Below are 120,627 nucleotides of genomic sequence, written 5' to 3' on the forward strand. Positions count from 1 at the left end.
CCTGTGACTCCTTACTACAGGCCCTCATCTCTCCCTGTTACAGCAGCTACTGCATGTCTGTCATCTCTGGGCAGGTCCCAATCTGCAGCATTTGGCTACAGTTACCCCCAAAATGCAGGTCACAGGGAAACCCTGTTCCTGCCTTCGTGACCCACTGCTGCACAGGGGCGCCCCTCAGCCGAGGGTGTTGTCACGGCTGCAGTTGGCTGCCAAGCTGCCCCAAGAGTTGACTAGCCAGCACAGTGTGTCCTTGGCTGGGCTTGGGGCTTGATCAGCAGATGGGACAGACACTGGGTGCCTATAGGTTCAGGGCAGGGCTAGAGAGGACTAGGCCCCTCTACAGAATGTACACTGAACTCTTCCTCTCTGATTGGGTCATCTGGAGCCAGGCCATCCTGGAGCCCTCCAGGAAATGTAGTTCCAGCTGCCCCTGCATCCTGCTTGAATAGGGAGGTATTGTGTAGTTGCTTGCTTAGGACAGTTGGCCTGAAGCAAAAATGGTCTCCTGGAGGTTCATTCGTTAAAACTTGTTCACCCTTGTGAAAAGTATTTATTGAATGCCTACTTATATGTCAGGCACCTTTAGGTGCTGGGAGGGGGGCTGCTATGGTGAATCCAGATGATGACTGTGCTGTCTTAGCCCAGTCTACAGGGAGAAACAGATATGAATAAAGCAGTTAAACAAATGTAAAACTGCAACAGTAACTACTAAAAAGAAACTAAAACACAGGAATTATGTGACGGACAGTGACTGGGGAAGACTATACTTGAGATATGAAGGTCAAGGCCCTCCAGCGTTCTGCAAGGACAGTCACTTGATGGCAGCAATGATTCCTCAGAGATATACCTCACAGCCTCTCCTTTGACATTTAGATGCTTGGAGATAGACTTCATGCGTAGTCTCTTGGCCTTTTAGGAGACTGAGACTCAGTCATTTTCTGCATGTTTGCACAGAACATTAGAAGGTGGGTAGTTTTACACCACAGCTGCAACAATGTACCTTAGATTTCCATCCTGTCTCCTACTTCCTGACATATCCTACAATCCAGCTCTATTTTCTCCATGTTTAAGATGTGAATGATAATGGTGAAATAATCCAGAAAAAGTGCTTAGCCCAGGAGGGTCAGGCGCAAAACAAACACTTCATTAGTACTAGCCATTTTCATAATTATTCTAATTACCTATCTAATTCTCTACACTGACTTATCTGTTACTTTTGACCCCAATACCTCTCCTCTCTTCTTCTTCTTATAGTTTCGTAAGTATCGCTTAGAGTCACTTCTTCCTTCATACTTGACCCATGTGATTTTGGTGGGGCTTGACTCCAACCATGGCTCCAGGAGAGTGGGTGAAAACCAGACCCGGACAGTCTATTCCATCCTCCTAGCCACAGTGGTTGGTTCAGGGATGGGCTCATGAGCCAAATAAGTTAAATGTACTTCTAAAAGGCACATGGACCTACTGGCCAAGTCCCTTTATTTCCATGATATTCAAGGTGCCAGCAGTTCCCCCCCTTGGAATTTCCTGGACAGCCTAGCCTTCAAGTATAGCACCATTCTGCCAACCATGGATGTTGCTCCTCCTACACTTTTTACAAGCAATGATGTTATTGGGCCAGGCCTCTCTGGTTCAGTGATGAAAGCTGTTTTGAACATTAAGACTTTATTCCTAGGAGGTTCAAGGTAGTAAGATGTAGACTCATCTTGTTCAAGTCTCATTCTCTGTGGTATTGGTTCAACACAATCCTATTTGATATAAACATCACATTGATCTCACTACCTTCAAACATGGTTTGTAGCAATTGTGCATCTTTGCTAAATTACTCCTTTCAAGCCAATAGATCATAACATTTTTATTCTGAGAAACATTTTAGTCAAGTTTTTTGCTAAATTCCATACTGGAATTGGGCTACTATTATACCTCCTGCCTATCTGTGACAGTACCAGTGCCTATTCCTTGTCCTTCAGTCAGTCTTGTGGCTGTATCCAGCAGAGCCAACAGAGACAGGGCTCCGAGAAGCATGAATTATATCAAGTTCAGGTCCAAGTGCACAATAAAGTAACAATTGAAACTATACCTCCTTCACAGTCTAATAGTTAAAGCTTTTAAAAGATTATATTTATTTTTAGAGAGGGGAAGGGAGGGAGAAAGCGGGAGGAGAAACATTGATGTGAGAAACATTGAACAGTTGCCTTTCGCACATGCCCCAACCTGGGACTGAACCCACAACTCAGGCATGTGTCCTGATTGGGAATTGAACTGGTGACCTTTTGCTTTGTGGGACAATGCCCAACCAACTGAGCCACACTGGTCAGGGCACATTGTAGGGCTTTAAAAAAATATTTCTTCTGCATTTCAGTCATTAACAATATTACACCAAAGATGCACTTTAATTACATTCATGTCTATATTAATGTTTTTGTAAAAGTGCTATTCTTCTAACCTCTTATGGAGATTTGACATATCTTCCAAAATCTGGGAAGTAAATAAAAATGTAAAACCTGAAGTTAATTGTGAAGAAGCTTCATCTGAAAAGGTGACTGTTCATATTTAGGTATAGAACAGCATTTTTGGCATAAATCCTCACGTTCCCATATACCTTCTTAGCAAAGGAAGGAATGACAGCTCCCATCTTTTACATCAGCCCATTTCTGTCTGAGTGCCTCCTAAAAATAATTTTTCCTATTTCTTTCTGCACCAACTCTGCTTGTAGGGGCCTCTTTACCAATCAGATTTCCCTCCTACCTCTGCAATTCTTCATTCAGTCAATTCAACTATAAGAGTCCCCAGTGTGTGCTGGCAAGGCACTGACTGTGCCAGCTGCTCCCACTGAAGGCAGAAACAGGAGAAAAGGGAGATAGTGCTTTTTGATATTTAGCAAAGATCATTATATCCCAGAGCTGGCTGAAAAATCTAACTGGAGACTATCTTTCTACACAACTTTAGGGACCTTAGAGAGGCTTGCTGAAGAAAAAAACTGTAGAAACTCTCACTTTTACATTTAAGACCCTGAAGGCCCAGCAGACTGGTGTCCTGTATCCTAAGAGTGATGATATCATAAGCAAAGAACCAAGTGTGACTTTGGCCTGCAGAGTATATAGTCTCAACTGTGGATATACAAACTGGAAACCAAATAAGAATGAGAGAAGGGGGAAAAGGAGTTGGGAACTGGGTTAGGACCATTGATTTCCCTTTTCTTTATTCACCAACGTTATCTTCCTGACACAAACCAGTATTAAGAGCTTATAGCAGTAGCCAGCATCCTTTTGAACATTCAGCTCTCAATCTATTGTTCTGTAGAAAAACCACCTATTCCAGGTACTACTTTCCATCTACTTAGTCCTAAAGGGGACTATTATTGCTCCTAAGGTTTACCAGTAATAATCCCATTTTATTAAGTGCTGCACACCTATACTTTTAAATTTTAAACACCATTCTCTCATCCCAATCAAAAGCCAACTTAAATGCTGTTTTACTGATAGGTACACAATTTTGCTTTAAAGAGAAACTCTGAATTTATATTTACAAGATTCCCCGTTTCTTAAACAATAACCATTCCATTTAATAATATTATGCTCCAACATTTACATATAACAGCAGTATCTAAACACCTATATATTGTCAAGTATTTTTGGTTAAACTCTGTATGTATTTTTCTTTGGAGAGGAAATTTCTTTTAAACCCTAACCCAACTAAAACTATTAGGGCTGTACTCTACAAGTTGCAATCTCTGATCTGATCATAGGGATGAGAGTTTGAAGTTATAGTGGTTTTTTTTTTTTATCCTCCCTCACCTGAGGACATTTTTCATTGCTTTTTTAGTGGGGAGGGGAGGGGAGAGAGAAACATCAATGTGAGAGAGAAGCATCAAATGGTTGCCTCCCATATACATCCAAACCAGAGATCAAACCTGTAAGCTATGTATGTGCCCTGACAGAGAACTGAACCTGCAACCTTTAGATCATGGAATGATACTCCAACAGAGCCATACCAGCCAGGGCTAGGAAGTTTTTCTGTTGCTTAATAAGCATACATGTAAGTCAAGCATGGGATAAAGCACAAAAGGAATGTGAAGGGGCTCCAGACTATGTATGTACAGCATAGTCTCCATGATTACATCTTTATCTGTCTACCTCAGCCTCCTCAGATGTTTGCAGTGCTAACATGATACAAATGCCAACACATAATGCAGTGTGGCAGAATGTACAGCCTTTGGCATCAGAGACCTAAGGCTACATGTTCAGCTTTGTGCTGTTTTTGTGTCTTGGTCAAGGTACTGACTAGACTTTCAGGCTTGTTTCCTAGTTATGAAATGAGGGTAGTCCTTTCTTTGTCACAGATTTATTCTGAAGATTAAATTACCTAACATACCTAATGTATCTGGCATGCTCACTAAACAACAGATACTATTTTTCATAGCAAAGTGGTAATAATGTGCCTCAGTAGAGACAAGAGGTAAATCTTCTTAGAGAGGAGCAAGTATCTTTCCCTTGATTAAGTCCAGGTACCAAACCGGGTTATGGTCATACTGCTAAAATTTCTTGACAACACTTAATCACAAAGGCCAACAGCATCAGATCTGAGAATGGAAACTCTATAGATATTGATACCCATTAAGACACTAACTAGTCCCCACGTATCTGGGAACTTTTCATATAAGGGGGGGGAAAAGCTTCTAAACCTTTCCACAAATTAATGTGTAAAACAGCAATAATCTCAAACAAATATTACATTCAGATAGTTATAGCAAAAAGCCCAACAGGTATAAAAGTACTTTCCTAAATGCTGTATCTACAGGACTGGAAAAAAAATAAATTCTCCTCCTTCTAATTTCCTTAGAAACAATGTAAACAAAATTCAAAGAGCTCTAGAAGTAACTTTTAATGAAAACTGAATTTAAAAAAATGTTCTCAACTTGTACAAATGGAATTTAAACAGTAATTGAGTTACTGAGTTAGGATCCTGGCATCATTCTCTAGCTATGGCATTGTTTATGCTTCCTTTATTATGAAATAGAAATCATAGTACCCAAATCAAGGTTGTGGTGAAAATTAAATAATATATTACATGGAATATGTAAAGTGCTTACTTAGCAAATAGGGTAATTGTTCCCCATATTTAGCATAGCTCCTGAAATGCATAAGCATTAATGAAAATTTGTTGTATTTACATAACATTTTTCATATGGGTTCATTGATGAATAACGAGATACACATTCAACTGGAAACTCCCCACACACAGTAAATTTAAAAGATTTCTCTCCTGTCTGGCTTTTGTGGTAGCATGCAAGCTCTGAGTCCAAAATAAAACTTTTTGCATATGTTTTGCATTTATGGGACTCTTCTTCTTTATGAAAGCTCTAAGGAGAAATAAATTCAGAACCCTGACTGGTGTGGCTCAGTTGGTTGGATATCAGACTATAGGGCAAAATGTCGCTGGTTGGATTCCAGATCGGGGCACATGCCTGGGTTGTAGGCAGTCCCTAGATGGGGGCATGCGAGAGGCAACTGGTCAATGTTTATTGATGTTTCTCTTCCTCGCTTTCTCCCTCCCTTCCCTTCTCTCTATAAATAAAATCTTTTAAAAACATATTTAAAAATAATAAACTCAGAGATACATAGAAAGCTCATCACACATTTGGGACATTAAAGTTTGATTTTTGAGAACAAAAACAAATTTTCCCCATAATCTCTGCAGCATTCAGAGTCATCCTTGTGGCCCTTCTCAGGAAGGGCAAGATGTGAGGTCTTCCTGAAGCATTTCATGCACTGAATGTACTGACACTGAGTGGCTGGTGTGTGCATATTCTCATGCAAAGCAAGATTTTTTGACCAAAATATTTAACAGCGTTTGTACATTCAAAGGCTTTTTTGTGTGTGTAAGCATGGTTTTTTTGATGCTGTCTTAATGCTAGGAGCCACAGAAAACCTCTTCCACATATGCCACATGTGTAGAGTTTCTCTTTTATATGGACATTCATGCGCTGAATCAGATGTGAGCGCTGGCAGAAGCTGCTCACTTATAGAGCTTCTTGCCAATATGGATTCTCCTGCGCATCCTCAGGTTTGCTCTATGACTGAAAATCTTCCCACAGATATCACATTTATACTTTTTCTCTCCTGTGTGAGTTTTCTGATGCAAAACAAGGTATGAATTATCACAGAAGGCTTTGGTCACATTCAGGACACCTGTACAAATTTCTGGCTTCCTCCCAGGGAAATTCAAGAATTTCAGAAAGTGCTCTGGTTTCTAATATTGAGATAGTTCTATTAATGGGTATAGTTTTCAATGGTAACTAAAAGGCTTATGAAACTTTTCTTGCAAGCAGAAGTTCCATCTGATATTTTCTTTCACGGGGCCCATCAGTGGAGTATTTTTCTAGCTCTTCAAGTCCTATAGATTTAAGACTTAGCTGCTGATTATTCTCAATTTTGCCTTCCCCTCCTGTTGATAAAAACAAAACAAAGCATAAACAACATCCTGAAATAGTACTGGGAAAAGAACAAGCTAAGGTAGTTACACAGAGCACCAGGGTAACTGCAGGTGCTTTATTCTATAACTCAGACACTGATGACATACACAATCAGGAGTCAGAAGTCTCTACTGGCTTCCCAAAGGATCCAGTTTTAGGCAAGCCTGTAGGAGAAAAGGAGAAAATAGCTATAACTAAGTCAGGGTCCAATGGGATAGGGGCTAAGGGCAATCTTGGTAGATACTGTCTACAGGTGAGGTTTTCCAGTTAGTCTATTTAAGCCTCAAGAGCTTTTCATCATTTAAGCAATCTTAAGTGATACCTGAGCAACCACAATTGGAATAGAGAATGGGATTCCTAATTATCAAGAAAGAACGAGAACAAATGAGTATTTTTCTACCTACCAGAGAAACACTCTGATTATTAGAAACAGTTTTATTGTTACAAGGAGAGTTCTCCAATTTTTTTTTTCTTTTTACCTCTCACTAAGGAAAGATCAAGGTAGAGTTGCTATGCAAACCACAGGGTAATAATAACCAGTCTCACTGCTATGATGGCTGGCAAAACTCAAACCTGCTAAAAAGCATTTCTTTTTAATATTTTACTAACATCCTTAATTTATAAAGCCAATATATGAATACAAAAGGGGTCTTTCTTTCCAAAGAAACAGCCCTATGATTGACCCAGCTCGCTACCTGGAAAGCAATACTGGGCTCAGTGTGTTGTACAGGAATCCAAACAGTACTCAGTGGTTTTGCTGTTTTGAGGAGACCAAGTTCAGGGGTGCTAACATGGTTAGAATTTGACAGCAAAATATCAGAGAAGAGGCAGGTGCCCAGGCAGAAAGCTCTGGGAATCTAGATGGGATCCCCTTAAGACTCTGGCTGAGTACTAATCTATAAGTGCATGTGAGAAAACCAGAGAAAGAACCACCAAAAAGGAACAGAGAACAATCTCCAGAGTTCACATACCACTTCAGTAGTTCATGTTCCCACAGCCAATAGGAAGACTCCCTAACAGGCATAGGCAGTATCCTCAGAAAGACATTGCCTTAGCAGCAGGCCAATCAGCCCTAAACTAAAGATTACTCTGAACACACCCTAACAAAGTAAAAAGCTAGCTTTGAAAGGAGTGTATTGATTTCAAGTAACTGAAATGCACCCCACTACAAAGTTCGAAAATATCTTTAAAAATACAATAAAAGGCCAGCATCCAACAACATAAAACTCACAATGTCCAGCATCCAACCAAAAATTACCAGACATGTAAAGCAGAAAAATATGATCCATAACTAGGAGCAAAATCAATCAACAAACCCAGAAATAATGCAGAGGATAAAACTAGTAGAAAGAATATAGGAATATCTATTTAAATATACTTCATATGTATGAGAAGATAGAGGAAAACATGAACATGAAGAAAAAAATGGAAAATATAAAATACGAGTCATAGGATAGTTCAAAAAGTCAACCCTCATCAGGGATAAAATCTATTCAGGTACAGAGTTCCCCTTAGGTAAGAGAGACATAGCATTCTCCTAACAGTCATCAATTTCTAGACTTTAACAATGATAGTAATCTATACTAATGGAGTTTCATAAGTAAAATTGTGAATTGACTGTAACAAATATTTAAGAAGATAACCAGGTACTACCATGTCTCATAACAAACCATAGTCACTGTACTAGAAAGAATTTTTGCATTTTAAAAATCATTTCATCCTTTGAAAACTGCACCCTCATACAAGTTCATATCATATCTACATAAATTATCCAGGGATAGGTCCTAATCCCCCATACCAACATGTGGATTAGACATGAAATCCTAATCACAGAACTGACCAAAGTTCCAAAATCCAGAAAAACAACTGCCTTACCCATGAAGGCCATATCCTCAAAACACTCCTGGGTGGTGTCTCTGCTGAGGGACCTCTGGGCAGGTTGCAGACTCACACTTTCCTCTTGAGATAAATACACAGCCAGATGCTCAAACAGCATTTATCCCTTTAACAACATGAGTGGCCCACACGACAAGAGTTGGGAACACCATCCCCTCACTCAGTCTAGGAAAACTAAGAAGAGCTAGAAACATTAGACACAAGGAGAATATCGCTTGGTGTAAAAGGTTCCTGAGTGCTGAGGATGGAACATATATGGGTTCTAAGGGCTCCAGGTGGGGATTGGGAAGGAGGGAGTAAAAATGTACATAATTTTTTAAAATCCTCACTTGAGGATATGTTTTTATTGATTTTAGAGAGAGAGGAAGGGAGAGAGAAAGAGAGAAACATCAATGTGAAAGAGAAATATCAATTGGTTGCCTCCTATAGGCACCTCGACCCAGGATCAAACCCACAGCCTAGGTATGTGTCCTGACCAGGGATTGAACCCGCAACATCTGGATGTACAGGAGGATGTTCCAACCAACTGAGCTACCAGCTAGGGCTAAAAATGGACATAATTACTGAGTTAGTGCTATAAGGACCAAGACAGTAAACTGTTAAGTTCTACAAGAGATTATTAGAAGAGAAAAGGTTAGGGAACAACTCTCGGGGAATATTAAGTAAGGATGCACTAGCAGGGGTGTCTACCCTTTTGGCATCTCTGGGCCACACTGGAAGAAGAAGAGTTGTCTTGGGCCACATATTAAATACACAAACACTAACAAAAACTGATGAATGCAAAAAAAAAAAAAAAAAAGGTTTAAAGTAAATTTTCGATTTTGTGTTTGGCCACATTCATAGCCATCCCTGGCCCCATGTGGCCCACAGGCTGGACACCCCTGCCTAAGGTAAAGGAGAGGACTAAGCAGCCCAGGAAGAATCATGAAAGTGATAGGGATTCAGGGCTCGCCCTACACCCTTCCCTCTGCTAGTCCCTCTAGTTCTTCCATATGACACTCACTGCTAAGCTCACTGTTGCATCACATCTAGGCCTATTCCTTATCAGTCCTATATAAATCAACAGAACTTCAGTGTGATTAAGAATCACCTGGAGGTTCTGTTTGTGTTTATTCAACAAGATGGAATAAGAAACAGGTATAGAAGCCTAGAAATCTGTGATTTGAGCAGCATTTCAGAAAGACACTTTGAGGTCCTGTTCCAGGTAGTGATTTTGAAAGTAAGAATTTGGTAAGCCATTTCTCCCATGTGCCTGGGAGAGAAAACAACTTGTTGAAAGGGATATTTGGAGACCAGGGGCCCTCCCGTTAAGCAGTTCCTGCCTTATTTTAAAAGAGGGCAGGCAGAGCACAGAAAGCAGCTACAGGAAATTGGACTGGGAGGTAAGGAACTGGTCTCCCCTGGGCCCTGGTTATCCGAAGCGTAGACTTCATCTCCGGGGCGGGCGTGCATTCTTCCAGACGCCACAGGGACTTCGGGCCAGAACTAGGAGGGACGAGGAATGTCCTTAGAGGTCCAATTTCTCTGCACATCTCCTTCGCGCACTGCCAGTCTCCCTCGCTTCCCTTGAAAGACCTGAGCCGATGGCTCTTCTCCTGGTCCCAGTCTCGTAAGGGCTTACTCCCCTGCCGGCCAGGCACCACTTACCGCTCCAGGACTAATGATATTGGAAAACCTCTCGCTACCCAGGCAGAAGTAGCAGAAAGCGATCCCCAAAAGAAAACCGAGACCGCAAATACAGGCCACAGTGACTATCCCTCGCTCTCATTCTCCCCAACAGTGGAGGTGCGAATCCAATGCAGTTAAGCAACTCTGTCCCGCGATTGGCCAGCGTGACCATGGAAGAGCCGGTTCTCTTTTGTTCGCTTCTACGCCAGACCGATGGGTCACCAGGCATTCTGGGATATGTAGTCTCTTTCCGGTTTTTCCCAGGGAGCATTTCCGGTTCCGCTGCCTGGGTCTCCTCGGTGAGCTCCGTGCGGGCTGACCGGAGAAAGTGGAGCGTTAGAATGACTCCAGAGGGACGTAAATGTCTCAAGAAAGGACGAAAGCAAAAAGACAGGGAGACTCTGGAACCCAAAAGATTATAGTACCAAAAGTTGGGTCCAGCTGGCAGTGTCCTGTGGGCCCAAAACTTGGGTTCCGCTGGGATGAGGTGAATAAGTGGCCAGAAATGGGGGTCCTAGTCTTGGCCTGAGCAGTCCACTGTGTCTTGAACTAACTGTGGGTACGTAGAATGTAATGGGGTGTCTTCAGCACAGGCTAAGTTCTGCTTGGCTTAGGCTAGTTTGCTAGTCTCCAACCCAATGTAGTTTAGGGCAGCGATTTTCAACCTTTTTCATCTTACGGCACACGTAAACTAGTAAAATTCTGCAGCACACCAAAAAAAATTTTTTTTGCCGACCTAACAAAAAGTAGGTATAATTTTGATCCATTCACTGCTATTGTTATGTTGGCTGCCGTCGTTTATTAATTTGACAGTCTAAGGGAAAAGAGGTTAGTGTTCCTGATTAGTCAGGTTTTGCGTGTTTTAAAAACTTGCAGCAAACCTGTTAAAAACGCTGGTCTTGGAGGAAATGGGGGGCATCTGTAATAGTATTAACAATAAATGAAAGAAAGAAAGAAAATCACTGGTTTAGGTTCATTGTGCCTTAGGGATGTAGCCCAACTGAGATCAAGCTCAGAGCCTGAGGTGGGGAACAACTGTTGATTTGCTTCTCCAAACGTTGTATGTCTAATGATACCTCACGTTGAACCTGCCCCACTGCCACATATATTCCACTCTGATGACACTGGGTGCTGTGGTGTAGGGATTTGGAATTTAAAAATTGAGCTCCTACCCTGGCCAGGTAGTTCAGTTGGTTAGAGTGTCATCTCCATATGTCAAGGTTGTGGCTTTGATCCCCAATTATGGCACATACAAGAATCAACCAATGAATTCATCAATATATTGAACAAAAAAATCAATATCTCACCCCTCCTCCCATATTTCTCTCACTCTCTTTCAAAATCAATAAATTTAAAAAATTTAAAAATAAAAAGAATTGTTTGGGTTCTCTTGGCCAACATACAACTTTGCTTCCCCCAGGTGCAAAGAGCTCAGAATGCCTCTCCTCAGATTGTATTTTCAAAGTTGTCAGTTTACAAATGTGCTTGTATGAAAAACCAAGGATGATGAGTACCCTAATAGAAAATTATTAGTGAGTCTCAATATATTTTCTTATTCTAGTGCCAGGCATGTACTTATACTTAAAAGGATACTCAAGGAATGGTTGCATGGTTATTGAAATAATATTGTCAAAATTCACAAAATAAGTATTGGGATTTGGCAGACAGAATATCAGGATAGTTTCAGCTGCAAGTAACAGAAAACCCAACAAAACCATGTTCAAGTATAGGGCACTTACAGGTTGGGTAATTAAGTGGTTCAGTGACACCATCAAGGTCCCATTGCTTCCATATTTCTCCTCTGCCATCCTTAGCACATTGGTGAAGGTGACAGTACATTCTGTCATGTACTTCTCTATCCTAATCCAGTCATTATTCAGAATAAAAAGACTACCTGGCACTGTTGGAAGGACCCAGCCTCCCCTGACCATCTATTTGCACACAATCAGGGCTCTGTTGGAAAAGAAAAAGAAGAAAGTAGAGTAGATAAGTAACTAACAGTATTCCACAAATGACATCTGTTGACAGGTAGCTAAGAGCTAAGTTTTGTGGGACTAGGTCTCAAAAGATGTATCTGGTTGTTCCAGGAGGAAAAAGGTATTGAAAGGACAGGTATAAGAATGATAAGGGTAAACTTCCCAATGGGCTCAACCAATCCAAAACATAAATGGTCAAGAAGAGCTAACAGTCTGGTATGTATTAGTCTAAACCAAAAGCATGTTCATCGTAGAGTCATGGTACCGCTCAAGTAGTCCACTTTACCCACTTCATTTGTGCTTATATTTAATGGTATTCTTATTTCAGGCATGTCTCATTTTGGGCTCAGATTCTCCTGATTTTGACTTTTGGCCCTTTCATCAAGAATGAGAGGTTCTCGTGGCTCTTTGCTTTGAACTGTGTTCTCATTATTACAAACAGATAAACACAGTTTCCAATGGCTAGAAATGAAGCTTGTGTCATTAACTCAATGGATAACCCATGTCTCTGAAGTGGGAAAGGAAATAGGATCTTTCCTAGACCTTCTAACTACCAAAACTAAGCAAGCAGAGCAAGAAAGCAGCTGGGAAGCTTGATCTTGCTAAAAATAAAGAGACGAGTCTAAGATAGACCAAGACTGAAAGAATAAGACAGTTACATGCCTAACTTGATTTTTAAAAAATCAGAGATGCGTGAGTATATGCCCATCATATGTTCAAGTGAAACATTTTAATCATCAAAATTTCAAAAATCCTTCTGCCACAATCTTCTGACAAGTTTCTTTACATCAGTCTTTAAAATTATAATAATGATAATAATAATCTATCTGTATTGTTTCTTCCTATAGCCAAACATGTTTTCTCTCCGAAGATCACATCATTAAAAAAAAAATTAAAAATAACTTTATTATCTAAAAAGTAGTAGCTCTGGCTGGTGTGGCTCAGTGTATTGCACACTGGCCTGCAAACCAAAGGGTCACGGGTTCAGTTCCCAGTGCAGGGCGCATGCCTGGGTTGCAGGCCTGGTCCCTGATAGGGGGAGCACAAGATGCAACCACATAATGATGTTTCTCTCCCTCTCTTTCTTCCTTCCTTCCCCTCTCTAAAGATAAATAAAATCTCTCTAAAAAATAAAAAGCAGCATATGTACATTTTAGAAAGTTAGAAAATGCAGCTAAATAAAAATCAGAAAATAAAAGCCTCACATTCTTATCACCCAGATATTATCATTGTTTACTCCTCTGTGTATATATTTTCCGTGGTAATTTTAAACATGATTTCCAGAATTAATTACTAGGTTTAGTGTTTTCAACACTCCCAGATGGCACCGTTTTTTAGGGTACATTACTTAAAAATAAGTAAGTCGCTGGCTTTTTATAGCCTTTTGAGTATGTTATCAATGGGGAATTGGCAGGACTTCACAATGAATCAAAGGAATTTAAATAAGAAAGACTTATCTTTTTTTCCCAATTTCAACAAGAGGATTTTCTCATAGGTATCCAAAATGCCTAACTGAGCAGTTAAACTAGGTTCGTTAGTATCCAGTCTGTCACTGAGGAAAGGATGGCTGCAGCTCATGCCTGAAGGAATTACTTTCACCAAAAACAAGATGCTCTTATGATTTTGAAACTAGTATCACCTCTAGCTGGGTAGGAGTTCATTCATCAGAAACAGGATCAGGGCTCGAAAATGTACCCCCCAATATGTTAATCCCATTACCAGAAAATGGATTTGCTCCATGTCAACTCTAACAGAATGCTTTAGTCACTGAGGCCAGAAATGCTTCCAAAGTAAGATTCTGGACCAACTGTTATTGATTATAGAATAAAACAGAGGCTGCAACCAGAAAGTCCTGGAGAGCAATGAAATCTACAGAGAATGCAGGTTAGACAGTGAGGGTGGATAAGAAACAATGAGTTGCATAGTATGTTAGTAGACTGCATGCTTAGATAATTAATTTCTCCCCAAAGGGCTCATCAGATTGAGAGAGTTGAGATCAGGAGTTTAATTTTCTGAGACAGCTGGCCTAGGAGTAAAGGAAACAGCATGGCCAGGAGCAAAGGGATGGCTTTGCCTCTTACCCCTGCAGCATACAGAAGGGTAGCACCTGAAGGAAAGAGGCACTGAGCCAACCAGAGTGGGGAGATTTCCGGGGGGTGAGTCTAAGCCTGCTATGTCCTGCTGTGTATGATGTTCTTACAGTTAGAGGAAGCCTGCTGAAATGAAGTCCACTTTATTGGTCATTTTTTAAAAAATTATTAATACTGAGTGACAGAGGTTTAGTGAAACAACTGCTTTTACTTCACTGGTGAGTGGGTGAGTATATTCTTTTGTAAAGTAATTTGTCCCCAGTGTATCCATTGGGAGGTTTAAACTATTCATATCATTTGTCCCTGTAAATCTAATTTGTAAAACCTCTCTGTATTGATTGGGCATCTGATTTAATTAACTATACAGGGAGGCCCAAGATAACATTGGCTTAAACAAATAGCAACATTTTTCTTTCACATATACTGCAAGCTAGTATGACAGCTATGCTCTTGAAAGTTGTTAGGGATCCAGGCTCCTTCTGCTTTATGTTCCACTGCCATAAGGGTGTTTTATTTCATGATTCTAGTCCAGTATGGCTTACCACCACATCTGCATTGCAGCCAGCAGCAACAGGAAAGGGAAGGCATGTGCCTTCCTTTTCAGGGTAAAACTTGGAGGTTGCATCTGTCACTTCAGTTCACATCCCATCAACTACAACTTAATCATGAGGTCATATAACAACACCTAGCTCAAGGCAGGCTTGGAAGCATGGTATGTATTTATTCTGGGTAGCCCATGCCCAGGTAAAAAGCAAAAGTTATATTATAGTGAGAACGAAGGAGAAATTAGACATCAAGGGCAACTGGCAATAAGTACCATGTTATCCTAAGAAAATATGTTGAAAATGGAATAAGATGAACAGAAATGTATGGAAAAACATGGAGATGGTCATTGCAGAATTATTTACAGTAGAGAAAAATTGGAAATGACCTAAAGTCTAAGTTGGAGGAAAGATTATGACCAATGAAGATGATATTTGTAAGGAGTTTTTAATAACATGAGGAAGTGCTGCTTTAAGTTTAAAAATGAGATACAAAATTGTACACAAAAGGCTGTAATTATTAAAAATGTACTGAAAAGAGCAGTAAAGAGACAAGCTAATGTTGAGTGACCATCTTTGGATAATGAGGAAAGGGTAAGTTTTTTCTTTATACTTTTCTATATTTTCTTACATGTTACAGTGGGTATATATTTCTTCTATAATTACTAGGCTAATTATGTTGTGGCTCTGGATTTAGATTTCCTGGGTTAAAATTCCTCCTAACAGCTCTAACATTTTGGGTTATTTATTTAACCTCTATAAACCTCACTTTCCATATCCGCAGAATAGGAATAATGATTGTAACTACCTCATGTGATTGTTGGGATGATTAAATGAGATAGTACGTTAAACAACACTTAGCATAAAAGAAGTGTTCAAAAAAGTATGAGCTTTATGATACATTAGTGTAGTCCACATATATCTTCCAGTAATGAGGTGTTCCCAGAGAACAGAGAAGAATAAGGCTGAATTTTGAGAGTTAAACTGGGATAATGGAAATAAAATCGCATTTCTGTAAAAATAAGTAATCTTAATTGAAGGCTAGAAAGTTAACCAAGGCATGACTTACAATCTAAAATAGAACGTGTTTACAGAGCGGCCTGGCTCGGGTGGAGCCAAGAGAAAGAAGAGTCATCAAGAGTCTGGCAACCCTCCCAGCACTGCTCAGACACAAGGAACACTGGACTTGTGGGGCAAGCATTCCTGACACTAGGGAATGGACTGTTGTATTATACGCTGCCTGGGTAAAAGACTCTCTGTTTTTCTTCCTCTTATACCCTGCTTACCAAGAACTTTCTGGTTGGTAATCTAGCTTCCCAGGAATACTATAAAGGAGAATCTGGAGCAGGGATATAAGTATTTGAATGACTCTTAACTACAAAACAACCAGCATTTGGCATCATTTCGTTTAAGTCTCAGTCTTGTGAGTATGACTGGTAAGCCCAGTATCAGGGTACACTGACAATATAAGTAGAGAGCCAGACCATCCCAATATAGTAGCTTGACCCTCTGAGTCCAAGCTAAGTGACCACATGGTCTGCAAAATACGAATAATGATTGTAACTATCTGTCACCTCTGTCTCGGTTCACATTGCAGCAAGCAGTATCATCCTTCATGGTCTCTTATACACTTGTATCATTTTACACTAGAAGGGGATTTCTTTGAAAGCAAAATATTTGATTTCTGGTTCTACTGGCTTTGATCCATGTAAATCTTAATAAAAGCTTCAGAATCACAAGTCAGAATAATCTACTCCAGCTCAAGCCAGTCTCAAGGAGCCTTTCTCCTCTCCTAGGAGTGCTGTCAGGTGGTCCAGAGTCCTCTCGAGCAGAGCAGATGCTGGTCAACAAGCTGACTGTCTCCAGAGCTTGCCAGTGAATGGCTTGCTCATAATCTGTTTCTGAGACCCTGAAAAAAAAATGTTTTTAGGGTCTTCCTGGAAACCCTGCATTTGTAAACCTAGCTGTCTTCCTGGGTGAGTCAGGAAAGCTATGATCCAAGAGAAGGCGTTGTGGTTTTAAGTGGTGAACGGTTCATTTGTTCCTTGGCTTTCATCCTTCATGGGGTTGCTGGGGAAAGAAGCTTCATTCTGCATGCTGTAAAGACCTGGTTGGGGTGGATTTCTTTCATCATTTATAAAATGGGACACCAATACCTACCTTTCAGGGCCATTGGGAAAGTTAATGAGTACATTCAGGAAGCACTGTAATACAATGAGTGGCATGTAGCAGACACTCAGCAAATATGCATCCACTCATATTCCATTGTCCTGTGTAAGTACCTCTGTTGAAATCCTTATCAAACCATCCTGTAATCATGTACCTTCTCAAAGGCAAAGAGTGTGTCTCAGTTACCAACTGTAACCACAGCTCCTAGCATAGTGCTCAGCTCTCTGTAAAAGAGGGAAGAAAGAAAAGAATCTGATATCCAAGCCTGACCCTCATCTCACTCACACTCACTTTTTATTTAGGAAAATGTCATAATGCTTGTCTGTGTAAATAAGATCTCTGAGAGGATAACAGACACTGGTAGCAGTGGTTACCTGGAGAACTCTGTATCAAAGGGAGGGAAACTTACTTTTCCATACATCCTTTTGTCCTGCTTTTAAAAATTTTACCCTGGCTGGTATGGTTCAGTGGATTGAATGCTGGCCTGCAAACAGAAGGGTCCCTGGTTCGATTCCTGGTCAGAGGACATGCCTGGGTTGCAGGTGGGGTCCCCAGTTGGGGGTGTGTGAGAGGCAACTAAATGATGTTTCTCACCCTCTCTTTCTCACTCCCTTCACCTCTTTCTATAAATAAATAAAATCTTTAAAAATTTACTATGCACATTCATACTTCTGAAAAATACTTACATCAGGAAATTCCCCCAAATTAAATCAAAATCAAAATATGTTGGACACATCTGTAAAAATCCTATAAGGAAGAAATATAAGTGATTAATAAAAATAGGAAAACGATCAAACTTACTAAGAAATATACATTAAGATAGTGTGATCTTCACCTAGATTACAGAGGTAAAGAATGTTAATACTCCATATTGTTAAGGATGTGTGAAATAGGAGCCTTCTCACTAAAAAAATTTTAACCAACATTCTAAGAATTTTCCTTAAGGAAGTAATTGAATCGTGCAAATTTCTGTGCAAGGTTGTTAGTTGCAATGCCATTTACAACCCAAACGTGTGGGTATGTGGTGGGGGAACCCGATCATCAGCCCCTGCTATCTCTCTCCCCAACCCCAGTCCATCTGATGGAGCAGTGAGTAGGGCCCTAGGCCGCGCAATCACCCAAGTTGGTGTAAGAGACCAGTATGGACCAGATGAGAGCCTGGAAACTAAAGGGGAGAGGTGAAATTGAAATGCCATAATCTATGGAGAGATCTTGGCCTTGGATATTCATGGGATTGCAGAGAAAGTTAATTCTTATTTGGTACAGTATATATTAATTCTATAATTAGCAGAGTAACTTAGCTAGGGCTGTGGAAGGACAGAGCCTGCTCATGTAGATGGTAGCTTATTGCACTGCGTGGCCCAGAGGAAACTGGGTATCTTCCTATCTCTGAAGTGAGGGAAGGGTTCTGCAGCTGACGAGGCAGAAATTGAGGGTTTTCTTCAAGTGCTCCATAAAGAACTGTCTCTACTTTGCAGCTTAGAATGTGGCTAGACTACAGGGGTAGAGACTGCTGGCTTTGCCCACTTGTAGTGCCTCTAGGTATATCTCTGCTTGACCCATGGCCAGAGGGTAAGAAGAGCCATGAGTAAGTAGGCAAGAAAAAAATAATAATAATAAACCTGAAGAGACCTTGCAGTGAGAGGGAGAGGGAGGAGCAGGCAAAACTCTCAGAAACAAAATGGAGGAGACAGACAACAGTGATGCCTTCAATACAAGGACTGGAAATTTGATTGTAGCAAAACTTTCTGGAACTGAACAGAATGTTTGTTGTTTTTATTTAATCCAGTAGGTAAATTGAAGAAAAGGATGCTCATCATAAAGTCAGTGGTCTCTTAGATCAAATGGAATATCTCAAAACACACTAAAAAAGAAAAAGAAAAAACCAGGAAGGCAAAAACGGGGGTGGGGGGAACCAATCAGTACTGAGCTCAGTGCTGATTAGACGTTTCCTGAGCCAATCCCTGTCACCAAGAGGTGCCCTTCCCACTTGCTGGGTTATCTGAGCTAATCACGAAGCCAAGGGGGAATAGCTGACCTTAATTGGTTAGCGCCGATTTTAAGACCATTTTGAGGGTGTGGTCAATACCACTCACATAGTGGAGAAGGTAGAGTGGTTTTTTTAGAACATCTTGATTATCCATACAGTAACATATAAGTACCTAACTGAAACAATTGTCCTGAGGATAACTGCAATCCTGTGTAAGATGCTTAAAGCAATGTGTGGCCCTTAGTAAACCCTGGGAAAAGAGCTATTATTGTTATTTTCTCATTTGTGTTTAAAAAGTGTTTTTGACGTTTGAATGGATATGTATGCCCTTCTCAGTTTTGACAGTACATCTTAAACTCATTTTAAGCTCACCTATATATTGAATCTTAAACAATAGAATGTTCCTCTGTCATCAGCTAGGGAGTGCTTCTTAAACTTTAATATGCATATCAATCACTTAGGAAACCTGTTAAGTGTGGAATCTTAGTTAAATGCAAATTATAGTTCAGTCAATCTGGGTGAAGCTTGAGGTTCTGCATTTTTAACAAGCTCCCAGGTGGGTGCCAGTGCTGCTGGACCACAGACCACAGACCACATTTTGAGTAACAAGGACTTACATAGGGTTTTGCCTCTATTGTATGATTTAAGGGGCTTACCACTGCATCCATGGGGAAAAGGGAGAGGACAAGGAAAGCAAGAAATTTCCTTTTTTAAACCCTATATTTTTATTTAAAATTTTTAAATGGGATTACTTGAAAGAATAATGCAGTAAACACCTATGTACTCTTCACCTAGCTTCACCAATTGTTAACATTTAAGCAATTTTCTTTTGAGGACATGACACAGAATATATCTACATCACTTTCACCTTTGTCGAATGGTAAAAACTTTGACACATAGCCTCAACTTTGCCTCAAGGGAGGCCAAGAAATGTAAACCTAGTAACTGCAGCCAAGATATGGAGGTGTAGGTAGATATGCTTTGCCTCTTCATACAACCAAAAGGAGGACAACAAATTTAAAAACAAAACACAATCAAAACTGCCAAAAAAAAAAAAAAAATGGAACCGTATGGAAGCCCAACAACCCAAGTGTTAAAGAAGAAACATTCATCCAGACTGGTAGGAGAGAGGACGCATGGCAAGATGGCAGCTGGAGGATGGGGCGGTCCCATATCTGCATGTGGATAAACCAGGAGAAACAGCTGGGGAGCAATACAGACTGTGCAACCCAGGGTTCCAGTCAGGGAAAAAGAAAGCCTCAAAACCTGGGGCTGTAATAACCTGTGTGAGTTGCAGTGGTGGGACAAACTCCCAGCCTCACAGGAGTGTTTGTTGGAAAGACCCACAGGGTCCTAGAAAATACACAAACCCACCCACCCGTAAATCAGCACTATCGGGGCCCAACTTGCTTGTGGGTAGCAGAGGAAATGACTGAAAGCCAGCCAGTAGCTGAGCAAAAGGCATTGTTTTCTCTCTGACCCCCTCCCCAACATACAGTGCCAGAATACAACCATGTGAGTTGCCCCACCCTGGTGAATACCTAAGGCCCCGCCCCTTACAACATAATAGAGGAGTGCTAAAACAAAGAAATACAGCCCAATGAAAGAACAGATCAAAGCTCCAGAAAAAATACAACTAAGCAATGAAGAGATAGCCAACCCATCAGATGCACAGTTCAAAACACTGGTAATCAGATGCTCACAGAAATGGTTGAGTAGGGTCACAAAATAAAGGAAAAAAGTGAAGGCTATGTAAAGTGAAATAAAATTTACAGGGAACGAACAGTAAAGGGAAGGAAACTGGGACTCAAATCAACGATTTAGAGCAGAAGGAAGAAAAAACCTTCAACCAGAACAGAATGAATAAATAAGAATTTAAAAAAGTGAGGAGAGGCTTAGGAATCGCTGGGACAACTTTAAACATTCCAACATCTGAATCATGATGGTGTCAGAAGAAGAGGAAGAGCAAAAAATTGAAAACTTCTTTAAAAAAATAATGAAGGAGAAATTCCCCAATCTGGCGAATAGACTTCCAGGAAGTCCAGGAAGCTCAGAGAGTCCCAAAGTAGTTGGGCCCAAGGAAGCACACACTGAGACACGTCATAATTACATTACCCAAGATCAAAGATAAGGAGAGAATCTTAAAAGCAGCAAGAGAAAAGGAGACAGTTACCAACAAAGGAGTTCCCATAAGACTCTTAGCTGATTTCTCAAAAGAAACCTTACAGGTGAGAAGGGGGCTGGCAAGAAGTACTCAAAGTCATGAAAGGCAAGGACCTACATCCAAGATTACTCCATCCAGCACAGCTCTCATTTAGAATGGAAGGGCAGATAAAGTGCTTCCCAGATAAGGTCAAGTTAAAGGAGTTCTTCATCACCAAGCCCATATTGTATGAAATGTTAAAGGGGCTTATCTAAGAAAAAGAAGATCAAAACTATGAACAGTAAAATGACAACAAACTCACAACTATCAACAACTGAACCTAAAAGAAAAACAAACTAAGCAAACAACTAGAACAGGAACAGAATCACAGAAACGGGAGATCACATGGAGGGTTATCAGCGGGAAGGGGGAGGAGGGAGAATGAGGGAAAAGGTATAGGGAATAAAAAGCATAAATGGTAGGTACAAAATAGGGGGAGGTTAAGAATAGTACAGAAAACGGAGAAGCCAAAGAACTTATATGTACAACCTACGGACATGAACTAAGGGGTGGGGGGAATGCTGGTGGGAGTGTTGATGGGAGAGACCCGGTTCTTCTTATTACTGGACAATGGACCCATGGCGGGGGTGCTCAGATGCTATTACCAAAACATCCCCCATTCCCCAGGGTCCCTCGGTTATAGGTCCTTTGCCCGCCGTCCTTGGAATTATGGCTCTCAATGGCAGAGTTTGGTGAAAAAGGAATTATTTATTCAAAAGTTATACAGGTTTGATTAATGGCTAAATTTCACCCTTAAATCACAAAATCCCTTCAAAACACCCACCACTTAAGACACCCACCAACTCACAGAGTCCTGCCTTCCCCCCGTTGCCCAGTTAGGCCAGTCAGGGGTACCGTCCTTCAGAAGAAAAAGAACAGAAGTCTGGGGCTCGGCTAGGGAGGCCTCTCATGGTTCTCAGCACCATCTGCTGTGTCCCCACGATCTCCAGTTCTTAATCCAAAACCATGTGGCACTTTCTCATGGCCCACTAGCAAGAGTCCTTCCCCGCTTTTCTTCCTGCGTGGCCTTCTCATTGTTCCGCAAAGTCTGTGTCCCTCTGTATCTCCCGCAGGTCCTATCTCTCCTCTCTGTTACATTCTGTACTAAGTCTTTCAAACCTTGTTGGTTAGCCCTGTTGAGATGCAAAATAACCATCTTTGCATATGAGGTCTGAAGCTGTCCTGTTATTGACATGCAAAATGACTCTCAATGGCACTGCTGCACTTCAGGTGGGATGCTGGCCAGTTACTGATACACAAAATAACTCTCAATGGCCTTGCTCCAGGTCTTCCATCCTGCAGGGCAGTCCATCTTGGGGCGGGGAGAATATCTTATATTTTTTTTGGACACTCCAATTTCTGGACCCAGTTACAGATACCCTTTGGGGGACCATGGCTGTGCCCTGTTACATTCTTGCTGACACATGTAAAGAATTACGTATCAGCAAATTGTCCTTCAGACAAAAACGGAAGTCCAGAGCTCAGCTAGGCAGGCCTCTTGAGGTTCCCAGCACCATCAGCTGTGTCGCCACGATTTCCAGTTCTTAAGCCAAACCCACATGGCACCTTCTCATGGCCCACTAGCAAGAGCCTTTTCCCTCCTTTCCTTCCTGCATGGTCTTCACATTGTTCCCCCATGGAATGGAGCGAACCATCTCTGAGCTCTCAGGCATGCGGGCTGTAAGGAGGAGAAGGGGCAGGGAGCTGCCAGCATGGCTGCTACATCTTGCTTTCCTGCTTCCCCATACTGTGTGGTCAAAAGCCTCTAGCATAACTGCCGCGCCTGGGTCCCAACCCTGGCAGGAATCCTCCCCCACAACCCTATCTCCCACTCCTTCAGCAAGTTCTGCAACAGGTGGGGGGAGCTGCTTGCCCAGTTACCGCCTGGGTTAAACTTATGCAAACTTTCCAGGTTAGCCTTGTTTATATGCAAAATAACCATTTTTGCATGTGAGGAATTAAGTTATCCTCCTGTTATTGACAGGCAAAGTGACTCTCAATGGCCCTGCTCCACATCTCCCACCTCCCACGGCAGCCCACCTGGGGGAGTGAGAATATCGTATATTTTTCTTGGACACCCCTATTTCTGGACCCCTTTACAAATTCCCTTTGAGGGAGCCTAGCTGCACCGTTATAAGAGGCAGGGTGCAGGGTGGAGGGAAATAAAGGGGAGGGAAAAAATGGGATATCTGTAATAGCATAATCAATAAAATATACTAAAAAAGTTTTTAAAAAGAATATAAACCTAGCTTGACAGATATTTACCTGCTATAGAGGATAAGGGTTTATTACTACAAGAAGATATAATACAGTAATTATTTTTTGGGAGGGGCAGGGAGATGAGGAAAGAGGAGAGAGGGAGGAGGGATGGGACAATGGACGCTAGTGGACAATTAGCCTCTTCTGACACACTAACTCTCTTCAAAGTGGATTCTGGAAAGATTGGATCTAAATTTGCAGCCCATCTCTAGAAAGTATACAGGGCTTCAAAGTCTGCATTTTACATACTCTCCTCACTCTTAAGGGTCCTACTGTCCTTTATCTTGCTGTATTGTGTGGACCTAATTACTCTTAATTTTTTGCAACAAGTTTATTAATAAATAATTTAATGACACATTATAATTATGGAGAGTGCTCCAAGTGTTCTGAATGGGCCTAAACATGGTATACCATGGCGTTTTTGCTTACAGTAGTATGTTTGTAGTATTTAAACCTGTAACTCTACAGTTGTAAATAGTATTAGTTTTGTGTCCAAGTGATTTTTTTTAGCCTTTTACAAAAGATAGGAACTTACAGAAACAGCTACAAAAAAGGAAATATAAATATAGGTTACTTTACATAAATCAGGATTCCACCAGCTACTACACATATGTATACAATAGTAGATGATCTATTCCTTGTTGTTTTCTATTGCCTCGTTATACTATTCTTGATCACTTTACACCAGTTACCTTTAAAACTTTTAATCTTTTTAGGTACCATTTCCTTGTCAAAATGTTAAAAGAATGCGGTTTTAATATTTTTAACATACTTATTTAGACTTTTAATCTGTGATAACATTTATTCTCTTGAATATGAATTAAATCCTCGAAGGATTGATCATTGTAGCCCTTGGCTGTGAGCAGGCCCTTTTTATTCCATTCTTTGGCTATGTGGACCATTGAGTTATTGGGAGGCAAAGAATATATTCCTACTTTAAAGTTAACATCAGATTTTGCTCAACACGATACCCTGGATCTTGTGATATGGACCCTCCTGCAATTTGAGGGCAACTGACCTCTGCCCATTTACACAGTAACAGCCTAAACTGCCTTTCTGCGGAGACGGACCTCTGGCCGTTGGCCTGAGTCCGGCGCTAGGAAGGGTGGTGCCGCCCGCCAGCCGGGTGAGTCATTCAATCACGATTCCCTGGTTCAACAGTATGCACAGGCTGTGGTGGACAAGCACAGGCCCAAACAAGGGAAAAGTGAGCCGAGAACTGGAGGGCTGTGAGCAATCTCTCAGTCTGCGCTTACGGCACTCAAACTCCGACCCGCCTCTCCTGAGCGCCCCCGACGGCTCTCAAAGCCTCACCCCTCCCTGCAGACCATCCCCAACGAGCGTCCCAGCTTCGCTGCAGCCGGGCTAAGGAAAGGCCTGCCCGCTCCTAAGATGGCGGCGTCGACCTCGGGGAGGTGGTGACCTACGTGAGCCCCAGTGACCAATGGGCTGTCGACCGAGCGCAAGGGGCGGAAGTGCCGAGGACAGCCGCCTCTGTAGCGGCTGCGGCCCCTGCTGATTACATAACTCGTTACCGGCGTCTTTCGGCCTCACTTCCGGTTACCTGCGACCCCAGGATGCGTTGAGCCCTACGGCGCCGTGCGGTGCCGCTGGCTCGCGACTGAGGTAAGATCCCCGGGCTTGTGGTGGAGGCGCGGGCCCGGCTCTAGGTGGGTGATCGTGAATAGGGAGGAGGAGCAGGTCGGGTTGGGGCGGGCGTTGGCGCAGGGGACCCCGGTAGGGTGCGGGACAACAGGGCCGGTGGAAGGAGGCCGGTGGCGGCTCACACAACTCGGTGCCCAGATCTCGCCGCGGGGTTTCGAGGCCACCACGGACCGCGAGCGCGGTAAGGGTGAGGAGGGGCAGCGCCCCAAACCCCAGGGGTCCCCAGGGGCGCGGTTCCCAGCGTTAGAGGGGAACCGGCCTTTCGCCTAGGGCGCCTCGGTGCCGGGCCCCAGGACGCGTGTTGGGGGTATCTGGAACCAGAGTGCAGCCTGCCCCTTGTTACCCCTGGGTCTCACTCAAGATGAAGTGCCTGACCTTTTCACAGTTGAACGACTTGCCGCCGCCTCTGTTGACTTTGGTACCTGTTGCACAGTTTGTAGTTGTTTTGCCGGCTTGTTTGCTCTTCTGTGAACTCCTGAAAGCCTGGGGCTCTGTCTTGGTCGTTTCCGCGTCTTCATCAGCTGTACCTTTTCGTAGTAAGACAAATCAATTCCTTATTTTTCTGCTAGTTCACATGCACACCCTACTCTGACCTCTTTCGCCGAATTGGGCACTTCCTAAGAAGCAGAGGGTATCTACAGCTTCTGTGGTTCGTCCCACTGGGAAAATGTTGAGGGACGCTGTGGGCCTTCTCTGGGTCACTAGCAGCAGATGTCTGTGTCACCCAGCGGGTGACAGAGCCCAGGATCTGAGATGAGGGAAGGAGTTACTCTACAGTAAACGTGGACATTGGCTGCTTCGTCGATCTGTTTTCATTCTGCCAAGTTCTTGAGCCATATGATTTTGTTACTCATTTGTCCTGAAAGAAAGGATAACAGCCCCATACAGTAGTTCTTGTAGTACCTGGAGTGGTGGTTTATCGTAGTGTCAGAACTGGAGAGAACATTGCTGCTTGTAGATATTTTACCAGAGAACTAAAGACAGAAAACCCTTAGTTAATGCTTAAGTGACTGAAAATGGGACAGTTGCTCCAGGTCATCTACAGAAATATTGAAATCCTTCTAGTGCTTTGTGAAATAGAGATAAGTGATAGAGGTTTTATGGCCAATAGTACCAGGGAAGAAGGGGAGTCTTGAGCATCATTGCATTGAAAGGAACTGAAAACAAAAACAAGTTCATTCATTCACCTTCATTCTCTCTCTCCCCCCCTCTTCCTCCCCCTTCCTCTAACACCCCCCCCCCCCAATTACCTGAGTCATTTTAAGCTCAATTAGAGAAGATGAGATTAAAGACTAGAAGAAACTCAAGGGTGGCTGAAATATATATGTGTGTGTGTGTGTGTTTTGCCTTGTATAACTAGCACTTTTTTGCCCAAAATTTTTAGGGAAAAATAAGAATGCGCATTATACATGGGTACTACTAATTCCTTACCTATATAAATGTTTTTAATTTTTTCATTTATGCTTATGTGTTAAGAGTGTAACTCTAGAAAGCAATAACGATAATATGTATGCAAAATAATACCCTGGAATACAATAATCGGTTTTGTTTTTAAATATAACTAAATAGATCATTAAATTAAAAAATTGAAACAAAACATTTTTTTCCTGAAAGTTTGGGCCAAAAACATGGATGTGCATTTTGGACAGGAGCATATTGTACACAGCAAAATACAGTAAGTCTCAGTCATCTTTCCAAATGGACAGATCAGTCATGACAGTGCACACCGGTCTTCATCTCCCCTATTCTAGAATTTTGTACTCATCAGAATAATGTGCAAATTGGCCCTTTGAGAATGCAGTGTTCATGAACCCTTCTCCATTGGGCCGTGGTTTGCTAGAGTTCCTACTCACTGGGCTTGCAGACATGCTGGTTTTCTATGAAAAGTTAAAACTTAAAAGAAACAAAACCAGGGCATGGAGTGGTATTAACAGGCCAGAATAAAAAATATAGACTTTTTAAAAGGTCTGTGTGTTTCCTATCTTTGGCCTCTCCCAGTTGTAACTTGCAGTGATTTTGTCACTGTTTATTTTAACCATACCTATTCCAGATTTGGGATATGACTTGTTGAAGTTGCTAAGTAACAGCATACTCTGCCCTCAATGGAAGGAAATTCCTGGATGGTAGGAGATTGGAGAGATTAAAGATACACCTGAACTGAGAAGGGTGCCGCTGTCTGGGTGCTCTGCCCTGCATCCAAGCCTCAGTGTACCTGTTAGCAACAAAGCAGCATTTTGATGTCTCAAAGCCTGAGATGTGTTTAGACCACGTGGACGTGACATTCTCTTATTGCAAGAGCCACAGGCAGCACAATGTAGAGGACTCTTTAGAGCTCTAGGTTCGGAGCAGTGCATGTCTTCAGCCTGCTGAAGTAGCCCAAAGGTCTCACTTTGTTAGTGACAGCTCTTCTACCTGAATAGAAAGCTGACTGCTTAGAGGCAGTGTCTTCCCTTAAATTGTGGCTCCTGTGTCTCTACATCTTATCTCCATTTACTCCTTTCAACATCTCTTTCTGGAAAGAATCCACAAAACCCTCATGGTTTTTCCATTTCAGTTCTTGTTTGTAGAAAACAAGCTTGATGTATAGACTATGCATTGAAGCTGGTCCTGCCTGCTTGTGTCCATGTGCAGTGCTTTCAAGTAAAATGCTGACCTGCAAAATGATGCAGGAATTCCTGGGTCTTTTTCTGGCTAAGTTCAAGTGCTGAATTTGCTTTAGCAAATATTTGTAAGTACCCATGATAACTCCGGGATCAAGCTTCCTTCCCTATATATCATTCCTTTTAGTATGACCTCTGATAGGAATGGGTTGGCAGGCCAGCTCAGAGTTACTGGAGACCTGGTATCTAACATTGCTCATTGAAGAGACCTATGTGTTTGAAAATCCAGTGTGTATATAGTAGGGTTCATATTCTATTCTGAACCTTGAGGCGTTTGTTCAGTGCTTGTGAGGTCATAGGAAGGGGATCTAAACAGGGAGCCAGGGCTTTCTACAGGAAGTGGTTTGGGGTTCATTTCAGCAATTGAACTAGTGCTTGATGAGTAACCCGGCTGTGGAGGCTGGCGGGTACATGGCAGTCACCCCAAGGTGGCCACAGCTCTATGCTGAGATGGTCAGGTGGATAGGGATTAACAGCAAGTGAGAGTCAGTCTCTAGTCCCTGGTTAGCCTCTGAGGCTCTCCATCTCTTCATGTGAAACCTGCTTCCTGTTTAGGGCCCACATGGAAGGGAGGAGCCAAACACTGAATAATGATGGCAAGAACCATCTATGAGTGTGAAAACTTTTAAGTTTTTAAATGTGTCTTCAAATTATAAGCAGTCTTAGTGCCAACTTTTAAATCCCATACTCATGGAATGGCTTGGCATTTTTTGTATTGATGCCAGAAAGCAACATTACAAACACAGTTTCACAGATGTAAAGAAGGAAAGAGGAGGTTGTAGAAAGAGACCCAGATCGTTCTTAATCGAATATTTGAGAAAGACTTCCACAAGAAGAGCAAAGAAAAGTATTTTGTCATTTTTAACAGACCATATTAAGAAAAGAAATTTCTTTCCGTTCTCTTGTTGGATAGTTATTTTTTTAAATCAAATTTTGTGGGGGTGGGGGGAATTCCCCTGTTAAGCTGCATTACTGAAATAGTGTCTATTTGGGCAGCAAAGTATTGATATTTGGGCCCATCTTGAAAACAGAAGAAAGCAATTTCAGTTTACAAAATAGGCTGTGGGTTGTTGTCCCTTAGGTACTAAAGAGAATTCTTATCTGAAATGTGTTAATGCAACAATATTTCCAGCATTTCAGTAGTTCATGGGAGTAATGCTGGATACCTTTTTCAAATTTGTTTCTTTTTAGAAGATGGCTCCTTCTGACTCCAGTTATAAACTATTCAGAAGGTCTCCCTGATTAGATATTTGCTGCTCTTTATACTTTCAGAGTACCAGTACTTTCCTTTTACCCTGGCCTTCCATTTTTAACCTTTCATTGAAATATACATAGAGAAAAGTATACTGCTTGATGAATGGTCATGGCATGAACCACCTGTACACCCCAAAAGACTACATTAGGCCCCATGCCAGACAAGCCCTCTTTATTTAAAGTATTGATTTTCTTGTAGAAAACACCAGGAACCATTAACAGTAATTCTCTAGGAAATGGGTTAAGTAGGGGATTCTTAGTTTTTCCTTTATATTGCATGTGGATTCCTTTTTTTAAAAAAAAAAACTTCCAAAAATTTTATTTTAGAGAGAGAAGGGAGGGAGAAAGAGGGAGAGAAACATTGATACTGGAAAGAAACATCAATTGGTTGCCTTTTGCAGGCCCTCAACCCAATGGGGGACCAGGCCTGCAACCCAGGCATGTGTCTGCCTGGGGAATTGAACTGGCGGCCTTGCGGTTTGCAGGCTGGCACTCAATCCACTGAGCCATGTAGCCAGGGCACATGTGAATTCCTATTCTATGAACATATGTTCATAGTAAAACAAAAAGGTTTTTTAAAAAGGAAAAAAAAAAGATTTTCTTTATTTTTAGAGAGGAAGGGAGGGAGAAAGAGGTAGAGAAATATCGATGTGTGGTTGCGTCTCACGTGCCCCCTGCTGGGGACCTGCCCTGCAGCCCAGGCATGTGCCCAACACTGGGAATCAAACCAGGGACCCTTTGGTTTGCAAGCCAGCGCTCAATCCACTGAGCCACGCCAGCTAGGGCAAAACGAAAAGGTTTAAAAGAGCATTCCCTTCCTTCAAAAAGGGGTTAGGGGAAAGTTGTGTTTAAGCCCCTTTTTTTTTTTTTTTTTTTTTTTTTTTTTTAGTTATTTTCCTACATATTTTTAAAAATTGGATTTCTTTGATTTTTTAAAAATTATTTTGTTGATTATACTATTATAGATGTCCCAATTTTCCCTTTTTGTCCCCTTCCACCCAGTACCTCCCACTACCTAAGACAATCCCCACATGTTTGTTCATGCGCACGGGTCCTCTGCATAAGTTCTTTGGCTTCTCCATTTCCTATACTATTCTTAACCTCCCCCTGTCTATTTTGTACCTACTATTTATGCTGCTTATTCCCTGTACCTTTTCCCCCATTCTCCCTCTCCCATCTCCATTTCTGAGATTCTGTTCCTTTTCTAGCTGTTGGCTTAGTTTGTTTTTCTTTTAGGTTCAGTTGTTGATAGTTGTGAGTTTGTTGTCATTTTACTGTTCATAGTTTCTGATCTTCATCTTTTTCTTAGATAAGCCCCTTTAACATTTCATATAATAAGGGCTTGGTGATGATGAACTCCTTTAACTTGACCTTATCTGGGAAGCAGTTTTTCTGCCCTTCCATTCTAAATGGTAGTTTTGCGGGGTAGAGTAATCTTGGATGTAGGTCCTTGCCTTTCATGACTTTGAGTACTTCTTGCCAGCCCCCTTCTTGCCTGTAAGGTTTTTTTGAGAAATCAGCTGATAGTCTTATGGGAACTCCTTTGTTGGTAACTGTCTCCTTTTCTCTTGCCGCTTTTAAGATTCTCTCCTAATCTTTGATCTTAGGTAATGTAATTATGATGTGCCTTGGTGTGTGCTTCCTTGGGTCCAACTTCTTTGGGACTCTCTGAGCTTCCTGGACCTCCTGGAAGTTTATTTCCTTTGCCAGATTGGGGAAGTTCTCCTTCATTATTTTTTCAAAGTTTTCAATTTTTTGCTCTTCCTCTTCTCCTGCCGGCACCCCTATGATTCGCATGGTGGAACGTTTAAAGTTGTCTCAGAGGTTCCTAAGCCTCTCCTCACTTTTTTTAATTTGTATTTCTTCTTTCTGCTCCAAATCGTTGATTCAAGTCCCACTTTCCTTCCCTTCACTTTTGGTTCCCTGTAAACTTTTCTCTATTTCACTTTGCATAGCCTTTACTTTTTCTTCCATTTTGTGATCATACTCAACCATTTCTGTGAGCATCCTGATTACCAGTGTTTGAACTGTGCATCTCATAGGTTGGCTCTCTCTTCATTACTTAGTTCTGTTTTTGGAGTTTTGATCTGTTCTTTCATTTCGGCCATATTTCTTTGTCTCAGCGCACCTGTTATGTTGTAAGGGGCAGAGCCTTAGATATTCGCCATGGCGGGGCAACCCAGGTGGCTTTGTTGTGATGCTGTATGTGGGGGAGGGGGTCTGAGAGGGAACAATGCTGCTTGCTTGGTTCTCACTGGCTTTCAGTCACTCCCCCCCCCCCCACTACCCACAAGCAAATTGGGCCCTTCTAGTGCTGATTCCCAGGTGGGTGGGTTTGTATACGTCCTAGGACCCTGTGGTTCCTCCAACGAACTCACCTGTGAGGCTGGGCTTTTGTCCCACCCCTGCAACCCTTACAGGTTATTACAGCCAGAGGCTTTGAGGCTTTCCTCTCCTGCACTGGAGCCATGGATTGTGCAGTCTGTCTTGCTCCCCAGCTGTGTTCCTCACAGTTTATCCTCACACAAATGTGGGAATTACCCGGACCACCAGCCGCTGCCTCTCCCACCTGGTCCTCCAGCCACCGCCTTGACGCATGTCCTTTCTGCCCCTCCTACCAGTCTGGATCAGTATTTCTTCTTTAGCTCCTTAGTTGTTAGACTTCCATACAGTTCAATTTTCTGGCAATCTGGTTATTTTTTTGTTTTTAAATTTCTTGTCCTTTTGGTTGTGCACAGAGGCAAAGTGTATCTACCTACACCTCCATCTTGACCAAAAGCCAAAATTGGATTTTTTTGTGAAAAATTGCTTTTTTTCCCCATGGTCTTACTTTCAGTCTTTTCAGAGGTTTGTTTATCTATTTATTTTTAAGGAGAGAAACTTGGATGTGCAAGAGATATACCAGTCGGTTGCCTGTCATGTACCCCCAGCCATGAACCTGACCTGCAACCCAGACATGTACCCTGACTGGGAATTGAAATAGCGACCTCTTGGTTTGCAGGCCAGTGCTCAATCCACTGAGCCACACCAGCCAGGGCTAAAATTGCTTTTTAATGATGACACAGGAACCCTTTAAAATATTTTCACAAATCTGTTCAGCATCTTTATCCACAACCACCCCCTCTTTGCTTCATTACAACTTTGAATTTGTTTGCTTCTGGCATCAGTGCACAAGATGCCCTATTATTCCAATAGTATGGCGTTTAAAAGTTGGCACTAAGAGAGTCTATTTTGGGGCAAAATGGGTAATTATTTTACTTACAGTTTGAAAAGACACTATAAATTTCAGTTATTAATTAAAAGCCCATGAGATTATTTTAATGTAAAAGTGTGCTCAGAATTTTACATACCGCGTGAAAAGGATTTTTTTTTTCTGATAATAAAAACCCAAGCTCATTGTTTAAAAAAAAAAAAAAAAGTCTCAAACAGTGTTAGGTTTGCTTGTAGCTATTAAGGTTCTCTGTGGAAGAACCAATCTGCTTTTGGTTTTGAGCCCCAGGCAGCGTCCAGTCTTGAGTATTTTACTACCCTTTGATTCTCACCTGGCAAAAATACAGTCATAACAGGTGGTTTTGTTGTTATTGTTTGATTTCTTTTAACACCAAACTGGTTAGCTCATTCCATCTAAACTGGGAATTATATTCTGGGTATGCTCTGTCAGATGGTCTTCTACCAAGATCCCAGCTTAAAAAGCCACTAGGAAAAGGTACTTCTTGACCAGACCATCCTTGTGGCTCATCCAGCCCATAATCCACTTGTCTCTTCCTTTAAACTCGCTGCATCTTTCCATGTAACCGTGAGAGCTGGCAGCACAGGCTCATCTATGCCCTCATTTTCTATTCCAGGAAGATGACTATTCTGGGCTTTCAGGCACCAGGATCATAAGGTCTCTCTGTTTCATGGTCTTGGCTTCATGTCTCTGCCCTCCAGTTCAGACCCTCCTGGGTTCTGTTCTTATCTCTGTTCTTCCTCTTTCTCCTAGTCTCTTCTCTCTGAAGCTGGGCAATCCTTCTCCAGTTCTGACACTAACCTAATGGGGCCACAAAAAGCAAACAGTCCTAGGTGGCATACCACATGCTATCCTCCTTCCTGTAGAAACTCATTAGCTGCTCTGGTATAGGTTCTTAGAATAATGAGAGGATTCTCTCAGATTGCCATCACCAAGGTTAGCTGAAATAAATGCCTTCCGAAGGAGTGTTGGGGTTTGTAAGTGGTACATATGCACAGTGGTGGCATGAGAACTTGCCCTTCTCATCAGGTCATTTTACTGTGGACATGAAGTGAAAAAGCAAAATAGTAAAATAAAATTTCAAACAAAATAAGATCTCATCTTGAACACAATGGAAAGCTAAAGAGCACATCTTCGAAATACATGATGCCCTGGACTACATGGAGGCCTCTATCATGTTGAAATGATGCTCAGGTCTGGCGTCTCCCCTTCCTGGGAAGGCGAAGAGGCCCAGCTGTGGGTAGAGGCCCAGCTGTGGGTGGAGCCACATCTGTGGGAGAGTTGGATGGAAATCTCCATCCAGCTAAGTGAAATTGAAGGCTTCCTTTCAAGTTGACATTTTGAGTGAAAAGGTATCATCAGTAAGCATAAAATGTTGCCAGTGTCATTTGTAGAGACAGAAAGTGGAATGGTTGCTGGAGGCTGCAGGAGGAGAAGGGAGTTAGTGTTTAATAGGGACAGAGTTTCTATTTGGAAGATAAACAGTTTCTGGAGATGATGGTCATTGGCAACCATCATTGATGGTGGTTGCACAACAGTGTGAATGTATTTAATGCCCCTGACCTGTACACTTAAAAATGATTAAAATGATAAAATTTATGTATATTTTACCATACTTTTTTTTTAAAAAAAAAAATTGCAACATTTAGACGTTTTTCATTTTCTTAGTAGGACCCCTTGGATCTTAGGTGCAGTTTGGGGAAGATGCAAGGGCATTAATCCCCTGCCTTTTTCCCTGTGGCTCAGGGAGGAGAGCATCCTCTCCACACAGTTGTGTTAACCCCTCTCTGCGCAGCCCAGTTGACAGCACTTTTCATGTTCACCAATGTGCTGTTTTGCCATGGCATTCCTTGAGCAAAAGAGGTGGTTTCTGTGAGTATTTTGATATGGTGTAGGAAAGGACAAACCTCGGTCCCCTATATACCAGCTTGCCCCATATAATCCAAGATTTCTGACTATGCTTATTGCTGTAGTCACAGTACCTAGAGCAGGGCTTGGATTTTTAATTCAATTTTGGTAAATAAAAAACTAAATGGGCCCTGGCCGGTGTGGCTCAGTGGATTGATTGCTGCCCTGCAAACCAAAAGGTTCAGTTCCCAGTCAGGGCACATGCCTGGGTTGTGGGCCAGGTCCCCAGTTAAGGGGTGTGCGAGAAGCAACTGATTGTTGTGTCCCTCACACACTGATGTTTCTCTCCCTTTCTCCCTCCCTCCCCTCTCTCTAAAAAATAAATAAAATCTTTAGGAAAAAAGAAAACTGAACGGATTGTCAGTATGAAATTTAGGGGATGATAGAATCTTCGGCCCAAAGGAAAGAATGGTCTGGACGTGGGACCACACTGGAATCACCTGTTGTCATTTTATTTTAAAGTTTAGGTATAGTTAACACACTGCCAAGTGATCAGATTTTAAGTGAGCAGATCCATGTTTGACCACCGAAACAGACAGAGAACATCGACATTACTCCGGAAGGTTGCCTTATGGCCCATCCCAGTTGCCACCCTCTTAACCACTTTCAGATTCCTGTTGCCTTTGGTTCCCTTAGCCAGTTTCAGAATTTCATGCAAATGGAATACTGCAGTACGATCAATTTATGCTTGAAGAGATGTGTCTTTTTTTTTAAAATACAGTTTTTGATTTATGTATATATTTTTTAAGATTTTATTTATTCTTAGAAAAATTGGAACAGAGGGAGAAGAACATCGGATGTGTGAAAGAATCATTGATTGGTTGCCTCTCACATGCCCCCAGCCAGGGACCTGGCCTGAAACCCAGGCGTGTGTCCTGACTGGGAATCAAACTGGTGACCTTTCAGTTTTCAGGACACCGAGCCATACTAGTCAGGGCGAGATGTTTCTAAAATTGTACGTCATGAATATACAGGCTCCCCTTGGAGAATGATGGTGTCGGTTTTAAGAAGGAGGCTTTTGGTACTAGAGTGCTGGGTGTTTGTTTCGTGACAACCTGTAAATTAATCCCATTCCTTCTACACTGAAGTTTCGGAAGCAGCCCAGGCTTCCCTGGAAACAGCTTACCACCCCCGCTGGCAGCTGCTCCTTTGAACAGACCAGCCATGAAAAGTGTTCACTGTTTCCCTCATTCTCTCCTTTTATCCCTTAACCCATTTTACCGATGAGCAAGGCAGTGTCCTGTGCCCATCATGGATTTATTTTTCGTTTTCTCCTCCCTTTATCCTAATGCAAGAGCTTGTAGTTTATTGTTGTATTTTCCAATTTAATAAACGTGTCATCTGCAGAATTTTGTGTTCCTGAAGGCCTGGTGGTCTTTAATCCTTGTGCCATGGAAAAGTGCTCATCTTTCTTTGTGTTTAACTTGAGAAGAAGCCTGGAGTGCTGGGGAAGGACCAGGGTAATGCTTTGTCGTAGGGTGAAGGGAGTCGGGGAATCGAGAAGGGGGTGAGCAGAGGTGTGAGCTGTAGAGTCAGAGGAGGCAATTCCCAAGGGAGGGCTACTGGATTTCAGAGAGAGGAAGCTGTTGGTTTGTCAACCCTGGTGTGATGGAGCAGAAGATGTGGGGCGGGATGAAGCAAGAGGGTGGCAGCAAATGTGGTATTCTACATGGTTATGTTGAAGGGAAAGAAAGTGGCAGGAGGCTTGTCCAAAAGAGGGTACACAGGTATCTACAGCCCATTGGAGGGGAGTTTGTGCAAAGGAGAATGTTGAAAATGTTGAGGAATAGGGTGCTTGAGCCAGGGGAGAGAAGAGACATGGAGCTGGGCAAGGGATTGGGGTGGTCTTTTGGAGATAGCCATCTTATTCTTCTTCCCAGAGATGGATAAGAAAGCTGAAGCATGGAGCAGGACAGAGATGTCTTAGTGGACAGCAGAGCTAGGATTTGACCCCAGGACATGGTGACATCAGCATCCAGAGCCTAAGTAGAGGTTGGCCTAGTCTTTGCAGGAAGGGAAGGTTCTGGGGGTGATGGAGGGTGCAGTGTGGTCCTGGCTGGCCTGAATACTCTTTAAGTCTGCTGAAGTCAAGGGTAGAGACCAGAGCACTTTTTTAAAAAATTTTTATTGACTGATTTTAAAGAGAGAGAGGGTAGTGAGAAACATTGATGTGCTGTTCACCTATTTATGCATTCATTGGTTGATTCTTCTATGTGCCCTGACCAGGAATTGAACCCACAACCTTGGTGTATTGGGATGATGCTCTAACCAACTGAGCTACCCAGCCAGGGCCAGGGCCATTAAGAGGAAAGAGTGGTTTTTGGTTTTTTGTTTCAATTAAAAAAATTTTTTTTATACTTACCCAAGGACTTTTTTCTTTCATTGCTTTTAGAGAGAGAGGAAGGGACAGAGAGAGAAACATTGATGTGAAACAGAAGCATCAATCAGTTGTGTCCCATAAGTGCCCAGACTGGGAATCATACACATCCAGACCCTGGGGTCACACACACCCATGCCCAGACTGGGGATTGGAACCTACAGCCTATGTGCCCTGACCAGAAATTGAACCTGCAACGTCCTGGTTATAGGACAATGCTCCAACCACGTCACACCAGCCAGGTGCAAAAGGGTGGTTTTTAAAAAGTTAAATGTGGCTTGTCAGGGACCCGGAAGTGTTGTCTTTGAGCACAGGAGACACCGGGTGAACCTGGGGCATCAGGACACAGTCTACAAAGGAAAAGGCTTTGCAGTAAAGAGGGTTGTTCCTGGCTTTATTACTTGGGGTGGAATAGAAGGATGAGTGGGTATTATGACAATACCAGAAACACCTCCAGAATCTGGGACAATTCCATTTCAAGCCCCCCAGATTTTGAATCCCCAGGACATGGCAGGGAGATGGAAAATGCTCCTGAGGACATTAGGGACTTCTAGGCAGCCAGTCCTCTACTCTTCATCTGTCTCTCTGGTTGAGCACACAGAGGTACTCAGGAAGTATTGTTGGGGAGGGAATGTCCAGATACCCAGATATCACCTCCTTAGAGCCACCACTGAGTCCTCAGCAAAGCGACCTTGGGTGCAAAGACCAGAAAGGTCATTTCAGTACAGAAGAAAGACAAGGCTTGCAGATAGCCTCAGGAAGATGAGGTTTGGGGGAGGAGAAAAGATGGTGAGCCAGCAGGCCCTTCATTTGGGTCTTGGAGAATACAGTTTCTGTCTCTCCTTGAATTACTTCACTCATCCGCCTTCTAAAGGCCAGGAACATGATGCAGACCCAGGAATCCCTGGGAAGAATTTTCACTACAAGCCTGACCTTTGCGGCTTCATGCTTTCATTTAAAACTTCAGTGGCCCTGGCCAGGTCCCTCAGTTGGTTAGAGTGTCATCCCGATACACCAAGGTTGTATGTTGGATCCCAGGTCAGGGCACGTACAAGAATCAACCAATGAATGCAAAAATAAATGAAACAGCACATTGTTGTTTCTCTCCCCACCCCCCAAAATCAATACATAAAATTTTTTAAAAACTCAAGTGAACTTTGAGTTCTTCTGTACAGTATGTCCCTACTGTTGTAATATAGACATGTCAGTGTCTTTGGCGGGAAATGTATACCAAGAGATGTCCTATGCATCTGCGGCTTCGGTGCCCATCCCATCAGCGCCCCAGGGCTTAGGATGGAACAGAGGGCCTAACACCGGGCCTCTGCTCAGGTTTTGCCCACTGTCACCTGTTCTCTATCAAGTCTTAGAATTTTTGTCCCTTGAGCTCTAACAGTAACCCATAGCAATAAGAGATTAATACTTGATGGAAGGTTCTGGATAGACAAGTGGGGTCCCCACAGGTGCCGTATGTGGGTTCCCTGACTTTTTCTTCAGCAGTAAACCAGCCACTTGCCACACCAGCATCCCACCTGCATTGCCACCATCTCTAAACTCGCCCTCTCTGTGACTCTGTTTCTTTCACTGGCACAGGGGTGCCAGATTCTCCTCCCCTGCCTTTCTGTCAGCTGGGCGGGGACAGATTAGGCACTGTAATATCCTGCTTTCTCCCTGAGTTAAATATGATGTTTCTGTTTTTAAATCAAGGCATTTGAAAAACTGGCCTTTGCAAACATGGAAGTACTTTTAATAGGGATGTGAGAATCCACAAATAACTATGTCTTGGAGCTCATTGTTTTTGTTGAAAATTGAACAGGGAACAAACCTGCCCTTTTTGGTCAAGAGCCTTGTCCCAAGAGTACTAGGAGAAAAACGTATAAATCCCAAGGCAAAAGAAGTGCTTATTTATTAAGGGTCCTTCCCTTTGTAATCAGATCTCAAAATAGAGTAGTTTTTTAATCTTTTAACATCAACTTTATTGAGGTTTATATACATACAAGAAAATGTACTCAATGAGTTTTAACATGTGTGCATATATGTTTGTGTGTATAACCACCACCATCAAGATATAGAACAGTTCCATCCCCTCAGGAAGTGCCCCACCCCCAGCCTCTGCAGCCAGTCCTCTGCTTCCAGCAACCATAGAGGTCAGGGCCTTTCATCTTAGCACTTACTGACTGAGCAGCAGCTCTAGCTCCTCAGGTGCCCCAGGTCTGTCTGGCCATCCAGACCCTGGCTTTGCCTTCTGGTTTTGCCAGTTGCCTGCACTCATCTTGCCAGCTCTGGTGGAGTGACTGGCGAGAGCAAGCTGACAGCAGCCTGTCCTGCAGCTCCTTTTTGTAGAATGAGCTCAGAGAAAATTTACTCTTGGTTAAGAAAACTGGAGGGTTGCAGCTGATGAGACATCCGGAGCTCTGCCAAGGGTGATGAAGGTGAACACCCCCGTTTCTTGGGGTAGCTTGAGCCTGTCAAGACCCAGGTGAACCGCTGGAGCTGGTTTTCTAGGGAAGAGGACAAAATGGAATTTCCTAGCATACATCATGTATTGGGGCTGAAAGTTGATTTGAGATTTATCCAGTGATTTGCGGTTTTGATTTTCTCTGGTCAGGGGGAATCTAGAGTGATCTTTCCTTTCTCCAAATCATTTAAGCAGATGCCCTATGAAAACTTGTGGAAAACACACATATGCTTAGTTGAGACTTGATCATTTCTTTGGTCATTTATTACATATTCCAAGCCAATGACGGTTTTTTTTCCCTTCAAGTATGAAATACTAAAGTTGGCCCAAAGCTGGAGGAAGCTACCAGGTTGGCCGTGGTGGGCTGGCAGTGCTGCCTCATCTCTGTGAGTCTGTGCCTCCTCAATCTTCAGCCTCGTTGTCCCCAGAGCATCCCCAACCTCGCCCTCACAGGGGAACCCCAATGGTGGGCACATGGAAGGCGGGCCATGGGCCAGCCCCATTAAAGGAGCCCCACCACAGGGCAGTGGCACGAGTCCCTGCAGTTTGACTTGCAGGCTGGAAAGCTTGTGATTTTTTTCTGGAATTTACTATGACTTGCTTCAAAAAGAATCTTTTTTATCTATTTGCTCACAAGAGCATCATTCACTCTCAAGATTAGGGCAGTTTTTTGTTTGTTTTTTAACAGCTTTTTTTTGAGGACATAATCCACATGTCATACAGTTCGCCTGTTCCAAGTGTACCATACAGTATTTTTAGTGTATTCACAGAGCTGTGCACCCATCACCACATTTTATTTCAGAACACTTTCACCACTCCGAGAGAAACTCCACACCCTTAGCCATCGCCCTCCAAGCCACCCAACTGTAGGCAACCACTGATCTACTATCTGCCCCTATGGACTTGACTATTCTGGACATTTCATGTAAGTGGAATCATAAGATATGTAGCCCTTCTCACTCAACATTATGCTTTTAGTGTTCATCTACTTTGTAGTAGGTATCAATGCTAAATATCCACTGTACAGATAAACCACATTTTATGAGTCCAGTCATCCATTGACAGACATTTGGGTTGCTTCCACTTAAAGGCTGTTTTTTGGTGAGCCCAGAGTGGACTTCCACTCATACTTCCTTGCTCAATTAAGAGCAGGGGTTGTATTATCACTAGGGTGTTGAGCAGAATTTTTATAGATCATCCTGTTTGGCCACTTGGATTAGGGAGGTGGTTAGGTAATTGGGCGTGTCTGCCTGGATTTTCCCTAGAGCTGGTTACCACAGAGAGAAGACCCTTGTTTGAGGAGACTTCTCTGGAAAGACTGCATTGATGGACAGGCCTTGCCTTGGCCTGGGATGATGTAGGATTGTTGACTTTGTTCCAAAGGCTCAAAATTTTGACAGGGATTTTCTGCCTTTCCTAGTTTCTTGGCCCTGAGGGAAGAGGAAGGGTATTTGTTGCCCTAAAGTAGTCCTGTGGTTGATACCTAGCAACTTGGGACAAGCACTACTCCTAAAACAATGCCCTGTGTCCTTGGACTGCACAGCAAGTATCTACACTGTCACTCTTTAAAACCTTAATGGAGTTTGAGGGTTGGTAAACATGGGTCCAAGCAATATTCTCTGCCCCCATAACACTGAACTGGGTGCCTGACTCATCTGGGATCCAGAGTGCTCAGCAATTAGCTAACCATGATTTGCTGAGAACTCACTGTTCCCAGGGACATGTGCAAAGGGTGCAATGCTGCTTCCCAAAGCTCTCGATGAAGACACCAAAGGCATTGAAATCTGCCCCCTGGAAAACCAGCTGTCCAAATCTGAAGCACAGCCTAGGTGGAGAAGCTTGGTTGGTCAGTGGTTAGTTTTTAGTTAAGAACATATTTAAACATTCACTTGGCGTACATACCCATCATCCAATTCAACAGTTATAAATATTTTGCCACTTTTGCTCTGAATTAAACTCTAGACATCATTTTGTCATTTCACCCCTACATATCCAGGGTGCGTCTTGCGTCTCTTAAAGAATATGGGCATCTTCTACATAACCATAATGCTATTCTCATATCTAACAAGATTAACAACACCTTCAGTTTTTAGAAGGGAGTGTGTGTGTGTGTGTGTAATCTTTTTCTTTTGCGGGGAAGGGAGGGTCACCTGTGTGGTGCGGGTTGTGTAGAAAACTCCAGGGAAGCGGTTTCCAGCTGGGGAATGTGATGTGCTGGTATCCATCCTGCTTTTGGCAGGTGGACCTCTTGAACCCATAGAGTCGTGTTCCATGGAGCAAAACAGCCCTTTACCCAGGATGACTGGGGAGTCACCACCTAGCCAGTGATTGCTAGGATATATTTTGGACAGGGTTGACTCCTAAAAACTCAGGGCTTGCCAATTTTGGTTGACCAGTCCATTTCCTGGGAGGTAGCTAGCCACTTAGGCCACGTGAGTTCCCTGCAGTCACACTCACCAGGACATAGTCCTGGGGGCCATCGGGGACGGGCGGCTGGAGCAGTGGCCATGGAAGGGGGTGCTCATCATCGGAACGGCCCTGCTGCGTAGGCCAGATAGTCAAGCTATTTACAGGACATCAGCCCAGACAGTGTCTTGATTTCTGAATGCACATCCTAGTGGAAAGAAAACAGCCAACATGGAAAGCTCAGATCTGCCAAGTCTGGGATTATTTTCTTTTTGGTTGGTGTTTTGGTTTTGTTTTGTGTTTGGAACTGAGAACTCAAAAGAGCCTAGCCATCGTGGCCTGCCCTTTCTTGTCAGGCCTCTCATGTTAACATCTGTGATAACCCTGTCCCTTGTTTTGTCATTCCTGCCCAGAGAGACTTGTCTGCGTCAGCTCAGTTCTCAAGGTTCCATAAAGATGGTGCATCCAGAAATCAGCTTTGTCCCCTGCTAAGTGACCAGTCTTCTCTAGCAATGCACCTGCTGGGAACACTTCTCCTTCCTAAGATGTGGGTGGTACCTTAGCTTCTTCCCGACCTAACACCTGTTGGGATTCACGAGGCCTCAGTCAGGAACACTCCCGTTTCTTGTCCTGAAGCGCTTCCGTTCCATAGCCCTCAGAGCCGTCCTCATGCAGGCCAGATACGGGCACCCAGGGCTGCCAGCGGGGTCACAGGAGGGGCCCCTCCACCTTGCAGACATCACACGGGCCGTGTTCAGGTGTGGCCTAAAAACAGAGAGGAGAAGAAAGCAGGTCCCTTCTCATTTCAACTCTTTTTTTTTTTTACATTTTATTTTTTATTTTTTCCATCACTATTTATCTCCCCTAATCCTCTTCCACCTCCACCTCCCCCCCGCACTACACGCCCCCCTCCCCATCACTACCCTGTTGTCCCTATCCAGGAGTTCTTTCTCTGTTTTTCTTTTTTGCTTGATCCCTCAACCCCTCCAACCCCCTCATTTCAACTCTTGAGTCATGCTGTGCAGAGGGCCATGTCAGGGTGGTGCAGTCCCTACCCCTTGCAGTCCAGTGTATTCTAGAAAGAAGAATCCTAAGGTGGCCTCAGAGCCATGGAGTTTCTGCAGTACCTCTGGCTCCTCCTTCCTCTCTACCCACCCCATATATCTGCTTTGAAGTCACCAAGGTTACAGTGATGTTTCCAGCCCTGCAGATGTGCCCTCTAGAGCCCCCACCCCAGGTGTTCCCCCACAGGCTGGCTGGTACCAGAAAGGAGAAGAGGGTACAGCAGCGAACCTGTCATTGCCCAGACTGAGGGGTTCCTGTTCTTGGCCTGTCTGTCCAGCAGCACCTGGTCCTTGGGGTCTGCCAGCCCATGGCCCGCCCTCAAAGGAGCCATCCTTGCTGTTCACACTAAGCTGAGGTTTGTCCAGGGCTTGGAGGCTAAGCAGCTGCCCCGATGGCAGGTAGCAGGTAAGGACACAGCCTTCCTGGGGACCCTCACAGGAATGCCTGAAGTTTTGTGAGGACCAGGTTACAAGCGGCGGTCAAGGGAGCAGGTGACCTTGAAGAATTGCCAAGATTTCTCCAACCTTTGAGCAACAACTGTGGTGCCCACGCACAGAACTGTGGTTTCTAGAGTAAGTTTAGGCAAGGGACTTGATAGAGTCCCTTTCAAGGCCTCCCTAACCCTAACATTTATTATTTAAAATTTCAAATACATAGTAGAAAAATTGAATGTATAAACAATAAGTTTCTCTTATGTCTTACCTGCCACCAAAGTTAATAACATTTTGTCATATTTGCTTCCTAAGTAGCTGAGGTTTTTTTTTTTCCTGGAACTATTTAAAGGTAGTTTTAGACCTCATGATGCTTTACTCCAAAATGTTTCACCATACATCTCCTAAGACTTTCTACATAACCACTTACACCCTTTCACATCTAAGACAGTTAATAACAATTTCATCTGCTATCTAGCTCATAATTAAATTATCACAAAATGTTGTTTTGACATTTATTTTTTCCAGTAGGGGTTTTACCCATTACATTTGGTTGTAAGCCACCTTTTCTCTTTTAGTCTGCTTTTGTTTTTTTAATGACGTTGACTTTTTTGAAGAAACTAGGCTAGTCATCTTGTAGAATATCACCCTTCTCTGTCAGAAGTCATGGTGCTGTTGAATTTATTGCCTGTGTACCAGGTGTTATCTGTAGTTGTGAAGTTAAATCTGTAGGCACAGTTGTCTTCACGCCCAGCATTTTAGGCAGGAACCTGAGGACTTTGTGGACTTCACACACATGGCACTGGTCAGAGAAGCTGGGCTCCCATCACTGGGGAAATTGTGACAGCAGAATCTCAGGTCGAAAGGCTGTTCCTTTGTGATTGATAAGTCCTGTGGGTGCCTTCATGCCTCACACCTGCACCCCAGCACCCTCCACTGGGTGGTTGGTTAAAAGCCTTTGATGAATCTTGTTTGTCTCAGTTATTTTCATCAGCAGCTCCAAAGTTACGACATCTCAGTTCTGTCATTATTCTTCCTAAAAGGATGTGGTAAATGCATGATCCTTTGCCTTTTATTACCAGCTTTCAAAAGACTCCTTTGTTCCCTTTGTCAGAGTCCGATACTTGGCCCCAGGCTTCTTGCCTCCTTGCAGTACCTTAACTGGACCCATCAGCAACCTGGACTGAATGTAGTTTCCTGATTTAAAACAGTCGTCAGCAACTCCTGACCCCTGATTTGAACATCTGGTGTCTTGCAAAATCTCTGTCTCTCTCTCTTTTTTTTCTCATGAGTCATTATCTGCTAGATAAGGGAGGAAAAATGGCCCACCCCGCAAGCACCACTTCTAGAAATCCAGCGGGTCATCGGCCCCTGCCCAGGCTGCTCTTAAGGGGTTGGTGGCCGCTGGCCCAAGTCGGGAGCGGTTGGGCTGATGGGCCATACTCTTTGTGCAGTGGAGAAATGGTGGTACGAGGGAGACAGGAGACCAGCCAGGGAGGGGTGGTGCTTAGAGGGCAGCTCAGAGGGGCAGAAAGGAGAAAAACTGACCAAAGGCAGGCTGCTCTCTGGGGCTTAGGAGCATCTTGCATGAGCAGCAAGGGGACCCTAGGTATACATCCTGCCAGCCCTTCCCAAGCCTCAGTTTCCTTGTCTGCAGTGTGGGGGTGGCTGTGACACCCGATGCAGGGGATTACTGTGAGGGACAGTAATTGCTCCATGCAATTACTGAGGGAACTGCCATCCATGGGGGATGGCATTAGTCTTCCCATCCTTCCTGCCTCACAGGTTAGGAGGAGGAAGAGGAAGTGAAAATGCCATGACGGGGTCAATGGGCTAGTTAGGGGGTTTGGGGGACCTCCTGACGCCGCCTCCCTCCCTGCAGGTGTGAATGACAGAGGTGGTGCCATCCAGCGCCCTCAGCGAGGTCAGCCTGCGCCTCCTCTGCCACGATGACATAGACACCGTGAAGCATCTTTGTGGCGACTGGTTCCCCATAGAGTAAGTTGAATGGTCCCCTCTGTCCCCAGCTGCAGGTTGGAGGGGTAGGGGGAGCAGATGGATATAATAACCATAGATTCACTGACGCTGGCGGGCTTGTGCAAAGGTGAGGGTGGCCTGGATGTGCCATGGTGGCTCAGCCACGTTGCCTGTGAAAGGACCCCAGCCCTGCTCCCCGATGGCCATCAGCCCTTTTCCACCTCACTATATTCCTTATGTGAAGAGTTCCCCAAAAGGGCTTTGCCGAGAAGCTATAATTACAAAGATGTTTGATGCAGTGCTATTTATAAATCAGAAAATTGAGAAATAACTTAAGTATCTTAACAGTTAGGAATTGGTGACATACATTAGGATATGTGCATGCAAAAATGCAATATTACTCAGCCAGGAAAAAAATGTGTTATTGAGATATATTTGACAAGGAGAATTTTTTTACATGATAGTAAATGAAAAAAGCAGACTAGAAAATAGTGTATACCACAATTCCACTTTTATTTGAAAATATGGACAAGATAAAAGTCAATGAAGATATATATATCATCTAGCAAAGTGTTTTTTGTATTTCGGGATGGGTAGATTATTTGCTTGTCTGTATTTCCTACATTTTTCTGATATATCCACGTAGAGCTTTTGTTGTGAGAAAAATAAATGCAAACTTTTAAAAATTAAAAATAAACAAGATGCTGCTACACATCATATTTCTATGAATCTTAACCTCAGATATCACCCACTGTGACCTTGAGAAGAGCTTGGGCAGTACTCCGGCCCCATAGATCCTTCTGGTGGCTGCTCAGTGGCCTCTGCAGAGCAGACCCGAGCAGAGCACCCCTCTACTCTATCTGATACCCTCTTTCAGTTCTTGGTCTCAGGAAAGGCATCTGGGCTAACTTGTTGTGTCCCAAGTTAAGAAACAAACCCATATACCCATAAAGCCCCTAGTGCCCTCTCCCCCTCACCTGGCCTCCGTATCTGGGGCTGAGTCATCTGCCTTTCATCACTGTGTCATAGGCTTTGCATGAAATGCTCTCTTCCCTGCACGCCTTGGGCTCTACAAAAAGTCTTGAGTGCAATGTCATGAAAGGTTTCCCCCTCTTCTTACTTTTACATTTTATAAAATCATTTTCCCATCAGACATTCCCCATCCTGTCTGGACAGATAGTTGCTTTAAGATGATTCACTGGAAATGATACACTTTGGTGGAAACTGAGTGGCAGGCTCCTTATCAGCCCTGGAGCAGTGGACAGAGTAGCCTCGAGTCCCCTGTGGGTCTGCCCTGTGAAGCACAGTGTTAATTGGACTTGGCCTTTGGCAGTTTCACCAGAGTTTGTTCTCCTCAGGTACCCAGACTCATGGTATCGTGACATCACCTCCAACAAGAAGTTCTTTTCCCTTGCTGCAACCTATAGGGGCACCATTGTAGGAATGATAGTAGCTGAAATAAAAAGTAGGACCAAGATTCACAAGGAGGTAAGTATGTGCAGTGATGACAGGGCTGCCAGGGCCTTGGGACAGAATCATGCTGCCTGCTCTGTGGCCCCTTCTCTTAGGAGCCCAGACCCACACCTAGCTGGTTTCTTTCCTGTATGTGTGATGCAGTCATATGTGCGTTAAGTAACAAGTCCTAACCACAGGCATCTTACTAAGGACTATCATTTTGAAGTTAGGAGGGGCATAAATGGTCCACTGAGAATCTGCAGCGTTGTAAGGGACTGTGATTTGTATTGATGGCAGCGTTAAAGAAACTGCTAATACTACTGTGGTGTGTTGAAGGAAGTGCTAAGTTTCAGTTAGAGGTTAGTGAAAATAAAGATAGAATTTTTTTTTAATTCAACATCATAGACCCCTCCAAGATCTATCTAAGAGCCCCGGACAGTCTGTGGACCCCAGGTTAGCAAGTCCTGCTCTAAATGTAAAATGTGAGGTCATGGTCACAAACACATTGTTCCATGTGGTTGACTTGGGTTAAGATTCTGCCTAATGATTTTGGTTATCTTAACAACTGAGTAGCATTTACCACATGGGTATTTACTCCAAAGAGCAGGAAAAAGTCCACCAACTGGCTACTGCTTCTTTTTGTTTGGCTTGAGGCTATTTCTTTAAAAATGCAAGAAGGCTCTCTCTCCCCTTTAAAGACCAGACCCACACAAGTTTACCCTAATTTGCCTGTAATTAGATTTTGGCAAAGGTGGTTTCTTTTGAATAAATTTTCTTCCATTTTTTAGTGCTAAAATATAGCACTCTGGCACTTTCCTAGGCCCCGCTGAGAAGCTGGATAAATTGCATACTGGGGAGAGAGAGCAGGGCCTGTTAGACATCAGCTGGAGAATGAAGTGCCTGCCTTACCTCCCTGTCCCTTTCATGGATTTCAAGTAACCAGAACAATAAGGATACTCCCTGCCCTGAGACTGAGTTTGCTTGTGTGTAGCTTAACTGTGGTGTGGAATGCTGGAGCCAGGGCCAGGAGAATGGGGAGTAGGGACAGGGACAGGCCAGTGCACTCCCAGCACATAGGAGCTACTCACTTAAACAGAGAGGCCAAGTCACCAAGCGTCCTTTCCATGGGGGAGAATCCACTGAGCCTTCTTTTTTTTTTCTTTCTTTTTCTTTTTTTTTTTTTACAAGGTAGAAGAACATCAGAACCTCATGATGGTCAAATTCACAACTCTCTCAGTCCAGAATTCTATCTCTGGAACCAAGAGACACACATGGGGTAGCTGATGTGGCATGTCGCTCTGCCTGGTGTGGATAGCAGAGGGGCCACCCAGACTCCCCACTCTCTTTACTCTAAGATCACCTGGAGACAGTGCACGATCCTTTAATTAAACTTTTCTTTAAAAAAAAAAATAGTTTATTTTTTATTGTATTTTTTCCATTACCATTTACCCCCTTACTAATTAAGCTTTTCAAACTTTGTGTTTGTCTGGCTGTTCGGTCTCTCGGTGTATCAGCTGATGCACGTGAGCACCATTTTGTGCCCACACAGCATAGTCATTTCCTTTGTGCTGTCATAGCTTCACTTGTCTAGCATCGGTGTCCTTCCTTGTATGGTCTACCACCTCTTCCAAAGAGAAACAACTTTTCACAAGTGTTCTTATTTTAGCAGTTTTTAGCAGAAAGGCCCACACCCTCTGGTTTTTCCATGGGGTAGGGGTGACTCTCCAGAACAGGGGTGATCCTCTGTTCTGTCCCTTCCTGCCCCAGTGTCCCCCCAGGTGTTGTCGATGGGAGAGGAAGCACATGGGATGTGTTCTACAGTGGGACCGGGTAGTTCAACTGACTTTATGTGAACTTGACTTTATTTCTGGCTTTTTCTTTAGGATGGAGATATACTAGCCTCCAACTTCTCTGTTGACACACAAGTTGCATACATTCTAAGTTTGGGAGTAGTGAAGGAATTCCGAAAGCACGGCATAGGTAAGGGGCGGCCAAGCTCATGATTTTTGGCACATACACCCCACCCATCCACGTGTAGTCACTTCCCAAATCCTGATGATTCTTGCTCTGCAGTATCTCTCCATCTCTTTCTCTACCTCTCCTCCATCTTGCATCAGACCTTCCTCTCCTCTCAACAGGTCTCCTTTGGCCCTGCCCCCCAAATTGACATTCATTTCAGCCCATGACCTGTCCGCACATTACCAGGTCTTTCTGCTATGGCCTCATTTCCAAGTCTGATGAGATCAGATTACAAACAACTCCCAAAGGTCCTCATTACAGAATGGGCACCTCTTAACTATACCTGCTGCCTTACACACAGCTGTGTCTGGTCATTGGGCATTTTTCATTAAGTGTAGAGAAAACATAATTGAAGAAACAGTCCTAGCTTCCATGTAGCAGTTGCCTATCACATCTGGGGTGCTATACCATCCATGTTATCTCCAAATTCCCCACACAGCCAGCAAGCAGCAAGAGTCTTCATTATAACCCAGGCCTGCCCATTCCATATTTTCCTGGCCTTAGGTTTATACTTTTTGTTGTCTGAAAGGTTAGTGAGCCTCCACAATGGGTCCAACTCTTGGGACAGAACTACGCAGCCTGGATCCATGGTCCTGGACACTCTGGTCTGCAGCTAACAGTCTCTGTCTGGCTATGGGATTTTAGGGACTTGGACAGTGGCTGGTTATGGGAAGTCGGTCTTTGATACAATGGCAGAGAGACCTGTAGGTGACTTCCTTGTCTGCCTCATGCTTCCTCCTCACCTCTCTGCCATGCCTGACTGTTGCCCCTTTGCCTGTAGGTTCTCTTTTACTTGAGAGTTTAAAGGATCACATATCCACCACCGCCCAGGACCACTGCAAAGCCATCTACCTGCACGTCCTCACCACCAACAACACAGCAATAAACTTCTACGAAAACAGAGACTTTAAGCAGCACCACTATCTCCCCTATTACTACTCCATCCGTGGGGTCCTCAAAGATGGCTTCACCTATGTCCTCTACATCAATGGCGGCCACCCACCCTGGACCATCCTATATCCTTTTCTTCTTGGGGGTGAGGGACTGTGGCTTCTTGGTAGGGCCTGTGCACCAGCTGGAGCTGTAGTCACTTTCAGATGACACTCACAAGGCGAAGCTCATAGGATGCATTTTTCCCCAGTGAGATGGTATGGTGGTAGATCTGGTTTGCCTATATTTGGAAATGATGGTTGCAGATGTTGGAAAGCAGATGTGCTTTGGCACTCAGTGTTCCTGGACTTCAGCTCAGCATGAAGGGTGGATTTTTAACTCCTGGTCCAAGATCCGTCCATTTGTCCATTCATTCATCTAATAAGTATTGGTTGAGAGCCCCCTGTTGCTGATATGCAGGGGCTACGACAGTGAGCAAAATAGACAAAAGCCCCTGCCTTCGTGGGGCCTGTGTGCTGGCGGGGGAGAATGAGTTTGAAAGAATTATTTGCTGTTTTGAGCACTTTGGTGTGGGCTATGGGGTACATGATGACCCAGAGGTGTGTCCCTTCCCTGCTCCCTCCTCTTTAACTCTCTCTGGCCATTGACAGACTTCTTAATAGTCATAGGATGTGCCTAGAAACTACTTTGTTTGCATGTGTATGTAATTAAATAAATGAGTCTGGGATTTATCTATTTCATAGGGAAATAAACAGGAAAGAGAAAGGTAGTACAAGAACCCACAGGCCTCCACGCTCATGTGAAGATGGGTCTCTGTGCTAAGGGTTTAGCACTGTTGTCCTCCCTGTGTCACAGGGACATGGTCCTGCCCCTCTGAGGATTATGGGTAGGGTGAGGACCAGGAACATTTGCTCTTCTATACCCTTCCCCACAGCATCCAGTCACTATCCTTCAGCCTTAGTCTGGGTATCCATATGCCTGAGGCCTTGCCTGGAAGGTTCCCTTACCCATGTGCTGCTCTTTATTATTTTGCATGGTGGGTGGAGGCGCTTCCATCTAAGGAGGTTTTCTGGCACTCTGCAGCAGCAGAGCAGACTCTTGGCCTCCCTTGAGAATGGCATGCTGTCTGCACACAGTCCTGGAGGTTGCTTTTCGGGCCCCTGCAAACATTGCCACTCTAGGCGGGTGTGGGCAGGAGAGGCGAGTGGGAGTCTTCCTTAACAGAGCCCCACGGACTACATCCAGCACCTGGGCTCTGCTCTAGCAAACCTGAGCCCCTGCTCCATCCCACACAGGATTTACCGCCAGGCCCACAGCCTGCTCTGCAGCTTCCTGCCATGGTCGAGCATTTCCACCAAGGGCGGCATTGAGTACAGCCGGACCATGTGATGCCAGCCGGGCAGCCTCCAGCAGATCCCACCCCTCGGCGCCCTGCAGAGCCCACCTTCCTGGCCATCTGACCTCGGCTGTACTCTGTAGAGGAGCTGGCCCGTTGCCTGCCCCAGCTGCAGGCCCGGTGCTACATGGGCTCAGGAGCAGAGTGTCGTGGGGCGGGCGTGCCCGGTCTCCAACAGGTATGCCAGAATAGGTGGTGGGGAAAGGGGAGCAGAACTGAGTGGGATGGTGATCCTGAGAAATGGAGGGCCTGCCGCTTTCAACAATAAAAACAGAAGGCTCTGGATGGGCACTTGCTGTGCCAAGGGCTAAGGAAGTCCCTGACCAACGCTTAGAAATTTGAAGGAGGAAAGCAGAGAGTCCTTGAGCCCTTGGCCACAACTTTATTTTTTCACTTCCTGAATAACTTTTAAAAAAAAATGCATTCACATGGTTCAAAAATGGAAAGGTACCAAAAGATCAAGCCCTGTGTCCCCAACCGTCCATAGCCACCCATTACCCTGTCAAGGCTGTCTGGAGCTGCTGTGTCTCGGGCATGCTTCCATAGATCCTGCTTAGATGTCAGCTTTAACCCCAGCGACATCATCAGCTTACAGTGAAGCTCCCTGAGGTGGACACCTTGTAGATGAGAACTCTGCTCAGACATGGCCACTTCTGAATACTGTGAGTGCTACAGAGAGTCCAGCTCTCTCAGACCTCAGAGAACATAGGAGCTGGACAGGATCATTGAGCCTCCTTGTGCATGGACACGTCCTAGAGCAGATTGGTGATTCCATGTGTGCTCCAAGGCCATCTGGGCTGGCACGCACAATGCCTTAATTTGTACTGGGGCTGAGGAGCCCAGGGGTCACTGGAAGGTACGCTGCGGGGTGCACCCAAGGCCATCTGTGGGTTCCTAGGCCAGACATAGGGTGGGACATAGCATTTCTGTGGAGGGATTCATTCCTGCTCCCCTCTTCTCTTTACTGCAGGCTCTCCCAGCCATTCTTCCTGCTCTGGAAACCTCTGCCCATGCCCTGGTTTGGCTCCCGTGTGAGTGCACCAGCCTGACAGGCCAGCCATAGTGTTCACTGTGGTCAGTTTCTTCTGCTGCCTTGGAAGTAAAGGGGCAAGAGGGGGCTTCCTTCTCTGCGCCTCTTCACCGGACTCTTCCCCTGTACTGCCCATTTCTTCCAACTCCTTCCTCCAAAGCCAGAATGAACTTCTGGGAGGGAGGAACCCAAGTGTTATAGATAGACTTGACCCTAAAGACACAGGAGCCTCAGAACAATGAAGGGGTGAAATAAAGGGAATGCCAGACCCTTGTCCAGAACCAGCCTGCAATAGCCTGGGGGCAGGGAGCAGCCCCTACCTCCCCAGCGCTGGCAAGTGGTAGGCAGAGCGAGGGAGGCTTTTCGCCCAAGCACAGAGCTCTGAGGCTTAGTTCCCTGGCATGGTGGTCAGATAATGGGACGGTTTCCCATTCCTGTGCTGCCAATCCTGCTGTCCCAGAGTGAGGAATTACCCATTGCATGCTGGATGTGCCATTCAGATGAACTGCTACAGGGAACCAGGCTGAGGACAGGTGCTGGTGAGTGCCCCGTGGGTCCTCCCCTCCATCTCTTTAGTCCCATGAGATTTGGTTCCAAGGCCTACCCAGATGCAGACAAGAAGCTGAGTGTGGTGCTGGTCAAGTAAGACCTGTCCTTTGGGTCTGGGGGCAGCCACGTGCCTTGTGGTCCCCCAGCATCTGGGGGCAGAGACAGGAGAGGCTGTGTCAGTGCCGGGAAGCATCTGTGTGGACATCACTTGCTACTGGTGTTCCCCTCCACTCCATCCCCCAAAGCTACTTGCTCCCTGCCCTGCCCTCAAGAGTAAAGGGGGTTGGCGGAGTCATGCCCAGCATTGCGGCAGTATCATGGAGCCATCGCCACACTGCACCAGCCTGAGTGGGAGGAGAAGGAATAACCAAGCAAGGGGGCCTTGGACTGGCGTCCACCCTTCCTTTGGAATTCCCAGCCCAGGGGCTTTTCTGGCTTTGTGGTGGAGAGAAGGGGGTTTCTCGAGATGAAGGGGAGCCTGGGCAGGAAAATCATCCCTCCTTCCTTGGCCACTTCACACTCTTGCTGACTGGTCCTTACTCTGCCCTGACGTTAGCTTCGATCTGAGGCTCAGCTCAGTGCCCTCTAATCTGAATCAACGGTTATCATGTGGTTTTTTATTTCTGCCCTTTGGGGAAAGGGAAGAGTCTTCCAGAAGGTTCTGCCTTGGACATTCATAATTGAGCCAAGGCTTTGCCCTGCCCCTTTCTCCTCGCCCCTAATCACGGCAATCTCCAGCCCAGTGTTGAGCAGATTGTAGTGTTTTGTCTCATTACAAATAAATAAATAGATTTTAATTGGTCACATCATGTTTTGCACTTTGGGCCATTCCTGTGGGGATTTGCTCCCTTGCTGGAGCAGTAGCTTTGAGCGGCCCAGGAACTGCTTGTCACTATCAAGTCCTGAGGATGGCTTCTAGCTAAAAAGTGTTTTGTGTAATTATCCTGCCAAATAACGCAGTCCTGAGGAAGAGGTTCTAGAGCTGAAAAGCACAAGTGGGTTCTTTTCTAAACTCAAAAGGTCCTCAGCAGCTGTCCCCATTTGTTCGGGAGTCTTCTTGACCAGCTCTAGGCCTTGAGCTGGGGCCTGTTCCTCTTGGGGGTGCTATCCGGGCTTGGAGAAGGCTCTCAGTGACTCATTGTCGTGGTCAGGAAGGGATTCTGGGCCAGCGCACCTTCCCACAGGAGCCTGGGGGGCCCCTGGGCCAGGGTAACCCATCATGGGGGCCGGGCCCTGGGCCTGGGCCAAGCCTGGGACCACATGCTTCCACCAGCCTCCCGTTAAAGCTTCTGGCCACCCTGAGGGCAAGGGGTTGTGCTTCTCAACCCAATAGACAAATGGGGAAAACTGGTGTATGGGCCAGAAGTTACCCAGGAGCCACACACTCTTGAACGGCCCCTCCAAAGCCCATGTGTGTACCTCTCCCTGAAGGCAGAGCATCACCCAGATAGCCCTCTCCAGAACAGGGCCTGAGGCACCTGCAGAGCTGGGTACGGGGGAGCCCATGGAGTTTGGGAGTTGGAGGTGTTGAATGGAGTAAGGTCAGTGAGCCGGCCTGGACTCTGTAGCAGTGTCCTGGGGCTGTCAGTTACGCCCTTGCTTATTGAGGCAGATACATCAGTCTGCTTTCACCTTGTTAATGGGTCAGCTTCAGGGTTAAGGGGTGACTCCTTGGGGCTCTTGCTCAGGCGTATGAACAAGTATCAACCTGTGGGGGTGGGTAGAGGAGAGGGTTCTGGTGAACTTTGCCCAGAAGGCATCTCCGCCCTCCCAGCCCATCAGCCTTTAGGGACAGGCTCTCAAGGGCTGAGGCTGACTCCTGGTGGCCCAGTTCCAAACCTACTGGCCATTCAGGGAATGGGGTGAGAGCAGCCCAGGTTGATCAGTGTGCCTTTCCACAAATGTCGGCTTGTTGGAGGCTTTGGGTGCTCCTTTACATCAGCTCCCTGTCCCCAGCATGCCATGGCCATGGCTTTTCTGCTTCTTGGCCTTTTTGGGGTGCTTTTCAAGAAGCTTTGGGAAGTTTAGGGAAGAACCATTTAGGGGCCAGCTCAGCCAGTTTTCTTTGGAGCTGACATGTTGCTGTGGCAAATGTCCTTGGGGAAAGACCCAAGCTATGGCTCATTTGCCCTCCATGCTTCAGGGAGGGCAGCGCAGCGGGCTGAAGGATGCACTCCCCAGGTGGCCTGGAGCTCAGCAGTGACCTCCCCTAGGGTGGGTTGGTTTCCCCCATGTGTGGGCTCCTTATGTGGACACCTACTGTGCGTGCACACACACACGAAACTACCAGCCTCCTTTATGCCAGAAGTGATGCCATGTCACTTTTACTACATTCTATTGGTAAAGCAAGACACAAAGCCAGTCCCAGGTCAAGGGTGGGGGATTCTACATAGGGCCAGGCTACCATGATGTGGCCCAACAGAGGTCACCATAGCCTGGGCATCCTGAGATCCAAACCCCAGGGCAGTCTGTGCTCTTCTCTGAGTCTTAGTTCATCAAAAAGTGGGCGGGGGTGGAGGGTGTAACTTGCCAAGGACTGAGTATTCGGGCTTCTGGCATGCTCTCACCTCTGCCTGGTACCTGCCTGGTACCCGGTGCAGCTCCCTAATGTCTCTGTCTTGAGCAGTGGTCCCTCAGGTCCCCCAACCTCAGCCTTCTGGGGGAGTGAGTGTTGTGGTGGGAGAAGACAGCTGCCCTTTCTTACACCTCATGAGGCTCACCCTGTGGACCAGCTGGGTGGCTGCATCCCTCATACACCAGCCCCAGTCACAGCTGGAATATTCAAACACCTGCTTTCTTGTGGCTGCTCTCTAGCTCCTGCAGCCTGACTCCCACTGACAAGGGCCACACCCATACTAATAACAAACTGAAAACAGCTCAGGGACCAGTCTCCAGAATCTGCTGTCCCTGGGACCTATGAAATGTCCAAGGTAGAACCAGAGTAGAGGAGTAGGGAAGGGGCCTAAGGTATTATTTCCCTGAGTCTAGAAGGAACCCAGCTGACCTGGTGTCCGGAGTGTCATAGACACTAACACGTGGATCTGGCCAGAGACCCCATAAGGGGCAGCTCAGCTGTAACCCAGCCCAGGTTGCCAGGACTGGAAGTCAGCCAGACAGTGAGGGACACTGAAGCCACCCTCCATGATCTCATCCTGTCCCTGCTGGGCTGTCCCAGTGACATAGTCCAGGACACTACTGAGACACTTGGTTGCCACAATTGGGTGAAGGGAGCTAGATGAATATAGTGGGTAGATGCTGCGGATGCTGCTAAACATCCTACAACACACATGACAGCCCCCACCACAAGGAATGATCTCGTCTCAAATATCAAAAGGACCAAGGGCACAGAAACTTGCTCTTAGAAACACAGAGGCAAAGGGTCTGTTTCTCCAACTGAACTGACCTAATGACAGACTGAGGGACAGAGATGCATGCAGGCTTTGGCTTTTATTGAGATTAGACCAGCGGGCTCCCCTGCCTCTTGGGAGCACCACACTCTGCTCAGCCTGGCCTCCCGGTACGAGTGGTTGACGAGTTGGAGCAGGCTCCAAGGACATGCCCAGGCTTCTATTTTTCTGTCCCTCATTCAGGACTTATCCCTCCCTCCCCTTGAGTTTTCCTGAGGCTGGCCCAGGCTCTAGTGCTGGGCAGCTACAGGTCTCTCAGTCTGAAGGGGCTGCTGGTGGGGCTGAGCCCTCCCTCTTTGGACCTGCCTCTACCACCTCCTGCGTCATTTTTCCCCTCCGGCGCTGAGCTATGAGAACCAGCCCTGGCCCTGGGATCCCTGTAGCCTCTGCAGAGGCCCAGAGCGGGTTCTCTTGCACAATGGACAGTTGGGCTCCTCTGAGGCCTCCCAGGACCTTTTGGGCCTGAACGCCAAGCCTTCAGAGGTACCAGGCTGAGAGAGAGCACCCTGGGCTAGATCTGTGCTGGAAGTGGAAGCTGAGGAAAAAGAGGAGAGAGGAGTCAATTAGAGGGACCCAGGGGAGGCTGCCAGCCTATTTTATCCTATGATGCCCATCCCAAACCCAGTGTCCTTCAAAATAGGAGTGGAGAGAGTCTCTTTAAAGATAATCCATGTGGGAGGGAGGAAGAAGAGGGAAATATGGTTCCAGTTGGAAGAACCCTCATCTAACCTAAACCCTTCATTTTTCAAGTGGGGAAACTGAAGCCCACCCAAGAATGAGGGAGCTCATCAACTGTAGAGATGGGACAGAAACCCAGAAGGCTTGGGAGTTGAGAAGGGCCCATCTAGGTCCATCTTGAGTCTCCAACCCAATCCTCTGTGTTTTACCCTCCTGCTTCACTTGGACAGGTGCTCACCTGTATTTCCCAGGCTGTCCCTGGACAGTTGAGCTTCCAGAAGGGCTGAGTGGTGGCTGTCATCTGGGTTCAGAGTCCCCTGTGGCAGGTCCGGAGGCCAGGCCACACCCTCAGGCCACAGGAGGCAGCCCTCTGCCATGAGCCGTCCCAGCCAGTGACTCTCACACTGGCCAGCAGGCTGCACATGACTTGGCAGGTAGAGCGGCAGGCCCCTGAGGTGGCGTAGCCGGAAGTTCTTGGGCTTGCTTCCCTGGGCACTGGGGCACTGCTGCTGCTGGGCCCCCAGGCCTCCCTCATAGATGTTGGATGGTGTGTCAGGGTGACTGGGGAGTCCTTGGGCCCAGCTCACTGCATCTATGGAAGGGAAAGCAGGAGGGCGGTGATCAGTGGGCCACAGCAGCCATGAGGGGAAAACAGCCCCATGTTCATGTGATGGTCTCCACATTGGCCAGCTGACACTCAGCTTACTTGCCTGTCAATTGGGCTAAAATGTCCTGCCTCTGGCCTCCTCTGACCCAACATATTAGTCCTCTTTCCTCCCCAGCTAACAGGGAGGCCTGAGAAGCCTTAGCCTCGGCACCAAATTCTCTTTCAGGATTTCAAGCCCTTTCTGCCCCTGTGCACCCCCTACCCTGGGAAGAGCATTGTGGTGCCAGCAGAGAAATTCTGCAGTGGGTGCAGAATCTTGCAGTCCAGCTCACATGTCCTGGACCAGTGACCATTTCTTTCTCCCAAGCATGTATGCCTGTGAAGCCACTCTGGTGTCTTTGGGCTCAGATAAAGGCAAGAGGACATTTCTCTTCCTGCCACTTCTCCCCACAGTCCCGCACCTTCTCTTATGCGCAGCTCAGAGAACGCACAGACCAAGGCTTCCATTGAGAGCCAGTGTGGTGGGGGAGGAGTGAGTGGCCCAGCCCTCCGTGCAGCAGGGCTTTGCTCTCCCCTGCCTAGGGAGTGGGTCTGCAGGTTTCCCTTGGCAACCAGCTATGTGATGTCACAGGGAAGACTTCCAGCCTTCCTAGACCCCCTGAGTTTGGGGGAGGATGATGCCCAGGGCAGGGACAGGGTGGAAGGAGGGCAAGGGAAGGGGGCAGTATTCTAAGGGTGGTCCCTGGTCCCTCTGGCTCATGACAGGCCGCACAATACAGACTCAGCTCTTGCAGGCTGTCACTGTTTCCTCATATGGGTGGGAAATGAGGTTTAGGGGTACTGAGTCTGAAACCTGGGTTAGTGCTTTGAGAATACTGATAAGGTGGTCCTGGGTGACTGGGTAAGTCACAACCCTTTTTTTTTTTTTTTTTTTTTTTAAGAGGGGAAGGGAGGGGGAAAGGGAGAGAAAGGTCGATGTGCAAGAGAAGCACTGATTGGCTGCCTCCTGTACACACCCTGACCAGGGACCAAACCCACAAACACAGGCACATGTCCTGACCAGGAATTGAACCATGCTTTTTGTTTTGCGGGACGACACACAACCAACTGGGCAACGCTGGTTAGGGCAAGACACAACTTTTTTCATTGTTCATTTTCCTGTAAGTAAATGATGGGGGATTGTGTGGCTCATACCAAGTGTGAAGAAAGATATTATGAAGGAACTGGAGCTCTCATATACTGCTGGTGGGAATGTTAAATGGCTCCACTACATTGGGAAACAACTTCTTAAAAAGTTAGACTTTCAAATAAAAGGCATCTAAAGTGAAAAAGAAGTAAAACTTCCATTATTTGTAGATGATATAACTATACATAGAGAACCCTAAAGCGTCCATGAAAACAATATCCTGGCCAGATAACTCAAGTTGGTTAGAGCATCGTCCCAACATGCCCAGGTTGCAAGTTCAATCCCTGGTCATGGCACATACATCAATGAATGAATGCATATGTAAGTAGAATAACAAATTGGTTTCTTTCTCTCTGTTTCTCTGTCTCCCTCTCTCCCCGCTTCCCCTTTTTCTCTAAAATGAATTTACAAAGGTATTAGAACTGATAAATTCATTCAATCAAGTAGCAGTATACAAAAACAATATTCAGACATCAGTTACATTTTTGCCCTGGCAGGGTGGCGCAGTTGATTGGAGCGTCATCCTGTGCACCAAAAGGGTTGCAAGTTTGTTTCCCAGTCAGCCCACATACCTGGGTTGCAGATTAGATCCCTGGTCAGGGTGCATACAGGAGGCAATCTATCAATGTTTCTCACATCCGTGTGTCCCTCATGTCTCTCCCCCTCCCCCACTTTCCCCTCTCTCTAAAATCAATAAAAACATATCCTCAGGTGAGGATTTAAATAAAAAGAAATCAGTTGCATTTTTACATACCAATAATGAACTGTCAGAGAAATTAGGGAAACGATACCATTTACAATTGCATCAAAAAAATATAAAATATGTAGGAATAAATTGAACCAAGGAGGTAAAAGAGCTGTACTCAGAAAATAAGACTTTGAAGAAAGAAACTTAAGAAGATAAAAATAAATGGAAGCATATACCATACTCATGAGTAGAAAGAATTTAACATAGTTAAAATGTCCATACTACCCAAATCAATCTAAAGTTTCAATGCAATCCCTATCAAAATACCAATGGCATTTTTTTCACAGAACTAGACAAATAACCCTAAAATTTATATGGAACCATAAAAGACCTGGAATAACCTAAGCAATCTTAAGAAGAACAAAGTTGGATAGTGATCTCTCTCTCTCTGGACCACACCAGTACCCTTCCCTCTTCTCCCCGACCTCGGCACGTTACCTTTCCCTTTCTCCTAAGTTCCAAGGGCCCTTCTTTTGACCCTGTAACTTGTTTCCTGAGCCCACATAGCCCAGCTGTACTTTTTCTACCCCTGTGACTTTCTAAGTAAATTTGCTTATAAAAAGAATAGCAGATGAAGGTATTGTGCTACCTGTGATATCAAGTTTACTACAAAGTCTATAGTAATCAAAACAACATGGTACTGGCATAAAAACAGATATAGACCAATGGAACAGGATAGAAAGCCCAGAAGTAAACCCACGCCTATATAGTCAATTAATCTATGATAAAGGAGGCAAGAATATACAATGTAGTAAAGACTATCTTCAATAAATGGTATTAAGAAAACTGGACAGATACATGCAAAAAAATAAAACTAGACCACTTTCTGACACAACATAAGAATAAACTCAGTGGATTAAAGGCTTAAGTGTAAGACTTGGGAACCATAAAACTAGAAGAAAACAGTTAACTCTGTGACATTGCTCTCAGCAGTGTGTGTGTGTGTGTGTGTGTGTGTGTGTGTGTATTTTTTTGGATTGTCTCCTTGGGCAAGGGAAACAAAAAAATATGAGAGTCTACCTCAAACTAAAAATTTTACAAAGCAAAGGAAACCATCAACAAAAATACAACCTATGAATGGGAGAAGATATTCACTATTGATATATTGATAAGGGGTTAATATCCAAAATATATAAGGAACTCTTACAATTTAGCACCAAAAAGACAATCAATCTGATTTAAAAGTGGTCAGAGGACCTGAATAGACATTTTTCCAAAAGGGACATACTGATGGTCAGTAGGCATAAGAAGAGATATTCAGCATCACTAATCACAAGGGAAATGCAAATTAAAACTAAAAGGGAATTATCACCTCACAACTGTCAAAATGGCTATTATCAATAAATCAACAAGTGTTGGTGAAGATGTGGACAAAAGGGAACCTTTGTGCATTGTTGGTGGCATTACAAATTGGTACAGCCACTATGGAAACAGTATGAGGTCCTCAAGAAATTAAAAATAGAACTACCATATGACCCAGCTATTCCACTTCTGGATATCTATCCAAAGACATCCAAAACACTAATTTGAGAAGATACATATGTACATCCCTGTGTTCATTGCAGCATTATTTACAATAGCCAAGATATGAAAGCAACCCAAGTGGTACATATATAATGGAGTATTATGTGGCCATAAAAAAGAATGCAATCTGCCCTGGCTGGTGTGGCTCAGTGGATTGAGTGCAGTCCTCTGAATCAAAAGGTCGCTGGTTCAAGTCCCAGTCAGGGCACATGCCTGGGTTGTGAGCCAGGGCCCCAGTTGGGGGCATGTGAAGGGCAACCAATAGATGTATCTTTCACATATTGCTGTTTCTTTCCCTCTCTTTCTCCCTTCCCCTCTCTCTAAAAGTAAATAAGTACAATCTTTTTTAAAAAATGCAATCTTCTGCAATAATATGGGCAAACCTAGAGGGTATTAGGCCAAGTGAAATAAGTCAGACAAAGAAAGACAAATACCATATAATTTCACTTATATATGGAATCTAAAACACAAAATAATGAACAAAACAGAAACTCAGAGAGAGAACAAACATAGTTACCAGATGGGGAGCTGGGAGACTTGGTAAAAAAGGTGAAGGGCTACCCAGGCCAGGTGGCTTAGTTGATTGGAGTATCATCCCATGCACCAAAAGGTCATGTGTTTGATTCCCAATCAGGGCCCATATCTGGGTTATGGATTTGATCCCCGGTCAGGGCATATGCAGAGGCAGCTGATTGATGTTCTCTCACATCAGTGTTTCTCCCTTCTCCAAAATCAATAAAAGCATCCTTGGGTAAAGAGCTTAAGTACAAATTAGCAGTTACCAAATAGTGATGGGGGCCCTAGCCAGGTAGTTCAATTGATTAGAGTGTCATCCCAATATGACAAAGTTGCAGGTTCAATCCCTGGTCAGATTGAATCAACATACAAGAAGCCAATAAATGCATAAATAAATGGAACAACAGATCATTGTTTCTTCCTTCTCTCTCCCCGTTCCTCTATCTAAAATAATAAAAATTTAAAAAAAAATAATGAAGCCCTGGCTGATGTGACTCTGGATTGAGTGCTGGCCTGGGAACAGAAAGGTCGCTGGTTTGATTCCCAGTCAGGGCACATGCCTGGGTTGTGAGCCAGGCCCCCAGTTGGGGGCATGCAAGAGGCAACCAGTCCATATTTCTCTCGCAAATCGTCTTTCTCTCCTTCTCTCCCTCATTTACCTTCTCTTCCTCTCTCTAAAAATAAATAAAATTTTTTAAAAAATCATGAGGGTGAAATGTACAGCATATAGAGTATAAGTCAGTAATATCTATGTATGGCATCAAGTGGATACTAAACTTATTGGGGGTATTACTTAAAAGGTATATAAATGTCTAATCACTATTCTGTACACCTGAAACATACAGTAAAGTTTTTTAAAGTTGTTTTCAATTCTATTTACAGATGACAGTCTTACACAAAAAATTAGTTCATGCTCAACATTGAGCTGATAAAACTATTAGAGCTAATAAAGCTCAGCAAAGTTGTTGGATATAAGCACAATGTAAAAATTAGTTGTATTTCTAAACACTGGCAAAGAATAAAAGGAATAAAATGGGAATAAATGTCACTGAGGAGTTTAAAGGCAACACTGAAAACTATGAAACAGGTGCTTAAAAAATAAGACAAATAAATGGAATAATATTCCTGTTCATGGACTGAAGACTCAATATTGTTAAGGCAGCAGTATTCCCTAAAGTGATTTACAGATTCTTTGAAAATCCTCGTGGCCTTTTATGCAGAAACTGGAAAGCTGATCCTAAAATTCACATGGAATTACATAGAAGCCCAAATAACCAAAAACAATTTTTAAAAAGAAAAATTTAAATTTAACACAAAATTTAACCAAAACAGTGTAGAACTGACATAAGGACAGATGTCTCAACCAATTGAATAGAATAGAGAGATCAGAAATAAACCCCTATCTATGGTCAGTTGGTTTTCAACAACAGTGTCAAGACTATTCAATGGGGGAAAGAATTTCTTCAACAAATGGTGCTGGGGCAACTGGATAGCCACATGCAAGAGAATGAAGGTTGGCCCCTACCTCACACCATATACAAAAATTGACCCAAAATGCATCAAAAGACATAAATGTAAGAGCTAAAACTATAAAACTCTTAGAAGTAAACATAAGAGTAAATCTTTATGATTTTGGATTTGGAAATGAATTATTAGTATAACAAAATAACAAGTAACAAAAAAGATAAATTGGACTCCATCAAAACTTCTAACTTTTCTGCTGCAAAAGGCAGTATCAAGAAGTAAAAGCCTACAGAATGTGATATTTGCAAATCATGTATCTGATAAGAATGTAGTATTCAGAACATATAAAGACTTACAACTCAACAACAAAAAGATAACCCAATTTAAAAATGGCAAAGTAGAATAGGCATTTCTCCATAGATACACAAGACTGTCAACAAACACAAGAGAAGATGCTCAACATCATTAGTCATTAGGGAAATGCAAATTTAAACCATATGTGATACTACTTCACACCCATAAGGATGCATATAACAATTTTTTTTTTTTAAAAAACACAAATTGACACATCAATGAGGATGTGGAGAAACTGGAACCTTCCTATGCTACGGGTGGGAATGTAAAATGGTAGAACCAATAACGTATGTAAATTCAAGTTGGTACATATCCTGTTGAGCTCTTGGCACTGTCAGGCTTTTTGTTGTTTCAACCATCCTAATAACTGCATAGTGATGTGTCACTGTGGTTTAATATGCATTTTCCTAATGACTAATAACCATGAGCATCTTTTTCTTATTATTTGCCATATATCTTCTTTTTTAAAGTATCTGTTTAAAATTTTGGTCCACTTTCTAATTGGATTTAGTGTTGAGAGTTTGTTATGTATTCTGGATGTGTCTTTTCATTGGCTGTGTTTTGTGAATATTTTCTTTTAGACTGCGGATTATCCTTTTTCTTAAAAACGTCTCGAAGGGAAGTTTTAATTTTTTATTAAGTCCAATTTAAAAAACATTTTTAAGGATTATACTTCTGGTGTATCTAAGAAATCTTGCTTAACCATGTCATAAAACTTTTCCCATTTTCTTCTAGAAAAGATAGTTTCAAGTGTTTTGTTTTGTTTTTTAACTTAAGGCCTTAATAGGGACCTTGATATAAACAGCAGTTTCCCGTGATGTGACAATTTTAGATTTTATATTTAGGTTGTGTGACGGTTCATTTATTTGGATTCCCAATTGTTTAAAATCATTTATTGAAAGACTATTCTTTATCCACTGAAGCGTTTTGTCATCTTTGTTACACTGACCATATATATGTGGATATATTTGAGGATTCTCCTTAGGGTCCGTGCATTTGTTTCTGTTACTTCGCCAACATCAATAAAGATGCGGAGAAAATCCCAGGGGTTGGCAGTCCCTCCTCTTCGCCCGCCCTTCCGAGCTCAGCCCACTTCATCTCCCAGGTCGTCTTTGTCACCTGTCCTACACTGTAGCAGCCCTGGGGAAGGCTTCCAGGTGAGCCCCCAGGTGATGTGGCCGAACTTCGTGTTCCATCCTCACCCTGGAGGCTTCCCCGTACTCAACCAAGCGCACAACCCCCCACTCTCCAAAAGAGGACACGGTTACCAGGACAACCGCCGGCGCGCCGGGATCCGGGACGACTTCCGGCTTGTCGTGACGAACGAGCCGCCTGCGCGTACTTGGGTCCAGGCCTGACACCCTCTCGCGGTTGGGCGATTAGCTCTGGCCTTCTACAGGAAGTTCGGAGTACTGCCCCTTAGCGCTGCGGTGTTTTCTCTGGGGTTCCTGACGCCGGCGCAGCCAGCAGTTTATACGTGGCAGGGAGAAAGCTGCTGGGCAAAGGAGACTCAGCTTCTTGACACTATCGTACATTCTTTCCAGAGGAGTAGAGAGGAGGAAATGGGAAGCAATATGTAGAGAACCTAGCACAGTGTCAGGCACATAGTAGGTGCTTAGAACGTGTCAGTCAGTGTCTGCAAAGTGTTGATAGGGGCTCGAACACCCTGCGGCTCGGAGCTCCCCGTCGGGAGGTACGTCCCGCACCTCCCTCCTCGATTCCGAGGCATCCCAACGCCTGCCACCGCTTCTCTGGCGCACGTTTACGTAATCTGGCTGCTTCGCCTCTTGTCCTGTTTGACTCTTGCTGCGCGCCGTCGAGAACTCCGTGCGTTGCCATAGAGACACGAGAGCGCTGAGTGGGAAGCCGTGGATAACCGCGGAGGCTCCGTGCTTCTCCGTGCCAGAATCATGTCTTTCCGCGACCTTCGCAGTAAGGAAACCCTGCCCCTTGTGACCTGTGGGCCCCCCAAGAGACTCGGGGCTCGCGTGCTCCGGGTCTTCTTGTCTGAGCTGCTTCGAACCCCTCCTGGGCCTCTGCACCTCCGGGGCGCCCCTAGTTCTCTGTTGCCCTCCCTCTCCAGGTTCAGCGCCACAGTCCGGGTTTATATTTTCCATTGGCTGTGGCTTGTGCAGTAGAGGAATCGAGGATCGATAAAGTTTCAATTTTATCTCATTTTAATTGACTTGTATGGCTACTTGAGCTCTTCACTACCGAATTAGAAAAACGCAGAGACTTTTTGGATTGGGTTAAGTTAGAGCTCAGAGAAACGAACAAAACCGAGGAGAGGACTGCTGAATAATAATTGCGTCTTAACTCTTTTTAAGTTTTTACGACCTGCTAGGTAGTAACTGTTTTGTGTATGTATCATTTTATTTACTCCTTTGAATAACTACGTTTCTATATTTAGAGGCGAGGAAACGGGCACAGGGAGGTCAAGTTACTCAGTCGAGGGACACAAGTGCTAAGAGCTGGCTCTGGAGTTTGAACTCAGTTGTCCAACTTCCAAAGGCTTCATCCTTTCTAAAAGGGCGATGAGAAGGGAGACCAGATGGCTTTGCTAGAAGGTTGGAGAAGTGGAAGAATGGAGAAAAGAGAATTAGTTATTACTGCTTTCACACCAGACATTTTACATTCACTGTCATACTTTAGTCAGTAAGTGGTATAATTCCTGGATGAAATATTTGAGGCACAGATACGTAAAGTAGTTTGTTTTAGGTCACACAACCAGAACTGGGTGGAACCCAGGATCAAGAAGTACTACTGTGTAAATCAAAATCTCTTGCCTTTTTATACAATGTCATTTTCTGAATCAGAAGCAGTTCAGCTAACTGGCTCCACCTGCCTAGATGTAGCAGGTGATTACCAATTTGGTGTGATAGGAGGGGACTCTGTAGGGCCAGTTGTCTAACTGAATTGCTGGTCCGTGAAATTATACCATTAAAGATTACTTCTTTCAGTTATGAATTGCTTTTTTTTCTACAATGTAAATATACAGGAAGACACATCACATTTTGTTACTACTCGTACTAGCACCATAGCGTGAATTATACCCTCCAGGATTTAAAGATTCTTGGTGACTTGTATATTGTAGAGAGAAGTTTCTCTTCCCTCCCAGTTTAGAGCAAGCACTCTGCTAGGGGACATTGGCTGGAGTTGTATTGGGAAGAGTGTTCAAGAAGGGGATTTCTGAATATTTTGACATGAAGTGAATGCTGTACAATTGTGCAGTTTATGTTAAGAATCTTACTCAGGTTGTCTCCATTTTGACAATATTACTGCAAAATGAACAGAACTTAACTACTGCTTAGTATTTAGGCAGTGCCTGCCTGGATGTTGCTTTATTTCCATCACTCTATTCAGATTTCCCAAAAAACAATGACAGAGGCGCTCAGTGCCATTGCTCTTTCCTCTGCTCATGCCTTCCCTATTGTCCGGTAAAATCGAACCTAATCCCTGATGGGTAGTTTCTTTGTGAATGTTGTTGAGACATTTTGAACATCTACCTTCAAGAAGAGTGAGGACAGACATTAAATAGCCATGAGCACACTGAATATATATCTTGGAACATTGTGGTAACTTAAAACATGTTTGTTGTGTTCATTTCCAAGTCCTGCTTAAAGCTTAGTGACAGCCCTCACCTGTATGGCTCGGTTGGATGTAGTCCTGCAAAGTCAAAGTTCACCCATTTGATTCCCAGTCAGGACACATGCCTAGATTGCGGGTTCAGTCCCCGGTTGGGGCACGTCCAAAAGGCAACTAATTGATGATTCTCACATCACTGTTTCTCTGCCTCTCTTTCTCCCTCATTTCCGTTCTCTCTAAAAATAAATAAAATCTTTTTAAAAAGGCTGAATGACAGCAACCTCTCATGTCAATACGTGTTAGTATTACTGTTATTACTGTTTCTTAATCTTTTGTAATAAATCTTAGTGCTCTATAGTTCAGTCAGTCTCTTTAAGGTTTCTCTAGATACAGTGCAACTAACCTTTAAAATTTATTAAGGTCCTATGTGCTCACTAAAAGGAAAAAAAAGACATCACAAATAACTCAGAAATATGAACTTTACCCTAACGCCATCCAGATAAACCCCAAATAAATTTACCCCCCAAATAAACAGTTAACTTTTAAAAATATTTTTATTTATGACATTTTATAAGGCAAGGTATTTCTCATTTTGAGTGGTAAGAATATGTCCAAAGGAGAAATTGCCCTGGCTGGGTGGCTAAGTTAGTTGGAGCATTATCTCGTATACCAAAAGGTTGCGGGTTCAGTCCTTGGTAAGGGCACGTACATAGATTGCAGGTTCAATTCCTGGTTGGGGTGCCTATGGGAGGCAATAGATGGATGTTTCTCTGTCCCCAAAAGATCAATAAATATACCTTAAAAAATAGAAATGAAATTCACAGCCAATCCCTAAACCCCATTTAATGCACAGCTTCCACTTCTCCCAGAGAACTTAAATAATTTATGTTTCTCAGGAAGCAGATTATTTTATCTACTTTTTTCTTTCCCTCTTAGAGAGTTGATAAATAGTCCGTAAAACTGTCAGTAGATTGGAAATAAGAAGGGAAGGCAAAGAAAGTAAGTTAAGTAGTTGCTGTTTGACAATGAATTGACTGAATTGTATTTTACCTTCAATAGATTTTACAGAGATGATGAGAGCCTTGGGATACCCTCGACATATTTCTATGGAAAATTTCCGCACACCAAATTTTGGACTTGTATCTGAAGTTCTTCTCTGGCTTGTGAAAAGGTTAGAATTGCACTTTATTGAAGTCTATGAATGAAGACTTGGTATTCATTATTAGCCATCTAGAAACAGGATACTGTTGTAAAGCTAACGGAAGAGTTCAATAATATTTGAGTTTGACAGACTTAGTTTTAACCTGTTAAAAATCAGTTGAGATTTAAAGAATGCTGTTGGAGAAGGAATGTACCAGGCAGTGTGGTAAAAGGAGACTGTTTCTCAGTAGGAAGCAGTCACTGGGGTCCAAGTTCCTCTCCACCCTCTGACCTTCATCAGAGAGTGACAGACCCCTCCTACACATTCTAATGAGTATACTGGATTAGAAATACTTTCAATTTCATTTTATGTGTAAACTCTACTATCTAACATTTGGGGTTGGCAAACTCTTTGTGAAGAACCTTAAGTGTTGCAGGCTACATAAGATCTCTGTCACATATTCTGCCTTGTGTTTTGTTTTCTATAATCCTTTAAAAATGTAAAAACCCTTCTTAGCTCGCAAGCTGTCCACAGAGGCCAAGGCCTGCAGTCAGCTGAGTCCTGGTCGGTCATCAGTAACATGAAGAAAGTAACTTTAATTACTCTGCTGCTTCTGTGAGCTAACTTGTTAACGCTGGGTCAAGAGCTATCAGCCAAAGTATTCATTTTTATTATTTTAATTAAACTTTGAGGTCTGAGAGAGATTTAATTTTGTAAGCTGAGCTCCAAATTTGATTTTTGAAATCAGTTAAACCTATTCTTTGGGTGAGTATTAGATATTTGGTATTTTGTATTGCTTTTGAAGTCTTTCCTAGCCTTACTGACTTATCAGGGTACTTAGAGAGCTTCCTGTTACAGATCCTCTGACTTCTCAGTTACCTACTTTTTCTTTCATGGACTTTATACTTAACTGTGTCTTCTCTCTCTCTCTCTCTCTCTCTCAGGTACGAGCCTCAGACTGACATCCCTTCTGAGATTGAGACGGAACAAGACCGAGTTTTCTTCATTAAGGCAGTTGCCCAGTTCATGGTTAGTTCATAGTTATTTGGTGGGATTGTAAAATTAAACACATTAGAAAGAGATGAGTCCTAGTTAGGGCTTCTTTCAAGTTTCTAAACCCATTCCATTACCAGGTTTGTGTAGAGCCATTTTGCCAGAAGAGTTTTTGTTTTTAATTCATTATTTGTTAAGATTTTTATTTCTTTTTGAATAAGTAATATATTTCAAGGTTTAGAAATTTCTTTTAGATCATGAAATGATAATAGAGTAAAATTACTCCTTATCCTGTCTGCTTGTCAGCCCAGTTGCATTGCCGGTAAGCACTGTTATTCTTTTTTAAGATTTTATTTATTTATTTTTAGAGAGAGGGGAAGGGAGGGGAAAAGAGAGGGAGAGAAACAGCAATGTGTGGTTGCCTCTTGAGTGCCCCCTCCTGGGGACCTGGCCCACAACCCAGGCATGTGCCCTGACTGGGAATCAAACCGTCTTTGGTTCCCAGGCCAGCACTTAAACCACTGAGCCGCACCAGCCATGGCAGTAATCACTATTAATATTGTCCAGAGTTTATGCATATGTAAATATATAGAATATATTTTTGTACATATATTCTTTTCCTTCTTTTTACAAAACTGGTAGCATTCTGTTTAGAATCTTGCTTTCTTCACTTGATGGTACATTTTGGAGGACTTCCCAAATACATATAAAACTTCCTCATTCTCTTTTTAAAACATTTAAAAAAAATTTTTTTCATCCTCACTCAATATATTTATTGATTTTTAGAGCAAGAGGAAGGAAGGAAGAAAGGGAAAGAGAAACATCGATTGGTTGCCTCCCTTGCCCCAACCAGGGGTTGAGCCAACAGCCTAGGTATGTGCCCTGACCCGGGATCAAACCCACAACCTTTTGGTGTATGGGGACAATGCTCTAAACAACTGAGCCACCCAGCCAGGGCTTATTCTCACTTAACACTTGAGTAGTGTTGCTTGCCTAGGTAAACCACAATTTATGTAATTTACATAGATAAACATTTACGTGTTTGTAACCTTTGCTCTTTGAAGCAATGCTGTAACAAATAACCTATATGTATCTCATTTCATTTGTGAATATATCCATCTCTAGGATAAATTCTCAGGATTGGAATTGCTAGGCCAAAAGATACGTGCATTTGTAATTTTGTTGTCATTTACACAAAAATTGCTCTCCACCAAGATTGTATTACTTTACACACTCTCCTGCAATGTTGAGTCACTGGAAAGCTTGACTCTTAATACAATCAGGCTATATCCCAACTGTTGGTAGGGACATTTTCAAATTACCTACATGAGATTTTGTTTAGATTTTTACATGGAAAGGGTCTTAAACTGTTTTTTTCCCCCTTCTGTCTGAAAATAGGCCACCAAGGCACATATAAAACTCAATACTAAGAAGCTATATCAAGCAGATGGCTATGCAGTGAAAGAACTATTGAAGATCACCTCTGTCCTTTATAACGCTATGAAGACCAAAGGGATGGAGGGCTCTAAAATAGCAGAGGACGACATTAGCAAATTCAAGTTTGATCTTGGCTCCAAGGTGAGAACAGTGAAAGGCTTGTAGTGAGGGAGGAATGTGTTATTTCTCACTCTGAAATGGAACATGTCATGTACTCAGAACTACTTTCCTTCTTGACTGAGGGCAGTTTTTCAGTTTTGTACTCATCAGCATTTGGATAAAAACAGAAGTCGCAATAAATTAATTCAGCTATTTACTGAAAACCTGCTACTAGCAAGGTAGGCGAAGCTAGAGCTAGTGGAAACAGAATCCTAGAAGACTAAGGAAATAGGAGGAAAGTTGTCAGCTGCGAATGAATATTGAGAGTTGATGTTGATGGTTTGATAATAAAAGAGACAGTGGGAATTAGTTGTTTAGGAGAGAGGGAGTGTGAGCATAGGGGAATGTTTGGGCTCTTTGAAAATAGAGCATATTCAAGGAAGAAGGGATAACATGTAAATCCTAAGAAAAGCGTGTGCACAGGGCTGGGTGCTAAATCATCATCTTCATAGCAATGGCTGCCACCCTTCTGGGGGCCGGCGTATGTTGCATGCTAACTCATTTGAGCCTCACAGCAGCCCTGTGAAGTGCAGTCCAAAGGCAGAGAACGAGGAGACAGAAGGGTTAGACAGAGGACAATCAGGTCGCTGCACTAGGAAATGTGTCCCTCAGATTGGGCCTCTTTTAGTCACCCTGTCAATGTCAGGGTCTCCTGTTGTGACTTTGTACGAATCAGAGGCGTGTCAACTTTCATGCCCCCTCCACCCCTGATTGAAGATTGCATTTGAATTGACATTTGAGTTTTTAGAGAGACTCTAAGTTACTCTCATTTGTATTTAGATCAGTGTTTCCCAAACTGGGATCTGGGGGCTTTCTTCCACAGGATGTAAGTATATGAGTATGTCTTGTGGAAAATGTGTCCAATATCATGTATCCTGACTGGAGGTAGGGATTGTTATTAACAAACTGGTTGTTTCTGAATGCCTGTGAAAAACCTATCACGGATCCTGTTTTTGATATTTTTCCTTCCAGATTGCCGATTTGAAGGCAGCAAGGCAGCTTGCTTCTGAAATCACCTCCAAAGGAGCGTCTCTGTATGACTTGCTGGGCAAGGAAGTAGAGTTGAGGGTAAGCAGTGCTCGGATAACTTAATTCCTTTGTCGGATAAGCAGATGTTTAAGGTTTTTTCCCCCCTGTTTTTCTGATTTTATTAAACTATACCTGATTAAATGAGATAATGTATGAGAAAATTACATATATAGTGTTAGCTGCTATTCCTGCTTCTCGTGAGTACTGGTCTGTTTTTAATGCCTTTGACTTCGAGTTCAAGAATGGCAAATATGTTGCTGAAGTTTTTCTTCTGTGTCCATGGCAGAATTTATTGAGCATGATGCTTTTCCCTGGTGAAATCAGCCTCAGCATTCTTCTCAACAAAATCCTCTTCTGAGCCATGGTTCCCAAATCTTGCTGAACAATGCAGTTACCTGGGGATATTTATTTTTATTTACTTATTTTTAATGATTTTATTTATTTTCTTCTTAAAGAGAGGGGAAGGGAAGGAATAAGAGAGGGAGAGAAACATCAATGCGAAAGACAAACAAGTTACCTCTTGTACACCTCTTACCAGGGACAAAATCCACAACCCAGGTATTTGTCCAGACCAGGAACTGAACTGGCTACTTTTCACTTTGTAGAACAATACCCTACCAAGTGAGCCATACTTACCAGGGCTTATTTTTATTTTTTATTTATTTCTTTTCCACTGGTCAGAGAGAGAGAGAGAGAAGAAACATCAGTTGTTTGCCTCCCGTATGCACCCAAACCAAGAATCAAACCCACAACCTTTTGATGTGCAGGATGATGCTCCAGCCAACTGAGCTACCCGGCCAGGGCCTCCTGGGGATTTTTAAAAACTATTGATGTGGGGTTTTATTTTGATGTCATTGCTAGGAAATGTGACTTGGGCATTGTGGATTTTAAAAGTTTTCTTTGTGATTCTAAGGCATTGCAAAGTTTGGGAACCAGTAATCTAGGCAGTCACTACCAACCAGTGGAAGTTAATGTTAACAGTTTAAATTTATTTGCAGCCCTATTCTAGCTGATGTCATTCAAGGAGTATGTTCCATCCATTATGTTTAAGGAACTGTTCAAGAGTGTGGTTCTAGAGGATTCCCATAGAGCTTTTAAATCACCTGATGTTCAGGTTGTCCCCAAAACCAGTGTATCAGAATGTCTGGGGATGAGAGCCAGGCATCCTGTGTTTTTTAATTTTTGTAATTTTTTTTTGATGAATGTTTTATTGTTTATGCTCTTACAGTTGCCCCAATTCTTCCCCCTTCCCTCCTCTCCACTCAGTCCGCTCCCACTTCTGTAGTCAGTCCCCACACCGTAGTCCATGTCCATGGGTCCTTCATATTTGTTCTTTGACTACTCCCTTCGCCTTCTTTCAATCAGTCCCTTCTTCCCGCCTCCCCTCCTACCGCTGTCATTCTGTGCCTCTGATTCTGTTTTGCTCATTAGTTTATTTTTGTTCATTAGATTCCTCTTATAAGTGAGATCATATGATATTTATCTTTCACCAGCTGGCTTATTTCACTTAGAATAATAGTCTCCAGTTCCATCCATCCATGGTAGGAATTCCTTTCTTTTTTTCTGCTGTATAGTATTCCATTGTGTAAATGTACCATGGTTTTTTAAATCTGCTCATCTACTGATGGGCACTTAGGCTGTTTCCAAATCTTGGCTATTGTAAATAGCACTGTGAACATAGGGGTACATAAGTTCTTTTAAATTGGTGTTTCGGGATTCTTGGGGTATATCCCCAGCAGTGGAATTGCTGGGTCAAAAGTCAGTTCCATTTTTAATTTTTTGAGGAACTTCTATACTGTTTTCCCCAGTGGCTGCACCAGCCTGGAATCCCACTGTGCTCTAGGGTTGTCTTCTCTCCACATCCTTGCCAGCACTTGTTTGTTGATTAATCAGTGATAGCCATTCTGACAGGTGTGAGGTTATATCTCATCGTGGTTTTAATTTGCATCTCTCTGATGGCTAGTGATGTTGAGCATATTTAATATGTCTGTGGACAATCTGTATGTCCTCCTTAGAGAAGTGTCTATTTAGGTCCTTTGCTCATTTTATAATTGGATTGTTTGTCTCCCTGGTGTTGAGTTGTTTGAGTTCTTTACATATTTCGGAGATTAAACCCTTGTCCAATGTATCATTGGCAAATATGTTCTCCCAGACTGTTGGTTCCCTTTTCATTTTGATTATGGTTTCTTTAGCCATGTGGGAGCTTTTTAATTTGATGTAGTCCCAATTTGTTTATTTTTTCCTTTATTTCCCTTGCCCTAGGAGGTATATTGGCAAAATATTGCTATGTGAGATATCTGAAATTTTACAACCTGTGTTTTCCCCTAGGATTTCTATGGTATCACAACTTATATTTAAGCCTTTTATCCTTTTTGAATTTATTCTGGTATATGGCCTCAGTCGATGGTCTAATTTCATTTTTTTTGCATGTACCAGTCCAGTTCTCCCTACACCATTTATTGAAGAGACTATTTTTATTCCATTGTATGCTCATACCCTCTTTGTCAAATATTAATTGACCATAGAGACCTGGGTTTATTTCTGGGCTCTCTGTTCTGTTCCATTGATCTATGTGTCTGTTCTTACGCTGGTAATAGACTGTTTTGATTATAGTGACCTTGTAGTATAGTTTGATATCAGGTATTGTGATCCCTCCAACCTTGTTCTCAAGATTGCTGAGGCTATTTGGTTCCATATAAATTTTTGGAATATTGGTTCTAGATCTGTGAAATATGCCATTGGTATTTTAAACAATCTATAGATTGCTTTGGGTATTATGGACATTTTAATGCTTTTAATTTTTCTACTCTATGAACACAGTGTATGCTTCCATGTATTTGTATCTTCTTCAGTTTCTCTTTTCAGTGTCCTATAGTTTTCCGAGCACAAGTCTTTTACCTCTTTGGTTAGATTTATTTTTAGGGTTTTTTTGTTGTGTTTTTTTTGTAGCTGTAATAAATGGGAATTTTTCCCTTTGTTTTTCTTTCTGATAGTTCATTGTTGGTGTACAAAAATGCCATTGATTTCTGAATGCTGACTTTGTATCCCACTACTTTTTCACTTATGTCAAATAGTTTTTTTGGTGGAACTTGTAGGATTTTCTGTGTACACTATCACATCCTCTGTGAATAATGACAGTTTTACTTCCTCCTTTCCAATTTGGATGCCTTTTATTTCTCCTCCTTGTCTGAGCACTGTGGCCAGAACTTTTGGGACTATGTTGAATAAGAGTGGTGGAGGCGGGCACCCTTGTCTTGTTCCTGATCTTAAGATAAACACTTTTAGTTTTTGCCCATTGAGTACAATGTTGGCAGCAGGTTTTTTCATAAATGGCCTTTATTATGTTGAAGTATGTTCCCTCTATTCCCACTTTGCTGAGTGTTTTTATCATAAAGGGGCATCTAGCTTTTAAATATAGGATTCCATTGTGTATCAGAGTTTGGGACTCACCGATTTAAGAAGAAATGGAATATTACATACTTTGCACCTGTAAGGATTTATGGCACTTGAAACATACATACTCTTATCTAGTTTTAAAATTAAATACATTTCACTCATTCCACTCCCATCAAGTGTATCAGCTGTGACCACTCTTTCACTTTCCTGTGTTCTGGCCTTGCATCTACTGTATAAGGGCATTTTTTCCTCGTTTCATTTCTGCCCTAGGAGAAGACTGGAGGTGGTAGAATTGGATGCCAGGTCACCATCCCTGCTCTTGATGCAATGGTTGCCCCCTGCTCAAGTACAGTTGGCAGAACAGAACTGCCTCTAATGTCTAATGGCTAATTTATTTTATTTTATTTTTAATTAGTTTTTAAAATTCTCACAAAAGAACATGCTTTTTGATTTTAGAGTGAAGGGAATGGAAGGAGAGAAACATGAATGTGAGAGAGAAACACCGATTGGCCACTTCTTGCGTGTTCTCTGACCAGGACCAAACCCGCAACCTAGGCATGTGCCCTGACCAAGAATCTAACCTGCAACCCTTTGGTCCATGGGATGACATTCCAACCATCTGAGCCACATCACTCAGGGCTGTAAGAGCTAATTTAGATAACTCATGAGGTAACTTCAGGCTTCCCATGTTTTCTGTTTATACTGCAGTAGCGCACATGTCTATACATGTTCCTAAAGGACCTAGAGATAAGAGCTGGTCACTTGCTATTTGTCAGCAGAGCAGTGGCTTCCCTATGAAACTTCATCAAGGTTCCACTGGGGACCCGTTTAGCACCACCCTGAAATGAATTGATGAAAAAATCAGTGACTGAACTATTGCTGTGGGAGCCATGAGACCCTTATCAAATTCTGTGTACAGTCATGATCTGAGAAAGATCTCCTAGCCAGTTTTGTTTTTTATACACTTAACCAACATTCACTGAGGATCAAACACCAACCACAGGCAAGGCACTGAACCTTGAATAAGTCTTAATCCCTTTCCTCAATAGTTTTCTACCAGTGGGGAGGTAATGTGCACTATGCAGTAATGGAAGCACAAGACACATTTTGGTAAAGTGATTTAGGAATCTCATAACTGCATCCACATTAAACTACCATGTCTCAGAAGTTCCCAGTACTGATACAACAAGCACACATGCCTCCCTTGATCGGTCTATGATTGATGCTGGGGCAGAGCCAGGTCCATTCTTCTCATTGGTTGAACTTGCCAATGATAGACAATTTAGAGTAACTTAATCATAAAAAGATTGTAGAGGCTGGCAGGGGATTCAGACAGCAAGCTGAGCTGCACTTGGTTTAGGAGTCACCTGAACAAAATGCAAGTAAAGAAGAAAATTGAGGAGAAAAATTGAGAGATGGTGCTATGGGGACCAGGGGCCTCTAGCTGAAAAGCAGCCCTTGAACACTGGAGAGAGTCCTGGTTGGCAGCAGAATTATAGAATACATTTGGAGAAGGTGATGGGGGAAGTATTTTTGCATCAGAGATCCTTTCTTTTTAAGTTTCAAATCATTAATTTTTCAGTTACAGTTGACATACATTTTTATACTTTCAGGTATACACCACACTTACTAGACATTACGTAACTTATTAAGAGATCATCCCAATACATCTCACACCCATCTGACACCATACATAGTTATTAGAATATTATTGACTATATTCCTTCTGCTGTACTTTACATCCCCATGGCAACTTGGTAACAACAAATTTGTACCTCTTAATCCCTTCACCTTTTTCATCCCTCCCTCAAACCCCATCCCATCTGGCAACCATCGAAATGTTCCCTCTGTAGGAGCCTGTTTTTGTTCTGCTTGTTCGTTTACTTTGTTTTTTACATTCAGTTGTTAAAAGGTATGTATTTCTTGCCAGCTTCATATTTTTTATCTTTTTTTTTTTCCTCCTTAAAGAAGACCCTTTGACATTCGATATAATACTGGTTTGGTGGTGATGAACTGCTTTAGCTTTTTCTTGTCTGGAAGTCCTTTATCTATCCTTTGATTCTAAATGACATCTTTGCTGGGTAGAGTGATCTTGGTTATAGGCTCTAGCTTTTCATTACTTTGACTATTTCTTGCCAATCCCTTCTGGCCTGAAAGTTTCTGTTAAGAAATCAGCTGACATTCTTATGGAGCTCCCCTGTAAGTAACTAACTTTTTTTTTTCCTGGCTACTTTTAAGATTCTCTCTTAGTTTTTAACTTTGGCATTTTAATTATGATGTGTCTTGGTGTGGACCTCTTGGGGTTCAACTTGTTTGGGAATCTGAGCTTCATGGACTTGTGTGTCTTACTACCATCATCAGGTTAGGGTATTTTTCTGTCATTAGTTTTTGGAATAGGTTTTCAATTTCTTGATATCTCTCTTCCCCTTCTGGTACCCCTATGAGGCAAATATTGGTATGCTTGAAGTTGTCCGAGAGGCTTCTTACACTAATCTAATGTTTTTGGATTATTTTTTCTTTTTGGGTGGATTTTTTTGTTTGTTTGTTTATTTTTTGCTTTCTTATATTCCAAATTGCTGATTTGATTCTTGGCTTCATCTCCTCTATCGTTGATTCCCTATAAAGTATTCTTCATTTCAGTTAACGTATCCTTCATTTCTGACTTGTCCTTTTTTTAATGCTGTGGAAGTTCTCACTAAGGTCATTGAACATCTTTATAACCAGTGTTTTGAACTCTGCATCTGATATATTGTTTCCATTTAGTTTAGTCCTTTTTCTGGAGTTTTGTTCTGTTCTTTCATTTGAGACATGTTTCTTTGTCCTCTCATTTTGGCAGCCTCTCTGTGTTTATTTCTGTGTATTAGAGCTGCTACATCTCCTGCTCTTGGTAGAGTGGCCTAATGTAGTAGGTGTTCTGTAGGGTCCAGTGACACAGCCTCCCCTATCACCCTTGCTGGGCACTCAAGATGCAACCCCAACGTGGGCTGTGTACACCCTCCTCTAGTAGTTGAGCCTTGATAATATTTGAGACGTCAGTGGGAGGGGTTTACCCCCAGGCCAGTCAGCTGCAAGGCTGCAACCACCAACCACTGAACTCCAGCCACTGTAGAGTATCAGCTCTGCAGGGGCCCACCCAACAAAGCAAGATTTACTTTGGTGGGGCTCTGGTGCCTGCTGAGTCTGCCCCTTGAGTGTGTCCCTCGTGGAGGTGGTTGGGTAGTAGTGCTTTGACATGATCTGAAGCTGTCCACTGGTTTTGCTGCCTCTGGTGCTTCCTGGGAGGTGCAAGCTAAGGTCCCCTGCTGCCTTTGCTTTGCCTGAGTCCACCTGGCATGAGCTACAAAGTGATTTGCAGATGGCTGCTGATTGTGCTGGGTTTAAAGGTGCCCAGGTGAGGCCAAGCTGTAAACCAAGACCAGTTGCTGCTAGTTTTGTGCCCAGGGCCACATAGCGAGAGGTGTGGGGCACGCTGAGGCCAGATGCTGCTTGTTTGAGAGGTCTTTGGAAAATCTGAAGCATCATCCAAGATAGGCCTTTCATATGGAAAAGCCACTGAAAACAGCTTGGGTGGGCTTAAAACAAGTGAGGCAGGGCCTCAGGGAATCAATAGGTGGGGCAAACAGTAATAGCCAGCTTGATATGTCTCAAATGTGTTGTCTCCCTGCTGGCTGGGGCGGGAGGGGTGGGGGGGGGCGGGGGGGTGCTCATCAAAGGAACAGTGGTATCTGCTCTCACTTCTGTATGGAAAAAAATGTATACCCTAGCTCTCACCCCAGTGCCAGGCAATTCAGTTCTTCCCCATATGTCCCCGGTGCCTTTCAAGCTGCTGCCCCAAGCACTGGAGATTAGAGGGAGTGAGTAAGTGTGTGTGCAGGCCCTTTAAGAACACCTGGGACTTTGTCTTAGCTTCAATCTCTGCTGGTTTTTAGGGCTAGAAGTTAATGGGGACATTTCTTCCTGGCACTGGAACCCTGGGATGGCGGGGGGCGGGGGGCGGTGTGCAGATGGGACACCTCACTCCTCAGGGGGGACCCCTGCAGCCAAGGTATCCCTCCCTATTTTTATCTGCCACATGTGGGTGGGGGACCAGTTTTTCTGTCTGTCCCTCCTGCCAGTCTCATGTGGCTTCTTCTTTAATTCCCTAGTTGTAAGACTTCTATTCAGCTAGATTTCAGGCAGTTCTGAATGATGTTTGTTCTGTTGTTTAGGTGTAATTTCTATGTGCTTGTGGGAAGAGGTGAATACCAGGTTTACCTATGCCTCCATCTTGCCTAGAAGTGAGATCTATGTTTTAATGAAACTTTTAGGAACCAGTCCATAAGCCATATCTAGGTCTGGAAATTGGTTTTGAGAATTCCTCTTTGAAAATATACTGTATATTTTCATTGCTTTTTGCTTTCTTTGCTTCCCATAGGAACTGAGAACAGAAGCAATTGCCAGACCTCTGGAGATAAACGAGACTGAAAAAGTGATGAGAATTGCAATAAAAGATATTTTGGTAAGATTATTTTACCTTTTTTTTTAAAGGTTTTATTTACTTATTTTTAGAGAGAAGGGAAGGAAGGGAGAGAAACATGGATGTCAGAGAGAAACATCAGTCGGTTGCCTCTTGCGTGCACTCTGACCGGAGACCAAACCCGTGACCCAGGCACGGGCCCTGACCAGGAATCAAACCCAGTGACCTCTGGTTTTGCAGGATGATGCCCAACCTACTGAGCCACACTGGTCAGGGCTGATTACTTTGCTTTTATTTAATTTTTTTGTGCCTGGGCCCCAAACATACTGATTTCTTGCCTCCATAAGACAGAACAAGGTAGGCCTACTAACAAAGAAGGGAAATGAAAAATTTATAGAACTTTCTAGAATACTTAGGTCACTTACTGTTATTTTTCCCCTTGTTATAAATATGAATGACTTCTAAAGTTATTAAAAATTTGTTAATTTTTAAAATAGATTTGAGAGAGAGGAAGAGAGAGAGAGACATCAATTTGTTGTTCCACTTATTTATGTATTCATCGGTCGATTCTTGTATGTGCCCTGACTTGTGATCGAACTGCAATCTTGGTGTATTTGGATAACACTTCAACCAGCTGAGTAACCCAGCCAGGCAAAAATTTGTCAATTTTAATATTTCAATAATTCTATTAAATTTTATGGACTCTTCACACTTTATTTAACCAATTCCTCATTGCTGGGCATTTAAGTGATATTTAGGTTTTCTTAATTCTAACAGCACTATAATAAATAGAATGATCACCATCCTTTACTACTCAGCCACTGATCAATTGTTATTTGCTCATCCATGTGGAAGACAGATAGTGAGGGGCACTCTAGAGTCAGAATGTTTGGGTTTCAATCCCACCATGTGATTTTAGTCATGTTATTTAACCTCTCTGTGCCTCACTTTCCTCATCTGTAAAATGGGGAGGAAGGGAGTGCCTGTCACACAGGGTCTCTTTGAGCATTCGTTATGACCATGTGTGTCATACATAGTCTCTGCCACATAGTAGGTGTTCATGCATTAGGATTCATTTTATTCAGTAGACACAGGCAGGGGAGCTTATGTAAATTAGGAATAGGCATAAAACAATTTGCTGAGAGTTGTATGAAGTTCTAAGATTGATAGATTTTTATAAGACCCTGTTATAAAATAGTGATACTCCATGAGAGACCCAGCATGGGGAACCAGAGCCTCAGCAGGGTAAGGAGTCCAGGGCAACCAAGGTGGGAGATTGATTATGTGTAGGTAGATTGATTCAAATAAGTAAATACAGTTGTGAGTACACAAAACAGTTTGTTCTCGTATTGTTATATATTATTTTATTGTTTCCATATAAATAACTATAAACCTACTTTTCCCCTACCCTATATATTAAAGATAACAGAGGCCAAGTTTCTTACTGTTGGAGAAGGCCATTACAAATATGAAAAGGGAGGAAATTAGAATGGACCATGAAATTGGAGATCTTGGTTAATTGCATGGTTTTCAATATATAGAGATAAATATAGAAATACATCTTGATATACATGTTCAGTATTTATATACACACATATGTGCATGCATACCCACATACACATTCATACATTTCTTAGCTCTGGGCACACCTAGTGCCCAAATCTTCTAAATGCCATTCTCCACTAAAAGGAACTAGGGCTCTTGGGGAGAGAAGGCTTATTCCAAAGCTGGAAGAAGAAGGTGCAAGATCTTGTTTGTGCCAGAAAGCAAAAAGTACTCCAAAAATAAGAGGGATCTTTCAAAAGGACACAGAAGCCAGCTTGAGTGGGCTTCCCCTGGCCAAAGCAGGGTCAGTTTAGCACCAAAATAAATAAATAATATTAATGGATTATAGTCTATTGAAGGAAATGGGAGATCATGAGTTCTCACTGATATAAAAAAAATAGGTGAATATATTGGCAGCTGTTTTTTCACATAGTTTCAAAGTAGCTCTCCACAAAATACAAATAATTACAAAGGGGAAAAAAGTAACTTCATATGAGAAGCCTAACAAGACACCCCTTTAAATCAAGTAATCAAAGTGCACATCACCAGTTATGGAGCAGGTCAAAATTATGTACACATTATGTAATGTAGTTGTACCTGTGCTAGCTGGAGATTCATAATTTGAAGCTAATCAGACAAAGGCAAATTGGGGACATCCTATAAATAACCTGGCCTATATTCTTCAACAGTAAAAGGGTCACAGAAGTCCAGGTAAGGCTCAGAAGCCATTCCAGACTGAAGGAGGCTAAGGAGACATAACAACTGAATACGAAGGGTGACAACCATCTGATGTTAAGGTCTTCATGGGGACAAATGGGGAAACTTGCATGGGTGTGTGGATCAGATGGCAGTAGTGCATCAGTGTTTGTTTTCTGTTCTGATCATTGTATTGTGGTCATGTAAGAGGAAGTTCTTATTCATAAAAAATACACACTACAGTATCTAAAGGTGATGGGGCGTCAGATCAGCAACTCACTCACTTAGGTCAAGAAAAAATGTTTTGTATTCAGTATTAAATTCCAGCTGTTTGTAAGTTTATAATTGTTTCTGAATTTTAAAAATATTAACATGACAATCTTGTGCTTGACATTGTTCAGGCCGAATCAACATGGCATGACTGTACCTTTAGCAATAAGTATGTATCAAAAATAGAACAGATGAGGCCACAGTTCATTACTTGGTGAACATCTCTTAAGATATTATTTCAAAAGACAAAAAAACAAAAATAAACAAATTGGACTACATCAAACTAAGAAGCTTTTGCACCACAAAGGAAACCATCAACAAAACAGTAAGGCAACCTACTGAATGGGAGAAGTTATTTGCAAATGATATGTCCAATATATAAAGAACTCATAAAGCGCAACATCAAAAAAACAAATGATCCAATTTAAAAATGGGCAGAGGGTCTGGATAGACATTTCTCCAAAGAGGACCTACAGATGGCCTGAACAGACACATGAAAAGATGCTCAACATCACTAATCCTAAGGGAAATGTAAATCAAAACCACAGTGAGGTATCACCTCACACCTGTCAGAGTGGCTATTATCAGTAAGTCAACAAACAACAAGTGATGACAAGGAAATGGAGAAAAGGGAGTGCTACCACAATGTTGGTGAGATTGTAAATTGGTACAGCCATTATGGAGGTTCCCTCAAAAAATTAAAAATCAACTACCATATGACACAGCAATTCCACTTCTGAGTATTTATCTGAAGAAATTGAAAACAGTAATTCAAAAAGATATAGCACCCCATGTAAATTGCAGAATTATTTATAATAGCGAAGATATGGAAGCAATCCAGGTGTTTTTCAAGAGACAAATAGATTTAAAAGACGTGATACACACACAATGGAATATGACTCAGCCATAAAAAGAATGAATCATGCCATTTCTTATGTGGATTGACCTAAAGGGTATTATGCTGAGTGAAAAAAGTCAGACTAAGAAAGACAAATACCATATAATTTCACTTACATGTGGAACCTAAAAAACAAACAAAACAAAACAAAACAAACTCATAGGTACAGGGAACAAACTGGTGGTTGCCAGATGAGAGAGGGACTTGGGGACTGGGCAAAGAAGGTAAAAGGGATTAAGAGTAGACATCCCAACTTCTGGCCAAGATGGAGGTATAGGTATACACACTTTGTTTCCTCACACAACCAAAAGGACAACACATTTAAAAACAAAAAACAACTAGAACTGCCAGAAAATCAAACTGTATGCAAGTCCAACAAACAAGGAGTTAGAGAAGAAACATTCATCCAGATTGGTAGGAGGGGTGGAGATGGGCAGCTGGGGTGGAAAGGATGCACAGCATGACAGCAGAGCAGACAAGGTGTGGCTGGTGAATGGGTGGTCCCACATTCATGTGCGGATAAGCTGGGAGGAACAACTGGGGAGTGAGACAGGCCGCGCAACCCAAGGTTTGAGTGAGGAAATAAAGCCTCAAAATCCCTGGCTATAAAAACCTATGGGGATTGTGGCATCAGGAGAAACTCCCATCCTCAAAGGAGACTTCATTGGAGAGACCCACAGGGTCCTGGAATGTACACAAATCCACCCACCCAGGAATCAGCACCAAAAGGACCCAATTTGCCTGTGGGTCTTGGGAAGTGACTGAAATCTGGTGGAGAGCCAAGCAAGTGGAATTGTTCCCTCTCTGACCTCTCCCCCACATAGTGCCACAATGCAGCCAAGTGGGTTGCTCCACCCTGGCAAATACTTAAAGCTCTGTCCCTTACAACATAACAGCTGTGTCCAGGGAAATAAATATGGCCCAAATGAAAGAACAGATCAAAACTCCAAAAATAGAACTAAGCGACGAGGAGATAGCCAACCTATCAGATGCACTGGTAATTAGGATGCTCGCAGAAATTACTGAGTACAGATGCAAAATAGAGGAAGAAGTAAAGGTTATGCAATATGAAATAAAAATATACAGGGAACCAACAGTAAAGGGAAGGAAACCAGGACTCAAATCAATGATTTGGGCAAAAAGGAAGAAATAAACATTCACCCAGACCAGAATGGAGAAACAAGAATTCAAAAAAGTGAGGAGAGGCTTAGGAACTTCTAGGACAACTTTAAACGTTCCAACATGTGAATCATAGGGGTGCCAGAAAGAGAAGAGGAAGAGCAAGAAATTGAAAACTTGTTTGAAAAAACAATGAAGGAAAACGTCCCCAATCTGGCAAAGGAACTAGACTTCCAGGAGATCCAGGAAGCTCAGAGAGTCCCAAAGAAATTGGACCCAAGGATAAGCACACCAAGACACATCATTATTAAATTACCCAGGATTAAAGAGAAGGAGAGAATCTTAAAAGCAGCAAGAGAAAAGGAGGCAGTTACCTACAAAGGACTGCCCATAAGACTATCAGCTGATTTCAAAAAAGAAACCTTACAGGCAGGAAAGGGCTGGAAAGAAGTATTCAAAGTCTCGAAAGGCAAGGACCTACATCCAAGAATATTCTATCCAGCAAAGCTATCACTTAGAATGGGAGGACAGGTAAAGTGTTTCCCAGATAAGGTCAAGTTCATCATCACTAAGCCCTTATTATATGAAATGTTAAAGAGATTTATCTAAGAGAAAGAAGATCTGAACAAACTCATGGCTATCAACAACTGAACCGAAAAAAACAAAAACTAAGCAAACAACTAGAACAGGAACAGAATCACAGAAATGGAGATTCATTGGAGGACTCTCAGTGGGGAGAGGTAGAGGAGAGGATGGGGGAAAAGGTACAAGGAATAAGAAGCATAAATAGTAGGTACAAAATAAGGGGAGGTTAAGAACAGTACAGGAAATGGAGAAGCCAAAGAACATATATGTTCAACCTATGGACATGAACTAAGAGGGAAAGGGAAATGCTAGTGGGAGGGCAGGTGCAGGGCGGAGGGGGATAAAGGGGAGAAGAAAATGGGACAACTGTAATAACATAATCAATAAAACATACTTTAAAAGAATTACAAATTGCCAGTTAAAAAAAATAGTCATGGGGATGTAAAGTACAGCATCGAGAACATAGTCAATAATATTGGAATTGCTGTGAATGGTGCCAGGTGGGTACTAGGCTTACTGTGGTGAACATTTCGTAAGGTATGTGAATGTCTAATCACTGTTTCGTACACCTGAAACTAATACAATATGTCAACTATAATTGAAAAATTAAAAGCATGTGTTTTAGAAAGATACTTTTTCATTGTTAGAAAATATCCATACTGGATAATTCTCAAAACAAAATCATAACAACAACATGGATGTTTAAAGGGGGTTATTTATTTCAGAGAGATCACATTGATCTTATTTAAGGAACATACCTTTAAAAAATCATTTTTATTTTGAGGTCAGGTTAATTCAGTCGGTTTTAATCTGACTTTGATACAGAGAAATAGTTGCCATCAACTTGACTTGTTTGTTCAGAAAGTAGACCCACCTTGTCTTACTATGAAAGTGAACTCACATCTCTGCTGATTTTTTTAATAATTTTTAATTTTTCAAGTACAGTTGACATACAATATTATATTAGTTTCAGGTGTGCAACCCAGTGATTAGACATCTGTGTAACTTACGAAGTGATCACCTAGATAAAACTAGTGACCATCTGACACCATAATATATTTACAATATATTTCACTATATTCCCTAAGCTGTACTTGACATCCCCAGGACTATGAGTATTCTGTAACTATCAGTTTGTACTTCTTAATCCCTCACGCATCCCTCCAACCCACTTCTCATCTGGTGGCCATCAAAATGTTCTCTGCATCTATGAGTCTCTGTTCTGCTTATTCATTTTGTTTTTTTAGATTTCACCTATAAGTGAAGTCATATGGCATTTGTCTTTTTGTCTGACTTATTTCAATCAGCACAGTACCCTGTAGATCCATTTAAGTTGTTGCAGATGTCAAGATTTCATTCTTTCCATAGCTGAGTTACATTCCATTGTACATGTGTACCATTTCTTTATTTATTTATTCATCTGTTGATGGACATTTAGGTTGCTTCCATATCTTGGCTGCTGTAAATAGTGCTGCAACAAACATATGGATGTATATGTCTTTTTGATTTAGTGTTTTGGGTTTCTTTGTATAAATACCCAGAAGTGGAATTGCCGGGGGGAGGGGGACGGTTGGGCGGTTTGGTCTCAATTTTAACCTTTGTTTTAAAAGTCTGTTTTGTCTGGTAAAAGTATTGCTCCCCCAGCTTTTTTGTTTTGTTTGTTTTCATTTTAATGAAATGTCTGTTTCCATTCTTTTATTTTCAGTTTGTGTGTATTTTTAGATCCAAAGTGAGTCTTTTGTAGAAAGCATATGTGAGGCTTATGTTTTGTTATCCAGTTACCCTGTGTCTTTTGATTGGAGCATTTAAGCCACTTGCATTTAAAGTAATTATTGTTAGATATGTTTTTATTGACATTTTATTCATATTTCTGATCTTTTTCTTCTTCTTACAGAAGACCCATTGCTGGTTTGGTAGTGATAAACTCCTTTAGCTTTTTCTTGTCTGGGACACTTTATCTGTTCTTCGATACTAAATGACAGCATTGCTGGGTAGAGTAATAATCTTGGTTGTAGGTCTTTACTTTTCGTCCCTTTGAATATTTCTTTTTTTTTTTTTACTTTTATCATATATTTTTATTTTAGATATCAAATGAGACTAAACACTTTTCCAAAAACATGAAAATTACTCTCTCCGGAGATAGCCAACATTAACATTTTGTTTGCATCCCTCCAGACTTATTTCCAAGCAAATGTCAATATAAATTTTTTTATAAAAATGGGTAAATTTTTATAAAATGTACTAAACATTTGGTAATTTTATTTTTACTTAAACTATAATAAAGGTATTTCTTTTTTTAACTTACAAATCATGTTTATTCTATCACAGTTGTCTCAAATTTTCCCCCTTTGCCCCCCTCCGCCCATCCCACCCCCACCCCCACCCCCCCTCTCCCACAGTCAGTTCCCACTTTGTTGTCCGTGTCCATGGGGCATTCGTACATGTTCTTTGTATCTAGTCCCTTCCCCTTCTTCCCACCATTGTCCTCTTTCCCAATCCCCTCTGGTCACTTTCAGTCTGTTCCATGTTTCCATGCCAGTGGTTTATTTTGTTCGTTAATTTATTTTGTTGAATAGAGTCCACTTATAGGTGAGATCATATGGTGTTTGTCTTTCATCAACTGGCTTATTTCACTTACCTTAATATTCTCCAGTTCCATCCATGTTGTCGCAAAAAGTAGGAGTTCCATCTCTCTCTCTCTTTCTTAAATGCAGATTGATGTTATTTATTTTTTTAAATGTCAAAGTTAATTATAAAATATTTTTTTAAAATTTAAAACCATTATAAAGTCTCAGCAATTAAACCAACATGACACCAGCACAGAAATAATCAAGTAGATCAATGAAATATAATGAACATTCTAGAGACAAACATATATATCTGTCTAACAGTGTAATAGATGATTAAGTTGATATTTCAAATCAATGGGTAAAATAAGGCTTATTCAACAAATAAGATGCATGGACCACTTACTTGAAATAAAACAAATATAGAGCCCTGTTTCACACATTATACAAGAAATATTCAGGTGATTTAAAAATCAATATGTAGAATCTAAGGAGTTTTAGAAGAAAATAGAACTAGTATTTTTCATGACCCAAAGTAAAATATTCAGCCCCAGAAGCTATAAAGTAAGTATTGACAATATGACTATATTAAATACTGAACTATATAGTATTATACATATAAAAAAGTGAAAGGACAAGGAATAGAATAGAAAAGTATTTGCAATACATCTAAAACATGGTTAATAGGGTTTTTTTGTTTTTTTAGGGAAAAAAAGTTCTACCTTTAATCAATAAATGGGTAAAAAATACCAAAAAGTCATTTAAAGCTTTTAAAAAAAAATAGAAATAGGTAAGAAATATACTAAAACAGGTTTAGTTTCAACAAATAGTAAAGGAACAATTAAAATAACATCATTGTCACAATCAGATTAATGAGTATTAAAAATATTGGTAATATCAAATATTGGCAACTGTGAAATGAACTAGGTATTCATAGAAACTTTTTCTTCATCTTAAAGCAGTCCCTTTAGCATATTTTGCAGTGCTGGTTTGGTGGAGGTGTATTCCTTTAGCCTTCTTTTGTCTGGGAAACTCCTTATTCATCTTCCATTTTAATTGAACGCCTTGCTGGGTAGAGCAGTCTTGGTTGCAGGCCTTTGCTTTTCATGACTTGGAATATTTCTTGCCACTCCCTTCTGGTTTGCAGTGTTTCTGTTGAGAAGTCAGATGCTAGCCATATTGGGGCTCCCTTATATGTTACTACCTCTTTCTCCCTTGCTGCCTTTAGGATTCTCTGTTTGTTTTTGATATTTGCCATTTTAATGATGATGTGTCTTAGAGTGGGCCTCATTGGGTTCCTCTTGAATGGGACCCTCTGTGCTTCCTGGACTTGTGTGACTTTTTCTCTCCGCCAATTAGGGAAGTTTCCATCATGACTTTTTCAAACAGGTTCTCTATCCCTTCCTCATCCTCTTCTTCATAATAATATACGGATATTATTATGTTTGAGGTTGTCCTGCATTTCCCTCAGTGCCTCTTCATTCTTTTTGAGTCTTTTTCCGTTTTCTTGCTCTTTTTGGGACCTTCTTCCTACCTTATCCTCCAGCCCGCTGATTTGATCCTCTGCTTCACCTACCCTGCTTTTGAGTCCTCCTACTGTGTTCTTCAATTCAGAAATTGTATTCTTCATTTCCTCTTGTGACTTATTGATAGTTTCTATGTCCTGCTTTTGAGTCCTCCTACTGTGTTCTTCAATTCAGAAATTGTATTCTTCGTTTCCTCTTGTGTCTTATTGATAGTTTCTATGTCCTTTTTCATGCTGATATAGTTTGCAGTAAGTTCCTCATAGTTTCCCTGTAGTTTTTTGTGATTCTCTCTGAGCTCACTGAGCTCATTGAGCTTCCTTAGAACTGTTGTTTGGAACTCAATGCGTGATAGTTTACTTTCCTCTATTTCATTTAGTTCTCTTTCTGGGGATTCCTCCTTTCCCTCGAGTGGGGTGTATTTCTTTGTCTTCCCATTATTTGATAGAGACTCTTCTCTTTTGGTACTGCTTCTGGTTCTGGACTTTGTGGTGTGAACTTCTATGGTTGGAGACTGCTGTTTTTACTTTCTGGATCTGCCTCTGATAATGTCAGATGTTGACCCTGTCTGACCTTAGGCAGTCTGTTAGGCAGTCTGTTCGAGACTTCCAGTAATCTACTCTTTGTGGCTGTCTCCTTCAGCTGTTAATCTATTCACTCTGTGCTCAGCAGGCCACCTTAGACAGCTCAGGGTGGGGCAGAGTCCCTCCTGGGGGTGGGGCTATTGGGTCCTTTGACACGGGTGCCGCTCAGGGGGAGTGGTCTCTGCCTGAACAAGATGGCTGCTGCCGCATAGGGGATGAGTCAGCACTGAGATCCCGCCGGTTACTCTCTCAGTTCTCTTCCCAAAGCCTCCCTCCCCAGTCTCTCCTCAGGCGTCTTTAGCCCACTCTCCCCCGCCTTTGCCAGAGACCAGGGTAAGTGGCTGCAAATAAAAATGTATGTGTTGGCCCTTTAAACAGTTCTTTGCGTCTCCAGCCACCTGTCTCTGGCAGAGAGCAACCCTCACGCTTTTCACAGCTGGCTGTTTTCTGTGTACTTTTTGGGCTCATGTACTGTGGGCTAGAGATCCCCACTTTTGGTTTAAACCCTGCTCTTCTCAGGAGGACCCAACTGGCTTTTTCAATATCTTTCTGGTGCTGCTGCCCATGGGCGCCCCACCTGCCTTCTCAGGTCTGTACCACACTCCTTACTAGTTAGATTGCGCTAAAGCCGATTCTTCTGTCTCCGAGGTTACAAGTCTCCTCTCTCGCTATTGTTCAGTTGTTTGTTCCAGGTGATTTCTCTACAATTTAGTTGTAATTCCAGGTTGGTCCTAGTAGGAGGTCAGTGTGACTTCTACTCACTCCTCCGCCATCTTGGTTCTGCCTCTGAATATTTCTTGCCAGTCCCTCTAGCCTGCAAAATTTTTGTTAGGAAATCATCTGACAGTCTTGTGGAAGCTCCCTTGTAATTAGGTAACTAACTGCTTTTCTCTTGCTGCTTTTCAAATATTTCTCTTGTTTATTGATATCTTGCTGCCTTTAAAAGTCTCCCTTTGTCTTTAACCTTTTGTATTTTAATTATGGTGTATCCTGGTATGGGCCTGTTAGGGTTCATCTTGTTTGGGACTCCCTGCACTTCCTGTAGTTGTATGTCTATTTCCTTTACCAGGGTAGGGAGGTTTTCTGTATATTTTCACATAGGTTTTCAATTTATTGTGCTCTCTCTCCTTTTTATGGCACCCCATGATGCAAATGTTGATATGCTTGAAACTGTCCAGAGGTTCCTTATACCTGGGGTCCCCAACCCCTGGGCCATGGACCAGTAGCAGTCTGTGGCCTGTTTAAATCTAGGTCACACAGCAGGAGGTAAGCAGCAGACGAATGAATGAAACTTTGCTCACGTTACCGCCTGAGCTTTGCGCTCCTATTTCCCCTCTACCTTGTCCACGGGAAAATTTTCTTCCACGAAACTGGTCCCTGGTGCCAAAAAGATTGGGGACCGCTGCCTTACATTATCCTCATCAGAATTTGCTATTCTGATTGGGTGTTTTTTGCTTCCTTATCTTCCAAATTGATGATTTGATCTTCTGCTTCATCTATTCCATTGTCAATTCTCTGTAATGTATTCTTCATTTCTGACTGGTTCTATTATATTTTCTATCTGTGTTTTTATGTTTCCTATTTCTTTGTTAAAGATCTCACTAAGTCCATCTACTCTTCCCCTAAGTTCATTGAGCATCTTTATAACCATTGTGTTGAACTCTGCATCTGATAGATTGCCATTTTGTTCAGTTCTTTTTATGGAGTTTTATTCTGTTCTTTCATCTGGGACATGTTTCTTTGTCTCTTCATTTTGGCTTCCTCCCAGTGTTTGTATCTATGTATTTGGTAGAGCTGCCATGTCTCCCGGTTTTGGTAGAGTAGCCTTGTGTAGTAGGTGCCCTGTTGGGCCCTGTGATTCAGTCTCCCCAGTCACCCAAGCTGGGAGCTTCAGGTATACTTCCCGGGTGGGCTCTGTGCACCCTCTTGTTGTAGTTGAGTCATGATTGCTGTTAGCACGTCAGTGGGAGGGATTTAATCCCAGGCTCACTGGAGAGGACTGGCTGCAACCACTATGAAGGATCTCCTGTGCAGTGGCTGATCCCATAGAGCAGGACTCATTTCAGTGGGGCTCTAGTGCCTGCTGAGTTTGCCCCTTGAGTGTGGTGTTTGTAAAGTGTTTGGGTGGTGGGTGCTTCAGCATGGTCTTAAACTGTCCACCAGGTATGGTAGTTCTGGGGTCTCCCAAGGGGTGCAGGCCAATGTCAGCCAATGCCTGTGCCTTCCCATTGTTACCTGCCAAGAGCTACAGACTGATCTGCAGATGACTGTTTCTTATTCTGGCCTTGAAGGTGCCTGGAACAGGCCAAGCTGTGAACCGAGGTTCCCTTCCACTAGTGCCAAACGTGGCAACTTAGCAAGATGGTACAGGGCATGCCGAGGCCAGATGTGGCTTGTTTCAGAGATTTTAAGAAAATCCACAGCTTGAGGCCATTTGTAGGGGAGAGCCACTGGAAACAGCTTGGGTGGGCTTATACATTGGGTGGGTTGGGGTCTCAGGGGAGTCACCAGGGTGGGGTGAGCAGTAGTAGCCAGGTGATGGAGACTCAGATGTAGTGCCTGCCTGCCAGCTTTGTTGCAGTGGAAGCACTAGCAAAGGAACATAGATAACCTCTGCCAGTATTTCTGTCTGGGAGGAAGCTGTCCCTCCAGCCCCTCACCCTGATGCCAGACAATTCATTTCCTCCCTGTATGTCCCTAGTGGTTTTCAAGCTGCTGCCCCAGCACTGGAATTGAGGGCAAGTGAGTCCAAGTAAGTTCCTTTAAGGGAAACACCTGAAACTCCTGAAGTATTCTTTCTCACTCAGCCACAGTCCTGGCTGGTTTTTACAGCCAGAAGTTAATGGAGACTTCTCTTCCCATCACTCTTACTGGAATCCTAAACTGGGGGCACCTGATGTGGGACCGAGACCCATCATTCTTCAGTAAGGACCAGGGCAACCGAGATATCCTTCCCAATTCTTGACTGCTGCATGTGGTTGTGGGACCATCCCATTCCACCCCTCCGTCCTCCTATCAGTGTCAATGTGGCTTCTTTATATCCTTAGTTATTGGAGTCTCTTCAGCTAAATTTCAGGCATTTCTGAATGATGGCTGTTCTGTAGTTGTAATTTTGATGTGGTGGTGGAAGGATTTGAGTATTGCATTTACCTATTCCAACATCTTGACCAGAAGCTCTCGGCTGGTGTTTGTAAAACACTTGCAGCAAATGGACGATTAGTAATTTTAGTTTATGAAAGCACTGTGGAAGTGGTTGGTTGTCTTAGGCAAGAAAAACTGAACCATAATTTCATTATCAATAAAAGTAGTTGCTTCCAAATACACACTGTCTCTGAGAGTCATAGAAAGTGCCTGGGCTCCTTGTGTGGTTTCTTTGTGTACCCCATAGCATTCCAAAGACTTACAAGTAAACAGTCAGTAAATCATTATGGTGCACTACACATGTGCGAAGTACTGGAGGGGATAACCCCATCTTGACCATCAGGAACTTAAAGCAGAGTTGGAGAACCCGAACTTGGGGAGGCAGTTCCACACTCAGCTGGTTGCATTCCAGACAGTATTCCTAATACAACAGATTGCAAGTGTGAGCCACAGGCCCCAATCTGGCCAGCTTCTCAGACAACACAAGTGTGAAGGCTCACCATGTTTACTTGGACTACCCCTGCTTCAAACGGGCTTGCTCTTACAAGAGGTCAGGGAGGCCTGTGGTTTTCATTAGTGATCTATCATCCCTTTCACTTTCTCACTCAGCCCTCCTTGCCCAAGGGCCTCTGCCCCACTGCTGCCCGGTCCCGCTCCCAGAGATTGATTTATACTGTATGAGATGCCCACATTCTGTCTGACTTCACAGAGTGGTTTCTTCGTTTCTTGTAGTCTGTAAGGAAGGTTCAGTGGTCAGGAAGAGAAAAATGAAACCTCTCTCAAATCTCATCAGGCAGTAGATTAGGTTAGGACCGTGACCAGCTAATGTTTCTTTTTGTCCCCTCCTAAATAAAGCCATACTGTGTGTACATACAGGGGTCGGCAAAAGTAGACAGGAACTCTCTGTGCCAAAGTGTGCTTAAGTACAGCAAGTAGGCTACAAGAATGTGTAAATGAAGGGCGGCAATTTGAGCACTTCCAAGATTATACCTAACTGCACTGTGCCTTTGTGACATTCTTTTGAGTTAACGCTATTGTAATAATCACAACCTGCATGCCTTTTTCCATACAAACAACCACAAACCTACTTTTGCCTACCCCTGTATATTCTAGAAGTCAGATATTTGTAACTACAGGAGTAGCATGACAAGATGTAAATAAAGGCAGACTAACACTTCAGAGTGACACGTAACCCGTCGAAACAAGTGAGCAGCACAGGAGATCTCAGGCCTGTCTCTGCTCTGTTTTGGACACTGTTCTTTCCATCTTCATTTGATTCCCTGGGCAGAAACATCCTCTTCTCATGGCGGGGGAAAAGGATAAATAATTTTGCCTGGGCCTGTGTGATACTCACTCCAGGAACAGTTGGTTAAGTAAGTAATGACTTGAGAGAGAGTTTGTTCTGTTTTTCTGTTTTCGTTTTTATCATGATGTTGCTGTTCCTGAGGAGCTGAGAAATTTCACCCTTCTAAGAATCAGGTTGGAGGTCCTTAATGTTTCATTCATTTTCTATTAAACATAGGCGCAGGTTCAGAAGACTAAAGACCTGCTCAATAACGTGGCCTCTGACGAAGCTAATTTAGAAGCCAAAATTGAAAAGAGGAAGTTAGAACTGGAAAGAAACCGGAAGCGACTCCAGACTCTGCAGAGTGTGAGGTAGATATGAAAACCCAAAGAAGGAATAGAAAGCTGTCTTTGTAAGTTCAAACAGACTGAGAGAATATATTGTCAATGATATTAACCCTCATTGTGTGAAGCAGTGGAAGAAGCTTCACATAAGACTCTCTACTTCAGAATGTACATGTGTTGCTTGTTTCAAACAATCACACCACTAAACTCATTCTCTTTACTGCTTTCAATATGTCTGAAAAACTGCTTAATTTTTGAACTTCCGTTCAGCTTTTATAGCTTCTTGGAACTGAAAACAAAGTAATTAAATCCAGGTGGTAAGAGTTATGCGAGACTTGGTCTCCTATGATCTGGCTTTGCCATAAATTAAGTGGAAACAGAAACTACTTCCATTTATTGGTTTAAATAGACCTTAGACTTTTATTTCCTCACCAGTAGTAATTCATCTGTCTTCTGACTTTTCCTCACTGAAAGTAGGTTTTCCAGGGAATGCAGATAGATGATAGTGGTGCAAAACACCTTCTAGGGCATTGGGGATTTCAAACATATTCTTATTTTCTTGGATCCATCTATCTCTTTCTCTCTCTCCCTACCCCCTCCTCCTTTTCTCTCTTCCCTACCTTCTGCTTTGTACCCTTCTTCCTTTGCTGTTTTTTGGTTTTTCTTTCTCCCATGCTGTTACCCTTTCTTCCTTTTCAATTTCCTTTTATTTTTCTCCCTTTACTCTTTCCCCGTCCAGTAGCTGTATGTGCTCTAAATGCGTCTTGCTCTTTTGAGATTCTGGTGATGGCCCACAGTCTGGCTGCTGTCCTGAGATCTGGGGGGAGCACCTGGGAAAGGCTTCCTTCAAGCCAAGGGACTGCACCCCTGCCTCTAGAATCAGGGCCACCAGATAGATTTGTTTCATTAAAAAGTTCTGCCTTTCAAGTGTAAATTCATTTTTTTGTTAAACCTCAAATCCTTTTCTTAGAATAGTTTCTGTGTTTTGCTTTAGTACAGGAGATACAGGAGATTATAAAATTGTTTTTTAGTTTATCTGTTTATTTTTAAAAGAACAGTGTTTTCCCTTTAATAAGAGAAAAAAGTAATTCAGCAAACCAGTTGAAATTGCTTTTTATGTTATGGTTTTGGTTTTCAATTGTATATTGTTTAAAAACTTAGCTTTAATTTGTAGCAACCTCTATTTCCTTTTTTAGGGGACTGGTTAAATTTTTGAACATCTAGACAGCAGAGTATTATGCCCAACTAAGATAATGTATCTGTTGATTTTGAGAGCTGTGTATGGTATATGCTAATTTTTAAACTCTTCATTAAAATCTGTGGCATATTGAGTAATGAAAAAGACTGCAGAGCTTCATTTAAGTCAGCGATTTTCAACCTTTTTCATCTCATGGTACAAATAAACTGCTAAAATTCTGTGTCACTAAAAAATATTATATTTTTTGCTAATCTGACAAAAAATAAGTATAATTTTGATTCATCCACAATGAAAGGTTACTGCTGTGTTGGGCTGTTGTCATTTTTTATTTGACAGTCGAAGGGAAAAGAAGACAGTGCCCCTGACTAAATAGTTGGATATTGCATGTTTTAAAATTTCTTGTGGCACACCACTGTGCCATGGCACACTGGTTGAAAATTGCTAATTTAAGGTAATATACTTAATGTTTGTTAAAAAATGCATTTTTCTATGTATCTATGTTTGGAAAAGTCTGGAAGGAAGTATGACAAACATTAAGTGCTTATACCTGGTGATAGGATTATGAATCAGTTTTACTTTATTCTTCATACTTTCAGCGTTTTTTACAAAAATCACATCTTTTTGATTAAAAAAAATTTTCATTTTGGGAGGAGAAAATGGAAAAGGGGAAATTAGCTTCAAGTAGTTAGAGTGAAGCACCTTCACCAATTAATTCAAAGCTTTTCAAAGAAAACCATAATGGAATATGAAACTCTGAATACCAGTTTCAAACTACTGTATGTTGATTAATCTTTCACTTTTTATTTCATTTGATCACACTAGACCAGCCTTTATGGATGAATATGAGAAGATTGAGGAAGAATTGCAAAAGCAGTATGACATTTATCTGGAAAAATTTCGAAATCTGTCTTATCTGGAACAACAACTTGAGGATCATCATAGAATGGAGCAAGAGAGATTTGAGGTAAGTGTATAACCAGTTCTTCTCCACACACCATTCCTTCTGGTTTGTTACTTTGTACCTATAGACAAGTCAATTTGTAAATATCATTGTGGAAAAAAAATCAGTTAATGTTTGACATTAGTTTTCAAACTAATCTCGATATTGGTTTATGATCAGGGTTTGGGTCCATTAGGTCTATAGACAGAGCTAACATGTGACCTGTGTAGTCACACAGGACTTTGAGCTTAGAAGAATCTGTGCTTGCTTTGATGTTTAACTGTTGCCATCTTGAAATCCTTAATAATTTTTTAAAACATTTTATTTATTTATTTTTAGAGGCAGGGAGGGGAGGGAAACAGCATTCGGTTGGCCCTCAAACGCCCCGAACTAGGGACCTGGCCTGCAACCCAGGCATGTGCCCTGACTGGGAGTCAAACTGGCAGCATTTCAGTTCCCAAGCTGGCGCTCAATCCACTGAGCCACACCAGCCAGGGCTGAAATCCATAATAATTTTTAAGTGCATTAGATTTTGCACTGAGTCCCACAAATTGTGTAACTGGTCTGGAGTCTAAAAACATGCTCAGTCAGTTCACTTAAGGATTTTTCAAGCCCTGATTAATTGAATCATCCAAACTGACTTATCAGAGAATGCTTTATAAAGAGGAATTGCAGTTTATTCATTATTCTGGGAAATATTATGACCCAGAACCTGACCAGTTGTCTTACGGGTTCCCTTCATCCCAATGTTTAAGGCCATCCAGGAAGAAGGAGTATTTCAAATCCCAGCGTGACTTGGTAAATACGGAATTCAGAGCAAAGAAAGTTGAACCAGGTTGCTCTCACCTTTTGAATTGCCCTTATCCCTTAGGAATGTTATTGTTTAGCCCAAGAATAGTCATTTGGAACCTATATTCATGGTGAATTGATTTACAGTCTCTCCTTACACTGTCCCTGACAGTGTAAGCTTTGGTATAAAGGTTATGCTAGCTTTCTTACAAACTGGATGTTTGAATTAGATGGTACTGTTTTGCTGTCCATGAGGGTTGGCTGGAAGTAACTACTGCATTCATATGGACACATTTATCTTGATGAGGATCCTGTTGCCAACATTACTGTATAGTAGAGGCAGACCTTGGAGGAACAGGGTATAGGACAGGCACGTTTTGAGGGCAGTGGAGAAAGCCTAGAGTCCAGGACATTTTAAACATCGGGTGCCTGCGAAAGACCAATAAAGGGCTAGTGAAAATAAACTGACCATTTTGTACTGTTGTCTGGGGCCACATCTGGGTTCAGAGAACACACTGAAGATCATGCCACAGCCTGCATATTCCTCTTCCTACAGGTACTTAACCTCTTTTTTCTTCTTTGGCTGCACCTACTCTCTATGCTGCTAATACCTGGTTCATCAAAATGTCTTGCGCCAGAAACACAGTACTTTCTTTTTAATGTTTATAGTAACAACAAATTTTTAAAGGCTAATTTTCTTTCCCATTTTCTATTTTAACAGTAATCAGGGCCACATTTTATAACCTAACTGAAATACTAGCTTTTCTTTTTTAATCCGCTAGGAATTAAAAGAGCAAGAGGCCTGTAGTGCCCATAGTTGATGCATCTATGTAGGCACACACGATGAGTATTTCATTGTATCATTCAGTTGTCTTCAGAGACACTGAGGTGTAGTGGGAAGAGCATGGATTTGGGGCCAGTCAGGCCCTTCTTAGGTCAGTTATGTCCCTTCTGAGACCCTCCGTTTCCATAGGGTTGCTGGGTGATTATAGAGAGAAATAGTGTCAAGTTTCCCAGCTGTAATGGTATCTCAGGCAGTGATAGTTCCCTTCCCCTCCCTTTAGTTTAGTTTTTTTTTTTCTAGTTCTATATCACAAACTCAGCAGTACTTACTCAAATGGTAAAGAATAACAAAATGTCCAAAAAAAGGTCATCTCTTCCGTACCTTGTTGTTCCTGTTCCACAGGAAGCTGAAAACACTCTTCGTCTGATGCAGAACAAGCTAAAGGAAGAAGAAAAACGATTGCTCAAGAGTGGAAGTAAGTCTGTACGTTTTAAATAGCTGTGTTTATTCTGTGGTAGCATTTTTAGATTGAAAAAATTATATGTGTATTTTGTTTATTTTCAAAAGGCAATTTTCTCTCAACTTTTATATGAGGTACCATTTTAATTCAGTCAACAGCTCAAGAGACTAGATTAAATGACATACTATTTAAAGCACATTTGGTTTTTCTTTTTTAAAAGATTTTATTTATTTATTTTTAGAGAAAGGGAGTGAGAGAGACAGAGAGAGAAACAGTAATGTGTGGTTGCTTCTCACGTGCCCCCTCAGCTGGGGACCTGGCCTGCAACCCAGGCATGTGTCCTGACTGGGAATTGAACAGGTGACTCTTTAGTTCTCAGGCTGGCGCTCAATCCACTGAGCCACACCAGCCAGGGCTAAAGCACATTTGTTTTTCATGCCAACTAAAATAGTGTTTTTCTCTGTTTAAATGATAGTTTGAATTATATATTATATATAATTATAAAAGAAAATTTTGTCTTGGAGGTCTATAGAGTTGCTTATTTTAGGGCAGACTGATGGAAAACAGGCGACATAAGGTGGTGCAAATGAATAGGTCACTTGCTTAAAGATAGTGCCCCCCACCGCACACACCCATCTTCTGCGGAGCTATCACCTATAGAGAAACGAGAGTTACCTGTATATTAGATCTAGATTCCGAGAAGGAATTCCTCATGACTGGTTAGCACCCTTCATCCTTGAATTTCACCAAGGTGTCAAGTCAACCCCGGGACTGTAGCAGCATGTGATCTTTCTGATTTTGTCTCATAGAGTTACTTTTGTTTTGCTCTTTTTTCATGATGATATATTCTATTCTCTCATGCTCTGAGGTAGTATGCCTGGGACATCAGGCATGCTCTCTCTTGTCTTTTTCCTTTGTACCGCTCTCCTTTTGTACTTGGTCTGAGGCTTTCCTGAATTTCAGAAAACTCTGGAAGGAGAATAAGAACTGCTGGGAAATCCTGTTGGGGTAAGGTTAGGAAATTTCAAGGGCCTCTCTAGCCAAAGCAGCCCCTCGCCTTTATGGTTCCAGGTCAGCCAGGAGAGCCCGAAGCTGCCCTAAGTGATAAGCCTGCATGGAGTTTATACCCTCCTGGGAGGTCTGGCACAGGTAAGAGCTCTAGCTGGTTGGCTGCATCCCGCTGTGCCCCAGGCCAGCACATTAAGACCTTTCTCACTGATCTTGCTTTATTCTTCTGAGCTCAGACTTTCATTTTGTGATCCATAGCTTTGGTATATCTTGAAGCACCAAGATTCTTAGAAGAATGTGTGATTGAATTTTTCAGAAAAAATTTCCAGTTAAACCATCTTAATGAAGGGTAGCACTTAATTAGCTTAGAGTGAGCAGAAAAGTTGGGAAAATACTGGGTTGGCCAAAAAGTCTGTTTAGTTTTTTCCATAAAATAAAAGACACATTTTTCCTTTTCACCAGAAACTTTATTGATATGGATATTTTGAGTATGTCAGCTATCTCCCTGTTAATTATTCTCAATTAATGCCTCGATCAATCCCTATCGACTTCAACTGGTCTATCCAACTGTGGAGCATCGTCTAGTGAGAAATCTCCAGCACAAAACTTCAGAAACCTCTTTAGACGTGTCCAATGAGTCACAGCACCTTCTCCATACACTGCACAAATACTTTTTTTTGTTTCAGTTGCCTTTTTGCCTTTCTTGAAATAATAAAGCATAATATACCGGAAATGTATTTTCTTTCATATTCAATAGTAAAATGGCTACATAAAAATTCAACAATTTTGATACTTTTTTTAATGCACAGTGATATGTCAGCTGTCACAATGCAGTCTAACCAAATTGTTTCAAATGAAGTTAAAGACAACTAAGTGCTACTAGAGTCATCTTATGGAAAAAACCACACGAACTTTTTGGCCAACCCAATATTTATGAAGGACCATTCTCATTTCTACTCATCCTAAGATTCTTAAGATGGCCTCTCTGTCTTTGCTTTTCTGTATATGTGAAAACATTGCCCAGAGTACTGGCATCAGGAGGAGATATATAAAGGAATTTTTCTCCATCTGTGAAAGATTCCTCCAAACAGAAAAATCTAATAGTACATTGACATGAATCAGGAGCAAGAATTAGTAAAATCTAAGAGCTGGAAGAGATCGTTTTGTTCAGGCCACTCTTCAGGCAGCTGATTCAGCCTATCAAAGCACTGTTAAATATCTGTTCCTGGTGCTAAGGATACATGAGTGGACCAAAGACAGGAATCCTTGCCCTAACCAATCTCACATACTAGCAACATGCTAGCATGCTAGGAGATAAGTAATATGCAGGCTATATGTGGAAGGTGAAAAATGCCATGGGGAGCAGGTAAGAGGGAGGAATAGAGAAGGTGTGACAGGATTGCAGTTTTAAATAGAAGATTAAGACAAGCCTCATCTACTCGGCCTGACCACCCTGAACACGCCTGATCTCGTCTGATCTCGGAAGCTTAAGCAGGGTTGGGCCTGGTCAGTACTTGGATGGGGGGATAGGTCTCACTGAGGAGATGCTATGTCAGTGAAGAGTGAATCAGCGGATCTGGGGATAAAGGAGATACCAGATGAGGAAAGCCCAAAAAGACTGGGAGCCAGAGCCCAGGTGAAGGGATGAGTTTCACTGAGGAAATGTGTGAACACAGAAGACTTAAGTTCAGGTAAGTTAGATGAGCTGGAAGGTGTAATGTGTTTGAGGGGCTCATATCTGACTGGTACCATCCTTGTTAAGCAGGAGGTGAAGTCATCTTGGACTTGGGTTTGGTGGTTTAGAGTAAGGTACTCGAGGAAGAGGAAGTTTGAGTGATTAGAGGTGGGAGAATGCCATGGAGGCCCCAGAGATTAAAAAGGCAAAGTAATTTGTTCAGATACCCTGTAATGGAAGTCAAAGACAACTTTTCAAGTCTTCCCACCATCCATTTAAACCTCGTTGCTAGTGGTAAATTTATAACTGTGTCCTTAGTAGTGTTCAACACTGTAGCATTAGGAACTTAAAGAGTCCTCTAAATTTATAAAATAACCCAGAAATTTCTACAAAGCACTTGAGTAACTAAATGGGGTTCCTGGACCCGATTCCAGAGTGTGTGTGTGTGTGTATATGCACGCTTCTCCACACCAAGAAATTTTTAGACACCAGCAAGGTGTCCAAGAATTCAACTCAATTCTGATACTAGCTACCAAGAGGTTGCCGGGAGGTTGAATCAGATTCCAGAGGTGAAGAAAGGACTTAGTCCCACAAGATCACCCTCCACTTCAGATGCCACATTGTTACTTGTATTTGGCTATAAATCAGAGGTTTCTACAACACCCTCCATGGGTTTGATTAATTTGCTATAAAGGCTTATGGGAAAACCTATTTACTCACTAAATTACCGATGCATTGCAAAGGATATTAAAAGATACGAATCAGCAGCCAGCTGAAGAGATACACAGGGCAAAGCCTTGAACAGGAGGTTGTCCTTTTGGAGCTTGGGTGGCACATGGAAGCTCTCTGAAAAAGGCCAACAACATATTCCTTTTGTGTTTTTATAGAGGCCTCATTATGTAGTCATGATTGTGTAAATCATTGGTTGTTGGCAGCTGATTCAGCCTCAAGCTCCTCTCCCTTCCCTCAGAAATCAGGACTGAAAGTTCCAGTTCTCTAACCACACGGTTGGCTCCTACTGGCAACCAGGCCCCACCCTTGGGTGAGATTTAAGAGTCACCTCATTAACATAACAAGAGACACCATTGCTGCTCCCATCATTTTAAGAAGTCCTTGGGGTTTGGGAGCTCTGTGCCAGAAACAGGGATGAAGACTGAACATACATTTCTTCTTATAAATCACAGTGCCACAGTAACTTTGCTGTGATTCTGTTATTATGGTGTAGTGGAGAGCAAATGTTTATACATTTAACACATACAGGGTAGGGCAAAAGTAGGTTTTTAGTTGTGAGTACTCAAAACAGAGTTTATTCTTGTATTATTATGTATTAATTATTGTATTATTTTCCATGTGAACAACTGTAAACCTATTTTTGCCCCAAACTGTATTCACTGTGTCCCTACTGTGTGTCACGCCTTGTGCCGGCCCACAGTGATGGATGATGGGCTCAGGAAACTCCAGGTCTAGCACTCCTCTCTCTACTACCAAGCCATCAGCCAGGTGTGGTCTTGAGCACTTGAAATGTGACTAGTCCAAATTGAGGTGTGCCATTTGTAGAGAATATACACCAGAATTTGAAGACTTAGTATAAAAGAAAAGTAGAATTACTCATTAATAATTTTTTACACTGGTTACTTATTGAAGTGACATTTTAGGTATATGGGATTAAATAAAACATTAAAATTAATTCACTAGTTTCTTTTTACTGTAGTTACTAGAAAATTTAAAATTACCTCTGTCGCTGGCATTATATTTATGTTGGACAGTGCTGATCTAAAAGGAGAAACTTAAAAAGAAACTGCCTATAGTTTAGGTGGGTATAAAGTGGTACCTCATGGTGATTTTGATTTGAATTCTCTGATAGCTAATGAAATGTAACATCTTTTCCTGTGCTTATTGGCTGTTTGTGTATCTTCTTTGGAGAGATATCCAAGTCCTTTGCATATTTTTTAATTGGGTTGTCTTTTTATTGCTGAGTTATAAAAGTTCTTTATATATTCTGGGTACTATAATATATAAAGTATTGTATAAATGATTTAAGTGATTGGTGATTTGCAAATGATTTCTCATTCTTTAGGCTGTGTTTTCTCTTTTTGATGATGTTTTTGCTGTACAATGTTTTAGTGAAGTCCAATTTGTCTGTTTGAAGAGGGGGAGTGCGTTGCTTGTGCTTTTAGTGCCAGGACTAAGCAAGAAATCCCTGCTTAATTCAAGGTCACCAAGATTGACTCCTGTTTTCTTCTAGGAGTTTTATTGTTTTAACTATTACATTTAGGTGTCTGATCCATATTAAGTTAATTTTTATATATGATGTGAGGTAAGGATCCAACTTCATTTTTTGTGTGTGGCTATGCAGTTGTCCCCGCACCATTTATTGGAAAGACTGTTCTTCCCCTGTTGAATTATACCAGCACCATTGTCTGTTGTACTTAATTTTAGCATGTAACTGACAACTCTGCTTTCAGTGTCAGCATGCATTTACCTATGGGGTTGGCCAAAAAGTTTGTTTGGTTTTTCTGTAAAATGGCTCTAATAACACTTAGTTTTCTTTAACTTCATTCAAAACAATTTTGTTAGATCGTATTGTGGCAGCTGACATATAAGCAAGCATTTTAAAAAATGTATCAAAAACTGGTGAATTTTTGCGTAGCCATTTTAATATTGAAGATGGAAGAACATACACAACATTTTCGGCATATTATGCCTTATTTCAAGAAAGGTAACTCAACTGAAATGCAAAAAAAGGATTTGCGCATTGTATGGAGAAGGTGCTGTGACTGATCAAACATGTCAAAAGTGGTTTGCTAAGTTTTGTGTTGGAGATTTCTCACTGGACAATGTTTGGGTAGACCAGTTGCAGTTTATAGCAATCAAATCAAGATACTAATTGAGGAGAATCAACATTATACCATACAGTAAATAGCCAACATACTCAAAATATCCAAATCAATAAAGTTGTTAGTGAAAATGAAAAATGTGTCTTTTATTTTTTCAACAAAAAAAAACCACACAAAACTTTTTGGCCAACCCAATACTTAGTCCTCAGTGTATAGCTTTGAGTTGTCAGAAGAAATCAGGTTGAGCCTGAGACATGATTTTGCCTATGTAGTTTTAAAATTCATAATATCATGTGATTTCTGTTGCATTTGTTACGGACTTAATATCATAATTTGTCCCGGGTAAAGTAAAAAGTGAACTAAGCTAAACAGTGATTTCATTTTATAGTCATTAATTTGCATTAATATTTAATCATATTCTCTGTAAGGGCTTTTGTAAGGTGGTAATTTTCAGATTGATTGTGTTGAAGTCTTGCAAGATGATGTTGTTGACAGTCTCCGACGCCCAGGTCTGCCCCTCTGTGCTGTAGAGCACAGCTCTTCTCTCCATGGCTAAGAAAGTAGAAAACTTTCACTCAGTGCTCAGCTGGAGGCAGCCACCATTTCATTACCCTCTTAGATCAGAGCCTAAGCAAAGCCTTTTTGTAGATGAATACTTACTATACTTCCAAATTGATTTAAAGTCAGTAATCAGAGCAGCAGCTGCAAATTTCCCCAGTTCCATCCTTAATACCTATGTCTCTCCCTGGGTACAGAATAGTCAGGGACTGGGTGGTGAACACTTTTCCTCCCCACTGCGGAAACTCTCATGCCACAGGTTTCCACTGGGAAATGTTCACCCTGCACAAAACTCCAGAAGAGTATTTAAGAAATTAATGTAAAAGGCATTATGTAAGGTAGTATTGAAAATGACCTTTCTTTATATATCTTTAAAACGGAATTTTCTCCAGTAAAGAATATCGTGAGCACCAGTCTTCATTGCCAGTCACCAGGTTACCGTCTTTCTCGTGCCAGCCCTACTCGGGCCGCGGTTAGCCTGGCCTCCTGCCTGCCTCCGGTCTTGTTTTGGTGCAGTCGCTGACATCTTTGTTATCCTCAAGGAGCTTGAGTTCTGGTAACACAGCCTAAGACTGAAAAGAGAATTCTTTTTCCCCCTCCAATTATCTTGACAACTAGCTATTCAATTGTTTAGTTTCCCCTACTGGAATAGTGATTCTTTCTAATATATCTGGCCTACTTTTTTCTAGCTTTGGAAAATTGTTTTTGGAAAAAAAAAAAACAAAAACACCCCAGCCCACCATCTGCATTAACTCTTCCCTAAGTATCTCCAAGCAAATCCTGAGAGTCTCACAAAATCTAACACATCAGATTCTGAGAGGTGCAGATGACTCTTGCAACAGCCTTCTGGGCAGAGGCCGCTTCAGAAGTAGTGATGGATCTACTCCCCCCAACCTTTTTTGGCTTACTTGTGTTCCTACCAGGGAATAATGACTCGGACACTGACATCCAGGAGGAGGATGAATCTGACAGTGAACTGGAAGAGAGACGGCTGTCCAAGCCACGGACAGCCGTGGAGGTGCTCATGCAAGGTACGATGGCTTCTTTCACTTGCCGTCCTCCCTGTGTCTGTCACAGAACAGGGGCCAGGATTGGGTCAGAGCTGCGTGGTATCGAGGCCTGTGAGCACACTGGGAGTGGCCCTGATCTGGGCTTTATCAGTGGTCATCTCTGGTCCCAAGAATGGCCGATTCTTATTTGTGGCTTGGTGTTTCTCAGAGTTCACAGGAACACACTGCCTCTACCGCTGAGCTATATTCTGCCCTATTTGTGTCCAAAACTGCTGTCCAGAGCAGTTACATACCTTATGGTCAGAGAATTAATGTACGAAGAAGGGACTTACAAAAGCACCTCTGCCTTTTAAAAATGTTCTTCTAATTTCTACTTTCTCACTGCAGCAATTCCAGCAGTAAAGTGTGTGGAGGATATCTGAGTGGGGATTTGCTCATGTCCCACTCCCCACCCTAGAGGGGTCATGGCCAGTGGCCTAAGAGTGTGCCGTTCCAAATCGCCTTTACACACACACATACTCAAACATGGACACAAAGGTTACCTGAAATCTTTTTTTGACCTGAATAGGACCAGACTATGTGTCTGGTTCTGCAATCTGCTTTTTAAAAAGAAATTAAATATGTTGCCCTGGCTGGTGTGGCTCAATGGACTGAGAGTCTGTCTGCAAACCAAAAGGTCGCCACTGGTTTGATTCCCAGTCAGGGCACATGCCTGGCTTGTGGGCCAGGTCCCCAGCTGGAGGCATGTGAGAGGCAACCAATTCATGTGTCTCTCTCGCACATCGATGTTTCTCCCCTCCCTTCCCCTCTCTCTGAAAATAAATAAGTAAAATCTTAAAAACATAATTAAATATATTATACTCTTTCCATGTCTGTAAAATATAGATCTGCTTCCTTCTTTTTGATAGTTTCATAGTATTCCACAGTATGGCTATACCTGTAATTTACTTGGGCATTCCCATATTGATAGATACTTAAGCTATGTCTACTTTTTTTCTTGTAGGTGCATTTTTCTGCATATGGGCAAGTGTTTCTTTAGGCCGTATCATTAAAAGTGGAATTCTTAGGTCAAAGATTATATAAATTTAAATTCTGATAGATACTACTAAATTGCCCTGTATTTGCCTTTAAAAACCTTTCTTATGTACCACTTGTTAATTTTTTGGAGCACAATTGCATTTTTATATACATATTAAATATAAGTAGTAAATCATCTTCCTTTGATCATTTCATATTAACTTTTTTTGCTAACTGCTTTCTCTTATTCTAGGTCCATCTATTTTTATTTATTACATTTCGCCTTTTTATAGGATAGTTAGATGCTCTGATTTTCTTTTTCTTCCTTTTATTTTTTAACAGCTTCATGACATCAATAGAGGTTAGAGGTTATGGCTCCCATTCCACATATGGGAGCCAGGGTTCTAAAAAGGTATGTGATTAGTTTAGTAAAGATATTGGTGCTCCTAAATTCTACTTCTGACCACACTGCAGAAGTGAAACAACACAAGCTATGTATTTTATCTGACCCAAGGAAAAGTTTTCATAAACAGATCTTGGAGGTCACATCCAGGCCTGTCCTGAGTTAGCTCCTCTCTAAGCCGCCCTCACTGCCTTTCTCCTGAGGCCTGGCCCTCAGGTCAGGGGTGTTCCTTTCTCAGCCTTCACGTGTGAGAGCAGTTCTCTGTCTCCACTCGGTGAAGGATGCCTCCTGAGTTTTTGCAGAAGTCACATCTAGACAACATTGACTTTCAAAGAAGGAATGGAGAATCACTCAGATAGTGATGATGTTTGAAAGATCAACTAATTGTGATATTTAAACTTTTTCTTTTTGAAACTGACATTGCACTAAGTACAAGTAACATGGGTCCATAAGGGAGAATATATTTCTTTTCTCAACAGATAGCATACCTCTTCTGCTGTGTATAAACTAATAATGGGATTCCGTGATTTTTCCCTAAAACATTTGTAGGTTGCACCTGTATTTGTCTGATTTATGTTTCATGCTTACATTTTACTGCCCTTTTCCTGGTTTCACTGTGGAAATACAAAAAGTCCATCACTGTTTGTCAGCAGTCCTAAGTTGGATGCTTCTTCAGTAAATTTTTTATGATTCTTTTTTTCTCCGATTTTCTAAAGGAAAGCAAATCTTGAATGCCGATTCATGCCTCATTATACAAGGTTTTTTCAATTTCTTCATGCTTTTTGTTCTCCCCAGGAAGACCTAGCAAAAGCATCGTGGGCACAATGCAAGGTGGAGACTCGGATGATGATGTGAGTTCTGACCAGCGTCCTTTAGCAGTTGTGTTCTTTCTGGTCTGGGGCTGGCCTCAGTGACTAGATTAGCCAGGAACTAAGCACATCTGACCAGCTTAGTGTGAGGTGTGGCTTCTCAGCCGAGCTCATCACTGGTTTTGTGGCAGAGTTTGGCCTCCCAAGGAGCTGGACTCTCTTCTTTGTTTGTTGATGGCTCATTTCTTTTCAAATGAACCTGCTTGCCCTGCCTTTCTTTTTTTCCCCCTTTCTCACTTTCTGTCTACTCTCACTTTCCAAAGATGGAAGGACCACCATCTCTATTAGGTAAATGCAAGACCTCCAGCTCCAAGAAGCAGGTTGGTTTTCTTTTTCACCTCATTCATTTACACGTGCATGCGTGCGTGCGTGTATGCTCGCTCAGGGCCAGCAGAGAGCCTTCCCCAAGAGTGATGCTTCTGTCTCTGGGGTAAAAAGCCACTCAAAATGAGTCCCACAGTGAATGGTGAAATTACCTAAAGGTTTCTATGTTAAGGGGGAGGAGTGAGGGCTGAGCCAAGGGATAAGAAATGTTATGGTTGGGGAATCACCTGGCCCTTGAACCATAACCTAGAAAGGGAGGGATGCTGCTGAGGGCGGGGGGTCAAGACTAGTGCTCTCTTCAGCTCCATTCTGGGGAGGAATCACGAAAAGGAGGCTCTTCTGAGACCAGGGCCTCAGAGAGGATGGGCAAGGGGCTATAGCACCTTGAACGTTATTCAGTGGATAACTGACTGAGAAATGAACCAGAATGGGGAGACAAGGGGTCCCTGCTGGGGCCCAGCTGTTAGGGCTCTTCCATCCATCAGTCTGGGCCTGCGTTCTTTGTTGCAGCCTCTGGCATTACTGTGAGTCCCAAGAGGCAGAGTGACTAGACTGATCCAGTCACAGACCTCCCCCACAGGTTGGATGCCATAAGTGTCTAGAGTGTGGCACTAGTGGCACACACAGACAGAGGATGGGCCTTATGTTCTCGTGCAAAAGGCCCATTTATTTATGACCAGCAGTGTGTGCTATCACAGACATTCGCAGGAGAAAGAGGTGATTCAGATGTGCTGGGGAGGGCGCACGGAAAAGATAGAGCCTTAAACACACAGAAGGCAGTCTTCAGAAAAGCAGAGAAACCACCTCAAAAATTTTAACAGGGTAGGGTATGGATGGTTAAACAGCCTCTATCCACATAGCTTACACATCCAAGACAGAAATAAGGGAAGTCTGGTGTGGGAACTGCCCGGAGAGCCCTGGCTCACCTCTTTTCTTGATTTGCTTGATCTTTTGTATTGCTTTCTACTTTTCAGAACAAGTGCAGTGTGGTAGCTTAAATCGGTTCTGTGCCTGTTGTTGCTTATTTATTTCAAGGAGGCTCTTTTCATGTACCACCCGCCAGGCCTGGAAGACTGTCTTTCATGTGTTCACTCAGTCACTGGCCAGGTAGTTTTCAAGGGCCTGTTAATGTGTGTGACGCTCTTATGGATTGTGGGGAAGACAGCTGTGAATAGAAATTAGGTCCCTGCCTTTATTAAGCTTATGGTCCAGCAGTAGTGAGGCAGATACATCAGGGCTCTTAGTGGTAAGAAGAAAAATAAAGTAGGTTTTGGAACAGAGTGACAGGGATGAGGAATGTGTTTTGATTGGTCAGGGAAGAGCTCTCTGATAAGGTGACATTAGGGCAGAGGCCTAGGAAGGAGGGACATGGTGCTAGGAGGGAGAGGCATCCTGGTCCCAGGAACTATGGTTTCTGCATTCAAGGACCAGAGGTGATGGTGTGACTGGAATGGAATGAATTGGGGGCAGGAGCAGCAGGAGAGGTAGTAGGGGCTATACAGAGCTTTGCAGGACGTGACGAGGACTTGACATTTTCTCCGAGTACAGTGGCAAGGTGCAGAATCCTGAGCCCAGGAGTGCCGAGAGCTGACTCACATTTAAGAGAGCCCAGAGAGGAGGCACTTTCTTGCAATAGTCTAATGCAGAGGCGATGGTGGTGGTGGCTTAGCCTTGGGTGGTAGCAGCGGAGGTATCGGGAAGTGGTCAGGTTCTGAACATGTTTTCAAGGTAAGAGCCATCAGGTTTTGTTGATTGGACAGGGGGTGTTAAAGAAAATGAGGGATTCCTTGGTTGTGGCATAATTGGCCAAAAGCATAGTTTTCATCTCCTGAGCTGGAGTGGACCTGAGGAAGGGGCTTGGAGAGCAAATTGAGAATTTGGTTTTTAGACATTCTTAGTGTGAATTTGCCCTGCTAGGTGTCCACATGCTGGTGCTGAGTTGAAATTCAAGTCTAGAGTTCAAAGTCAGGTCTAGGTGGTCTTTAAGTATGAGGATACATGTGATTACTAGGGAAAAGAGAGAAGAAAGAGAAGAGAGGAGGCCAAAGGCCCTGAGCTGATTCCACATTGTGGAGGTCAGGGAGACGAATAGGGTTGGGCAAGCGAGACAAGACACAGGAAGTAGTGTGAGAACCTAAAGAGAAGGGCGCTCTAGAGGACAGAAGAGTAGATGCCAGGGAAGAAGGCACCCGTAGGTCAAACAGGAGGACGGAGAATTACGCTATTGGAATAGAACGTGCTGAATGTGTCCGTCTTGACAAGAGCAGCTTGCGGGGGTTGGTGGGGTGAGAGCCTAACTAGAGTGTACCTAAGAGGCAATGAGAGGGGACAAGCAGGGACAGTGAGTCCAGAACTTATTCAAGGAGTTTTGTTGTGAGGGGAATAGAGAAACAGGGCAGATTAGCTGGAGAGGAAGATAGGATTAAATTTTGAGGGTTTTATTTTATTTTATTTTTTTGAAGATGGAAACTACAGTGTATACATATACTCATGGGAATGATTTAAATAGAGTGACCAACTCTCCTAGTTTACCTGGGATACAAGACTTGAAGTTTTAAAACCTGGCTGAATTGGTCACCCTAGATCTGGATAATGGAAGAGAGTATTTCTTATATTTTGCTCCTTAGGCTCATTTTCTGGTTGCTTTCCATCCCCACTCTGTCAAAAGCAAAATAAGCTCTCCTTCCCTTTCTCCAAGCCTCCACCCTCTCTGCTGTCCACTGGCGGGTCTCTGGGCGGGCTACCAGGAGCAAAGCAGCATCCAGTGAGCCTTGGTACAGGCGTGGTGGTCCTGAGATGTCAGTGGGAAAGCAGCCCCTGCGGCACCAACGTTGGATTGCATGTTGGTATCTGAACATCACCAGTTAGTTGATACCATGATCTCTGTATTCCAGCCAGTAACATCTAGATGTTGGTTCATTTTTATGTCCTCACATCCTGACTGCTTCTCTGCCAAGCTCCTCCTTCACGTGGGAATGTTGCTAGTTATTGAGCTAGTGAAAAAGTGAGGTAGGGTCTTGCTGATAAGTTGTCAGGAGCAAGATGGGACCCTCAGTTGTATTTGCTGTCTTTTTCATATAGGAAGACTCAGAGGACAGTGAGATTGACATGGAAGATGATGAAGAAGATGATGATTTGGAAGACGAGAGCATTGCTCTCTCTACAGCTAAACCCAGTCGAAGGGTCCGGAAACCTGAGCCCCTGGAAGAGAGTGACAATGACTTCTGACCTTTTTACCAAGGGATCCATATAGATTAAAACCCTCAGATTTGTAGGTTTTACAATCCTACATTTGCAGGCAATGTAGAGGATTAGGAAGGAAACATATTTTGTTTGCTAAGACAGTTGGACTGATTGTTAATGAAGTAGTACCTGTTTTTGCTTTAGCCTCCTATGTGTAACTCCATGAAGCTTAAACAAGAACCAGAGCAAACCCCAAAGATGATTCTTTCTTTTTTCTTTTTTTTTTTTTTTTTTGCCTTATCATCTAAAACTTGGGTAATGAGTGTGTTCGTAGTGATACATATCCACAGGACAAAAAACCTGAGAAGAAATAAGTTTCTATGTAAGTTTTGATTATTGTTGTTGTCACATATATCCTTAAATAGTCAGTGAGACAAACCTGGGACTGGGGCAGCACACAAATACTCATTTTAGGAATCAGTGTCAGACTGTTAATCACTTGTACAACTTAGAGGCTGTTAATTTTAGCCTTTATTTAATTTTATAGTCTTATTTTTCCTTCTGCATGCTTACAATACCAAGCTTTAAATGTATTTTACTAAAATTTTCGGAATGAAAGCTCAATAAGATGAAAACCAACTTTTCTTGAAAATCAGGCAACAGAAGACACTCCAGATTATAAAGTCTCCATTTTCTCTCAGAAGGATAACATTCCTTCCTCGGAAAGCAAACTAAGGAAAAAGTGTTAGTACAGACTTGTGTTTCTAACTTAAAAAATAAACCAGAATTGAATTATGTGAGGTGTGAGAAGCACGCCAGACTCTGGATCTGAGGGTCCCTGTCCAGAGGTCAGCTGAGGAAGTTAGCAGAGCTCTGAATCCCACAGAGCCCGTCCCAGGGTCGTCACGGATGGGGGGAAATGAAATGAGTCTTACTGGACACTTCTCTGTCTGCCAGGAGAGGGGAAGTGGCTCTTCCCTCTAGTGGAGAAGGCAGCCTGAGCCCCTTTTTCCAAAGGCTTTTATTGAAAGGGTTATCGACGAGGCTAGGTAATAGGAATGTACAGGTGATCTCATTACATCAGTATGTTAATGTTCAGAAAGATGATGTTGAGGAAAACAAATGGCAGGAACACACCGATTTACATGGGTCCAAGATGAGACGAGTAAACATGAGAACATAAATATAAGGGCGCCAAAGGGTTTAGGGTCCGGGTCTGTAAATAATGTACATTTCCTTCCCAGCATGAGCTGGTTATCATATCTTTTGAGGGAAAAACAAAGCATGCTTCAAAGAATTTACCTCTAGGCCTGATTTCCCCTGGGAACCGCCAGATCCAGTTTAGGGCTGTCTCCAGTATTGTTTCAAACCTGAGCCAGGCATGGGGAGGGCAAGGCAGGCAGGAAATAAGGAGACTTGTTTCAGATAGAATGAGGACCCTGGCTATATCAAAGCCAAGGGGTGAGGGTCTTTCACCCGTTCTTCACATCCTCCAATTTTTTCCCTGATGCCCGTTGCAGCTGTGCCTGTCTTAGGTTTCCCCTTCCATCAAGGGATCTTGCCCATCATTGACCAACCAGTCATCCTCCAGGGCCAAGCAGGGTGATGTGAGGGAGGCAGGGGCACAGCCCCTGCCAGGGGGACATGTTTTGTCTCCTCAGTGGTCTGTTTTCCCAAGGCCTCCTTGATTAGCTCCAGCCTTGGGGCCCTCTCGCCTGTAGGAGGGCTACAGTTCCTGAAACCAAACAGGGTGTTTCCCAACACTGAGGAACACTGGAATTTCCCTATTGTGAAAAGAGAAGTGACAGATAGGTGGTGCTGTGTTTTTTGTTTTTGTTTGTTTTTTCAAAAGCACAGAGTAGTTTTCATTTGCTTTTTTTTCCCCCATTTTAAAAAAATCTTTATTATGTTTTTTATTACCATTTAGTCCCCTTATATCTCCCTCCCCTCAGCAGTCACTACACTGTTGTCCATGTCTATGAGTCCTTCATTTGTTTTTTGATTATAAAGTCAGAAGACTTCTGAAGTAACTTTTCTTACTAAATGTATTTAATACCATATTTTTTACATTATTAAGTGTTTTACTTGAAAGTATAATTATTTTGTTTATTTTCACCAATAACAAATACTTGAGAAAAGTTCACAGGTTAATATGGTACATGTAAATTTTAAGAGACTATGTGACAGTTACATCATCTTTGCTTTTTTATCTTATATTTTCCTAAATTTTATGTATGAGATTACTCCTTTTTTAAAACATTCAAGATTCATTTAATTCATCAGTAATTTAAGATATGCCTTCTTTGAAGCAATAAACTAAATGGGAAATAGATGTGTTGGGAGCCATGATAACCATCTCAAATGCCATGGCTTCTAAAGTGCAAAAGAGGGGGACTTGTGGTCAAATGGAGCATAGGTAAATATGCTTTGCCTACATGCGCAACCACAGAGGAATTACAACTAGACCCCAAAACAGAACTGTCAGAGAATCTATCTATATGGAAGTCTGACAACCAAGGATTTAAAGAAGCCACATTCATCCAGACAGGGGGGAGGGGCAGAGACACAGTGTGGTGCAGAGGCAGTGGAGGCAGAATGGGCAATTTTCACTTTCACCTGTGGTGGAAAAAAATTGGGAGGGATATCTTGGGAGCAAGTGATCCCAGCCACAGGCCAGACCGCACAACCCAGGGCTCCAGTGCCAGGAAGATAAATCTCCATAACTTCTGGCTGTAAACACCAGTGGGGGTTGAAGCAGCAGAAGAAACTGGCGGATTTTCAGGAAACTGTTTAGAGAGCCTGCACAGGCAGAATGTACATAGACACCCCCTCTGTGATTCAGCACCTGGGCAACAGCTGGAAGGCACCAGTCACATATGAGGAGTAAGTGAAGTGACTGGAAACAGGGAGAGTGCTGTGCAAACCTCCCAAAGCCAGGCAGTGGCACTGTCCCCTCTGCAAGCCTTCACGTTACATAGAGCCACAAAGCGGAGAAGCAGGTTGCCACCCCCAGTGATAACCTAAGGCTCCCCGCCATGTAATTTACAGATGCCTATTCTATAATAGGGCATGCTAATAAGCCAGGGAGTTAAAGCAGCTCTACCTAATACACAGAAACAGGGAGGCTGCCAAATTGAGGAGACAAAGAAATAGAAATACAACCCAAATGAAAGAACAGAACAAAACCCCAGATAACTAAATGAAACAGATAACCAACCTATCATATGCAGAGTTCAAAACGTGATCAGGATCCTCAAAGAACTCACTGAGTACAGCAACAAAATAAAAAAGAACCAGGAAAAAATGGAAATTACACTAAGTGAAATAAATAAAAATCTACAGGGAATCAATAGTGGAGGGGATGAAACCAGGATTCAAATCAATGATTTGGAACATAATGAAGAAATATACATTCAACAAGAACAGCAAGAAGAATAGATGGGGATGTTAAGAATTGTATACGAAATGGAGAAGCCAAAGAACTTATATACATAACCCATGGACCTGAACTAAGGCGGGGATTGCTGGAGGGAATGGGGGTACTGGGTGAAGGGGAAAAATTGGGTCAACTATAATAGTATAATCATGAAAATATATTTTTTAAAAAACCACATCAAAAAATAAAAGTGCAAAAGAGTCACTGCATGTTCTTCAGTGTTATAGCTTTGATTGACCTGAGTCTGACCTGACATATTTTGAAAAAAACTAAAAATGTGTTTCTGTTTTCCTTGTGATTTCTTCTAATGGGCTTTAACATGGGAGTCCAACCCAAGCTACAGATAAAATGTTCATGGATAGAGTCAACAGCTCTAATGAGTGACTTATTCTTTCACCTGCTTCTTGGTCATCTTTGCTTCCTTGGTTGACTGTGCAGTCTCACCAAGGTGTTGCACTTCCTTACCTCAGTAACTTCTGTCAACAAAAGAGCTGCAAGTACTCTTAGTTACTAATCATAGTTACTAATGTATTCTAACTATAATGGATTCAGGAGTCAGATGTACAAGTGTCTTATGACCAGGTGTCATTTGATTTTAGCCAAGCAGCAGAGCACATACTCAGGCTCCAAAGAAGACTGAGTGAGTCAGTCCATGGAAAGCTAAAATTTACATCATTACTGAGATTTTTCTTTTTGTTTTCTTTCACTCTGTAATTGAAGGATTTCTTAAAATTCTTTAAAATACATGTATTGACAGAAAATACAAAGAAATTTTTTAAGTCCTCAATTTTTATTGGTGGTAGCCATGAAGAAAAAAGTCCAAAGAGTTCCAATAGGAAATCTGAAGAACTGTTTCCCTTTTAGCTAGAACAGGAAGGTGTCTTTCATTAGCATTGTAAACTATAATATTAATGTCAAACGTCTTAAGGGAAGATATGTTGCTTTAGGTTAACAACATACTACATAAATATCACAGCTGTTAGATTGGCCCAGGGGAACTCTTGGGAGCTAGAATCCAGGACTGGTTGAACTGGAAGGGAACTAAAAGATTCTACCTCCTACTCAGAACAGAAGTTCTTTCAATAAGGATGTAACTGGAGCGGGAAGACAAAAGGTTCAAGAAGGTGTATCATTAGAGAAAAATGGAACTGATGGAGTAACCAATGTGTCTGTGAGAGATAGTACTCAGATTTTACACTTCTCTTGGACAGTTTGGAAAAGAATCGAGCATAGTGACATAGAAAATTAAGTTAATTTTTTAAATAGTACAACTGTTAATTCTTTTTTTAAAAAATACTGATTTTAGAAAGAAGAAGGGAGAGAGAGGGAGAGACAGAAACATTGATTTGTCTTTCCACTTATTTATGCATTCCTTGGTTGATTCTTTTATGTGCCCTGACAGGATCAAACCCACAACCTTGGTGAATTGGGACAATGTTCAGCCAACTGAGCAACCTAGTCAGGACCACAGATGTTAATTCTAGAAAGAACAATTATATAGGAAGAAAATGACTCAGCAGTGATCCATACTAATAAGTTCAGAAACACTAAATAATGATTCAACCCCAACTCACACTGTAACTATGTTGGCAAGAGGAAGAAACAAAAAGTGGGGACATAAAGTGATACACACACACACCCCCCAGTGGCCATTTATCATAATATTTTAAAAATAGTCAACAGGTACTCTCTAAAATGATAAAGCAATAAATAGTGTATGTAGGGTACTTAGTTTTGGAGGTAGTGATATTCAGAAAGAGGAGGAGCAGGAAGGACAGAAGACTGCTATTTTCCGGTATAAGCCTAGTAATATTCTTTGGCTTTTTAAACTGTAGTACTGTCTGTTACTTTGATGAAAATGAATTTTTTAAAAGATAAGAAATGGGTAAGGGCTGGAATTTTAGGTTTGAGGATCATTTGCATATGAGATTCTTCAGGGGAGAACATGTGGGATGAGAGGAGAGCTAAGGGTGGAAGTCTGAGAAACACATGTGTCTAAGGGGAAACGTCCACAAGGAGCCAGAAAAAAATCTGGGCAAGTATTTTCTAAAGTGACTATTTTACTTTAATAATTAGGAAAGATATGTTTTAATTTTTCAAAGAATGTTGAGTAAGAGTGGTAAGGAGAAAGTAGGATTGGAAGGTTATAATGTTACAGAAGCCAAAGCAGGGGAGATCCTTGTAAATGAGGTTGAGTCAGAGAAGTCATGGATGTTGACATTTAGAGTATCAGGGACTTTAGCCAACTTTAGCCAGGAGAAGTGAGATAGCAAGTGATGCAGAGAGGTTGGAATTTGAAGCAAAAATGGTGAGTATTGATGACTGTTCAGAAACAAGTCACAAGGGAAATGAGAGGACAGAGCTGGCCCTGGTCAGTATGGCTCAGTTGATTGGAAAATCGTCCTGTAGCCAGGGGGTTGCAGTTTGACTTCTGGTCAGGGCGCATGCCTGGGTTGTGGGTTTGATCCCCAGTCTGAATGCAGGAGCATGCAACCCCCTGTCTGGATGCCTATGATCTCCATTCCAGGCACTGATCCCCAATCTGGGTGCATGTGGGAGATGGCCAACCAGTACTTCTCTCTTGCATTGATGTTTCTTTCTGTCTCTTCCTCTCTCTCTAAAAGCAATAGAAAAAAATGTCCTCAGGTGAGGACAGAAAAATAAAGGACAGAACTAACAGAGAAAAACATGTTCAAAAAACATTTTGGAGGACCAGAGGGTTTTTTATTTTATGTATGTATGTGAGGGAAACGTGGTTTTTTAGCTAAGAGGAACCAGCTCATGGAATGAGAAGGGGTTGAATCAGAGAGAGAGAGAGATTGATGAAGCAAAGTCTGCATTAGGAGCCATTTGGCTTAAATACGTACTTTCTATTGAAAACATACATACCAGATAACCAGTTGGGTAGAAGCTACTATTTGGAGTAAGAAGGAAAAGGTTGATTTCACAATTTTTTACACCTGGATTTCTATAGTGTTTATTGTAGATTGACCCAAAACAGTTGGGCATGAGGTAGACCCAGAATATTGAAGCATTTCCTCAGAAGATGGCCAAAGTAATCCTAGAATGAAGGATGGCTAATCCTGACTAACAAAGCTTAAAAGCAAGTTTTGAAAGGATCCAAATGTTTCTAGTAATTGTGTCCCAGAATAAGTTCAAGAGTATTTTAGGGAATATAAAAATAGTACCCAGCCATTACTGGTGTGGCTCAGTGGGTTGGGGATCATCCTGTGAAGCAAGAGGTTGCTGGTTCAATTCTGGTCAGGACACATGCCTGTGTTGTGGGCCAGGCCCCTGGTTGGGGATGCACAGGAGGCAAGAGACAGATGTTTTTCTCACATACTGATGTTTCTCTTCCTCTCTTTCTTCATCCCTTCCCCTCTCTCTAAGCATAAATGAATAAAATCTTTAAAGAAAAATAGCATCCAGAAAGATAAAATACCCAATGCCTGGTATCCAATAAAAATTTACTGGACATGAAGACACCTCAGCTCCAAAGGTAGCCCAAATATCCTCAGAAGAGCACCCCAAGGAAAAACAAGCTTGACCACTATTCTGAGTCAGCCATGAAGAAGGTAGAAGACAACAATAGACATGTATTTGTTGTGGACATCAAGGCAAACAAGCAAGAGGTCAAAGAAGCTGTGAAGAAGCTCTATGACATTGATGTGGCCAAGGTCAACACTTGATTGGGCCTCAAAGACAGAAAGTATATGTTCAACTGGCTCCCAACTATGTTGCTTTGGATATTGCCAACAAAATTGAGATCATCTAGATAGAGTCCAGGTGGCTAATTCTAAATATAAAAATATTTCACTGTAAAAAATGTTACCAGGCATAATAAGAAAAATCAATACATGGGCCAAGAAATGACCAAGAAATGATAGATGATAGAATTAGTAGAAGAGGACATTTCTAACAGTTATAACTATGTTCTATATAGTCATATAGTGGAGGAAAGCATGAGCATGGAAGATATAAAGAAAGCCTCAAACAAAACTTCTAGAGAGTAAAAAAATGCGATCAAACCATACAAATTGGGATTAAGAGCAGATCAAACACTGCAGAAGAAAATATTACTGATCCTGAAGGCATAGCAATAGAAACTGTCTAAAATGAAAAACAAGAGACTTCTAAACAAGATGGTGGCATATGTAAACACTGTTTGCCTTCTCACACAAACACATCAAAATTACAACTAAAATATAGAACAACTATCACTCAGAACCATCAGAAATTGAGTTGAATGGAAGTCTGACAACTATGGAATTAAAGAAAACACATCCATCCAGAATGGCAGAGGTGCATTACAGGCTGGTCCCAAACCACATGCGGTAAGTAAAAATTTGGGAGGGATATCTCAGAAGCGAGGAGTCCCAGCTGCACACCAGGCCTCCCAGCCCAGGATTCCAGTGCCAGACAGCTAAGCTCCCATCTGGGTCCTGGCTGCAAAACCAGCAGGGATTGAGTCAATTGAAGAAACCTCTGGAATTCCAAGCCATTCCTCTTAAAGAACCCACACACTGACTTAATCAGACTCCCTCCCTCTGAGCTTCAGCACCAAGGTAGCCCCTTGAAAGACACCAGTGGCCACAGGGGGGAAGTGAAGTGTCTACAATTAAGACAAGAGCTGATGGACAGCCTTCTCCCAGACAGAAAGGTGGGCCATTGTCCCTTTGCTGAACTCTCCCTCTACAGAGTCACAGAGCTGGCAGGCTGGTGCCATATCTGAGACTCCATCAACATAGCTAACACTGTTGGCCCCTGCCCTAGAGATCCCCAGGAACTCCATCCCACCTGACTTATGGGCTCACCCAAGCTGCTTTTCCATATGAATGGCTGGTCTTGGCTCATACTTCATAACTGCCTAAGTCCTCTCAAGCAAGCAAAGCCAGTCAGTGAGCTCCCAGCCCACATACCTATTGCTAAGGGGCCATAGGTCTGGCAGTAGCAGCAACCAGCCTAGATTCACAACCTGGCTTCTCCTGGGAATCTCCAAGACCGGCACACATAGCAGCCATCTCAGATTGCTTTATAGCTCAGGCAAAGTGGCCCCTGGCAATACACAGGTTGGGCTGATCTTGGCCTGCACCACCTGGAAAACCCAAGAGCCTGCACACCTAGTGGACTATTATTGACCACATCAGAGCACCACCACCCTGTCCCTGCACAGCGGATCATCCATGGAGGGTGGAGGTTGGTGGTCAGTGGTCACAGCCAGTCCTTGCAGCTGCCTGACCTGAGTAAATTTCTCTTATTGGCTTGCCCACAGTAATCAAGGCTCAACTACAAGAGGAGGCTGTACTCAGCCCACATAAAGGACATACCACAAGTACCCAGCTTGGGTGATAGAGGAGGCTGTGTCACCAGACCCTACAGAATACCTACTACATTAAGCCACACTACCAAGACAAGGAGTCATAGCAGCTCTCCCTAATACATAGAAGTAAACAGAGGGAGGCTGCCAAAAAGAGACAAAGAAATATGGCACAAATTAAAGAACAGATCAAGACTCCAGAAAAAGAACTAAACAAAATGGAGATAAGCAATCTATCAGATGCAGAGTTCAAAACACTGGTTATAAGGATGCTCAAGTAATTTAGTGTGGTCCGCAACAGCACATAAAAGATCTAGTCAGAAATGAAGGATACACTAATTGAAATAAATAACAATTTAGAGGGAAACAACAGTAGGAAGGATGAAGCCAAGAATCAAATCAATGACTTGGAACATAAGGAAGTAAAAAACAACCAATCAACAAGAAGAAGAAAAAAGAATCCAAAAATAATGATAATAATGAGGGTAGTGTAAGCAGCCTCTGGGAGAACTTCAAGCAATCCAACATTTGCATCATAGGGGTGCCAGAAGGAGAAGAGAAAGAGCAAGAAATTGGAACTATAATTGAATGATTAGGAAAGAAAACTACCCTAATTTGGTGAAGGAAATAGATGTGCAAGTCCAGGAAGTACAGAGAGTCCCAAACTAGATGGGTGCAAAGTGGCCCACTTCAAGACACATCAAACCTTTAGCATAATCAAGACACCTGCTAAAGGTTAAAGAGAATCTTAAAAGCAGCCAGCCTGAGAAAAGCAGTTACTTACCTACAGGGGAATTCCCATGAGACTGTCAGCTGATTTATCAAAAGAAACTTTGCAGGCTAGAAGGGATTGGCAAGAAATATTTGAAGTCATGAAAAGCGGGGACCTACAGCCAAGATTGCTCTACCCAGCAAAGCTGTCATTTAGAATCAAAGGGCAGATAAAGAACTTCCCAGATGAGAAAAAAACTGAAGGAATTCATCACCAAATTATTATGTGAAATGTTAAAGGGACTTATTTAAGAAAAAGAAGAAGATCAAAACTATGAACAATTAAATGGCAATAAATACAAATATATCAACAATTGAATCTAAAAAACAAACTAAGCAAACAAGAAGAACAGAGACAGAATCATGGATACAGAGAGTGTTTTGCTGGCTGCCAAATGGGATGGGGAAATGAAGGAATTGGTGAAGAGGTCAGGGATTAAGAAGTACAAATAGGTAGTTACAGAATAGCCATGGAGATGTAAAATACAGTATAGGAAATGGAGTAGCCAAGGAACCTACTCATGACCCATGGACATGAATAATGGTGGGGGGACTGCCTGTGGGAGTAGGGGGAACTGGGTGCCAGGGGACAAAGGGGACTAATGTGATAGTATAATCAATATAATATAATTTTTTAAAGAAAAAATAATTGAAGAAAACTTCCCTAATTTGGTGAAGGAAACAGACATGCAAGTCCAGGAAGCACAGAGAGTCTTAAACAAGATGGATGCAAAGAGACCCACTCCAAGACACATCATAATTAAAATGCCAAAGGTTAA

General features: G+C 42.5%; 4 protein-coding genes across 14 annotated transcripts; 2 read left to right on the plus strand and 2 right to left on the minus strand.

Annotated features, from left to right (window-relative positions):
* Positions 1 to 5,166: 5,166 nt before the first annotated feature.
* ZNF597 (zinc finger protein 597) lies at positions 5,167 to 8,486 on the minus strand. Its single transcript, XM_054589139.1, is given in 9 exon segments — positions 5,167 to 5,230; positions 5,232 to 5,357; positions 5,674 to 5,827; positions 5,830 to 6,018; positions 6,021 to 6,165; positions 6,167 to 6,278; positions 6,280 to 6,358; positions 6,361 to 6,444; positions 8,348 to 8,486. Coding segments are annotated over 9 exon segments (1,092 nt in total).
* A 16,265-nt stretch (positions 8,487 to 24,751) lies between these two features.
* Positions 24,752 to 52,855, plus strand: NAA60 (N-alpha-acetyltransferase 60, NatF catalytic subunit). 4 transcript variants are annotated; one of them, XM_054589495.1, is made up of 7 exons: positions 24,755 to 24,891; positions 44,598 to 44,713; positions 46,051 to 46,180; positions 48,031 to 48,127; positions 48,948 to 49,202; positions 50,353 to 50,631; positions 51,424 to 52,854. In XM_054589495.1, the coding sequence occupies exons 2-7, from the start codon at positions 44,604 to 44,606 to the stop codon at positions 51,486 to 51,488; spliced, it is 936 nt and encodes a 311-aa protein (XP_054445470.1). In that variant the 5' UTR covers positions 24,755 to 24,891; positions 44,598 to 44,603; the 3' UTR covers positions 51,489 to 52,854. The 4 variants fall into 4 exon arrangements, with proteins under 4 accessions (XP_054445473.1, XP_054445470.1, XP_054445472.1 ...); XM_054589496.1 differs by lacking the exon at positions 24,755 to 24,891 and adding an exon at positions 42,574 to 42,689; XM_054589498.1 differs by lacking the exon at positions 48,948 to 49,202 and having other exon boundaries at positions 24,752 to 24,891; positions 51,424 to 52,855.
* A 2,675-nt stretch (positions 52,856 to 55,530) lies between these two features.
* On the minus strand, positions 55,531 to 56,800 carry CUNH16orf90 (chromosome unknown C16orf90 homolog). Its single transcript, XM_054589140.1, has 2 exons — positions 56,356 to 56,800; positions 55,531 to 55,974 (listed from the first exon to the last, which is right to left on the minus strand). The coding sequence occupies exons 1-2, from the start codon at positions 56,798 to 56,800 to the stop codon at positions 55,787 to 55,789; spliced, it is 633 nt and encodes a 210-aa protein (XP_054445115.1). The 3' UTR covers positions 55,531 to 55,786.
* Positions 56,801 to 64,324: 7,524 nt separating this feature from the next.
* CLUAP1 (clusterin associated protein 1) lies at positions 64,325 to 110,580 on the plus strand. Of its 8 annotated transcripts, XM_054589499.1 has the most exons (14): positions 64,325 to 64,448; positions 67,161 to 67,272; positions 68,187 to 68,271; positions 69,634 to 69,813; positions 70,804 to 70,899; positions 78,671 to 78,754; positions 93,163 to 93,296; positions 95,290 to 95,431; positions 97,383 to 97,455; positions 98,512 to 98,589; positions 104,442 to 104,549; positions 106,744 to 106,799; positions 107,081 to 107,137; positions 110,223 to 110,580. In XM_054589499.1, exons 1-14 carry the CDS (start codon positions 64,427 to 64,429, stop codon positions 110,367 to 110,369), a joined length of 1,374 nt encoding a protein of 457 aa, XP_054445474.1. In that variant the 5' UTR covers positions 64,325 to 64,426; the 3' UTR covers positions 110,370 to 110,580. The 8 variants fall into 8 exon arrangements, with proteins under 8 accessions (XP_054445474.1, XP_054445475.1, XP_054445476.1 ...); XM_054589500.1 differs by lacking the exon at positions 107,081 to 107,137; XM_054589501.1 differs by lacking the exon at positions 98,512 to 98,589.
* The last annotated feature ends 10,047 nt before the right edge of the window (positions 110,581 to 120,627 follow it).

The sequence above is a fragment of the Pteronotus mesoamericanus genome, unplaced genomic scaffold, assembly GCF_021234165.1.
Source record: "Pteronotus mesoamericanus isolate MK-2021 breed Mesoamerican mustached bat unplaced genomic scaffold, CSHL_Meso_final scaffold_167, whole genome shotgun sequence".
NCBI classification, from domain to species: Eukaryota; Metazoa; Chordata; class Mammalia; order Chiroptera; family Mormoopidae; genus Pteronotus; species Pteronotus mesoamericanus.

What these genes read in the sequence shown, in the direction of transcription:
- NAA60 (XM_054589495.1), top strand. Translation starts at nt 44,604, where the DNA reads ATGACAGAGGTGGTGCCATCCAGCGCCCTCAGCGAGGTCAGCCTGCGC. An exon ending in ATTCCGAAAGCACGGCATAG is followed by an intron (nt 48,128 to 48,947) that starts GTAAGGGGCGGC and finishes CTTTGCCTGTAG; the next exon opens with GTTCTCTTTTACTTGAGAGT. An exon ending in GCGTGCCCGGTCTCCAACAG is followed by an intron (nt 50,632 to 51,423) that starts GTATGCCAGAAT and finishes TCTTTACTGCAG; the next exon opens with GCTCTCCCAGCCATTCTTCC.
- CUNH16orf90 (XM_054589140.1), bottom strand. Translation starts at nt 56,800, where the DNA reads ATGTGGAGACCATCACATGAACATGGGGCTGTTTTCCCCTCATGGCTG. An exon ending in GGACAGCCTGGGAAATACAG is followed by an intron (nt 55,975 to 56,355) that starts GTGAGCACCTGT and finishes CTTTTTCCTCAG; the next exon opens with CTTCCACTTCCAGCACAGAT.
- CLUAP1 (XM_054589499.1), top strand. Translation starts at nt 64,427, where the DNA reads ATGTCTTTCCGCGACCTTCGCA. An exon ending in TTGCAATAAAAGATATTTTG is followed by an intron (nt 78,755 to 93,162) that starts GTAAGATTATTT and finishes TATTAAACATAG; the next exon opens with GCGCAGGTTCAGAAGACTAA. An exon ending in GTGGAGACTCGGATGATGAT is followed by an intron (nt 106,800 to 107,080) that starts GTGAGTTCTGAC and finishes CACTTTCCAAAG; the next exon opens with ATGGAAGGACCACCATCTCT.